This window comes from Oncorhynchus mykiss, chromosome 10 (assembly GCF_057628025.1).
Source record: "Oncorhynchus mykiss isolate SJ-2025 chromosome 10, ASM5762802v1, whole genome shotgun sequence".
NCBI lineage: Eukaryota > Metazoa > Chordata > Actinopteri > Salmoniformes > Salmonidae > Oncorhynchus > Oncorhynchus mykiss.
The window spans coordinates 80,602,757-80,746,935 of record NC_143031.1 but is presented as its reverse complement, the minus strand read 5'-3'; the positions used below and the strand labels follow the sequence as shown (position 1 = coordinate 80,746,935).

Sequence of the window (144,179 nt, the reverse complement as noted above, 5' to 3'; positions counted from 1 at the left end):
CCTGTTTAGGCTTTTTGGGAATTTAACTTCAATGTTCATAGTGCACCTACCCGCCTGTCCAACATCACTACTCTGGACGGCTCTGACTTAGAATACGTGGACAACTACAAATACTTAGGTGTCTGGTTAGACTGTAAACTCTCCTTCCAGACCCATATCAAACATCTCCAATCCAAAGTTAAATCTAGAATTGGCTTCCTATTTCGCAACAAAGCATCCTTCACTCATGCTGCCAAACATACCCTTGTAAAACTGACCATCCTACCAATCCTCGACTTTGGCGATGTAATTTACAAAATAGCCTCCAATACCCTACTCAACAAACTGGATGCAGTCTATCACAGTGCAATCCGTTTTGTCACCAAAGCCCCATATACTACCCACCATTGCGACCTGTACGCTCTCGTTGGCTGGCCCTCGCTTCATACTCGTCGCCAAACCCACTGGCTCCATGTCATCTACAAGACCCTGCTAGGTAAAGTCCCCCCTTATCTCAGCTCGCTGGTCACCATAGCATCTCCCACCTGTAGCACACGCTCCAGCAGGTATATCTCTCTAGTCACCCCCAAAACCAATTCTTTCTTTGGCCGTCTCTCTTTCCAGTTCTCTGCTGCCAATGACTGGAACGAACTACAAAAATCTCTGAAACTGGAAACACTTATCTCCCTCACTAGCTTTAAGCACCAACTGTCAGAGCAGCTCACAGATTACTGCACCTGTACATAGCCCACATATAATTTAGCCCTATCAACTACCTCTTTCCCAACTGTATTTAATTTATTTATTTATTCTGCTCCTTTGCACCCCATTATTTTTATTTCTACTTTGCACATTCTTCCATTGCAAAACTACCATTCCAGTGTTTTACTTGCTATATTGTATTTACCTTGCCACCAAGGCCTTTTTTTGCCTTTACCTCCCTTCTCACCTCATTTGCTCACATTGTATATAGACTTGTTTATACTTTATTATTGACTGTATGTTTGTTTTACTCCATGTGTAACTCTGTGTTGTTGTATCTGTCGAACTGCTTTGCTTTATCTTGGCCAGGTCGCAATTGTAAATGAGAACTTGTTCTCAACTTGCCTACCTGGTTAAATAAAGGTAAAATAAATAAAAATAAATAAAATAGTATAAACATCTGTAGGGTTGGTAGAATGTGGAAAGACCCACCTCATTGGTTAATATTCCCTGTAGTAGAAACATCTGTTGGGTTGGTAGAATGTGGAAAGACCCACCTCATTGGTTAATATTAACTGTAGCAGAAACATCTGTTGGGTTGGTAGAATGTGGAAAGACCCACCTCATTGGTTAATATTCACTGTAGTAGAAACATCTGTTGAGTTGGTAGAATGTGGAAGTAGGTTTTAAATTCATACTTAATACACATCTGCAGTTGTCTGACTATTATATTATTATTTAATGAAAGAAATGTAAAAATGCACTTTTTGTCTGGAAATAAAATAAACATTTATCTGCGTTAACCACTCCAGTCAACAGATGGCGATATGCGTTTTTCAGGCGATTCCGAGCGGAAACGTTCAAGCTGTTCAGACTGCTTCGGTCTATATTTACTTCTGTATTTGGAACATAATTCTGTCTTTTAACTAGTTTCCCCATTTCATGTCATATTTCCGTTTAGTCAGGTAACGGTAGCTGGCTTGATAAATGAGCCTATCACTAGGCAAGTCGCTAACTAGCTAACATCCCCGACCATGAGCTCAGCAAGCTGCTGCCCTCCTGCTAAAAAAGAGGTCTGCTGGAAGGAGAAAGAAGGTATTTGGCTGAACGTTGTCGTGAAAGAGGAGAATGAAGAGGAGGATGTAACAGTAAACGAAGAAGTCGAGGGTGAGGCTGTTACACAGAAAGAAGAGGAAGAAAACCATTATACTTTTTTTGGAGTGAATGAAGGAGAGATAACTGTCATATTGAAGGAGGAGGAGAGGGAAGAAGAGGAGGAGACAGAAGATCTGAGTAACACCAGTAAGTCCTGTCTTGAAAATAGTTGTTGAACTGATACGTGGTTTTAAAACGGCATTCTACTCTGGTTCTGAGCTTAAATGCCGTTTTTTAATGTAGGAATTGATAAAGCTACACTGTAAGATGTGAATACCATCAAGAAGCTGGCCAACAACAAAACTTTAACAATGGATTTGCACCTAAAATCACAACTTAAATGTCTCACGGAATGGACTTGCCTTCATTCAATACTGCAATTCCACTGTACTAAACTGGAGGCGATTTCAGGTGATTGAGGCATCTAGTCTAGATTAAACGTCATAGGAAGTTTTATCATGTGGAGGTTTCATTCAGGTCTCTGTTTAATTAAATCATCTGTTTGTCTTTGACAGGAGAGAGACCAGACTCTCCTTCTGACAGCAGGAAGAGTCCTTCAGGGAAACCAGACCCCGAGACGTCCAAACCAGCAGGACGACATCACTGCTCCCAGTTGTGGAAAGAGTTTTACCCAGTTAGGGAGCCTGAGAACACATAAGAGAATACACACTGGAGAGAAGCCTTACCACTGTTCCCAATGTGGAATGTCGTTTACCCAGTTAGGGAGCCTGCAAACGCATGAGAGGGGACACACAGGGGAAAAGCTTTTCCAATGTTCCCATTGTGGAAAGAGTTTTGGCCAGGTAGGAAACCTGAACAAGCATGAGAGGACACACACAGGTAAGAAGATGTACCGCTGCTCCCAGTGTGGAGAGAGATTTACCCGGTTAAGGTACCTGAAAGAGCATGAAAGAATACATACAAATACACAGGAGGAGAAGACATACCACTGCTCTCACTGTGGAAAGACATTTTCCCAGTCAGATAACCTGAAAACACATGAGAGAATCGAGAGGCTGTGTTCTGACTTGTGTTTTTGACTGAGAATGTGTGTGTTTGTTTGGGCTGTCAGACTTGAGTTCACTTCGTATAATGTTAGTGCACTATTTTTAATTGTGATTAATCCATTGTCTCAAAGGGTTAAAAACACACTGAAAACATCCAAGATACATACTATATACAGCTAAAATCTACAATGCCATGTAAACACAAGATGACATTGAGGTTAAATAAAGTGTGATTTATCAATGGAACATATTTTGACAGGTCCACTGTGTGTCTCTGTAGAGTCATAATATCCATAACAACTAGAGGTCAAACAGGGAGATGGTTCCATTCATTTTCCCCACAGGGCTGTGTTTTGTTTAGACTCACCCTGGTGTGATGTTTTGATAACCATGTAAACCTCTCTGGGACAAGGTGACTGTGGACACAGTGTGTTGTCAATTTATTGTCATGTTTTTAAAATGGTATGACTGCCTTTATTTTAGCTGGATCCCAGGAAGAGTAGCTGCTGCCTTGGCAGGAACTAATGGGGATCCACAATAAACCCCAGGAAGAGTAGCTGCTGCCTTGGCAGGAACTAATGGGGATCCATAATAAACCCCAGGAAGTGTAGCTGCTGCCTTGGCAGGAACTAATGGGGATCCATATTAAACCCCAGGAAGAGTAGCTGCTGCCTTGGCAGGAACTAATGGGGATGTCTCTCTCTACTCTCAGATTCGAAAATGCTAATTAGCATCAAAGTAGACAACATGCCTACAAATCCCTGCAAGCTCCTGCAATTCATCTCTAACCAACACATTTCACAGAACAGTTCACAGAATTGTCCATTGAAATAAATGTTGACAATTTAATCACTGCTACATTAAGGCCTGATTGGTGGAGTGCTGCAGAGATGGTTGTCCTTCTGGAAGGTTCTCCCGTCTCCACAGAGGAAATCTGGAGCTCTGTCAGAGTGAACATCGGGTTCTTGTTCACCTCCTTGACCAAGGCCCTTCTCCCCCGATGTCTCAGTTTGGCCGGGCGGCCAGCTCTAGAAAGAGTATTGGTGTTTCCAAACTTCTTCCATTTTAGAATGAAGCTGTAACGTAACTAAATGTGGAATAAGTGAAGGGGTCTGAATACTTAATGAATACACTGTATAAGACTGGAAGAGGTTTCTATCATTGGCAGTTTTGTACACAGTCAGGTGATACGTGGTATAGAAAGTCCAATCTTAGGAGAGAACATGGGAGGCACTATACTGTGTGTCTGCAGGTGTCTATCTGGTCAAAACCACTGATACAGGTGCCCCTCCACCCTCTGGTGGGATGGATCATGTCTACAGAGACACCTACATTCAAATACTTAGATTTGTGTGTATTGGGTATATGTTGTGAAATATTAGATATTACTTGTTAGATATTACTGCAGTGTCGGAGCTAGAAACACAAGCATTTTGCTACACCTGCAATAACATTTGCTAAACACGTGTATGTGACCAATAAAATGTGATTTTGATTTGAAATAAACGTCCTATTTATCAAAGCTGATTTTGGATGGAGTCAAAATGACTCCAAAGGATTTTAATTTGTTAAAAGTCCTTATTGATACAGAAACACTAAACCAGGATTTAGATGTATTAAGAACAAGTTGATTGACAAAGTCATGAAAAATTGGATGAATTGACTAAACCACATTATGGCTGTGATAAAAGATATGCATCTGGGGTCAAAATGATCCATGTCAGAACTATGGTTCAATGTAAATATGTAGTGTGTCTAAATGATCCATGTCAGAACTATGGTTCAATGTAAATATGTAGTGGGTCTAAATGATCCATGTCAGAACTATGGTTCAATGTAAATATGTAGTGTGTCTAAATGATCCATGTCAGAACTATGGTTCAATGTAAATATGTAGTGTGTCTAAATGATCCATGTCAGAACTATGGTTCAATGTAAATATGTAGTGTGTCAAAATGATCCATGTCAGAACTATGGTTCAATGTAAATATGTAGTGGGTCTAAATGATCCATGTCAGAACTATGGTTCAATGTAAATATGTAGTGGGTCTAAATGATCCATGTCAGAACTATGGTTCAATGTAAATATGTAGTGGGTCTAAATGATCCATGTCAGAACTATGGTTCAATGTAAATATGTAGTGTGTCTAAATGATCCATGTCAGAACTATGGTTCAATGTAAATATGTAGTGTGTCTAAATGATCCATGTCAGAACTATGGTTCAATGTAAATATATAGTGGGTCTAAATGATCCCTGTCAGAACTATGGTTCAATGTAAATATGTAGTGGGTCTAAATGATCCCTGTCAGAACTATGGTTCTATGTAAATATATAGTGGGTCTAAATGATCCCTGTCAGAACTATGGATCAATGTAAATATGTAGTGGGTCTAAATGATCCATGTCAGAACTATGGTTCAATGTAAATATGTAGTGGGTCTAAATGATCCATGTCAGAACTATGGTTCAATGTAAATATGTAGTGGGTCTAAATGATCCATGTCAGAACTATGGTTCAATGTAAATATGTAGTGGGTCGAAATGATCCATGTCAGAACTATGGTTCAATGTAAATATGTAGTGGGTCGAAATGATCCATGTCAGAACTATGGTTCAATGTAAATATGTAGTGGGTCTAAATGATCCATGTCAGAACTATGGTTCAATGTAAATATGTAGTGGGTCGAAATGATCCATGTCAGAACTATGGTTCAATGTAAATATGTAGTGGGTCTAAATGATCCATGTCAGAACTATGGTTCAATGTAAATATGTAGTGGGTCTAAATGATCCATGTCAGAACTATGGTTCAATGTAAATATGTAGTGGGTCTAAAGTTTGTTTTAAATTATCACTCATTAAAAACGAATCAATCAACACATGCTTCTCTTTGAACGACATAATATAATAATCAACTTTAATGAAATAAATGAAAAATTTACTTTTGGTTCCTCAACTGCGTTGCCACTCCAGTCAGCAGATGGCGATGTGCGTCTTTTAGGTTCAGGCGACGCTGCCAGTGTGACGTATAATCTAGTGGACGGGACGCTCCTTCAACAACAACAGTTAGACACCTCGGTAGCTTTATAGCAAACATAGCTACAACATTCACTCTCTTTACACTGTTTTGGTGTATATTAGTCGCTGTGTATTAAACACACTTCTGTCGTATGTACGTGTTGGCCCATTTAATTATATAATTACGTTGTTTGTCAGCTAGCTGGTTTGCTAAATTAGCTTAGAACTAGGCTAGTCACTAATGCTAGCTAGCGAACATCTCCGACCACGAGTTCACTAAGTTACTCTCCTCCTGCTAAAGAAGAGGAGGTCTTCTGGACGGAGAAAGAAGTTCTCCTGAAAGAGGAGGAGGAAGAGAAGGATGTTACAATACAAAAACAAGTAGAGGGTGAGACTGTTCCCGTGAAAGAAGAAGAGAAAGACGTTTCAGTGGAAGAAAAGGAAGACTCGTTCAGAGTGAAAGAGGAGGAGGATGCTACAGTAAAAGAAGAGGAAGCGGAGAGAGAGGATGATGCAGTTTATGGAGTGAAAGAGGGGGAGGGGGAGATGACTGTCACATCGAAAAAGGAGGAGGAGGACGAAGAAGAGGAAACTGGATATCTGGGCCCGGTTTCCCCAACGCATCTTAAGGCATCCTATGGTTCTAACGGTGAACTCAGCCGTAAGATGGTTTTGAGAAACCGGGCCGTGATTAACACTAGTAAGTACTGTCTTAAAAACAGAGGCACAAACTCTGCAGTTGTTGAACTGATGTGTGGTGTTAAAGGGGAAATATGTAATTGCTACATTTATATTATTTATAGCCATTGATTCTTGAAGAATATAACACATGCCTCATGAGCTTAGTTCAACTGTTGTACCCCATCAGAACCCCAAATAAGATTTTTTATTCCAATGTTTAGAAACAATGTGAATCAACACTGTATAGCCTCAACATGGTTAAAACTATAATGTTGATTTCATGGATGGTCAGTCCTTGCATCCGTAGGTCTGTCTATGAATTTGAGAGTAGTTACATTTCTCCAGACCCATCCATCATCTTATTACCAAAACAGTGGTGGAATGACATCTTTGTTATTGTTTGAACTGCAGATTGGTTGATCGATTGATTTGGCTTTTTTAAAGGGACAACCTAGGATTTAAACGGCAACAAAATGGCTGCCCTGAGACTTGGTTTGGTAAACAGCTGAGGGATGGGGGCTGGAGAAATGTAACCACTCTCACATTCAATTCATTGCCCTCTTGCGCCTATTTTAGCAAACACAGAAAGGGGCTTATATTGGTGACCAAAGGTTGTCTGGCACACTGCTTAGGGGTTCAGCAACTGTAATAACGTATTTATAGCCTACAATCATCAATGTTACTACTAATGTGAAAACAAGACAAAATATGACTATTGTTGCTCACTTGACTGTCTTAAGACAATTGTCAAATCATTGTAACATTCATTACAGACGTCAATTGTTGTACAACATCATGGCTACGCTGTTGTCATCACCTTTTACAGTGGATTTCTGCTGTTGTGGGCCTTTAACCATCTGTCTGACTTGTTGTTCACACAGGAGAGAGATGTGACTATCGTGGATCCTCTGGGGAGCCTCAACAACATCATGAAGCTGACGAGGCAGGGAAGAGTCCCTCCCGATCAGAACACCTCAAGAAACACCAGTGGAGACCAACAGGGAAGAAATCTCACTGCTGCTCTAACTGTGGGAAGAGTTACTTAAGATCAAATTCACTAAAAGTACACATGAGAATTCACACGGGAGAGAAACCTTATAGCTGTGATCAATGTGGGAAGAGTTTTACTCAGTCAAGCAGCCTGTTATCTCACGAGAGAAAACACACAGGAGAGAAACTTTACAGCTGTGATCAATGTGGGAAGAATTTTACTCATTCAAGCAGCCTGTTGTCTCACCAGAGAACACACACAGGAGAGAAATCTTACAGCTGTTATCAATGTGTGAAGAATTTTACTCAGTCAAGCAACCTGGTATCACACCAGAGAAAACACACAGGATAGAAACCTTATAGCTGTGAACAATGTGGGAAGAATTTTACTACATCTAGTCATCTGATTGTACACCAGAGAACACACCCAGGAGAGAAACCTCATAGCTGTGGTCAATGTCACAAGAGATACTCTGATAAAAGATCTCTGATCAAACATCAGAAAATACATTAATGATGGAGTTGTTTCATGATATCAATGAATTAATGTCACAATGTATAATGTTTTAACATTGTAGAAGGAGTATTTTAATGATGTCACAATGTAGAATGTTTTAACATTGTAAAAGGGGTATTTTAATGATGTCACAATGTAGAATGTTTTAACATTGTAGAAGGAGTATTTTAATGATGTCACAATGTATAATGTTTTAACATTGTAGTAGGAATATTTTAATAATGTCACAATGTAGAATGTTTTAACATTGTAGTAGGAGTATTTTAATGATGTCACAATGTAGAATGTTTAAACATTGTATTAGGAGTATTTTAATGATGTCACAATGTAGAATGTTTTAACATTGTAGTAGGAGTATTTTAATGATGTCACAATGTAGAATGTTATAACATTGTAGAAGGAGTATTTTAATGATGTCACAATGTATAATGTTTTAACATTGTAGTAGGAATATTTTAATAATGTCACAATGTAGAATGTTTTCACATTGTAGTAGGAATATTTTAATAATGTCACAATGTATAATGTTTAAACATTGTAGAAGGAGTATTTTAATGATGTCACAATGTATAATGTTTTAACATTGTAGTAGGAATATTTTAATAATGTCACAATGTAGAATGTTTTCACATTGTAGTAGGAATATTTTAATAATGTCACAATGTAGAATGTTTTAACATTGTAGTGGGAGTATTTTAATGATGTCACAATGTAGAATGTTATAACATTGTAGAAGGAGTATTTTAATAATGTCACAATGTAGAACACTAAACGTTTGCCCCCTCAATTGATTTCTGCATGATATGGATATTAGCCTCAGGGGGAAAATCCAGGCTCTGAATTGAAAGAGTGCTATTTATATGATATAACAGAAAGTGACTAACACAAAAAGAGCTGTGTTACACTTACAGCATTGGTGACCCACTTGAATCAAAATGTAGCTAGATGTTTTCTACAAGTTGTCCTCTAACCAGTGATGTACACATTATTCCCAGATTCCATGTGGTTTTTGAGCTGTTAGTTTTAACAGGACAACCTCATCTCCCCAAATGATTTCAACATGATATCGATGAGGGATGAAAAATAAGTGTTGCGTTCCTTTGTTTAACGACCTCTAAATGTAAATGCATCTCTCCAAAATGTAGCTGACTGTCTTCTGCAGGTTGTCCTCTAACCAGGGAGGTAAAATATATCTCCCATTTCCATGTGTTTTTAGTTGTGTTAGTTTCAACAGCACCAACAACCTGATTTGTCCTCTAACCAGGGAGGTAAAATATATCTCCCATTTCCATGTGTTTTTAGTTGTGTTAGTTTCAACAGCACCTACAACCTGATTTGTCCTCTAACCAGGGAGGTAAAATATATCTCCCATTTCCATGTGTTTTTAGTTGTGTTAGTTTCAACAGCACCAACAACCTGATTTGTCCTCTAACCAGGGAGGTAAAATATATCTCCCATTTCCATGTGTTTTTAGTTGTGTTAGTTTCAACAGCACCAACAACCTGATTTGTCCTCTAACCAGGGAGGTAAAATATATCTCCCATTTCCATGTGTTTTTAGTTGTGTTAGTTTCAACAGCACCAACAACCTGATTTGTCCTCTAACCAGGGAGGTAAAATATATCTCCCATTTCCATGTGTTTTTAGTTGTGTTAGTTTCAACAGCACCTACAACCTGATTTCCCCCCTAATTGATATCAGTGATTTATTGCTACTTGTCAGAACAACAGTGTTTCTGGTGCTGGTGCATTTTAAAAGGTGCTTGTTTCAGTAAGATGATTATTGTTGCAGATGTTTGTGCAGATGGTACATTTTATGTTGAGGTTTTCAGTATCACAAATGGTTTCTGCATGTTGGTTATTCATTTGGACACATTAAAGCTGTGTTTTGACATTGGGCTGTACCACCAAGCTAAATGTAATTGAAAAGACGTTGAAAAGAAGACGATACCCAACGTCCAATATACGTTTGGTTTTAGTTGAAGGTTGTAAATATTTATTTTCAGGTTGTTGTTAATAACGACTTGAAAACAACTTAATTTCAACGTTCTTACAGTTTAGACACATTGACTGTTGTGTAAAATATTGAATCAACTATTTCACCAAACCAGAACCTGTGAATTCAACTAGACTTTATTACAAACAGTAACAAAGCTGAACAATTCCATGGAAGAACTGACTCTTCATTCTTAGTACTTGGCTTTTATACAGTCTGACCCTTATATAACATTCTAACCACTAGGCTACCCTGCTGCCCCAATAATACACTAAATACATGTAATATAGCCTATACAGTCTGATCCTTACATAACATTCTAACCACTACCCTGCTGCCCCAATAATACACTAAATACATGTAATATAGCCTATACAGTCTGATCCTTACATAACATTCTAACCACTACCCTGCTGCCCCAATAATACACTAAATACATGTAATATAGCCTATACAGTCTGATCCTTACATAACATTCTAACCACTACCCTGCTGCCCCAATAATACACTAAATACATGTAATATAGCCTATACAGTCTGATCCTTACATAACATTCTAACCACTACCCTGCTGCCCCAATAATACACTAAATACATGTAATATAGCCTATACAGTCTGATCCTTGCATAACATCATCACTCCACTTTATGAATCTACCCTGCCGTCCCAATATTGTGAGAGGTGATATTCTCCTGGACCAGACAGCATCACAGGTTATATTCTCCTGGACCAGACAGCATCACAGGTGATATTCTCCTGGACCAGACAGCATCACAGGTGATATTCTCCTGGACCAGACAGCATCACAGGTGGTATTCTCCTGGACCAGACAGCATCACAGGTGGTATTCTCCTGGACCAGACAGCATCACAGGTGATATTCTCCTGGACCAGACAGCATCACAGGTGATATTATCCTGGACCAAACAGCATCACAGGTGGTATTCTCCTGGACCAGACAGCATCACAGGTGATATTCTCCTGGACCAGACAGCATCACAGGTAATATTCTCCTGGACCAGACAGCATCACAGGTGATATTCTCCTGGACCAGACAGCTGGGTGAATACACTATATATACAATAGTATGTGGACACCCCTTCAAATTAGTAGATTGGGCCATTTCAGCCACACCAGTTGCTGACAGGTGTTTAAATTTAAGCACACAGCCATGCAATCTCCATAGACAAACATTGGCAGTAGAATGGCCTTACTGAAGAGCTTTCAGTAACATTCAATGTGGCACCGTCATAGGATGGCACCTTTCCAACAAGTCAGTTTGTCAAATTCCTGCCCTGCTGGAGCTGCCTGGTCGACTGTAAGTACTGTTATTGTGAAGTGGAAACATCTGGGACCAACAACGGCTCAGCCAAGAAGTAGTGGGCCACACAAGCTCACAGAACAGGACCGCCGAGTGCTGAAGAGTGTAACGTGTAAAAATCGCCTGTACTTGGTTGCAACACTCACTAACGAGATCCAAACTGCCTCTGGAAGCAACATCAGCACAATAAACTGTTTGTCAGGAGCTTCCTGAAATGGGTTTCCACGGCCGAGCAGCTGCATACAAACCTAAGATCAATATGGGCAATGTCAAGCGTCGGCTTGAGTGGTGTAAAACTCACAGCCACTGGACTCTGGAGCAGTGGAAACGTATTCTCTGGAGTAATGAATCATCTTCACCTTCTAGCAATCCAACACACTAATCTGGGTTTGGAGGATGCCAGGAGAACGCTACCTGCCCTAATGCATGGTGACAACTGTAAAGTTTGGTGGAGGAGGAATAATGGTCTGGGGTTGTTTTTCATGGTTCGGGCCTTTTAGTTCCAGTTCAGGGAAATCTTAATGCTACAGCATAGAATGACATTCTAGAGGAATCTGTGCTTCCAACTTTGTGGCAACAGATTGGGGAAGGCCCTTTCCTGTTTCAGCATGACAACGCCCCTGTACACAAAGTGAGTTCAATACATGAATGGTTAGTTGAGATTGGTGTGGAAGAACTTCACAAAGCCCTGACATTAAAAACGTCAAACACCTTTGGGATGAATTGGAACGGTGAATGTGAGCCCACATACTTTTGTTGATTTCGTGTATATACTGCAGGCAGGCAGACAGGCCCTCCTCTCCTCTTCTCCCACTCTTCTCTTCCCCCCCTCATCTCCTCTTCTCCCTTCTCTCCTCTCCTCTTCTCCCCCTCTCATCTCCTCTTCTACCCCCTCTCTTCTCCTCTTCTCCCCCCTCCTCTCCTCTTCTCCCTTCTCTCCTCTCCTCTTCTCCCCCCTCTCCTCTCCTCTTCTCCCTTCTCTCCTCTCCTCTTCTCCCTTCTCTCCTCCCTCCTCTCCTCTCCCTTCTCTCCTCTCCTATTCTCTCCCCTCTCCTCTTCTCCCTTCTCTCCTCTCCTCTTCTCCCCCTCTCTTCTCCTCTTCTCCCCCTCTCCTCTCCTCTCCTCTTCTCCCTACTCTCCTCTCCTCTTCTCCCTTCTCTCCTCTCCTCTTCTCCCCCCTCTTCTCCCTTCTCTCCTCTCCTATTCTCCCCCCTCTCCTCTCCTCATCTCCCCCCTCTCCTCTCCTCATTTCCCCCCTCTCCTCTTCTCCCCCCTCTCCTCTCCTCTTCTCCTCCCTCTCCTCTCCTCATCTCCCCCTCTCCTCTTCTCCCCCTCTCCTCTTCTCCTCCCTCTCCTCTTCTCCCCCTCTCCTCTTCTCCTCCCTCTCCTCTCCTCTTCTCCCCCTTTCCCCTTCTTCTACCTCCCCTTACTTTATTTAATATAAATTAAAGGATGGGAGGGAGACAGAGAAGGGGAGGGGAAGGGAAGTAGGGTAGAGAGGGAGGAGGGGGAGAGAGAGAGAATATATTTTTATCACTGTCTTCTCACCAGTGATGTCATCATAACCAGTAACCTGTTCCTCTCTTGGCCCAGCCTGACCCTGACATATAGCATCAGGCCTGTTGAGTTGACTTGGGTAACAGACCTCTAGCTTCTACACCACATTCCCCCTTCTCCTGCTCTAACATGAGACCTCATCAGTACTCATTTTGGGTGCTGGTACTGTTTCTATTTAGGTGCTGAAACATTAAGCCAATATTCTATAAGAGTTGAACTCAATCAGTAGAAAGTTAGAGGTGATATTATAGGACACACTATGTGAAATGTTGCTGCTCTGTCAGCAGTTTCCTGTGGAGTTTTTCAGTTTGCTGTAGTGAGTTCAACCACTGATCCAAGATAAGTTGCTAAGAAGTTTATCTCACATCAAAGACCCAACGAACGAATGACATAGAAGTCATATAGCCGAGCAGTACGTTCCAGTCTTCAGTCCTCTCTACATGACAGTGACTTGTGTATGTCAGTGGAGCCCCAGTTAGAGACAGACATGATACCTGCACTGATACTGATGACCCTGTTGTGGAGCACAGGTAGGATGCTCTTATACTGCTATACACTTGTGACAGTTACTGAGATATGATTTGATATTGTAAGATATATTATAATTTGCAGGGTTAGTAAAATAACATGCAACTGGAAGCAGACAGTAAAAATGTGTCTCAAAGCAGGACAATGATGTGATCACCTGTAAATGTACTTTACTGTAGGCTAACTGTCCATCTGGGGACAGGCACTAATGTCAGTTAAGTTGTGATGGTGTCATGCATCTGACTGTTGTATATTCAGTGTGTCAATGATTGATTGTATCTGTCTCTACGTAAATGAATGAGAGTATATATTATGTCTTATATATTATATTGGCGTTATGTTAGAGTAGGAGAAGGGAGGGATGTAGATGATAGAGGTCTGTGAGCTGAGTCAAGATCAACAGGTCCAACACTATATGTCAGGAAGTGAGAGTGAACATGAGAGAGATGGAATAGAGAGGGGTGGGGAGAGAGATTTGAGGAGGAGGAGAGAGAGAGAGGAGGGTAGGGGAGAGAGAATGGGAGGGGAGGGGGAGATGGGAGGGGAGGGCATAGAGCAAGATAGGACAGAGAGAAAATGTTTGAGGAGAGAGGAGGGGAGGGGAGAAAGGAGGGTAGGGGAGTGAGAAGGGGGGAGGGGAGAGAGGAGGCGAGGGGAGAGAGGAGGGTAGGGGAGAGTAGAGGGTAGGGGAGAGAGAAAGGGGGAGGGGAGAGAGGAGGCGAGGGGAAAGAGGAGGGTATAGGAGAGAGGAGGTTAGCGGAGAGAGGAGGGGAGGAGAGAGAGGATGGTAGGGGAGAGTGGAGGGTAGAGGGTAGAGGAGAGAGAAGGGTGTAGGAGAGAGGAGGGTGGGGGTGGAGGGTAGAGGAGAGAGAAGGCTGGAGGAGAGAGAAGAGTGGAGGAGAGAGAATAGTAGAGGAGAGAGAAGGATGGAGTAGAGAGGACGGGAGGGGAGGTTGGAGGGTAGAGGAGAGAGAAGGGTGGAGGAGAGAGAAGAGTAGAGGAGATGAGCCGCCTGCTCATCTAACATCTCATTCCAAAATCATGGGTATTAATATGGAGTTGGTCCCCCTTTGCTGCTATAACAGCCTCCACTCTTCTGGGAAGGCTTTCCACTAGAAGATGGAACATTGCTGCTATAACAGCCTCCACTGTTCTGGGAAGGCTTTCCACTAGATGTTGGAACATTGCTGCTATAACAGCCTCCAGTCTTCTGGGAAGGTTTTCCACTAGATGTTGGAACATTGCTGCTATAACAGCCTCCACTCTTCTGGGAAGGCTTTCCACTAGATGTTGGAACATTGCTGCTATAACAGCCTCCACTCTTCTGGGAAGGTTTTCCACTAGATGTTGGAACATTGCTGCTATAACAGCCTCCACTCTTCTGGGAAGGCTTTCCACTAGATGTTGGAACATTGCTGCTATAACAGCCTCCACTCTTCTGGGAAGGCTTTCCACCAGATGATGGAACATTGCTGCAGGGACTTGCTTCCATTCAGCCTCAACAGCATTAGTGAGGTTGGGCGATTAGGCCTGGCTCTCAGTCGGCGTTTCAATTCATCCCTAAAGGTATTCAATGGGGTTTAGGTCAGGGCTCTGTGAAGGCCAGTAAAGTTCTTCCACATCGATCTCAACAAACTATTTCTGTATGGACCTCGCTTTCTGTACAGGGGCATTGTCATGCTGAAACAGGAAAGGGCTTTCCCCAAACTGTTGCCACAAAGTTGGAAACACAGAATTGTCTAGAATGTCATTGTATGCTGTAGCGATTAGATTTCCCTTCATTGAAACTAAGGGGCCTAACACGATCCATTAAAAACAACCCCATACCATTATTTCTCCTCCACCAAACTTTACAGTTGGCACTATGCTTTGGGGTAGGTAGCGTTCTCCTGGCATCTGCCAAACCCAGGTTTGTGGTATGGACTGCCAGATGGGGAAACGTGGGAGGGGGGGGGGTCTTTAATCAACCACAAGGCTGGGAGAGAGAGATAGTTCTTACTCACTGACAGACTGAGGAGGAGACAGGGGAGGAGGGAGAGAGAGATAGGAAATTAAGGAAAGCTTTGACTATGTACAGACTCAGTGAACATAGCCTTGCAATTGAGAAAGGCCGCCGTAGGCAGACATGGCTCTCAAGAGAAGACAGGCTATGTGCTCACTGCCCACAAAATGAGGTGGAAACTGAGCTGCACTTCCTAACCTCCTGCCCAATGTATGACCATATTAGAGAGACATATTTCCCCCAGATTACACAGATCCACAAAGAATTCAAAAACAAATCCAATTTTGAAAAACTCCCATATCTACTGGGTGAAATTCCACAGTGTGCCATCACAGCAGCAAGATTTGTGACCTGTTGCCACGAGAAAAGGGCAACCAGTGAAGAACAAACACCATTGTAAATACAACCCATATTTATGCTTATTTATTTTATCTTGTGTCCTTTAACCATTTGTACATTGCTAAAACACTGTATTTATATATAATATGACATTTGTAATGTCTTTATTGTTTTGAAACTTCTGTATGTGTAATGTTTACTGTTCATTTTGGTTGTTTTTCACTTTATATGTTAACTTTGTATGTTGTCTACCTCACTTGCTTTGGCAATGTTAACACATGTTTCCCATGCCAATAAAGCCCTTGATTTGAATTGAATTGAATTGAATTGATAGGAGAGATAGATAGTTCTTACTCACTGACAGACTGAGGAGGAGACAGGGGATGAGGGAGAGAGAGAGAGATAGGAGAGAGAGATAGTTCTTACTCAATGACAGACTGAGGAGGAGACAGGGGAGGAGGGAGAGAGAGAGATAGGAGAGAGAGATAGTTCTTACTCAATGACCTGCTGAGGATTAGACAGGGGAGGAGGGAGAGAGAGAGAGATAGGACAGAGATAGTTCTTACTCAATGGCAGCCTGAGGAGGAGACAGGGGAGGAGGAAGAGAGAGAGAGATAGGAGAGAGAGATAGTTCTTACTCACTGACAGACTGAGGAGGAGACAGGGGAGGAGGGAGAGAGAGAGAGAGAGAGATAGAAGAGAGAGATAGTTCTTACTCACTGACAGACTGAGGAGGAGAGGGGAGGAGGGAGGGAGAGAGAGAGAGATAGGAGAGAGAGATAGTTCTTACTAACAGACTGGGTTGGTAGAAGGAGACAGGGGAGGAGAGAGAGAGAATCACATTTAAATCAACTGAATATATTTGTATCGCTGACTTCTCACCAGTGATGTCATCATAACCAGTAACATGTTCCTCTCTTGGCCCAGCCTGACCCTGACATACATCATCAGGCCTGTTGAGTTGACTTGGGTAACAGAACTCTAGCTTCTACACCACATCCCCCCTTCTCCTGCTCTAACATGAGACCTCATCAGTACTCATTTTGGGTGCTGGTACTGTTTATATTTAGGTGCTGGAACATTAAGCCAATATTCTATAAGAGGTGAACTCAAGCAGTAGAAAGTTAGAGGTGATATTATAGGACACGCTATGTGTAACGTTGCTGCTCTGTCAGCAGTTTCCTGTGGAGTTTTTTAACATATCAGTTTGCTGTAGTGTGTTCAACCACTGATCCAAGATAAGTTGCTAAGAAGTTAATCTCACATCATTGAAGTTAGGACGTAATGAGAGAGAAGTCATATAGCCTAGCAGTATTTTCCACTCTTCAGTCCACTCTTTATGATAGCAGACTGTGGAGCCCCAGGTAGAGAAAGATATGATACCTGCAGTGGTACTGATGACCCTGTTGTGGAGCACAGGTAGGATTTTGTTACACTGATATACACTTGTGACAGTTACTGAGATATGTTTTGATATTATAAGATATATTATAATTTGCAGGGTTAGTAAAATAACATACAACTGGAAGCAGACAGTAAAAATGTGTCTCAAAGCAGGACAATGATTTGATCACCTGTAAATGTACTTTACTGTAGTCTAACTGTCCATCTGGGGACAGGCACTAATGTCAGTTAAGTTGTGATGATGTCATGCATCTGACTGTTGTATATTCAGTGATTGTATCTGTCTCTATGTAAATGAATGAGAGTATATATTATGTATTATATATTATATTGGTGTTATGTTAGAGTAGGAGAAGGGAGGGGTGTAGATGATAGAGGTCTATGAGCTGAGTCAAGATCAACAGGTCCAACACTATATGTCAAGAAAAGAGAGAGAACGAGAGAATGAGAGAGAGATGAGCAGAATGAGAGGGAGAGAGAGAATTGTGGAGGAGAGAGAAAAAGAGAGAAGGGGAGGGGAGAGGGAGAGAGAATTGTTGACGAGAGAGAGAATGGGAGGGAAGAGAGAGGGGAGGGAAGAGAGAGGGGGGGTGATTTGTAGAGAAGAGAGAAAGAGTTAGGGAAGGGCTCCACTAGGGCCATCTCAGCCAGCAGGCTCCACTAGGGCCATGTCAGCCAGCCGGCTCCACTAGGGCCCTCTCAGCCAGCCGGCTCCACTAGGGCCCTCTCAGCCAGCAGGCTCCACTAGGGCACTCTCAGCCATCCTGTTCCACTAGGGCCCTCTCAGCCAGCCTGTTCCACTAGGGCCCTCTCAGCCATCCTGTTCCACTAGGGCCCTCTCAGCCAGCCTGTTCCACTAGGGCCCTCTCAGCCAGCCGGTTCCACTAGGGCCATCTCAGCCAGCCGGCTCCACTAGTGCCATCTCAGCCAGCCGGCTCCACTAGGGCCCTCTCAGCCAGCCGGCTCCACTAGGGCCCTCTCAGCCAGCAGGCTCCACTAGGGCCCTCTCAGCCAGCAGGCTCCACTAGGGCCCTCTCAGCCAGCCTGCTCCACTAGGGCCCTCTCAGCCAGCCTGCTCCAGTAGGGCCCTCTCAGCCAGCCTGCTCCATTAGGGCCCTCTCAGCCAGCCTGCTCCACTAGGGCCCTCTCAGCCAGCCTGCTCCACTAGGGCCCTCTTAGCCAGCATGCTCCATTAGGGCCCTCTCAGCCAGCCGGCTCCACTAGGGCCCTCTCAGCCAGCCTGTTCCACTAGGGCCCTCTCAGCCAGCAGGCTCCACTAGGGCCCTCTCAGCCAGCCTGCTCCAGTAGGGCCCTCTCAGCCAGCCTGCTCCATTAGGGCCCTCTCAGCCAGCCTGCTCCACTAGGGCCCTCTCAGCCAGCCTGCTCCACTAGGGCCCTCTTAGCCAGCATGCTCCATTAGGGCCCTCTCAGCCAGCCGGCTCCACTAGGGCCATCTCAGCCAGCCTGTTCCACTAGGGCCATCTCAGCCAGCCTGCTCCACTAGGGCCCTCTCAGCCAGCCTGCTCCACTAGGGCCCTCTTAGCCAGCATGCTCCATTAGGGCCCTCTCAGCCAGCCGGCTCCACTAGGGCCCTCTTAGCCAGCATGCTCCATTAGGGCCCTCTCAGCCAGCAGGCTCCACTAGGGCCCTCTCAGCCAGCCTGCTCCAGTAGGGCCCTCTCAGCCAGCCTGCTCCATTAGGGCCCTCTCAGCCAGCCTGCTCCATTAGGGCCCTCTCAGCCAGCCTGCTCCACTAGGGCCCTCTCAGCCAGCCTGCTCCACTAGGGCCCTCTTAGCCAGCATGCTCCATTAGGGCCCTCTCAGCCAGCCGGCTCCACTAGGGCCCTCTCAGCCAGCCTGTTCCACTAGGGCCATCTCAGCCAGCCTGCTCCACTAGGGCCCTCTCAGATACTGTGTAGGTTTATTATATTTCTAGTCTGTAAATATTTAATAATTGTGTAGTTCTAGATACTGTGTGGGTTTATTATATTTCTAGTCAGTAAATATTTAATAATTGTGTAGTTCTAGATACTGTGTAGGTTTATTATATTTCTAGTCAGTAAATATGTAATAATTGTGTAGTTCTAGATACTGTGTGGGTTTATTACATTTCTAGTCAGTAAATATTTAATAAATGTGTAGTTCTAGATACTGTGTAGGTTTATTATATTTCTAGTCAGTAAATATTTAATAATTGTGTAGTTCTAGATACTGTGTGGTTTATTACATTTCTAGTCAGTAAATATTTAATAATTGTGTAGTTCTAGATACTGTGTGGTTTATTACATTTCTAGTCAGTAAATATTTAATAATTGTGTAGTTCTAGATACTGTGTGGGTTTATTATGTTGTCACCCATAGCATTGTGTCCTGTATGACAGAGTCATAGACATGTAAGACACATGAAAGAGGAGGATGGCGTTGATGTTTCTCTACAGGGGGAGTCAACATGTGTTTTCTACCTGTCTACCTGTCTAGTACCCCCACCTGTCTAGTACAGAACTCAACCCTCTCCCTGACCCCCACCTGTCTAGTACATAACTCAACTCTCTCCCTGACCCCCACCAGTCTAGTACACAACTCAACTCTCTCTCCGACCCCCACCAGTCTAGTACACAACTCAACTCTCTCTCCGACCCCCACCTGTCTAGTACAGAACTCAACCCTCTCCCTGAACCCCACCTGTCTAGTACATAACTCAACTCTCTCTCCGACCCCCACCAGTCTAGTACAGAACTCAACCTTCGCTCCGACCCACACTAGTCTAGTACATAACTCATCTCTCTCCCTGACCCACACTGGTCTGTTATATAACTCAACTCTCTCCCGGACCCCCATCAGTCTGGTACATAACTCAACTCTCTCCCTGACCCCCACCAGTCTAGTACAAAACCCAACTCTCTCCCTGACCCCAACCAGTCAAGTACATGACTCAACTCTCTCCCTGACCCCAATTAGTCTAGTACATAACTCAACTCTCTCCCTGACCCCAACCAGTTAGGTACATGACTCAACTCTCTCCCTGACCCCAACCAGTCAAGTACATGACTCAACTCTCTCCCTGACCCCAATTAGTCTAGTACATAACTCAACTCTCTCCCTGACCCCAACCAGTCTAGCACATAACTCAACTCTCTCCCTGACCAACACCAGTCTAGTACAAAACCCAACTCTCTCCCTGACCCCAACCAGTCAAGTACATAACTCAACTCTCTCCCTGACCCCAAGTATTTCTACACACCCCATTTAGCCATACCCTAGGTTTATCTGTATTTCTACACACCCCATTTAGCCATACCCTAGGTTTAGCTGTATTTATACACACCCCATTTAGCCATACCCTAGGTTTATCTGTATTTATACACACCCCATTTAGCCATACCCTAGGTTTATCTGTATTTCTACACACCCCATTTAGCCATACCCTAGGTTTATCTGTATTTATACACATCCCATTTAGCCATACCCTAGGTTTAGCTGTATTTATACACACCCCATTTAGCCATACCCTAGGTTTATCTGTATTTATACACACCCCATTTAGCCATACCCTAGGTTTATCTGTATTTATACACACCCCATTTAGCCATACCCTAGGTTTATCTGTATTTCTACACATCCCATTTAGCCATACCCTAGGTTTATCTGTATTTATACACACCCAGTTTAGCCTTACCCTAGGTTTATCTGTATTTCTACACACCCCATTTAGCCATACCCTAGGTGTATCTGTATTTCTACACACCCCATTTAGCCGTACCCTAGGTTTATCTGTATTTCTACACATCCCATTTAGCCGTACCCTAGGTTTATCTGTATTTCTACAAATCCCATTTAGCCATACCCTAGGTTTATCTGTATTTCTACACACCCCATTTAGCCATACCCTAGGTTTAACTGTTTATACACACCCCATTTAGCCATACCCTAGGTTTAACTGTTTATACACAACCCATTTAGCCATACCCTAGGTTTATCTGTATTTCTACACACCCCATTTAGCCATACCCTAGGTTTATCTGTATTTCTACACACCCCATTTAGCCATACCCTAGGTTTATCTGTATTTCTACACATCCCATTTAGCCATACCCTAGGTTTATCTGTATTTGTACACACCCCATTTAGCCATACCCTAGGTGTATCTGTATTTATACACACCCCATTTAGCCATACCCTAGGTTTATCTGTATTTCTACACACCCCATTTAGCCATACCCTAGGTTTATCTGTATTTCTACACATCCCATTTAGCCATACCCTAGGTTTATCTGTATTTCTACACATCCCATTTAGCCATACCCTAGGTTTATCTGTATTTCTACACACCCCATTTAGCCATACCCTAGGTTTATCTGTATTTCTACACACCCCATTTAGCCATACCCTAGGTTTATCTGTATTTCTACACATCCCATTTAGCCATACCCTAGGTTTATCTGTATTTCTACACACCCCATTTAGCCATACCCTAGGTTTATCTGTATTTCTACACATCCCATTTAGCCATACCCTAGGTTTATCTGTATTTCTACACATCCCATTTAGCCATACCCTAGGTTTATCTGTATTTCTACACACCCCATTTAGCCATACCCTAGGTTTATCTGTATTTCTACACACCCCATTTAGGCATACCCTAGGTTTATCTGTATTTCTACACACCCCATTTAGCCATACCCTAGGTTTATCTGTATTTCTACACATCCCATTTAGCCATACCCTAGGTTTATCTGTATTTCTACACATCCCATTTAGCCGTACCCTAGGTTTATCTGTATTTATACACACCCCATTTAGCCATACCCTAGGTTTATCTGTATTTCTACACACCCCATTTAGCCATACCCTAGGTTTATCTGTATTTCTACACATCCCATTTAGCCATACCCTAGGTTTATCTGTATTTCTACACATCCCATTTAGCCATACCCTAGGTTTATCTGTATTTCTACACACCCCATTTAGCCATACCCTAGGTTTATCTGTATTTCTACACATCCCATTTAGCCATACCCTAGGTTTATCTGTATTTCTACACATCCCATTTAGCCATACCCTAGGTTTATCTGTATTTCTACACACCCCATTTAGCCATACCCTAGGTTTATCTGTATTTCTACACATCCCATTTAGCCATACCCTAGGTTTATCTGTATTTCTACACATCCCATTTAGCCATACCCTAGGTTTATCTGTATTTATACACATCCCATTTAGCCATACCCTAGGTTTAGCTGTATTTATACACACCCCATTTAGCCATACCCTAGGTTTATCTGTATTTATACACACCCCATTTAGCCATACCCTAGGTTTATCTGTATTTATACACACCCCATTTAGCCATACCCTAGGTTTATCTGTATTTCTACACATCCCATTTAGCCATACCCTAGGTTTATCTGTATTTATACACACCCAGTTTAGCCTTACCCTAGGTTTATCTGTATTTCTACACACCCCATTTAGCCATACCCTAGGTGTATCTGTATTTCTACACACCCCATTTAGCCGTACCCTAGGTTTATCTGTATTTCTACACATCCCATTTAGCCGTACCCTAGGTTTATCTGTATTTCTACAAATCCCATTTAGCCATACCCTAGGTTTATCTGTATTTCTACACACCCCATTTAGCCATACCCTAGGTTTAACTGTTTATACACACCCCATTTAGCCATACCCTAGGTTTAACTGTTTATACACAACCCATTTAGCCATACCCTAGGTTTATCTGTATTTCTACACACCCCATTTAGCCATACCCTAGGTTTATCTGTATTTCTACACACCCCATTTAGCCATACCCTAGGTTTATCTGTATTTCTACACATCCCATTTAGCCATACCCTAGGTTTATCTGTATTTGTACACACCCCATTTAGCCATACCCTAGGTGTATCTGTATTTATACACACCCCATTTAGCCATACCCTAGGTTTATCTGTATTTCTACACACCCCATTTAGCCATACCCTAGGTTTATCTGTATTTCTACACATCCCATTTAGCCATACCCTAGGTTTATCTGTATTTCTACACATCCCATTTAGCCATACCCTAGGTTTATCTGTATTTCTACACACCCCATTTAGCCATACCCTAGGTTTATCTGTATTTCTACACACCCCATTTAGCCATACCCTAGGTTTATCTGTATTTCTACACACCCCATTTAGCCATACCCTAGGTTTATCTGTATTTCTACACATCCCATTTAGCCATACCCTAGGTTTATCTGTATTTCTACACACCCCATTTAGCCATACCCTAGGTTTATCTGTATTTCTACACATCCCATTTAGCCATACCCTAGGTTTATCTGTATTTCTACACATCCCATTTAGCCATACCCTAGGTTTATCTGTATTTATACACATCCCATTTAGCCATACCCTAGGTTTAGCTGTATTTATACACACCCCATTTAGCCATACCCTAGGTTTATCTGTATTTATACACACCCCATTTAGCCATACCCTAGGTTTATCTGTATTTATACACACCCCATTTAGCCATACCCTAGGTTTATCTGTATTTCTACACATCCCATTTAGCCATACCCTAGGTTTATCTGTATTTATACACACCCAGTTTAGCCTTACCCTAGGTTTATCTGTATTTCTACACACCCCATTTAGCCATACCCTAGGTGTATCTGTATTTCTACACACCCCATTTAGCCGTACCCTAGGTTTATCTGTATTTCTACACATCCCATTTAGCCGTACCCTAGGTTTATCTGTATTTCTACAAATCCCATTTAGCCATACCCTAGGTTTATCTGTATTTCTACACACCCCATTTAGCCATACCCTAGGTTTAACTGTTTATACACACCCCATTTAGCCATACCCTAGGTTTAACTGTTTATACACAACCCATTTAGCCATACCCTAGGTTTATCTGTATTTCTACACACCCCATTTAGCCATACCCTAGGTTTATCTGTATTTCTACACACCCCATTTAGCCATACCCTAGGTTTATCTGTATTTCTACACATCCCATTTAGCCATACCCTAGGTTTATCTGTATTTGTACACACCCCATTTAGCCATACCCTAGGTGTATCTGTATTTATACACACCCCATTTAGCCATACCCTAGGTTTATCTGTATTTCTACACACCCCATTTAGCCATACCCTAGGTTTATCTGTATTTCTACACATCCCATTTAGCCATACCCTAGGTTTATCTGTATTTCTACACATCCCATTTAGCCATACCCTAGGTTTATCTGTATTTCTACACACCCCATTTAGCCATACCCTAGGTTTATCTGTATTTCTACACACCCCATTTAGCCATACCCTAGGTTTATCTGTATTTCTACACACCCCATTTAGCCATACCCTAGGTTTATCTGTATTTCTACACATCCCATTTAGCCATACCCTAGGTTTATCTGTATTTCTACACACCCCATTTAGCCATACCCTAGGTTTATCTGTATTTCTACACATCCCATTTAGCCATACCCTAGGTTTATCTGTATTTCTACACATCCCATTTAGCCATACCCTAGGTTTATCTGTATTTCTACACACCCCATTTAGCCATACCCTAGGTTTATCTGTATTTCTACACACCCCATTTAGGCATACCCTAGGTTTATCTGTATTTCTACACACCCCATTTAGCCATACCCTAGGTTTATCTGTATTTCTACACATCCCATTTAGCCATACCCTAGGTTTATCTGTATTTCTACACATCCCATTTAGCCATACCCTAGGTTTATCTGTATTTATACACACCCCATTTAGCCATACCCTAGGTTTATCTGTATTTCTACACACCCCATTTAGCCATACCCTAGGTTTATCTGTATTTCTACACATCCCATTTAGCCATACCCTAGGTTTATCTGTATTTCTACACATCCCATTTAGCCATACCCTAGGTTTATCTGTATTTCTACACACCCCATTTAGCCATACCCTAGGTTTATCTGTATTTCTACACATCCCATTTAGCCATACCCTAGGTTTATCTGTATTTCTACACACCCCATTTAGCCATACCCTAGGTTTATCTGTATTTCTACACATCCCATTTAGCCATACCCTAGGTTTATCTGTATTTCTACACATCCCATTTAGCCATACCCTAGGTTTATCTGTATTTCTACACATCCCATTTAGCCATACCCGAGGTTTATCTGTATTTCTACACACCCCATTTAGCCATACCCTAGGTTTATCTGTATTTCCACACATCCCATTTAGCCATACCCTAGGTTTATCTGTATTTCTACACATCCCATTTAGCCATACCCTAGGTTTATCTGTATTTCTACACACCCCATTTTGCCATACCCTAGGTTTATCTGTATTTCTACACACCCCATTTAGCCATACCCTAGGTTTATCTGTATTTCTACACACCCCATTTTGCCATACCCTAGGTTTATCTGTATTTCTACACACCCCATTTAGCCATACCCTAGGTTCATCTGTATTTCTACACACCCCATTTAGCCATACCCTAGGTTTATCTGTATTTCTACACACCCCATTTACCCATACCCTAGGTTTATCTGTATTTCTACACACCCCATTTTGTCATACCCTAGGTTTATCTGTATTTCTACACACCCCATTTAGCCATACCCTAGGTTTATCTGTATTTCTACACACCCCATTTAGCCATACCCTAGGTTTATCTGTATTTCTACACACCCTATTTAGCCATACCCTAGGTTTATCTGTATTTCTACACACCCCATTTAGCCATACCCTAAGTTTATCTGTATTTCTACACATCCCATTTAGCCTAACCCTAGGTTTATCTGTATTTCTACACATCCCATTTAGCCATACCCTAGGTTTATCTGTATTTCTACACATCCCATTTAGCCATACCCTAGGTTTATCTGTATTTCTACACACCCCATTTAGCCATACCCTAGGTTTATCTGTATTTCTACACATCCCATTTAGCCATACCCGAGGTTTATCTGTATTTCTACACACCCCATTTAGCCATACCCTAGGTTTATCCGTATTTCTACACATCCCATTTAGCCATACCCTAGGTTTATCTGTATTTCTACACATCCCATTTAGCCATACCCTAGGTTTATCTGTATTTCTACACACCCCATTTTGCCATACCCTAGGTTTATCTGTATTTCTACACACCCCATTTAGCCATACCCTAGGTTTATCTGTATTTCTACACACCCCATTTTGCCATACCCTAGGTTTATCTGTATTTCTACACACCCCATTTAGCCATACCCTAGGTTTATCTGTATTTCTACACACCCCATTTAGCCATACCCTAGGTTTATCTGTATTTCTACACACCCCATTTAGCCATACCCTAGGTTTATCTGTATTTCTACACACCCCATTTTGCCATACCCTAGGTTTATCTGTATTTCTACACACCCCATTTAGCCATACCCTAGGTTTATCTGTATTTCTACACACCCCATTTAGCCATACCCTAGGTTTATCTGTATTTCTACACACCCCATTTAGCCATACCCTAGGTTTATCTGTATTTCTACACATCCCATTTAGCCTTACCCTAGGTTTATCTGTATTTCTACACATCCCATTTAGCCATACCCTAGGTTTATCTGTATTTCTACACATCCCATTTAGCCATACCCTAGGTTTATCTGTATTTCTACACATCCCATTTAGCCATACCCTAGGTTTATCTGTATTTCTACACATCCCATTTAGCCATACCCTAGGTTTATCTGTATTTCTACACATCCCATTTAGCCATACCCTAGGTTTATCTGAAGCCCCAAACTACTTCCTAACACTTCGAACACACCGACTGCATCACAGCTGCATAACATTTTGCGCAGCTAGGCAACTATACTGATACAGGTACCTTTTACACAGCTAGGCAACTATACTGATGCAGGTACCTTTTACACAGCTAGGCAACTATACTGATGCAGGTACCTTTTACACAGCTAGGCAACTATACTGATGCAGGTACCTTTTACACAGCTAGGCAACTATACTGATGTAGGTGCCTTTTGCAGGTGGTCGTATGCGGTTGGACACATGGAGGAGAGAATCATTTTCTCAGTTTCCTCAAAACCGTGTCTTTTTGAAACAACTGCTGACAGCTACAGGGACATAAACACAAACAATGCTGCCTGGAGACAAGTGTCCATGATAGTAGGATCGCCAGGTCAGTTTAGTCGTGAGCTTGTGCTAAATGTGGCTAGTTAGCTAGCTTGCTAACCTAGCCAATGAGGTGTGTGTGAAAGAAATAGTCAAATAAGTTATGCTAGTTACTACCCCTGATAACTTTCCCAAATCATAATGTTTGAAAGAGTGTGAGTGTGTATGCTAGATAAATAGTAATGGAAATGGTAGATACTACGTAATACATTTTTCACTGAGACATCATGGTGTGTCCATCAATTTAAATCCCAACTTGTAATGAAAGTATAAATAATAAAAAAATCCACAACGTATTGGACAGAACTATGAGGTCTAAAGGTCTGTCTTTCCAAGACATTCTGTTCATCTGCAAGCAGACCTGATGATTGTAGATGGAGGGAGAACCTGTTATTTAAAATGGAAGAATATAACTTCCTGTAGCCTATATAATGTAACAATGACAATCATCCCTTCATATATACTGTAGTTGAAGGTTATTTTCGTGTCATAAAAAGTGTTCATTAAAACAAATCAGGATGTTTGTTGGATGGATTCAGTGTTGGTGTCCTGCTGTGTATCGAGGTGTTTATATGAAAGTGGTAGATTTGTAATTCTTTACCAGAGAAAGTTCTGGATTACTTGTCTTTGGGTGACCTCAGTCTTTGACAATTCAGCTACTTTGTTAACAGTCCTACTGCAATGTTCTGGGTGTAGCTGGTGCAGAGGAGTCAGGACAGTAGAGATGAGTAACACATGTAACTTTACTCAAATATTCCAATAACGTGTCGTAAATACCGAGCCCACAGTAACAGACCGAACATACATAAAACAATCCCGCACAAAAACCATGGGGAAAACAGAGGGTTAAATAATGAACATGTCATTTGGAATTGGAACCAGGCGTGTAAAACAAAGACAAAACAAATGGAAAATGAAAAGTGGATCGGCGATGGCTAGAAGGCTGGTGGCGATGGCTAGAAGGCCGGTGGCGAAGGCTAGAAGGCCGGTGGCGAAGGCTAGAAGGCCGGTGGCGAAGGCTAGAAGGCCGGTGACGTCGCTGCCCGAACAAGGAGCGGGACCGACTTCTGTGGAAGTTGTAACAGTACCCCCCCTTGATGCGCAGGGCGATCCGGATGGAGACGGTGGAACTCCCACAGCAACGAAGGGTCCAAAACGTCCTCCACCTACACCCAGCATCTCTCCTCCCACTCCACGAGGTACTGAAGGCCTTTCGCCCGATGCCTCGAGTCCATTATGGCTCAAACAGCATACGCCGGGCACCCCTTGATGTAAAGAGGGGGCGGAGGAACCACCTGCACCTCAGACTCCTGGAGTGGACCAGCCACCACCGGCCTGAGGAGAGACACATGGAACGAGGGGTTAATACGGTAATCGGGGTGAGATGTAACCTGTAGCAAACCTCGTTCAGTCTCCTCAGGACTTTGAATGGCCCCACAATCCGCGGGCCCAGCTTCCGGCAGGGCAGGCGGAGGGGCAGGTTTTGGGTTGAGAGCCAGACCGGTGAAAACCCGATGGCGAAGGTGAAAACCAGAGGTATGGCTGACTGAGGCCCCAGACGTTCCATGAACGCCCTCCAGACCCTTGACGTGAACTGGGGACCTCGATCAGACACTATATCCTCTGGCACCCCAAAGTGCCTTTAAGACATGTGTAAACAGGGCCTCCTCAGTCTGTAGGGTCGTAGGGAGACCGGGAAAAGGAAGGAGACTGCAGGACATAGAGAACCGATCCACAACGACCAGGATCGTGAGGGAGGAAGATCCTTAAGGAAGTCCACAGAAAGGTGCGACCACGGTCGTTGTGGAACGGCTAAGGGCTGTAACGTCCCTATGGACAGGTGGAGGGGAGTGTGATCTATGGACCGCTCCTCTGTGTCATACATCCGAGACAGTGCGTCTGCCTTACTGTTCTGGGAACCTGGTCTGTAGAACAGTGCGTCTGCCTTAGTGTTCTGGGAACATGGTCTGTAGGACAGTGCGTCTGCCTTAGTGTTCTGGGAACCTGGTCTGTAGGACAGTGCGTCTGCCTTAGCCTTCTGGGAACCTGGTCTGTAGGACAGTGCGTCTGCCTTAGCAATCTGGGAACCTGGTCTGTAGGACAGTGCGTCTGCCTTAGCCTTCTGGGAACCTGGTCTGTAGGACAGTGCATCTGCCTTAGCAATCTGGGAACCTGGTCTGTAGGACAGTGCGTCTGCCTTAGCGTTCTGGGAACCTGGTCTGTAGGACAGTGCGTCTGCCTTAGCGTTCTGGGAACCTGGTCTGTAGGACAGTGTGTCTGCCTTAGTGTTCTGGGAACCTGGTCTGTAGGACAGTGCGTCTGCCTTAGCGTTCTGGGAACCTGGTCTGTAGGACAGTGCGTCTGCCTTAGCGTTCTGGGAACCTGGTCTGTAGGACAGTGCGTCTGCCTTAGCGTTCTGGGAACCTGGTCTGTAGGACAGTGCGTCTGCCTTAGCGTTCTGGGAACCTGGTCTGTAGGACAGTGCGTCTGCCTTAGCGTTCTGGGAACCTGGTCTGTAGGACAGTGTGTCTGCCTTAGTGTTCTGGGAACCTGGTCTGTAGGACAGTGCGTCTGCCTTAGCGTTCTGGGAACCTGGTCTGTAGGACAGTGCGTCTGCCTTAGCATTCTGGGAAACTGGTCTGTAGGACAGTGCGTCTGCCTTAGCGTTCTGGGAACCTGGTCTGTAGGACAGTGTGTCACTGACAGTTGCCTGGCGAGGGTTCAGTCTCCACCTTGCCTGGCGAGGGTTCAGTCTCCACCTTGCCTGGCGAGGGTTCAGTCTCCACCTTGCCTGGCGAGGGTTCAGTCTCCACCTTGCCTGGCGAGGGTTCAGTCTCCTCGCTGCCTGGATGTACTCCAGATTGCGGTGGTCATTCCAGATGAGAAAAGGGTGTTTAGCCCTCTCAAGCCAATGTCTCCACGCCTTCAGAGCCTTGACAACAGCCAACAGCTCCCGGTCCCCCACGTCATAGTTTCGCTCCGCCGGGCTGAGCTTCTTCAAAAAGAAAGTACAGGGGCGGAGCTTTAGTGGCGTACCCGAGCGCTGAGGGAGCACGGCTCCTATCCCAGATCCGGATGAGCCAGCAGGGGAGCCGAGGTAAACAGAGCCCTCAGGTGACCAAAATCCCTGTCCGCCTCAGCCGTCCACTGCAGTCGCACCGGTCCCCCCTTCAGCAGTGAGGTAATGGGAGTCGCTACCTGACCAAAGCCCTGGATAAACCTCCGGTAGTAGTTGGCTACCTGACCAAAGCCCCGGATAAACCTACGGTAGTAGTTGGCTACCTGACCAAAGCCCTGGATAAACCTCCGGTAGTAGTTGGCTACCTGACCAAAGCCCCGGATAAACCTCCGGTAGTAGTTGGTTACCTGACCAAAGCCCTGGATAAACCTCCGGTAGTAGTTGGCTACCTGACCAAAGCCCTGGATAAACCTCCGGTAGTACTTGGTTACCTGACCAAAGCCCTGGATAAACCTCCGGTAGTAGTTGGCTACCTGACCAAAGCCCTGGATAAACCTCCGGTAGTAGTTGGTTACCTGACCAAAGCCCTGGATAAACCTCCGGTAGTAGTTGGCTACCTGACCAAAGCCCCGGATAAACCTCCGGTAGTAGTTGGCTACCTGACCAAAGCCCCGGATAAACCTACGGTAGTAGTTGGCTACCTGACCAAAGCCCTGGATAAACCTCCGGTAGTAGTTGGCTACCTGACCAAAGCCCCGGATAAACCTCCGGTAGTAGTTGGTTACCTGACCAAAGCCCTGGATAAACCTCCGGTAGTAGTTGGCTACCTGACCAAAGCCCTGGATAAACCTCCGGTAGTAGTTGGTTACCTGACCAAAGCCCTGGATAAACCTCCGGTAGTAGTTGGCTACCTGACCAAAGCCCCGGATAAACCTCCGGTAGTAGTTGGTTACCTGACCAAAGCCCTGGATAAACCTCCGGTAGTAGTTGGCTACCTGACCAAAGCCCCGGATAAACCTCCGGTAGTAGTTGGTTACCTGACCAAAGCCCTGGATAAACCTCCGGTAGTACTTGGTTACCTGACCAAAGCCCTGGATAAACCTCCGGTAGTAGTTGGCTACCTGACCAAAGCCCCGGATAAACCTCCGGTAGTAGTTGGCTACCTGACCAAAGCCCTGGATAAACCTGCGGTAGTAGTTGGCTAGCTGACCAAAGCTCTGGATAAACCTCAGGTAGTAGTTGGCTACCTGACCAAAGCCCTGGATAAACCTCCGGTTGGAAAACCATAGAAACCACTGCACTTCCTTTACCGTGGAGTCGGCCAATTACACACAGCTGAAATGCAGTCACTCTCCATCTCCCACCCCTGAAGTGGAAATGCAGTCACTCTCCATCTCCACCCCTGAAGTGGAAATGCGGTCACTCTCCATCTCCACCCCTGAAGTAGAAATGCGGTACCCTAGGAAGGAGACGGACTGTTGGAAGAACAGACATTTCTCAGCCTTGACGTACAGGTCAGGCTCCAACAGTCGACCAAGTACCTTGCACACCAGGGACACACACTTGGCGCGTGTAGTGGAGTATATCAGAATGTGGTCGATATATACACCACTACACCCTGCCCCTGCAGGTCCCGGAAAATCTAATCTACAAAGGCCTGGAAGACATCAACCCGTACGGCATGACAAGGTACTCATAGTGCCCTGAGGTGGTACTAAATGACGTCTTCCACTCGTCCCCCTCCCGGATACGCACCAGGTTGTAAACGCTCCTGAGATCCAATTTTGTGAAGAAACCCTGTGCATTGACTCTATCGCACTGGATATGAGAGGCAGCAGGTAGCAGCAGGCAATATCAGTGTGAACACATCTGATTGGACCAGATCCATGTTGAGGTGAGACACGTCTGATTGGACTAGATCCATGTTGAGTTGAGATACGTCTGATTGGACTAGATCCATGTTGAGGTGAGACACGTCTGATTGGACTAGATCCATGTTGAGGTGAGACACGTCTGATTGGACTAGATCCATGTTGAGGTGAGACACATCTGATTGGACCAGATCCATGTTGCGGTGAGACACGTCTGATTGGACTAGATCCATGTTGAGGTGAGATACGTCTGATTGGACTAGATCCATGTTGAGGTGAGACACGTCTGATTGGACTAGATCCATGTTGAGGTGAGACACGTCTGAGTGGACTAGATCCATGTTGAGGTGAGACACGTCTGATTGGACTAGATCCCTGTTGAGGTGAGACACGTCTGATTGGACTAGATCCATGTTGAGGTGAGACACGTCTGATTGGACTAGATCCATGTTGAGGTGAGACACGTCTGATTGGACTAGATCCATGTTGAGGTGAGACACGTCTGATTGGACTAGATCCATGTTGAGGTGAGACACGTCTGATTGGACTAGATCCATGTTGAGGTGAGACACGTCTGATTGGACTAGATCCATGTTGAGGTGAGGCACGTCTGATTGGACTAGATCCATATTGAGGTGAGACCATTCCATGTCTTTATTGGTTTGTGTGAGAAGGCAGTTTGGGAGAAGGTGGTGGATCGTTTGAGGATTCTACAGTTCCCCTGGTGGAGGTTCTTGGAACACTGATATTTAAGTCTGAGGTTGATGAAAACAAATATGGTGCTGCAATGTTGTGTGTTATCTTGAATACCAGGCAGTTGTTGGAGTACAGAATGAAATGTGGAGGGGAGGGGAGGGGAGGAGAGAAAAGGGGGCAGGAGAGGAGAAGAGAAGAGAGGAGAAGAGAGGGGGTGACGAGGAAAGGGGGAGAAGAGAAGAATAAAGGGTCAGAAGAGGAGAAAGGGAAGAGGAGAGGGGGGAGATGATGAGAGTGCGGGAAGAGAAGGAGAGAGGGAGAAGAGGAGAAGGGCAGAGGGGGATAAGAGGGGGGAGAAGAGGAGAGGGGGAGATGAGGGGGAAGATAGGGGCAGAAGAGTAGATGATAGGCAGAATAGGAGAAGAGAGGGGGAGAAGAGGAGAAGAGGACAAGAGAGGGGGAGAAGGGGGAAAATAGGAAAGGGGAAGACGAGAGGAGGAGAAGGGGGAGAAGAGGAGAGAGGGGAGGGGAGGGGGAGAAGAGGAGAGGGGGAGAAGAGGAGAGGGGGAAGAGGAGAAGATAGGTGGAGAAGAGAAGAGGAGAGGGGGGGAAGAGGAGAAGAGAGTGGGAGCAGAGAGGAGAAATGGAGAGGGGGAGAAGAGCAGAGGGGTGAGAAGAGGAGAGGGGAGGGGTAGAATTGGGGAGAAGAGGAGAAGAGAGGAGGAGAGAGGAGAAGAGAGGAGGAGAGAAGAGGAGGGAAGAGAGGAGAAGAGAGGGAGAGAAGATGGAGAGAGAGGGGGAGAAGAGTAGAAGAGAGGGGGAGAAGAGGGGAAGAGAGGGGCAGAAGAGTAGAGGGGGGAGTTGAGGAGAACAGAGGGAGAGAAGGGGAGAAGAGAGGAGGTGAAAAGGAGGAGGGGGAGAAGGGGAGAGAGGGGAAAGATGAAGAGAGAGGGGGAGAAGGGGGAGAAGAGGAGACGAGAGGGGAGAAGAGAAGGGGGAGAAGAAGAAAGGGAGAGTAGAGGTGAAGAAGAGGAGAGTTGGAGAAGAGAGGGGGTAGAAGGGGGAGAAGAGGAGAGGGGGGAGAAGATTAAGAGAGAGGGGGAGAAAGGGGAGAAGAGGAGAGGGAGAGGGGAGGTGAAGAAGAGGAGTGTTGGAGAAGAGAGGGGGGAGAAGAGGAGAGGGGGAGAAGGGGAAGAAGAGGAGAGGGGGGAGAAGATGATGAGAGAGGGGGAGAAGAGTAGAAGAGAAAGGAGAAGAGGGGAAGAAGAGGATAGTGGGGAGATGAGGGGGTGGGGAGAAGAGGGGGTGGGTGAAGAGGAGAGGGGGAGAAGAGAAGGGAGAGGAGTAGAGGAGGGGGGAGAAGAGTAGAGGTGGGAGGAGAGGGTAGGAGAGGAGAAGAGAGGGGGAGAGAAGGGGAGAAGAGAGGGGGAGAAGAGGAGAAGAGAGGGGTTGAAGAGGAGAGGGGGAGAAGAGGAGGGGAGAAGAGAAGAGAAGAAAAGGGAGAAGAGTAGAGGTGAGAGGAGAGGGGAGGAGAGGGGAGAGGGGAGGAGAGGAGAAGAGAGGGGGAGAAGGGGAGAAGAGGAGAAGAGAGGGGTTGAAGAGGAGGAGAGAAGGGCTGAAGAGGAGAGGAGAGGGGGAGAAAAGGAGAAGAGAGGGGAGAAGAGTAGAGGAGAGGGGGAGAAGAGTAGAGGTGGGAGGAGAGGGTAGGAGAGGGGAGAGGAGAGGGGAGGAGAGGAGAAGAGAGGGGGAGAAGAGAGGGGGAGTTCATTAACTCAATTCTACTGAAAATGTTTGTCAATGGAGATTGCATGGCTGAGTGCTTGATCTTATACATCTGTCAGGAAGGGGTGTGGCTGAAATAGAATCCACTAATTTGAAGGGGTGTCCACATACTTTTGTATATATAGTGTATGTACACATGGGTGTTGTTGCACCATACCAACGATAAGCCTGTCTTCCCCATCACATCATGAAAGGTCATGTTGATGTTCATTTAACCTCTGTCTCTCTCTTCCTCTGACTCCTCCCTTTCTCCTTTGTTTCTCTCTGTCTCTTTCTCTCTCTTTCTCCTCTGTCTCTCTCTTTCTCCTCAGATCTCCAGGCTCAAAGCGTCAGTCCACCAGGTAGGTAGAGTATAAATCTACAGTGATTATAGCAGTTCAATATTAGTCAACTTTATTATCCCACATGGAGAAATTCATGTGTCCATACAAACCATTCTAAACCCCAATAACAAGTAGTGTTTTATGGAACTACTAATACTTGTCAACCACAAAGCACTACTGCTGTTAGAATAACAGAATCACTGTCATCATCTGTCCTCACCACTGTGTTTTCCTCTCTGCTGTTTACAGCTGAACTCTCAGTCAGACTGGTGAATGGAACCACTTCCTGTTCTGGGACAGTGGAAGTCTTCTACAGAGGAGAGTGGACAGGTCTATGTTTTAGTTGGTGGAGCATATTGAGAGAGATTGAGGTTGTGTGTAGAGAGCTGGACTGTGGGAATCCTGTATCTGGATCTAGAGGACCTCTGATTGAAGATGGAAGAAGAGGAGTCAGACTATATAGGTGTAGTGGACATGAGTCTTCTATTAGACAGTGTGACATCATAGAAGAACCTGGTGACTGTGATGGTGAATATTATCGTCATGTGACCTGTTCAGGTAAGAGACGGGTCATATTGAGAGATTTATTTATACATTATACAATATTACCATGTATCATGTTTTATGTGTTTTTATTTCATTTAAATAGAGGGAGAGATGTCAGATGTATTTAAACATTATATTTGTGTTTGTCATATTGGTTTATGGGAGATGTTCATGGGCAGATCATTGTAGTTCAGATGGTACTGAAGTGAAGCTGCCTGATGGATGTCCAGCTGTTTATTTTCTATAAAGTGAAGTGAACTTATTCCTGTCTCCTGCCTGCATTATTCCCAACCTGATCCTGAGTGACTAAGAACCCATTTCTACCTCTTACAGTATCAAACATAGCAAACTACTGTCTTTTATCCAACATATTTGTGTTTAGTCCTTGACAGTGTCATCAACAAAACTGATTGAATGTTCAACCAACTCTTTTTCTCCAGAGTCTGTGCGGCTTGTGGATGGAGCTGGTCTCTGCTCTGGGAGAGTGGAGGTGAAGTCCAATCAGTCCTGGGCCTCAGTGTGTGAAGCTGACTTTGACTGGCAGGATGCAGAGGTAGTCTGTAGGGATGTTGGCTGTGGGGCTCCTGCAGCTCTACAGGGGGGGCTCTATGGAGAAGGTGAGGGTCAGACCTGGGATAAAGAGTTCCAGTGTAAAGGTAATGAGTCCCTTCTCCTGGACTGTGACACCTCAGACAGAAAACACAACACCTGCCCACCTGGTAATGCTGTTGGACTCACCTGCTCAGGTAAGAAACAGTTTGTCACTCAATCAACATTGTTTCTCACCTGGAGTGAAGAATATGAGAGACAATATAGGTGTGTTTTAGTGAGAAAATAGTAAGATTACTGTCTCTCTCTTTTCTTTTCTCAGAGCCTGATGATGTGAGGCTGGTGGGAGGAGACAGTCGCTGTGCTGGTGGAGTGGAGTGGTACGACCAGGGAGAGTGGAGGACTTTGGGATCTTTCTCTGACGTGATGTCTATAGCTGTAGTAGTGTGCAGACATCTGGGTTGTGGCTCCACTGTTTCAGTACCACCTGGAAACACCACTAGAGGGTTTGGAGTTTCCTGTTCTGGGTCTGAGTCTTCACTGAGGGAGTGTAGAAGAACGTATTATCTCCGTCCTGGACTCACAGTGATCTGCTCAGGTAATAACAACATATTATAATTATATTCAACTGATTTCCTTCATTCATACAACTTCCTCTGCACCTCTCATGATGACTGTTTAACTTGTCAGTCTGCTTTACTAAATAGATCCCTCAGTCAAGTAGGAATCAAATACAACTTACATATCCCAGAATGCTTTTGTGTTTGAGTGTTATCTCAGTGAATGTCTCTACTCACTACCACTGTCACATGTCATGTTATTGTCACATCTAAATGAGGAAAGTAGTTGAGGAGCTACGTTTTATTTTTCTCTCCTCTTGTTCCAGATGTCCTGCTTAAGCCTGATATCAACATGTGTTTCTCACTGACTGTAGGCCCACTACTCATGTTGCCCTGTGAGGGAGGGGGGCTGGCACTGTTACATGCTGATGTTATTGTCATCATCTATAGGAAACTAGTTGAAGAGGTTTTTCTTGTTCTCTTTTATTGTTACAGATCTCCTGGTCCAGCCTGATATCTTCCTGACTGACCCAATGGGAGGGGTCTCCAGGTGCCACCAGGGGCCCGAGATGTTCAGGAGCTACAACTTCACCATCACCTGCTCCACTCAGCCACAGTACCCAGGAGGCTCCTTCCTCCTCACGTTCACCGGCTCCAACAGAACCCAGACCCAGCCAGCTGTCAATCACTCTGCTGCCTTCCTCTTCCCTGCTGCAGATGACTCCCACCAAGGGAACTACAGCTGTGTTTATGACAATTATGTTTTCTCTCATAACTTCTCCTCTGAGAGTGAGCTCCTCTCCCTCACCATCACAGGTAAGTGAACATGAACCAGACTTATAACTTGGTCATTGACAGATTTCCCACAGATCTATGTGATGATGATCAGTGCCCTCATCAAAGGTGTTTCTATTTGCAGCCTCTCCTCTGCCAGCCTTCATCATCAGACACGTTGTAGTGCTGCTGATCCTACTGACAGCCATCACCACCTCCTACCTGTACTACAAGGTAAAGACATTTACTCAGATGTTACAAGTCATTTAAACTAGAGGGAGAGGGTGAGGGGGAGAGAATGGAGATACTAGAGAGTAAATGTCTGACTGTTGGTGCTGTGTCTCCCTAGCCCACCAGGAGGCAGAAGAGAGTGAACAGGGTGAGCAGCATGGATCTTTATGTCAATGCCATGGAGATGGTCTCTCTGAGCTCCAGAGCTGAAGCTGGACCGGGAGAGGAGAGAGCAGCCCAGGGGACGAAGTAGGAGTAGAATGAAGCTGACCCTACATGCTGATCTTAGATCAGCTTTGTGTTTTAAATCGATGGTCAGCAGTGGACTGGTGTTTAAAATGTGGTGACAAACCTGAAGTGGTTCTAATTTTAATAACAAGTTCAGAATTAGTTTATCTTTCTAGAACCTTGGAAGAAATCTAAAAGGAGTGACTGCAACCACCATTATTCATTTAGTTTGGTTTTTACCACCAGAGAAACATGGGGTTCTGGTAACATGGGGTTTTGGGTAACATGGGGTTTGGGTAACATGGGGTTCTGGGTAACATGGGGTTCTGGGTAACATGGGGTTTTGGGTAACATGGGGTTTTGGGTAACATGGGGTTTTGGTAACATGGGGTTCTGGGTAACATGGGGTTTTGGGTAACATGGGGTTTTGGGTAACTTGGGGTTTTGGTAACATGGGGTTTTGGGTAACAAGGGGTTTTGGGTAACATGGGGTTTGGGTAACATGGGGTTTTGGGTAACATGGGGTTTTGGGTAACATGGGGTTTTGGGTAACATGTGGTTTTGGGTAACATGGGGTTTTGGGTAACATGTGGTTTTGGGTAACATGGGGTTTTGGTAACATGGGGTTTTGGATAACATGAGGTTTGGGTAACATGGGAATTCGGTAACATGGGATTTTGGTAACAATCGGTTTTTAATTATTTTAAGAGAGCAGCTCAATTACGTCTGTTTCATGTTCCAGTATTGCTTCTTATCTTTATTTTTTTGTCTTATTTAGTGTCTCTTAGATTCTTTATCTTATTTAGTGTCTCTTTTAGATTCTTTGTCTTATTTAGTGTCTCTTAGATTCTTTATCTTATTTAGTGTCTCTTAGATTCTTTATCTTATTTAGTGTCTCTTAGATTCTTTATCTTATTTAGTGTCTCTTAGATTCTTTATCTTATTTAGTGTCTCTTAGATTCTTTATCTTATTTAGTGTCTCTTAGATTCTTTATCTTATTTAGTGTCTCTTAGATTCTTTATCTTATTTAGTGTCTCTTAGATTCTTTATCTTATTTAGTGTCTCTTAGATTCTTTATCTTATTTAGTGTCTCTTAGATTCTTTATCTTATTTAGTGTCTCTTAGATTCTTTATCTTATTTAGTGTCTCTTAGATTCTTTATGTTATTTAGTGTCTCTTAGACTCTTTATCTTATTTAGTGTCTCTTAGATTCTTTATCTTATTTAGTGTCTCTTAGATTCTTTATGTTATTTAGTGTCTCTTAGACTCTTTATCTTATTTAGTGTCTCTTAGATTCTTTATCTTATTTAGTGTCTCTTAGATTCTTTATCTTGAAGTGTCTCCATTATTAGTCCAGGTATTATTATAATCATCTGTTCATTCTTTGTGTTTTGAAAAAATAAATACAAAGATAATTTTTTCCTGAAGTAATTTTGGTTTGTGGTTGTTTACCTCTCATGATGTTGATTATAAAAGTTATTATATTGATTATGATGTAGATTATTGTTATGATGTTGTTAGTAGTATAGAGATAATTATGTTATTGATTATTATGTAGATTTTTGTTATGATGCTCTTTCAACTGTAGCCATGTGATCAACTTTATGCTTTTAATAAAATCACTGTCTGATTACAGGCTGTCAGTCTTGTGTGATTTAATTATTAGACAGACTACAACATACAGTATGAATTAACTGAGATCAGTCTGTGTGATTCCCCTCTTGGACAGACTACAACATACAGTATGAATTAACTGAGATCACTCTGTGTGATTCTCCTCTTGGACAGACTACAACATACAGTATGAACTAACTGAGATCAGTCTGTGTGATTCCCCTCTTGGACAGACTACAACATACAGTATGAATTAACTGGTCATACATTTGGCAGGAGGTTAGGAAGTGCATCTCAGTTTCCACCTCATTTTGTGGGCTGTGGGCACATAGCCTGTCTTCTCTGGAGAGCCAGTACTGACCTGTATATAGTCCTGCTATTGTTATTTTACTGTTGCTCTTTAATTACTTGTTACTTTCATTTCTTATTCTTATCCATATTTCTATAAACTGTTCGTTAGGGGCTCGTAACTATTTGATTTGAGGTCTGCCTACGGTGGCCTTTCTCAATAGCAAGGCTATGCTCACTGAGTCTGTTCATAGTCAAAGCTTTCTTTAAGTTGGGGTCAGTCACAGTGGTCAGGTATTATGCCACTGTGTTCTCTCTGTTTAGGGCCAAATAGCATTCTGGTTTGCTCTGTTTTTTTGTTAATTCTTTCCAATGTGTCAAGTAATTATCTTTTTGTTTTCTCATGATTTGGTTGGGTCTAATGTGTTTGCTGTCCTGGGGCTCTGTGGGGTCTGTTTGTGTTTGTGAACAGAGCCCCAGGTCCAGCTTGCTTAGGGGCCTCATCTGTCTGTCTCTGTCTGTCTGTGTCTCTTGCTCTTTCTGTCTGTCTCTCTCTCTCTCACACACAGATGAGGGGATAATAATAACACCTGCTAATTCAAACAGTGAGAAACTACAAACAAACAGAAAGAGAGAAGATAAGACATCAATGTAGTTATTAATCCTCCATAGACTATGATGTATTGTTGTCCTGGTGTGTAGTTATTTATCCTCCACATAGACTATGATGTATTGTTGTCCTGGTGTGTAGTTATTTATCCTCCATAGACTATGATGTATTGTTGTCCTGGTGTGTAGTTATTTATCCTCCATAGACTATGATGTATTGTTGTCCTGGTGTGTAGTTATTTATCCTCCATAGACTATGATGTATTGTTGTCCTGGTGTGTAGTTATTTATCCTCCACATAGACTATGATGTATTGTTGTCCTGGTGTGTAGTTATTTATCCTCCATAGACTATGATGTATTGTTGTCCTGGTGTGTAGTTATTTATCTTCCATAGACTATGATGTATTGTTGTCCTGGTGTGTAGTTATTTATCCTCCATAGACTATGATGTATTGTTGTCCTGGTGTGTAGTTATTTATCCTCCACATAGACTATGATGTATTGTTGTCCTGGTGTGTAGTTATTTATCCTCCACATAGACTATTGTGTGTGTGTGTGTGTGTGTGTGTGTGTGTGTGTGTGTGTGTGTGTGTGTGTGTGTGTGTGTGTGTGTGTGTGTGTGTGTGTGTGTGTGTGTGTGTGTGTGTGTGTGAGTGTGTGGTGGTTGATGGTAATAGATGAGTGTAAATGCAGATCCAACTACAACATGTCTGGTCAGGGTCCAGCAGTCACCCACCAACCCTGGAGAGATACAGTCACCCTGGAGAGATACAGTCACCCACCATCCCTGGAGAGATACAGTCACCCACCAACCCTGGAGAGATACAGTCACCCACCATCCCTGGAGAGATACAGTCACCCACCAACCCTGGAGAGATACAGTCACCCATCAACCCTGGAGAGATACAGTCACCCACCATCCCTGGAGAGATACAGTCACCCACCAACCCTGGAGAGATACAGTCACCCACCATCCCTGGAGAGATACAGTCACCCACCAACCCTGGAGAGATACAGTCACCCACCAACCCTGGAGAGATACAGTCACCCACCATCCCTGGAGAGATACAGTCACCCATCAACCCTGGAGAGATACAGTCACCCACCAACCCTGGAGAGATACAGTCACCCACCAACCCTGGAGAGATACAGTCACCCACCAACCCTGGAGAGATACAGTCACCCACCAACCCTGGAGAGATACAGTCACCCACCAACCCTGGAGAGAAACAGTCACCCACCAACCCTGGAGAGATACAGTCACCCACCAACCCTGGAGAGATACAGTCACCCACCAACCCTGGAGAGATACAGTCACCCACCAACCCTGGAGAGATACAGTCACCCACCAACCCTGGAGAGATACAGTCACCCACCAACCCTGGAGAGATACAGTCACCCACCAACCCTGGAGAGATACAGTCACCCACCAACCCTGGAGAGATACAGTCACCACCAACCCTGGAGAGATACAGTCACCCTCCAACCCTGGAGAGATACAGTCACCCACCAACCCTGGAGAGATACAGTCACCGTGTACTGTTCAGTAGGATAATAGTGTACTAGTGTACAGTGTACTAGTGTAATAGTGTACAGTGTACTGTTCAGTAGGATAATAGTAGACCAACCCAAGCTGTACTGTTCAGTAGGATAATAGTAGACCAACCCAAGTGGTACTGTTCAGTAGGATAATAGTAGACCAACCCAAGCTGTACTGTTCAGTAGGATAATAGTAGACCAACCCAAGCTGTACTGTTCAGTAGGATAATAGTAGACCAACCCAAGCTGCACTGTTCAGTAGGATAATAGTAGACCAACCCAAGCTGTACTGTTCAGTAGGATAATAGTAGACCAACCCAAGCTGTACTGTTCAGTAGGATAATAGTAGACCAACCCAAGTGGTACTGTTCAGTAGGATAATAGTAGACTAACCCAAGCTGTTCTGTTCAGTAATATAATAGTAGACCAACCCAAGCTGTACTGTTCAGTAGGATAATAGTAGACCTTTTAGTCACCCCTCCACTCTCTCCCTGAGTCCAGGCCCCAGACAGACAGAGCAGCAACACCGTCAGAACTATAGCAGTCTTCATTCTGAAATGACTCTGGTCTTCTTCAGAAGTAGTGCAGTAGTCTACAGGGTTCAGAACTCACCTTTTTAAACACTTCTTATCACTCATATCATGAGGTTTCACATGTGTTTGGTTACATAGTGACCAATGTTCTTCTGAGTGATAAAACAGCAAACATTAAGACTGTCTACTTATCAGACCCACATATATAATAAATATACTATAATATACTACATTCAGGTGCTTTTAGTACTCACACATGAATTATATCCTGTTTGCAGGTCATGTGTTGTTTTGAGCCAGCAGTAAAAACACACTGACAGGACAGTTCCTCCTATGGCCACTAGCATTGCTTGCTGTTTGGGGTTGTAGGCTGGGTTTCTGTACAGCACTTTGAGACATCAGCTGATGTAAGAAGGGCTTTATGAGTAAAATTGATTTGATGATTGATTTGATAGTCCTCTGAGTGGAACGGTGGGAGACAAACAGGACCCCCCCCCCCCCCCATCTCCCATACTCTTCTTCTCTCCCCTCTCCACTTCTCTCTCTCCCCTTTTCTCCCCCTCTCATCTTCCCCCCCTCTCATCTTCCCCCTTCTCCCCTCTTCTCTCTCTCCTCTTCTCCCCATCTCCTCTTCTCCACTCTCTCCTCCCCCTGTCCTCTTCTCCCCCCTCTCCTCTTTTCTCTCTCCTCCCCTCCCCTCCCCTCCCCTCCCCTCTCCTCTCCTCTCCTCTTCATATTTTCATCACTGACTTCTCACTAGTGATGTCATCATAACCAGTAACCTGTTCCTCTCTTGGCCCAGCCTGACCCTGACATATAGCATCAGGCCTGTTGAGCTGACTTGGGTAACAGACCTCTAGCTTCTACACCACATCCCCCCTTCTCCTGCTCTAACATGAGACCTCATCAGTACCCATTTTGGGTGCTGGTACTGTTTATATTTAGGTGCTGGAACATTAAGCTAATATTCTATAAGAGGTGAACTCAAGCAGTAGAAAGTTAGAGGTGATATTATAGGACACACTATGTGTAACTTTGCTGCTCTGACAGCAGTTTCCTGTGGAGTTTTTTTAACATATCAGTTTGCTGTCGTGTGTTCAACCACTGATCCAAGATAAGTTGCTAAGAAGTTAATCTCACATCATTGACGTTAGGACGTAATGAGAGAGAAGTCATATAGCCTAGCAGTATTTTCCACTCTTCAGTCCACTCTTTATGACAGCAGACTGTGGAGCCCCAGTTAGAGACAGATATGATACCTGCAGTGATACTGATGACCCTGTTGTGGAGCACAGGTAGGTTTTGCTATACTGATATACACTTGTGACAGTTACTGAGATATGATTTTGTAAGATATATTATAATTAGCAGTAAATTATTATTTTTAGTAAAATAACATACAACTGGAAGCAGACAGTAAAAATGTGTCTCAAAGCAGGACAATGATGTGATCACCTGTAAATGTACTTTACTGTAGTCTAACTGTCCATCTGGGGACAGGCACTAATGTCAGTTAAGTTGTGATGGTGTCATGCATCTGACTGTTGTATATTCAGTGTGTCAATGATTGATTGTATCTGTCTCTATGTAAATGAATGAGAGGATATATTATGTATTATATATTATATTGGTGTTATGTTAGAGTAGGAGAAGGGAGGGGTCTAGATGATAGAGGTCTATGAGCTGAGTCAAGATCAACAGGTCCAACACTATACGTCACGAAGAGAGAGAGAGAGAGAGAGAGAGAGAGAGATGAGAAGAGAGGAGGGGTGGGGAGAGAGATTTGAGGAGGAGGAGAGAGAGAGAGGGTAGGGAGAGAGGAGGGGTGGGGAGAGAGATTTGAGGAGGAGGAGAGAGAGAGGGTAGGGAGAGAGGAGGGTTGGGGAGAGAGAAAGGGAGGGGCGATGGGAAAGGAGGGCATAGAGCAAGATAGGTGAGAGAGGAGGGTAGGGAGAGAGATTTGAGAAGGAGAAAAGAGGGAAGGGTAGAGGAGAGAGGAGGGTAGATACGAGAGAAGGGTAGAGGAGAGAGGAGGGTAGGGGAGAGAAGGTAGGGTAGAGAGAAGGGGAGGGGAGAAAGGAGGGAAGGGGAGTGTGGAGGGTAGGAGAGAGAAGGGTAGAGTAGAGACGATGGGAGGGGAGGGGATAAAGAGATTTGCAGAGGAGAGAAGAGGGTAGGGGAGAGATGAGGGTGGAGGAGAGATGGGGAATGTGTTTACACATGGGTGTTGTTGCACCATACCAACGATAAGCCTGTCTTCCCCATCACATTATGAAAGGTCATGTTGATGTTCATTTAACCTCTGTCTCTCTCTTCCTCTGACTCCTCCCTTTCTCTCTATCTCTCTGTCTCTTTCTCTCTCTTTCTCCTCTGTCTCTCTCTTTCTCCTCAGATCTCCAGGCTCAAAGCGTCAGTCCACCAGGTAGGTAGAGTATAAATCTACAGTGATTATAGCAGTTCAATATTAGTCAACTTTATTATCCCACATGGAGAAAGTCATGTGTCCATACAAACCATTCTAAAACCCAATAACAAGTAGTGTTTTATGGAACTACTTATACTTGACATATTATATATTATATTGGTCTGATGTTAGAGTAGGAGAAGGGGGTGTAGATGATAGAGGTCTGTTACCAAGGCAACAGGTCTGATGCTATCTGTCAGGAAGAGAGAGAGAGGAACAGAGAGAGAGAGAGAGAAGGCGTGGAGAGAAAGTGAGATGTCAACAGAGATAGGGCTGACAGACTAACATGCAGCCAACTGAATATCTTGTCTTTACTGACTTCTCACCAGTGATGTCATCATAACCAGCAACCTTTTCCACTCTTGGTCCGGCTCAGCTTGACCCCTGACCTCTGAAATTAATGATTTAAAAAATGATATATATATATTTTTTAAATTAGATTTAATCTCATCTGCAAAGAGAATTACACATTTGCATAGAAGGGGAATGTACACTACATGACCAAAAGTATGTGGACACCTGCTCATCTAGCATCTCATTCCAAAATCATGGGCATTAATATGGAGTTGGTCCCCCCTTTGCTGCTATAACAGCCTCCACTGTTCTGGGAAGGATTTCCACTAGATGTTGGAACATTGCTGCGGGGACATGCTTCCATTCAGCCACAACAGCATTAGTGAGGTTGGGCGATTAGGCCTGGCTCGCAGTCGACGTTTCAATTCATCCCTAAAGGTATTCAATGGGGTTTAGGTCAGGGCTCTGTAAAGGCCAGTAAAGTTCTTCCACATCGATCTCAACAAATTCTCTCTGTATGGACCTCGCTTTGTGTACAGGGGCATTGTCATGCTGAAACAGGAAAGGGCCTTCCCCAAACTGTTGCCACAAAGTTGGAAGCACAGAATAGTCTAGAATGTCATTGTATGCTGTAGCGATTCGATTTCCCTTCAATGAAACTAAGGGGCCTAACACGATCCATTAAAAACAACCCCAGACCATTATTCCTCCTCCACCAAACTTTATAGAAGGGGTGTCCACATACTTTTGTATATATAGTGTATGTACACATGGGTGTTGTTGCACCATACCAACGATAAGCCTGTCTTCCCCATCACATCATGAAAGGTCATGTTGATGTTCATTTAACCTCTGTCTCTCTCTTCCTCTGACTCCTCCCTTTATCCTTTGTTTCTCTCTATCTCTCTCTCCCTCTCCCTGTCTCTTTCTCCCTCTTTCTCCTCTGTCTCTCTCTTTCTCCTCAGATCTCCAGGCTCAAAGCGTCAGTCCACCAGGTAGGTAGAGTATAAATCTACAGTGATTATAGCAGTTCAATATTAGTCAACGTTATTATCCCACATGGAGAAATTAATGTGTCCATACAAACCATTCTAAACCCCAATAACAAGTAGTGTTTTATGGAACTACTAATACTTGTCAACCACAAAGCATTACTGCTGTTAGAATTACAGAATCACTGTCATCATCTGTCCTCACCACTGTGTTTTCCTCTCTGCTGTTTACAGCTGAATACTCAGTCAGACTGGTGGATGGGACCACTTCCTGTTCTGGGACAGTGGAAGTCTTCTACAGAGGAGAGTGGTTGAGTCTATGTTCTAGTTGGTGGAGAATGATCGGAGAGGTTAAGGTTGTGTGTAGACAGCTGGACTGTGGGAATGCTGTAGCTGAATCTAGAGGAGGTCTGGTTGAAAAGGGAAGAGGAGGAGTCATGCAAATTAGTACTTGCAGGGGAAATGAGTCTTCTGTCAGACAGTGTGGCATCAGAAGAGGAGGACCTGGTGTCTGTGATGGTAAATATTATCGTCATGTGACCTGTTCAGGTAAGAGACTGGTCATATTGAGAGATTTATTTATACATTATACAATATTACCATGTATCATGTTTTATGTGTTTTTATTTCATTTAAATAGAGAGAGATGTCAGATGTATTTAAACATTATATTTGTGTTTGTCATATTGGTTTATGGGAGATGTTCATGGGCAGATCATTGTAGTTCAGATGGTACTGAAGTGAAGCTGCCTGATGGATGTCCAGCTGTTTATTTTCTATAAAGTGAAGTGAACTTATTCCTGTCTCCTGCCTGCATTATTCCCAACCCGATCCTGAGTGACTAAGAACCCATTTCTACCTCTTACAGTATCAAACATAGCAAACTACTATCTTTTATCCAACATATTTGTGTTTAGTCCTTGACAGTGTCATCAACAAAACTGATTGAATGTTCAACCAACTCTTTTTCTCCAGAGTCTGTGCGGCTTGTGGATGGAGCTGGTCTCTGCTCTGGGAGAGTGGAGGTGAAGTCCAATCAGTCCTGGGCCTCAGTGTGTGAAGCTGACTTTGACCGGCAGGATGCAGAGGTAGTCTGTAGGGATGTTGGCTGTGGAGCTCCTGCATCTCTACAGGGGGGGCTCTATGGAGGAGGTGAGGGTCAGACCTGGGATAAAGAGTTCCAGTGTAAAGGCAAAGAGTCCCTTCTCCTGGACTGTGACACCTCAGACAGAGAGAACAACACCTGCCTACCTGGTAATGCTGTTGGACTCACCTGCTCAGGTAAGAAACAGTTTGTCACTCAATCAACATTGTTTCTCACCTGGAGTGAAGAATATGAGAGACAATATAGGTGTGTTTTAGTGAGAAAATAGTAAGATTACTGTCTCTCTCTTTTCTTTTCTCAGAGCCTGATGATGTGAGGCTGGTGGGAGGAGACAGTCGCTGTGCTGGTGGAGTGGAGTGGTACGACCAGGGAGAGTGGAGGATTGTGGGTTCAGTCTTGAACGTGAAGGATACAGCTGCAGTAGTGTGTAGACAGCTGGGTTGTGGTTCCACTGTTTCAGTACAACCTATAAAAACCACGAGAGGGTTTTTAGTTTCCTGTTATGGGTCTGAGTCTTCACTGAGGGAGTGTGAGAGAAGTTATGATCTCCATCCTGGACTCACAGTGATCTGCTCAGGTATTAACAAGATACACTATATGGACAAAAGTAAGTGGACATCAGTGGATTCTGCTATTTCAGACACACCTGTTGCTGACAGGTGTATAAAATTGAGCACACAGCCAAGCAATCTCCATAGACAAACATTGGCAGTAAAATTTCCTTACTGAAGGTCTCGGTGAATTTCAATGTGGCACGTCTAGGAGCAACAACGGCTCAGCCGTGAAGTGGTAGACAACACAAGCTCACAGAACGGACCGCCGAGGTTCTGAACCACGTAGAGCATAAAAATGATCTTCTGTTTTAAAACTCACTGCTGAGTTCCACATACTTTTGTCCATGTATTATATCTCCTTCCTGGACTCACAGTGATCTGCTCAGGAAATATCAACATATTATAATTATATTCAACTGATTTCCTTCATTCATACAACTTCCTCTGCACCTCTCATGATGACTGTTTAGCTTGTCAGTCTGCTTTACTAAATAGATCCCTCAGTCAAGTAGGAATCAAATACAACTTAAATATCCCAGAATGCTTTGTATTTGAGTGTTACCTCAGTGAACGTCTCTACTCACTACGACTGTAACAAGGAGAGGAGGAGAGGAAGACGGAGAGGAAGAGGGAGATATGGGAGAGATCAAATATATTTTTATCACTGAGTTCTCACCAGTGATGTCATGATATCCAGTAACCTTTTCTACTCTTGGCCCATCCTGACCCTGACATACAGCATCAGACCTTGTAGATCAGATGGTACTGAAGTGAAGCTGCCAGATGGATGTCCAACTGTTTATTTTCTATAAAGTGAAGTGAACTTATTCCTGTCTCCTGCCTGCATTATTCCCAACCCGATCCTGAGTGACTAAGAACCCATTTCTACCTCTTACAGTATCAAACATAGCAAACTACTATCTTTTATCCAACATATTTGTGTTTAGTCCTTGACAGTGTCATCAACAAAACTGATTGAATGTTCAACCAACTCTTTTTCTCCAGAGTCTGTGCGGCTTGTGGATGGAGCTGGTCTCTGCTCTGGGAGAGTGGAGGTGAAGTCCAATCAGTCCTGGGCCTCAGTGTGTGAAGCTGACTTTGACCGGCAGGATGCAGAGGTAGCCTGTGGGGAGCTTGGCTGTGGGGCTCCTGCAGCTCTACAGGGGGGGCTCTATGGAGAAGGTGAGGGTCAGACCTGGGATAAAGAGTTCCAGTGTAAAGGCAATGAGTCCCTTCTCCTGGACTGTGACACCTCAGACAGAAAACACAACACCTGCCTACCTGGTAATGCTGTTGGACTCACCTGCTCAGGTAAGAAACAGTTTGTCACTCAATCAACATTGTTTCTCACCTGGAGTGAAGAATATGAGAGACAATAAAGGTGTGTTTTAGTGAGAAAATAGTAAGATTACTGTCTCTCTCTTTTCTTTTCTCAGAGCCTGATGATGTGAGGCTGGTGGGAGGAGGCAGTCGCTGTGCTGGTGGAGTGGAGTGGTACGACCAGGGAGAGTGGAGGACTGTGGGAACTGAAGACTGGGACCAGGAGGATGTAGCTGCAGTAGTGTGTCGACAGCTGGGTTGTGGCTCCACTGTTTCAGCACTTCCTGGAATCACCACTAGAGGGTTTGGAGTTTCCTGTTCTGGGCCTGAGTCTTCACTGAGGGAGTGTTGGAGAATGTATAATCGTCTTCCTGGACTCACAGTGATCTGCTCAGGTAATAACAACATATTATAATTATATTCAACTGATTTCCTTCATTCATACAACTTCCTCTGCACCTCTCATGATGACTGTTTAGCTTGTCAGTCTGCTTTACTAAATAGATCTCTCAGTTAAGTAGGAATCAAATACAACTTAAATATCCCAGAATGCTTTGTATTTGAGTGTTATCTCAGTGAACGTCTCTACTCACTACCACTGTCACATGTCATGTTATTGTCACATCTAAATGAGGAAAGTAGTTGAGGAGCTACGTTTTATTTTTCTCTCCTCTTGTTCCAGATGTCCTGCTTCAGCCTGATATCAACATATGTTGTCTCAGTGACTGTAGGCCCACTACTCATGTTGCCCTGTGAGGGAGGGTGGCTGGCACTGTTACATGATGATGTTATTGTCATATCTATAGGAAACTAGTTGAAGAGGTTTTTCTTGTTCTCTTTTATTGTTACAGATCTCCTGGTCCAGCCTGATATCTTCCTGACTGACTCAATGGGAGGGGTCTTCAGGGGCCACCAGGGGCCCGAGATGTTCAGGGGCTACAACTTCACCATCACCTGCTCCACTCAGCCACAGTACCCAGGAGGCTCCTTCCTCCTCACGTTCACCGGCTCCAACAGAACCCAGACCCAGCCAGCTGTCAATCACTCTGCTGCCTTCCTCTTCCCTGCTGCAGATGACTCCCACCAAGGGAACTACAGCTGTGTTTATGACAATTATGTTTTCTCTCATAACTTCTCCTCTGAGAGTGAGCTCCTCTCCCTCACCATCACAGGTAACTGAACATGAACCAGACTTATAACTTTGTCATTGACAGATTTCCCACAGATCTATGTGATGATGATCAGTCCCCTCATCAAAGGTGTTTCTGTTTGCAGCCTCTCCTCTGCCAGCCTTCATCATCAGACACGTTGTAGTGCTGCTGATCCTACTGACAGCCATCACCACCTCCTACCTGTACTACAAGGTAAAGACATTTACTCAGACGTTACAAGTAATTTAAACTAGAGGGGGAGAGAATGGAGATATGTCTGACTGTTGGTGCTGTGTCTCCCTAGCCCTCCAGGAGGCAGAAGAGAGTGAACAGGGTGAGCAGCATGGATCTTTATGTCAATGCCATGGAGATGTTCTCTCTGAGCTCCAGAGCTGAAGCTGGACCGGGAGAGGAGAGAGCAGCCCAGGGGACGGAGTAGGAGTAGAATGAATCTGACCCTACATGCTTATCTTAGGTCAGTTTTGTGTTTTAAATCGATGGTCCGCAGTGGACTGGTGTTTAAAATGTGGTGACAAACCTGAAGTGGTTCTAATTTTAATAACAAGTTCAGAATTAGTTTCTCTTTCTAGAACCTTGGAAGAAATCTAAAAGGAGTGACTGCAACCACCATTATTCATTTAGTTTGGTTTTTACCACCAGAGAAACATGGAGTTCTGGGTAACATGGGGTTCTGGGTAACATGGGGTTTTGGGTAACATGGGGTTCTGGGTATCATGGGGTTCTGGGTATCATGGGGTTCTGGGTAACATGGGGTTCTGGGTAACATGGGGTTCTGGGTAACATGGGGTTCTGGGTAACATGGGGTTTGGGGTAACATGGGATTTTGGTAACATGGGGTTCTGGGTAACATGGGGTTTGGGGTAACATGGGATTTTGGTAACATGGGGTTCTGGGTAACATGGGGTTCTGGGTAACATGGGGTTTGGGGTAACATGGGATTTTGGTAACATGGGGTTCTGGGTAACATGGGGTTTTGGGTAACATGGGGTTCTGGGTATCATGGGGTTCTGGGTATCATGGGGTTCTGGGTAACATGGGGTTCTGGGTAACATGGGGTTCTGGGTAACATGGGGTTCTGGGTAACATGGGGTTTGGGGTAACATGGGATTTTGGTAACATGGGGTTCTGGGTAACATGGGGTTCTGGGTAACATGGGGTTTGGGGTAACATGGGATTTTGGTAACATGGGGTTTGAGTAACATGGGGTTTGATTATGTTAAGAGAGTTGCTCAGTAATGTGTGTTTTGTGTCCAGAATGCTTTTTGCTTTTGTCTTCATCTTATTATTATTATTTATTATCTGTTAGATTCTTTATCTTATTTAGTGTCTCTTAGATTCTTTGTCTTATTTAGTGTCTCTTAGATTCTTTATCTTATTTAGTGTCTCTTAGATTCTTTATCTTATTTAGTGTCTCTTAGATTCATTATCTTATTTAGTGTCTCTTAGATTCTTTATCTTATTTAGTGTCTCTTAGATTCTTTATCTTATTTAGTGTCTCTTAGATTCTTTATCTTATTTAGTGTCTCTTAGATTCTTTATCTTATTTAGTGTCTCTTGGATTCTTTGTCTTATTTAGTGTCTCTTAGATTCTTTATCTTATTTAGTGTCTCTCAGATTCTTTATCTTATTTAGTGTCTCTTAGATTCTTTGTCTTATTTAGTGTCTCTTAGATTCTTTATCTTATTTAGTGTCTCTTAGATTCTTTATCTTATTTAGTGTCTCTTAGATTCTTTATCTTATTTAGTGTCTCTTAGATTCTTTATCTTATTTAGTGTCTCTTAGATTCTTTATCTTGAAGTGTTTCCATTATTAGTCCAGGTATTATTACAATCATCTGTTCATTCTTTGTATTTTGAATTTTTTTTTAATAAAGGGGTTTGTTGTTGTTTACCTTATCATGATGTTATTGATTATAAATGTTATGATATTGATTATGATGTAGATTAGTGTTATGATGTTGCTCTCTAAACTGCCATGTAATCAACTGGATGCTTTTAATAAAATTACAGGCTGTCAGTCTTGTGTGATTTAATTATTAGACAGACTACAACATACAGTATGAATTAACTGAGATCAGTCTGTGTGATTTCCCTCTTGGACAGACTACAACCTACAGTAAGAATTAACTGAGATCAGTCTGTGTGATTCCCCTCTTGGACAGACTACAACATACAGTATGAATTAACTGAGATCAGTCTTGTGTGATTTAATTATTAGACAGACTACAACATACAGTATGAATTAACTGAGACCAGTCTGTGTGATTCCCCTCTTGGACAGACTACAACATACAGTATGAATTAACTGGTCATACATTTGGCAGGAGGTTAGGAAGTGCATCTCAGTTTCCACCTCATTTTGAGGTCTGTGTGCATATAGCCTGTCTTCTCTGGAGAGCCAGGTACTGACCTGTATATAGTCCTGCTATTGTTATTTTACTGTTGCTCTTTAATTACTTGTTACTTTAATTTCTTATTCTTATTCATTTCAGCATTTCTTTTGAAAGTTTCCCAACTAAATACTGGTATGTTGAAAGCTGTTGTGTAGGTCAGTGGTGTCGTGGTGCCTGGAGAAGTGGGTATACAGTACTCTAATTTAGTAAAACATTTTCCAAACTAAATACTGGTATGTTGAAAGCTGTTGTGTAGGTCAGTGGTGTCGTGGTGACAGGAGAAGTGGGTATACAGTACTCTAATTTAGTAAAACATTTTCCAAACTGAATACTGGTATGTTGAAAGCTGTTGTGTAGGTCAGTGGGGTAGTGGTGACAGGAGAAGTGGGTATATAGTACTCTAATTTAGTAAAACGATGTGAAATATTATATGGGAAACAGTGACATACACTCTGAATGACCTAAAACTGTAAATACCCATATTGGTCTTTCACAGTCAGACCAACCCAAGCTGTACTGTTCAGTAGGATAATAGTAGACCAACCCAAGCTGTACTGTTCAGTAGGATAATAGTAGACCAACCCAAGTGGTACTGTTCAGTAGGATAATAGTAGTCCAACCCAAGCTGTACTGTTCAGTAGGATAATAGTAGACCAACCCAAGCTGTTCTGTTCAGTAGGATAATAGTAGACCAACCCAAGCTGTACTGTTCAGTAGGATAATAGTAGACCAACCCAAGCTGTACTGTTCAGTAGGATAATAGTAGACCAACCCAAACTGTTCTGTTCAGTAGGATAATATTAGACCAACCCAAGCTGTACTGCTCAGTAGGATAATATTAGACCAACCCAAGCTGTACTGTTCAGTAGGATAATAGCAGACCAACCCAAACTGTACTGTTCAGTAGGATAATAGTTTTACTATTATTGAAACAGAGAGACTGACGAAGAAACAGGTTTCAGAATTGATCTCATTTTTATTTCAGGTTTTCGTTCTCAAATTCAGACTTTTTTAAACAGAAAAACAATACGAGTATATAACAGTATATAACAATGCTTAAACCACATCAGGAGACCACATTTGAGTTTTGGAAAGAATCTAAGAAATGTAGATTTTAATTCAAGTGTGAACCTATAGTACAGGCACCTAGCACTATTGTTGGATTAACAGTGTTTATATAGTACAGACACCTAGCACTATTATTGTATTAGCAGTGTTTATATAGTACAGGCATCTAGCACTATTGTCTGATTAGCAGTGTTTCTATAGTACAGACACCTAGCACTATTGTTGTATTAGCAGTGTTTATATAGTACAGACACCTTGCACTATTGTTGGATTAGCAGTGTTTATATAGTACAGGCACCTAGCACTATTGTTGTATTAGTAGTGTTTATATAGTACAGACACCTAGCACTATTGTTGTATTAGCAGTGTTTATATAGTACAGACACCTAGCACTATTGTTGGATTAGCAGTGTTTATATAGTACAGACACCTAGCACTATTGTTGTATTAGCAGTGTTAATATAGTACAGACACCTAGCACTATTGTTGTATTGGCAGTGTTTATATAGTACAGACACCTAGCACTATTGTTGTATTAGCAGTGTTTATATAGTACAGACACCTAGCACTATTGTTGGATTAACAGTGTTTATATAGTACAGACATCTAGCACTATTGTTGGATTAGCAGTGTTTATATAGTACAGACACCTAGCACTATTGTTGGATTAGCAGTGTTTATATAGTACAGACACCTAGCACTATTGTTGTATTAGCAGTTTTAATATAGTACAGACACCTAGCACTATTGTTGGATTAGCATTTTTAATATAGTACAGACACCTAGCACTATTGTTGGATTAGCAGTGTTTATATAGTACAGACACCCAGCACTATTGTTGGATTAGCAGTGTTTATATAGTACAGACACCCAGCACTATTGTTGGATTAGCAGTGTTTATTTAGTACAGACATCTAGCACTATTGTTGGATTAGCAGTGTTAATATAGTACAGACACCCAGCACTATTGTTGGATTAGCAGTGTTAATATAGTACAGACATCTAGCACTATTGTTGGATTAGCATTTTTAATATAGTACAGACACCTAGCACTATTGTTGTATTAGCAGTGTTTCTATAGTAGACACCTAGCACTATTGTTGGATTAGCAGTGTTTATATAGTACAGACACCCAGCACTATTGTTGGATTAACAGTGTTTATACAGTACAGACACCTAGCACTATTGTTGGATTAGCAGTGTTTATATAGTACAGACACCTAGCACTATTGTTGGATTAGCAGTGTTTATATAGTACAGACACCTAGCACTATTGTTGGATTAGCAGTGTTTATATAGTACAGACACCTAGCACTATTGTTGGATTAACAGTGTTTATACAGTACAGACACCTAGCACTATTGTTGGATTAGCAGTGTTTATATAGTACAGACACCTAGCACTATTGTTGGATTAGCAGTGTTTATATAGTACAGACACCTAGCACTATTGTTGGATTAGCAGTGTTTATATAGTACAGACACCTAGCACTATTGTTGGATTAACAGTGTTTATACAGTACAGACACCTAGCACTATTGTTGGATTAGCAGTGTTTATATAGTACAGACACCTAGCACTATTGTTGGATTAGCAGTGTTTATATAGTACAGAAATCTTATGTTTATTTGACTCTGATGATAAAGAAATATAAAATATTCCTGTAAAGGACTGTGTTAAATATTTAGGAATACATCTGTCAAAAAACACTTAGTCAGACAACACATGAATTTCTCTCCTAAAATTAAGAAAACCCAAAATATATGTAATTATTGTCTACAAAGAGATCTTTCTATACTTGGGAGAGTACTTTTGTCCAAGGCAGAGGGACTGTCTGGTTTTGTGTACCCCTCATTATCTTTATGTGTAAATCCTGCTACTTGTAAAGAGATCAACAAGACCTTTCTTGACTTCATCTGGAAAAATACATCTCACCAACTAAAAGAGTCAGTCCTCTAATAAAAGACCTGAAGGAGGTCTGGAAGTGTTGGACTTTGTGACATAAATAACACTTTCAAGATCAACTGGTTGAAAAGATGTTTGATCAATACTGATTCAATATGGTATTTCATTCACCCAGAGACTGGACCTACTTATCCACATCTACTGTGTCCCCATCCAGAGACTGGACCTACTTATCCACATCTACTGTGTCCCCATCCAGAGACTGGACCTACTTATCCACATCTACTGTGTCCCCATCCAGAGACTGGACCTACTTATCCACATCTACTGTGTCCCCATCTCACAAACTAAAAGAGTCAGTCCTCTAATAAAAGAGCTGAAGGAGGTCTGGAAGTGTTGGACTTTGTGACATAAATAACACTTTCAAGATCAACTGGTTGAAAAGATGTTTGATCAATACTGATTCAATATGGTATTTCATTCCAAATAGTGTGTTTCATAAGTTAGGAGGTCTTCAATTTTTACTGAAATGTATTTATATTCCTGAAAGATTACCCGCTAAATTGTCTAGGTTTCACCAACAAGCTTTAATGGCCTGGAAAATATGTTTCCTGCACATTTTATCCCCACATAAAGCTCTTTTGGGGAATAATTCAGACATGACTGTACGGAATAAGTCATTGTTCTACCCCAGCTGGCATGAGAGGAATAACGACTTTGTTCTTGATGTTTTTGACAACAGAGGTTATATTCTCACATATGAACAATTTATAACATTGAAAGGGTTTCCAATACCTTTCAGAGAGTTTATTTCTGTGATCAGAGCCGTTCCCAGGGGTCTAACTACACTAATGAAAACTCATCTTATCTTTGGTAATGATCACAAAGTTTATCCAGAACTCAGAGCCGTTCCCAGGGGTCTAACTACACTAATGAAAACTCATCTTATCTTTGGTAATGATTACAAAGTTGATCCAGAACTCAGAGCCGTTCCCAGGGGCCTAACTACACTAATGAAAACCCATCTTATCTTTGGTAATGATCACAAAGTTTATCCAGAACTCAAAGCCGTTCCCAGGGGTCTAACTACACTAATGAAAACTCATCTTATCTTTGGTAATGATCACAAAGTTTATCCAGAACTCAGAGCCGTTCCCAGGGGTCTAACTACACTAATGAAAACTCATCTTATCTTTGGTAATGATCACAAAGTTTATCCAGAACTCAGAGCCGTTCCCAGGGGCCTAACTACACTAATGAAAACCCATCTTATCTTTGGTAATGATCACAAAGTTTATCCAGAACTCAGAGCCGTTCCCAGGGGTCTAACTACACTAATGAAAACCCATCTTATCTTTGGTAATGATCACAAAGTTCATCCAGAACTCAGAGCCGTTCCCAGGGGTCTAACTACACTAATGAAAACTCATCTTATCTTTGGTAATGATCACAAAGTTGATCCAGAACTCAGATTGGAAGGCGTGGGTTTACTTGAGAGATCTTGTTGTAATAAATATATAAGACAAATTCTCCGTTCACAAAACCAACTTCCACCGAGAGGAAAGTGTTTGTGGAACCTGTTTATTATTTCTGACCTTGTCTGGAAACATGCCTGGTTAAGGCCTTACAAATACTGTAGAACAAACAACGTTAAGGAAGGGCACTTTAACATGTTACATCAGATATATCCATGTCATTCTATGATGTCCACATGTGTGCCTGGTTAAGGCCTTACAAATACTGTAGAACAAACAACGTTAAGGAAGGGCACTTTAACATGTTACATCGGATATATCCATGTCATTCTATGATGTCCACATGTGTGGCTGGTTAAGGCCTTACAAATACTGTAGAACAAACAATGTTAAGGAAGGGCACGTTAACATGTTACATCAGATATATCCATGTAATTCTATGATGTCCACATGTGTGGCTGGTTAAGGCCTTACAAATACTGTAGAACAAACAACGTTAAGGAAGGGCACTTTAACATGTTACATCAGATATATCCATGTCATTCTATGATGTCCACATGTGTGGCTGGTTAAGGCCTTACAAATACTGTAGAATAACAACGTTAAGGAAGGGCACTTTAACATGTTACATCAGATATATCCATGTAATTCTATGATGTCCACATGTGTGGCTGGTTAAGGCCTTACAAATACTGTAGAACAAACAACGTTAAGGACACTGCCTATGTTCTACATGGAGGATATAATATGTTACCATTATGAACACTGCCCATGTTTTACATGGAGGATATAATATGTTACCATTATGAACATTGCCCATGTTCTACATGGAGGATATAATATGTTACCATTATGAACACTGCCCATGTTTTACATGGAGGATATAATATGTTACTATTATGAACACTGCCCATGTTCTACATGGAGGATATAATATGTTACTATTATGAACACTGCCCATGTTCTACATGGAGGATATAATATGTTACCATTATGAACACTGCCCATGTTCTACATGGAGGATATAATATGTTACCATTATGAACACTGCCCATGTTCTACATGGAGGATATAATATGTTACCATTATGAACACTGCCCATGTTTAACATGAAGGATATAATATGTTACCATTATGAACACTGCCCATGTTTTACATGGAGGATATAATATGTTACCATTATGAACACTGCCCATGTTCTACATGGAGGATATAATATGTTACCATTATGAACACTGCCCATGTTCTACATGGAGGATATAATATGTTACCATTATGAACACTGCCCATGTTTTACATGGAGGATATAATATGTTACCATTATGAACACTGCCCATGTTTTACATGGAGGATATAATATGTTACCATTATGAACACTGCCCATGTTCTACATGGAGGATATAATATGTTACCATTATGAACACTGCCCATGTTTAACATGGAGGATATAATATGTTACCATTATGAACACTGCCCATGTTCTACATGGAGGATATAATATGTTACCATTATGAACACTGCCCATGTTCTACATGGAGGATATAATATGTTACCATTATGAACACTGCCCATGTTTTACATGGAGGATATAATATGTTACCATTATGAACACTGCCCATGTTCTACATGGAGGATATAATATGTTACCATTATGAACACTGCCCATGTTCTACATGGAGGATATAATATGTTACCATTATGAACACTGCCCATGTTTAACATGGAGGATATAATATGTTACCATTATGAACACTGCCCATGTTTTACATGGAGGATATAATATGTTACCATTATGAACACTGCCCATGTTCTACATGGAGGATATAATATGTTACCATTATGAACATTTCTCTCCTGTGTGTGTTCTCTGGTGTATAGTCAGATGGCTAGATGGAACAAAACTCTACATCAGAAAATACATACATGAAGGAGTTGTTTCATGATATCAATGAAATGATGTCACAATGTAGAATGTTTTAACATTGTAGAAGGAGTATTTTAATGATGTCACAATGTAGAATGTTTTAACATTGTAGTAGGAGTATTTTAATGATGTCACAATGTAGAATGTTTTAACATTGTAGTAGGAGTATTTTAATGTAGTCACAATGTAGAATGTTTTAACATTGTAGTAGGAATATTTTAATGATGTCACAATGTAGAATGTTTTAACATTGTAGTAGGAGTATTTTAATGATGTCACAATGTAGAATGTTTTAACATTGTAGTAGGAGTATTTTAATGATGTCACAATGTAGAATGTTTTAACATTGTCGTATGAGTATTTTAATGATGTCACAATGTAGAATGTTTTAACATTGTAGTAGGAGTATTTTAATGATGTCACAATGTAGAATGTTTTAACATTGTAGTAGGAGTATTTTAATGATGTCACAATGTAGAATGTTTTAACATTGTAGAAGGGGTATTTTAATGATGTCACAATGTAGAATGTTTTAACATTGTAGAAGGGGTATTTTAATGATGTCACAATGTAGAATGTTTTAACATTGTAGAAGGGGTATTTTAATGATGTCACAATGTAGAATGTTTTAACATTGTAGAAGGGTTATTTTAATGATGTCACAATGTAGAATGTTTTAACATTGTAGAAGGGGTATTTTAATGATGTCACAATGTAGAATGTTTTAACATTGTAGTAGGGGTATTTTAATGATGTCACAATGTAGAATGTTTTAACATTGTAGAAGGAGTATTTTAATGATGTCACAATGTAGAATGTTTAAACATTATAGTAGGAGTATTTTAATGATGTCACAATGTAGAATGTTTTAACATTGTAGTAGGAGTATTTTAATGATGTCACAATGTAGAATGTTTTAACATTGTAGTAGGAGTATTTTAATGATGTCACAATGTAGAACACTAAACGTTTGCCCCCTGTTCAATTGATTTCTGCATGATATGGATATTAGCCTCGGGGGGAAAATCCAGGCTCTGAATTGAAAGAGTGCTATTTATATGATATAACAGAAAGTGACTAACACAAAAAGTGTTACTTTTTTTTAATATCTATTTTTAGAAAAATTAGGAAGATGAGAGTTCTAGAAGCAAGTGAGTTTTAGGAAGACGAGAGTTCTAGAAGCAAGTGAGTTTTAGGAAGACGAGAGTTCTAGAAGCAAGTGAGTTTTAGGAAGACAAGAGTTCTAGAAGCAAGTGAGTTTTAGGAAGACAAGAGTTCTAGAAGCAAGTGAGTTTTAGGAAGACGAGAGTTCTAGAAGCAAGTGAGTTTTAGGAAGACGAGAGTTCTAGAAGCAAGTGAGTTTTAGGAAGATGAGAGTTCTAGAAGCAAGTGAGTTTTAGGAAGACGAGAGTTCTAGAAACAAGTGAGTTTTAGGAAGACGAGAGTTCTAGAAACAAGTGAGTTTTAGGAAGACGAGAGTTCTAGAAGCAAGTGAGTTTTAGGAAGACGAGAGTTCTAGAAGCAAGTGAGTTTTAGGAAGACGAGAGTTCTAGAAGCTAGTGAGATTTTTTTTTAAAAACATTGTAGAAAAATATATATATTTAGAAATACGCGTGTTTTCTTGTTTTTAATTGTTGACAGCCAGTAGACACCATGTTTTTATATTGGTGAAGCATTGTAGTTGATTATAATGTGAAATGGAAGTTGTTTTTTGTTGGAGGTGAGCAAACTTGTTCGAACAAAAATATAGGACGTATTTGTTGTCTTAAGGGGGAAGGTGTTACAGGCTTTGGTTTTTCCATTTATGTTTTGAGGTTGGACTTTAGCACGTCTAGCTCGTTAGCACGTCTGGCTCGTTAGCACGTCTGGCTCATTAGCACGTCTAGCTCGTTAGCTTCGTCTAGCTCATTAGCACGTCTAGCTCGTTAGCACGTAGGACGCACTGATTGGTGTCACCTCATTAGTCAGTTTGTGTTACACCTGTGCTGCTTGTCCATCTCGTTAGTGGGAAGGTGTTTCACCTGAGCTGGTCCAGGTGCTATTTAAGAGTGTCTGGCCCAGTGCTCCAGTTGTCTTGATAGATGTGACAAATCAAAACCTTTAGTTGCACTACCGTTTTGGTTTAAGATGTTTTTATTTCAGGTTGAAGCTTCTTTCTGAAGAGAGCTTTTTTTTTTTTTAAGAAAAAAAAAAATGAATACAAACAAGCAAACCTGGTCGGTTCCGGGGATTGGTATAGCAAATACGTAAGATTTTCATGGACTGAAAAGGAGATGGAACCTTGGGGCAGGGAAACTTTTGGAAGGACCATATTGATGGGATGCCTCAGGATAGAGGTGAAGGAAGTACTCTGCCTTCAAGGCAACCCAAATGAAAAGGGTTTTGATGTGACGTTTCACAAGCAAGAGAAACATGATGATGTATTGAAGATGGCAAAGGAAGCGGAAAGAAAAGGACCCCTGTGCCATTATGCGGTGACCAGCCTGGCAAAGAACAACTTCAGGGTGGTCACCGTAAACATGTACAATCCGCACGTGAAGAATGAAGAAGTGAGGGCCTTTCTGGGGAGGTACATGGACAATGTCTCCTCAGCGAGGTACCTCAGGGACTCCCTGGGTTTCTGGAACGGGAGGAGAGGGTTCCAGGCGTTACTCAGGGAGTCCCCGAAGAGTGTGGATGGCTACCTCCATCCTCCGGCGATGTTCTCCCTGGGGGCTGACAGGGGAACACTCTACTATGCACGTCAGCCCCCGGTCTGCAGGCGTTGTATGGCCTACGGCCATATCCTGGCCTCGTGCAGCGCCAAGAAATGTCGTTTTTGTGGGTCGGAAGAGCACAAGGCCAAGGAGTGTGACGAGCCCAAGGCTTGCCACGGGTGTGGCTCAAGAGCACACCTGTGGCGTGATTGCCCGGCTCGTCACAGGTCATACGCGTCTGCAGCTGGGGGGGGAGCGGGGGATGGGGGGAGGAAAGAAAGGACGCGTGCGGATTGCATGGATGGCACAGGGGAAAAGACGGCGCAGGAAGAAGAGGGGAAGAAGGATGAGGTGGGAAGAAAGAGGCGAAGAGAAGAAAAGAATGGAACAGAAGGAGATAAGAAAAAGGGGACGGAAGAAGAAGAAGGTGGAGGAGCTGAGAAGAGGGAGAATGGGACAGTGGTACGAGAAGGAGTGGAAGAGGGAACGGGGACAGTGGTACGAGAAGGAGTGGAAGAGGGAACGGGGACAGTGACGGAGAAGGTGGGAGGAGTGGATGTGGGAGGGGAGGGGGTGGGAGGGGGGGGAGATGGGGGGAAGGAGTGGGGGGACAGCCTGCCAGGCTTCCTCGAGGTCGAAATGAGGGATTTGGTGGAGGGGTTAGTGGGGATGGGACGTTGTGTCTCCCCGCTACCTCCTTCACCAAAGAAGAAAGGGATAAAGAGGGGGAGCTTGGCAGGAAGTGAGAGGGAGGGGGGTGTGGAGGGGGAGGGGGGGGTTAAGAGAGTGGCGGGGGGGGGGAGGGGAGGGTAATTTGTCCTCCCGGTTTGCCTCAGCCCCTTGCATTTTAGTGGATGACTCCAGTGAGGGGTCGGTGGGTTGTTTGCTAGAGGGATCCCAACTCCTGTTTGGGGAGATGGGGTCCCCTATATGCAGCCCCGAGGCAAACAGGGAGGGGGGGATGGTGGGTGGGGAGGGAGGACCCAACACACTGCCTGGATCATGGGTTGGGATGGAGGACGGGGGGGCGTCAGGAGAGGAGAGGACGTCCCCGCCGGTGGAGATGGACCAGGGGAGCATCGGGTGAGTCTCCTGGTTTTTCTTTGGGTTTGGGGTTTTTATTTGTTGTAAATAATTAAATGAATAGTTCTGTTTCTTTTATTAGTCTAAATGTTAGGGGGTTAAGGGATAATGTTAAAAGGAGGGCAGTTTTTTGTTATTTAGAGGGTGTGGGGTTTGATTTCTGTTTTTTACAGGAGGCTCACCTGAGGGATGGTGGGGATGTGTGTAGATTTAAGAGGGAGTGGGATAAGGGGGAATCTTTTTGGGGCATAGGAGGGGTGCACTCAACAGGAGTAGGGATTTTGTGTGGGCATAGAGAGGTTAAAATAGAGAACACTTTTGTAATAATGCAGGGTAGAGTTTTGGGGATAGATGTTAAGTTTAGAGAAGCTAGATATAGCTTAATTGGGGTGTATGGGCCACAGGTGGCGGCAGACAGGAGGGAGATGGTGGACTGTCTGGCGCCCCTGTGTGTTACAAACAGGCACTTGGTGATAGGAGGAGACTTTAATATAGATTTAGGGGTAGGCGGTGATAGCAGTGCAGGTGCCATCTCTGGGCTAATGGCTTGCCATGGTCTGGTTGATGGTGGCCTGCACACTACTCCGGCAATGGTCGGTCCTACATGGCGCAACTCCAGGGGGGTTGCGCGGAGGCTCGACTACATTTTTGTATCCAGGTCTTTGGGTCAGTTGTCTGGGCGGCTGTTGCCTGTTTTCTTCACGGATCACGACGGGGTGTTCCTGCAGGTGGGGTCGCCAGTCTGCCTCTTCGGTAGGGGGTACTGGAAGTTAGATCGGGATATACTGGAGGAGCAGGCTTTCGTTGACGCATTTTTTTTGTTTCTTTCGGAGGCTTGACGGCCTCCGGTCCATGTTCGAGGGGGTGTTAGAGTGGTGGGATTTAGTCAAGGGGAGGATAAGGGCTTTTATAATAGGATATTGTAGAAGGAAAAAAGGGAGGAAAGGAGGGAGGTGGATCGTATCCAAAGGTTAATTGAACTCGAGTACGAGGCAGGCAACCTCGGCGGGTCGATTGACTGGGAGAGATTCGCAGCCCTAAAGGCGCAGCTCAGGGAGCTGCAGGAGCAGAAGGCTCGAGCTTTCCTGGAGCGTGCGCATAGTGGCTTTCTAGAACATAATGAGACTTGTTCCGCTATGTTCTTTAAGTCGGTTAGGGCCAGACAGAGTAGGAAGGTAATGAAGGGAGTTAGGGAAGAAAATGGTAGTATAGTAAGTAAACCAGAGGAAATGGTCAGGGTGACAACTGATCATTTCCAAGGTTTATTTAAGGAAAGGGAAATAGATGTAGAGCAGGGAAACGTGTTTTTAGAACACTTGTCCCGGCGGTTGCCAGAGGACATTAGAGACGTGATGGAGGCCCAGATCTCACTAGAAGAGGTTGAGAGCGCTCTTAGGAGGATGGGAAAAGGGAAGGTGCCTGGGATGGATGGGCTGCCGGCTGAGTTTTACCTCAAGTTTTGGGGTATACTTGGACCAGTGGTTCTCGAAGTCTTGAAGGCCATCCTTGAGACGGGGGTCCCGGGGGGATCAATGGCTGTTGGTGTGCTGTCACTTCTTTATAAGAAGGGGGAAGCAACTGACCTTGGCAACTGGCGGCCATTGACCATGCTGTGCGTAGATTGCAAGATTCTTGCAAAGGTTTTAGCAGACCGGTTGCGCACAGCCCTTCCCTACGTCGTCCACGAGGATCAGACGTGCGGGGTAGAGGGCCGCTCTATAAGATGGAACCTACAGTTGATCAGGGATTCCATCGCTTGGGTTGAAGATAGAGGGCTGCCTTTAATGGTAGCAGCGCTAGATCAGGCGAAAGCTTTTGATCGCGTGAATAGATCTTTTCTATTCAGGGTGTTAGGTAGATTAGGATTTGGGGAGAAGTTTATAGGATGGATCCGTACTTTATATGTCGGAGCGGGGTGTCGAGTTAGTGTAAATAGTCACTTAGGTGACGTTTTTGACCTCTCGTCTGGGGTCAGGCAGGGATGCCCACTCTCGGCTCTCCTCTTCGTTCTGTACATGGAGCCTCTGGGGGCTGCCATTAGGGCAGACACAGGGGTGGAAGGCTTGTTGATCCCTGGAAGCGGTGGGCTGCGTGTTAAGATGACGCAGTACGCCGACGACACTTCCTTGCTGTTGTGCAAGGACTCGTGCCTGACAAGGTCCCTTGCCATCTTTGGGGATTTCACCCGAGCGTCGGGAGCAGTTCTGAACCATGCAAAGTCTTCCGTCAAGTTTTTCGGAAGATGGCGCGGTAGAACGGATGTGCCTGGGGGGTTATCTCTCTGTGAAGGGGCCCTGAGGATTCTCTGGGTTCATTTTGAGAGCTCCGGCTCAGCGACGCTAAACTGGAACATGCGTATCGCAGTGGTACAGAGGAAGCTAGCAATGTGGAAGGCTAGGTATTTGTCTTTTATGGGCAAAGTCCTGGTCCTAAAGGTGGATGTGTTGCCGTCTCTTTTGTATGTGGCATACATCTACCCATTGCCGGCTTGTCTGAGGAGGCCTCTAGTGAGGCTTGTGTTTCAGTTTATGTGGAGTGGCAGGTGCGAGTGGGTTGCCAGGGCACGCATGATCTGGGGGGTACCACATTTCCCCCTCAAGCTGGACGCCATTTTTGTTTCTTTCTTGTTGATGGAGCTTGCTCGTCCGGTTATACACCCGTCCGGTTACCTCCTGCGGGTGTTCTTCTCGTATAAGGCGAGAAGCGTAATGGTGTGGTCTAACGCGGGTCCTCGGGCGGAACAGCTGCCGTGGCATTTTGGCCATGTGGCCAAGTGGCTGCGTGCGCACCCCGAGGTTGAAGTTGCCCGAGTAGGTTTAGACCACAGGCACCTGTACGAGGAGGTCAGGCAGGTAGGGAGTCCTGCGCCTGTAGCGGGCATCTCGTCGGTGGTCTGGGAGGGAGTGCAGGCGCGGGGCCTGGACAACAGGCTCAAGGACCTGAATTGGTTGGGCCTCCATAAGTGCTTGCCGGTACGTGCCATCTTGTACCGGTATAGTTTGATGCAATCCCCCACCTGTCCAAGATCCTCTTGTGGCAGGGAGGAGACTGTGCGCCATGCCTTCTGGGACTGTGCCTTTGCCGGACTAGTCTGGGCTAGGGCACGGGTAATGCTAGGTGTGGTTAGGAGTGATTTTGTTTTGACATGGGCTAGGCTAGAGAGAGGCGTAGGGAGAGCAAAGGGAACGGATAGGGACAGGTTTCTGCTCTGGCTTCTCATGAGTCTCTTTAAAAAGGGACTGTGGGAAGCCAGGCAGAATTTAGTCAAGACAGGGAGAGATTGGGGGGTGGAAGGGATAGTGAGAAGGGTGGAAGGTGATTTGAGGGGGAAGATGAAGAGGGAGGAGAGGAAGTGGGGGAAGCATGCGGCACGGGAGAGGTGGAAAGGGGTTTAGGGCTGGGAGTGTTAGAGTGAGTTTGGTAAGGGGATAGATTAGGGAAGGGGAGATAGGGAAAGGGTTAGGTATTGGTTAGGTATGACGGGGAGGGACGATGCTCCCCTGAGGTTTGTTTTTGTTTGATGTTTTTGTAAATATAATTAATTAAGAATGAATGAGAATTATGATTTTGTAATAGTATGAATGGTATTGATTGTAATAAATTATTTTAACCACCTTTTTGATTTGCTTCCTGTTTTTAAGTTTGGTGTTGGTTTTTCTTTTGTTTGCCTATTCTTGGGCAGATTTAGTGGCTGTCTTTTAGGTCCCAGTTGTTGTTACTAGTCAACTTTCAGTGGACACCCCCTCAGTGTCTTTTCAGAACCCCTCCTAAAACCCCTCCTGTTTAGTTGTGGTTGTTGTCAGTGACTCTGTTAGTTCCCTCTTCTATTTAAGGGACATTTCTGGGTTTTGTTGCTGGGGAACGTAACAAGAAAACAATGGAGAAAAACAAGCTTATATTTTGGGTTGGATATTGCATCCAATTAATATTTTAATCAATGCCATTTCTTTACAATGCTCATTAATCTTTCAGTTATTCTTCTGTTATTTTTATTCTGTTGTGGTAAATATTTCAGTTATTTTCTTTGGGAAGCCATTGTGTTGCATCCATGTCTGAAATGTGCTGTATAAATACAGCTTGATTTGAACATATTGTAACCCAATGACCAATGAAGAAATATGTGCAAAGCAACACATCTTAGTCCAACTTAGTATGAAAAACCGTATCAATCTGACTTTCCCAGCCTGCTGAAGGCGCGGTGGAGGGGTAAACACCACCCCCGGCTCTACCAGGGGCTTGAGGTGGTCTCCCACAGCTCCTCTTAAATCGTGTTCTGTGGTCTTGCTGTTCCATTTCTTGACTGCCCCTGCAACACAGAAACACATTAAGTCGTATTATATAAAACACTCCAAGTAATGGATATGGAGCATCTATAGCCTCAGTTACACCTGGCACCTAAATGTGACTTCTGACATCTGAAATTCACCCTCACCTTTGATGCGCATGAATCAAGTTATCTGGACATGTTGATTAAGAGGGAGATTGGTGGCTTTAGCACAGACCTATACAGGAAGCTGACGGACAGGAATTCCCTGATAGCTTCCAACCTACAACCCTAGAAAATAGCCTCCATCAGCCAATACTGTCGCATACACAGGTTTTGTGGTACACAGAGTGACTATCACAAACAAGCCGACTGTCTGGCTGAGCGTTTCAGACAGTGGGGTTACTCAGAGGACTGTCTGGATCAATGAGGTAAGATCCCAATACCCATGTAAACATAGCTTACTGACAGATCAATGAGGTCAGATCCCAATTTCCCATGTAAACATAGCTTACTGACAGATCAATGAGGTCAGATCCCAATACCCATGTAAACATAGCTTACTGACAGATCAATGAGGTTAGATCCGATACCCATGTAAACATAGCTTACTGATAGATCAATGAGGTTAGATCCAATACCCATGTAAACATAGCTTACTGACAGATCAATGAGGTTAGATCCAATACCCATGTAAACATAGCTTACTGACAGATCAATGAGGTCAGATCCCAATACCCATGTAAACATAGCTTACTGACAGATCAATGAGGTTAGATCCAATACCCATGTAAACATAGCTTACTGATAGATCAATGAGGTTAGATCCAATACCCATGTAAACATAGCTTACTGACAGATCAATGAGGTTAGATCCAATACCCATGTAAACATAGCTTACTGACAGATCAATGAGGTCAGATCCCAATACCCATGTAAACATAGCTTACTGATAGATCAATGAAGTTAGATCCAATACACATGTAAACATAGCTTACTGACAGATCAATGAGGTTAGATCCAATACCCATGTAAACATAGCTTACTGACAGATCAGTGAGGTTAGATCCAATACCCATGTGTTGCGAACAGGTCGATTGTAGCAGTAGTCGTTTCGGTGGAGAATAACTTTACAGTTATTTTGACCGCGGTGGTTATTGAAATCGTGGTTTCGTGGAAGAAACCGTTGTTGTGCATCATCGTTCAACGCTCCAATACCTGATAATGACCAAACCTGTTTAGGCTTTTTGGGAATTTAACTTCAATGTTCATAGTGCACCTACCCGCCTGTCCAACATCACTACTCTGGACGGCTCTGACTTAGAATACGTGGACAACTACAAATACTTAGGTGTCTGGTTAGACTGTAAACTCTCCTTCCAGACCCATATCAAACATCTCCAATCCAAAGTTAAATCTAGAATTGGCTTCCTATTTCGCAACAAAGCATCCTTCACTCATGCTGCCAAACATACCCTTGTAAAACTGACCATCCTACCAATCCTCGACTTTGGCGATGTAATTTACAAAATAGCCTCCAATACCCTACTCAACAAACTGGATGCAGTCTATCACAGTGCAATCCGTTTTGTCACCAAAGCCCCATATACTACCCACCATTGCGACCTGTACGCTCTCGTTGGCTGGCCCTCGCTTCATACTCGTCGCCAAACCCACTGGCTCCATGTCATCTACAAGACCCTGCTAGGTAAAGTCCCCCCTTATCTCAGCTCGCTGGTCACCATAGCATCTCCCACCTGTAGCACACGCTCCAGCAGGTATATCTCTCTAGTCACCCCCAAAACCAATTCTTTCTTTGGCCGTCTCTCTTTCCAGTTCTCTGCTGCCAATGACTGGAACGAACTACAAAAATCTCTGAAACTGGAAACACTTATCTCCCTCACTAGCTTTAAGCACCAACTGTCAGAGCAGCTCACAGATTACTGCACCTGTACATAGCCCACATATAATTTAGCCCTATCAACTACCTCTTTCCCAACTGTATTTAATTTATTTATTTATTCTGCTCCTTTGCACCCCATTATTTTTATTTCTACTTTGCACATTCTTCCATTGCAAAACTACCATTCCAGTGTTTTACTTGCTATATTGTATTTACCTTGCCACCAAGGCCTTTTTTTGCCTTTACCTCCCTTCTCACCTCATTTGCTCACATTGTATATAGACTTGTTTATACTTTATTATTGACTGTATGTTTGTTTTACTCCATGTGTAACTCTGTGTTGTTGTATCTGTCGAACTGCTTTGCTTTATCTTGGCCAGGTCGCAATTGTAAATGAGAACTTGTTCTCAACTTGCCTACCTGGTTAAATAAAGGTAAAATAAATAAAAATAAATAAAATAGTATAAACATCTGTAGGGTTGGTAGAATGTGGAAAGACCCACCTCATTGGTTAATATTCCCTGTAGTAGAAACATCTGTTGGGTTGGTAGAATGTGGAAAGACCCACCTCATTGGTTAATATTCACTGTAGTAGAAACATCTGTTGGGTTGGTAGAATGTGGAAAGACCCACCTCATTGGTTAATATTCCCTGTAGTAGAAACATCTGTTGGGTTGGTAGAATGTGGAAAGACCCACCTCATTGGTTAATATTAACTGTAGCAGAAACATCTGTTGGGTTGGTAGAATGTGGAAAGACCCACCTCATTGGTTAATATTCACTGTAGTAGAAACATCTGTTGAGTTGGTAGAATGTGGAAGTAGGTTTTAAATTCATACTTAATACACATCTGCAGTTGTCTGACTATTATATTATTATTTAATGAAAGAAATGTAAAAATGCACTTTTTGTCTGGAAATAAAATAAACATTTATCTGCGTTAACCACTCCAGTCAACAGATGGCGATATGCGTTTTTCAGGCGATGCTATCAGAGTGACGTATAATGTAGTGGACGGGACGCTTCTTCAACAACATCTCGTCAGCCACCTCGGTAGCTTCCGAGCGGAAACGTTCAAGCTGTTCAGACTGCTTCGGTCTATATTTACTTCTGTATTTGGAACATAATTCTGTCTTTTAACTAGTTTCCCCATTTCATGTCATATTTCCGTTTAGTCAGGTAACGGTAGCTGGCTTGATAAATGAGCCTATCACTAGGCTAGTCGCTAACTAGCTAGGTTAGCTGGCTAACATCCCCGACCATGAGCTCAGCAAGCTGCTGCCCTCCTGCTAAAAAAGAGGTCTGCTGGAAGGAGAAAGAAGGTATTTGGCTGAACGTTGTCGTGAAAGAGGAGAATGAAGAGGAGGATGTAACAGTAAACGAAGAAGTCGAGGGTGAGGCTGTTACACAGAAAGAAGAGGAAGAAAACCATTATACTTTTTTTGGAGTGAATGAAGGAGAGATAACTGTCATATTGAAGGAGGAGGAGAGGGAAGAAGAGGAGGAGACAGAAGATCTGAGTAACACCAGTAAGTCCTGTCTTGAAAATAGTTGTTGAACTGATACGTGGTTTTAAAACGGCATTCTACTCTGGTTCTGAGCTTAAATGCCGTTTTTTAATGTAGGAATTGATAAAGCTACACTGTAAGATGTGAATACCATCAAGAAGCTGGCCAACAACAAAACTTTAACAATGGATTTGCACCTAAAATCACAACTTAAATGTCTCACGGAATGGACTTGCCTTCATTCAATACTGCAATTCCACTGTACTAAACTGGAGGCGATTTCAGGTGATTGAGGCATCTAGTCTAGATTAAACGTCATAGGAAGTTTTATCATGTGGAGGTTTCATTCAGGTCTCTGTTTAATTAAATCATCTGTTTGTCTTTGACAGGAGAGAGACCAGACTCTCCTTCTGACAGCAGGAAGAGTCCTTCAGGGAAACCAGACCCCGAGACGTCCAAACCAGCAGGACGACATCACTGCTCCCAGTTGTGGAAAGAGTTTTACCCAGTTAGGGAGCCTGAGAACACATAAGAGAATACACACTGGAGAGAAGCCTTACCACTGTTCCCAATGTGGAATGTCGTTTACCCAGTTAGGGAGCCTGCAAACGCATGAGAGGGGACACACAGGGGAAAAGCTTTTCCAATGTTCCCATTGTGGAAAGAGTTTTGGCCAGGTAGGAAACCTGAACAAGCATGAGAGGACACACACAGGTAAGAAGATGTACCGCTGCTCCCAGTGTGGAGAGAGATTTACCCGGTTAAGGTACCTGAAAGAGCATGAAAGAATACATACAAATACACAGGAGGAGAAGACATACCACTGCTCTCACTGTGGAAAGACATTTTCCCAGTCAGATAACCTGAAAACACATGAGAGAATCGAGAGGCTGTGTTCTGACTTGTGTTTTTGACTGAGAATGTGTGTGTTTGTTTGGGCTGTCAGACTTGAGTTCACTTCGTATAATGTTAGTGCACTATTTTTAATTGTGATTAATCCATTGTCTCAAAGGGTTAAAAACACACTGAAAACATCCAAGATACATACTATATACAGCTAAAATCTACAATGCCATGTAAACACAAGATGACATTGAGGTTAAATAAAGTGTGATTTATCAATGGAACATATTTTGACAGGTCCACTGTGTGTCTCTGTAGAGTCATAATATCCATAACAACTAGAGGTCAAACAGGGAGATGGTTCCATTCATTTTCCCCACAGGGCTGTGTTTTGTTTAGACTCACCCTGGTGTGATGTTTTGATAACCATGTAAACCTCTCTGGGACAAGGTGACTGTGGACACAGTGTGTTGTCAATTTATTGTCATGTTTTTAAAATGGTATGACTGCCTTTATTTTAGCTGGATCCCAGGAAGAGTAGCTGCTGCCTTGGCAGGAACTAATGGGGATCCACAATAAACCCCAGGAAGAGTAGCTGCTGCCTTGGCAGGAACTAATGGGGATCCATAATAAACCCCAGGAAGTGTAGCTGCTGCCTTGGCAGGAACTAATGGGGATCCATATTAAACCCCAGGAAGAGTAGCTGCTGCCTTGGCAGGAACTAATGGGGATGTCTCTCTCTACTCTCAGATTCGAAAATGCTAATTAGCATCAAAGTAGACAACATGCCTACAAATCCCTGCAAGCTCCTGCAATTCATCTCTAACCAACACATTTCACAGAACAGTTCACAGAATTGTCCATTGAAATAAATGTTGACAATTTAATCACTGCTACATTAAGGCCTGATTGGTGGAGTGCTGCAGAGATGGTTGTCCTTCTGGAAGGTTCTCCCGTCTCCACAGAGGAAATCTGGAGCTCTGTCAGAGTGAACATCGGGTTCTTGTTCACCTCCTTGACCAAGGCCCTTCTCCCCCGATGTCTCAGTTTGGCCGGGCGGCCAGCTCTAGAAAGAGTATTGGTGTTTCCAAACTTCTTCCATTTTAGAATGAAGCTGTAACGTAACTAAATGTGGAATAAGTGAAGGGGTCTGAATACTTAATGAATACACTGTATAAGACTGGAAGAGGTTTCTATCATTGGCAGTTTTGTACACAGTCAGGTGATACGTGGTATAGAAAGTCCAATCTTAGGAGAGAACATGGGAGGCACTATACTGTGTGTCTGCAGGTGTCTATCTGGTCAAAACCACTGATACAGGTGCCCCTCCACCCTCTGGTGGGATGGATCATGTCTACAGAGACACCTACATTCAAATACTTAGATTTGTGTGTATTGGGTATATGTTGTGAAATATTAGATATTACTTGTTAGATATTACTGCAGTGTCGGAGCTAGAAACACAAGCATTTTGCTACACCTGCAATAACATTTGCTAAACACGTGTATGTGACCAATAAAATGTGATTTTGATTTGAAATAAACGTCCTATTTATCAAAGCTGATTTTGGATGGAGTCAAAATGACTCCAAAGGATTTTAATTTGTTAAAAGTCCTTATTGATACAGAAACACTAAACCAGGATTTAGATGTATTAAGAACAAGTTGATTGACAAAGTCATGAAAAATTGGATGAATTGACTAAACCACATTATGGCTGTGATAAAAGATATGCATCTGGGGTCAAAATGATCCATGTCAGAACTATGGTTCAATGTAAATATGTAGTGTGTCTAAATGATCCATGTCAGAACTATGGTTCAATGTAAATATGTAGTGGGTCTAAATGATCCATGTCAGAACTATGGTTCAATGTAAATATGTAGTGTGTCTAAATGATCCATGTCAGAACTATGGTTCAATGTAAATATGTAGTGTGTCTAAATGATCCATGTCAGAACTATGGTTCAATGTAAATATGTAGTGTGTCAAAATGATCCATGTCAGAACTATGGTTCAATGTAAATATGTAGTGGGTCTAAATGATCCATGTCAGAACTATGGTTCAATGTAAATATGTAGTGGGTCTAAATGATCCATGTCAGAACTATGGTTCAATGTAAATATGTAGTGGGTCTAAATGATCCATGTCAGAACTATGGTTCAATGTAAATATGTAGTGTGTCTAAATGATCCATGTCAGAACTATGGTTCAATGTAAATATGTAGTGTGTCTAAATGATCCATGTCAGAACTATGGTTCAATGTAAATATATAGTGGGTCTAAATGATCCCTGTCAGAACTATGGTTCAATGTAAATATGTAGTGGGTCTAAATGATCCCTGTCAGAACTATGGTTCTATGTAAATATATAGTGGGTCTAAATGATCCCTGTCAGAACTATGGATCAATGTAAATATGTAGTGGGTCTAAATGATCCATGTCAGAACTATGGTTCAATGTAAATATGTAGTGGGTCTAAATGATCCATGTCAGAACTATGGTTCAATGTAAATATGTAGTGGGTCTAAATGATCCATGTCAGAACTTTGGTTCAATGTAAATATGTAGTGGGTCGAAATGATCCATGTCAGAACTATGGTTCAATGTAAATATGTAGTGGGTCTAAATGATCCATGTCAGAACTATGGTTCAATGTAAATATGTAGTGGGTCTAAATGATCCCTGTCAGAACTATGGTTCAATGTAAATATGTAGTGGGTCTAAATGATCCCTGTCAGAACTATGGTTCAATGTAAATATGTAGTGGGTCTAAATGATCCATGTCAGAACTATGGTTCAATGTAAATATGTAGTGGGTCTAAATGATCCCTGTCAGAACTATGGTTCAATGTAAATATGTAGTGGGTCTAAATGATCCATGTCAGAACTATGGTTCAATGTAAATATGTAGTGGGTCTAGAGTTTGTTTTAAATTCTCACTCATTAAAAACGAATCAATCAACACATGCTTCTCTTTGAACGACTTAATATAATATTCAACTTTAATGAAATAAATGAAAAATAAACTTTTGGTTCCTCAACTGCGTTGCCCCTCCAGTCAGCAGATGGCGATGTGCGTCTTTTAGGTTCAGGCGACGCTGCCAGTGTGACGTATAATCTAGTGGACGGGACGCTCCTTCAACAACAACAGTTAGACACCTCGGTAGCTTTATAGCAAACATAGCTACAACATTCACTCTCTTTACACTCTTTTGGTGTACATTAGTCGCTGTGTATTAAACACACTTCTGTCGTATGTACGTGTTGGCCCATTTAATTATATATTTACGTTGTTTGTCAGCTAGCTGGTTTGCTAAATTAGCTTAGAACTAGGCTAGTTGCTAATGCTAGCTAGCGAACATCTCCGACCATGAGTTCACTAAGTTACTCTCCTCCTGCTAAAGAAGAGGAGGTCTTCTGGACGGAGAAATAAGTTCTCCTGAAAGAGGAGGAGGAAGAGAAGGATGTTACAATACAAAAACAAGTAGAGGGTGAGGCTGTTACCGTGAAAGAAGAAGAGAAAGACGTTTCAGTGGAAGAAAAGGAAGACTCGTTCAGAGTGAAAGAGGAGGAGGATGTTACAGTAAAAGAAGAGGAAGCGGAGAGAGAGGAGGATGCAGTTTTTGGAGTAAAAGAGGGGGAGGGGGAGATGACTGTCACATCGAAAAAGGTGGAGGAAGACGAAGAGGAGGAAACTGGATATCTGGGCCCGGTTTTCCAAACGCATCTTAAGGCATCCTATGGTTCTAACGGTGAACTTAGCCGTAAGATGGTTTTGAGAAACCGGGCCGTGATTAACACTAGTAAGTACTGTCTTAAAAACAGAGGCACAAACTCTGCAGTTGTTGAACTGATGTGTGGTGTTAAAGGGGAAATATGTAATTGCTACGTTTATATTATTTATAGCCATTGATTCTTGAAGAATATAACACATACCTCATGAGCTTAGTTCAACTGTTGTACCCCATCAGAACCCCAAATAAGATTTTTTACACCAATGTTTAGAAACAATGTAAATCAACACTGTTTAGCCTCAACATGGTTAAAACTATCATGCTGATTTCATGGATGGTCAGTCCTTGCATCCGTAGGTCTGTCTATGAATTTGAGAGTAGTTACATTTCTCCAGACCCATCCATCATCTCATTACCAAAACAGTGGTGGAATGACATCTTTGTTATTGTTTGAACTGCAGATTGGTTGATCGATTTGATTTGGCTTTTTTAAAGGGACAACCTAGGATTTAAACGGCAACAAAATGGCTGCCCTGAGACTTGGTTTGGTAAACAGCTGAGGGATGGGGGCTGGAGAAATGTAACCACTCTCACATTCAATTCATTGCCCTCTTGCGCCTATTTTAGCAAACACAGAAAGGGGCTTATATTGGTGACCAAAGGTTATCTGGCACACTGCTTAGGGGTTCAGCAACTGTAATAACTTATTTCTAGCCTACAATCATCAATGTTACTACTAATGTGAAAACAAGACAAAATATGACTATTGTTGCTCACTTGACTGTCTCAAGACAATTGTCAAATAATTGTAACATTCATTACAGACGTCAATTGTTGTACAATATCATGGCTACGCTGTTGGCATCACCTTTTACAGTGGATTTCTGCTGTTGTGGGCCTTTAACCATCTGTCTGACTTGTTGTTCACACAGGAGAGAGATGTGACTATCGTGGATCCTCTGGGGAGCCTCAACAACATCATGAAGCTGACGAGGCAGGGAAGAGTCCCTCCCGATCAGAACACCTCAAGAAACACCAGTGGAGACCAACAGGGAAGAAATCGTACTGCTGCTCTGACTGTGGGAAGAGTTACTTAAGATCAAATTCACTAAAAGTACACATGAGAATTCACACTGGAGAGAAACCTTATAGCTGTGATTAATGTGGGAAGAGTTTACTACATCTAGCCATCGGATTATACACCAGAGAACACACACAGGAGAGAAACCTCATAGCTGTGGTCAATGTGGGAAGAGTTTCACTCAGTCAAGCAGCCTGTTGTCTCACCAGAGAACACACACAGGAGAGAAACCTCATAGCTGTGGTCAATGTGGGAAGAGTTTTACTCAGTCAAGCAACCTGGTATCACACCAGAGAACACACACAGGAGAGAAATCTTATAGTTGTGAACAATGTGGGAAGAGTTTAACTACATCCAGCCATCTGATTGTACACCAGAGAACACACCCAGGAGAGAAACCTCATAGCTGTGAACAATGTGGGAAGAGTTTAACTACATCCAGCCATCTGATTGTACACCAGAGAACACACACAGGAGAGAAACCTCATAGCTGTGATCAATGTTACAAGAGATACTCTGATAAAAGATCTCTGATCAAACATCAGAAAATACATTAATGAAGGAGTTGTTTCGTGATATCAATGAATTAATGTCACAATGTAGAATGTTTTAACATTGTAGTAGGAGTATTTTAATGATGTCACAATGTAGAATGTTTTAACATTGTAGTAGGAGTATTTTAATGATGTCACAATGTGGAATGTTTTAACATTGTATTAGGAGTATTTTAATGATGTCACAATGTAGAATGTTTTAACATTGTAGTAGGAATATTTTAATGATGTCACAATGTAGAATGTTTAAACATTGTATTAGGAGTATTTGAATGATGTCACAATGTAGAATGTTTTAACATTGTAGTAGGAGTATTTTAATGATGTCACAATGTAGAATGTTTTAACATTGTAGTAGGAGTATTTTAATGATGTCACAATGTAGAATGTTTAAACATTGTATTAGGAGTATTTGAATGATGTCACAATGTAGAATGTTTTAACATTGTAGTAGGAGTATTTTAATGATGTCACAATGTAGAATGTTTAAACATTGTATTAGGAGTATTTTAATGATGTCACAATGTAGAATGTTTTAACATTGTAGAAGGAGTATTTTAATGATGTCACAATGTAGAATGTTTTAACATTGTAGAAGGAGTATTTTAATGATGTCACAATGTAGAACACTAAACGTTTGCCCCCTGTTCAATTGATTTCTGCATGATATGGATATTAGCCTCGGGGGGAAAATCCAGGCTCTGAATTGAAAGAGTGCTATTTATATGATATAACAGAAAGTGACTAACACAAAAAGAGCTGTGTTACACTTACAGCATTGGTGACCCACTTGAATCAAAATGTAGCTAGATGTTTTCTACAAGTTGTCCTCTAACCAGTGATGTACACATTATTCCCAGATTCCATGTGGTTTTTGAGCTGTTAGTTTTAACAGGACAAACTCATCTCCCCACTCTCACACAATTGATTTCAACATGATATCGATGAGGGATGAAAAATAAGTGTTGTGTTACTTTGTTTAACGACCTCTAAATGTAAATGCATCTCTCCAAAATGTAGCTGACTGTCTTCTGCAGGTTGTCCTCTAACCAGGGAGGTAAAATATATCTCCCATTTCCATGTGTTTTTAGTTGTGTTAGTTTCAACAGCACCAACAACCTGATTTGTCCTCTAACCAGGGAGGTAAAATATATCTCCCATTTCCATGTGTTTTTAGTTGTGTTAGTTTCAACAGCACCAACAACCTGATTTGTCCTCTAACCAGGGAGGTAAAATATATCTCCCATTTCCATGTGTTTTTAGTTGTGTTAGTTTCAACAGCATCAACAACCTGATTTGTCCGCTAACCAGTGATACTTATTACTTATACTTAATACTTATTTTCCACAATCATTTGCAAATAAATTCATTAAAAATCCTACAATGTGATTTTCTGGATTTTTTTTTCTCATTTTGTCTGTCATAGTTGAAGTGTACCTATGATGAAAATTACAGGCCTCTCTCATATTTTTAAGTGTGAGAACTTGCACAATTGGTGGCTGACTAAATACTTTTTTGCCCCACTGTACACTAAATACATGTAATATAGCCTATACAGTCTGACCCTGATATAACATTCTAACCACTAGGCTACCCTGCTGCCCCAATAATACACTATATACATGTAATATAGCCTCTACAGTCTGATCCTTACATAACATTCTAACCACTACCCTGCTGCCCCAATAATACACTAAATACATGTAATATAGCCTATACAGTCTGATCCTTACATAACATTCTAACCACTACCCTGCTGCCCCAATAATACACTAAATACATGTAATATAGCCTATACAGTCTGATCCTTACATAACATTCTAACCACTACCCTGCTGCCCCAATAATACACTAAATACATGTAATATAGCCTATACAGTCTGATCCTTACATAACATTCTAACCACTAGGCTACCCTGCTGCCCCAATAATACACTAAATACATGTAATATAGCCTATACAGTCTGATCCTTACATAACATTCTAACCACTACCCTGCTGCCCCAATAATACACTAAATACATGTAATATAGCCTATACAGTCTGATCCTTACATAACATTCTAACCACTAGGCTACCCTGCTGCCCCACTAATACACTAAATACATGTAATATAGCCTATACAGTCTGATCCTTACATAACATTCTAACCACTACCCTGCTGCCCCAATAATACACTAAATACATGTAATATAGCCTATACAGTCTGATCCTTACATAACATCATCACTCCACTTTATGAATCTACCCTGCCGTCCCAATATTGAGAGGTGGTATTCTCCTGGACCAGACAGCATCACAGGTGATATTCTCCTGGACCAGACAGCATCACAGGTGATATTCCCCTGGACCAAACAGCATCACAGGTGATATTCTCCTGGACCAGACAGCATCACAGGTGATATTCTCCTGGACCAGACAGCATCACAGGTGATATTCTCCTGGACCAGACAGCATCACAGGTGATATTCTCCTGGACCAGACAGCATCACAGGTGATATTCTCCTGGACCAGACAGCATCACAGGTGATATTCTCCTGGACCAGACAGCATCACAGGTTATATTCCCCTGGACCAAACAGCATCACAGGTGATATTCTCCTGGACCAGACAGCATCACAGGTGATATTCTCCTGGACCAGACAGCATCACAGGTGATATTCTCCTGGACCAGACAGCATCACAGGTGATATTCTCCTGGACCAGACAGCATCACAGGTGATATTCTCCTGGACCAGACAGCATCACAGGTGATATTCTCCTGGACCAGACAGCATCACAGGTGATATTCTCCTGGACCAGACAGCATCACAGGTGATATTCTCCTGGACCAGACAGCATCACAGGTTATATTCCCCTGGACCAAACAGCATCACAGGTGATATTCTCCTGGACCAGACAGCATCACAGGTGATATTCTCCTGGACCAGACAGCATCACAGGTGATATTCTCCTGGACCAGACAGCATCACAGGTGATATTCTCCTGGACCAGACAGCTGGGTGATATTCTCCTGGACCAGACAGCATCACAGGTGATATTCTCCTGGACCAGACAGCATCACAGGTGATATTCTCCTGGACCAGACAACATCACAGGTGATATTCTCCTGGACCAGACAGCATCACAGGTGATATTCCCCTGGACCAAACAGCATCACAGGTGATATTCTCCTGGACCAGACAGCATCACAGGTGATATTCTCCTGGACCAGACAGCATCACAGGTGATATTCTCCTGGACCAGACAGCATCACAGGTGATATTCTCCTGGACCAGACAGCATCACAGGTGATATTCTCCTGGACCAGACAGCTGGGTGATATTCTCCTGGACCAGACAGCATCACAGGTGATATTCTCCTGGACCAGACAGCATCACAGGTGATATTCTCCTGGACCAGACAGCATCACAGGTGATATTCTCCTGGACCAGACAGCATCACAGGTGATATTCTCCTGGACCAAACAGCATCACAGGTGATATTCTCCTGGACCAGACAGCATCACAGGTGATATTCTCCTGGACCAGAGAGCATCACAGGTGATATTCTCCTGGACCAGACAGCATCACAGGTGATATTCTCCTGGACGAGACAGCATCACAGGTGATATTCCCCTGGACCAAACAGCATCACAGGTGATATTCTCCTGGACCAGACAGCATCACAGGTGATATTCTCCTGGACCAGACAGCATCACAGGTGATATTCTCCTGGACCAGACAGCATCACAGGTGATATTCTCCTGGACCAGACAGCATCACAGGTGATATTCTCCTGGACCAGACAGCTGGGTGATATTCTCCTGGACCAGACAGCATCACAGGTGATATTCTCCTGGACCAGACAGCATCACAGGTGATATTCTCCTGGACCAGACAGCATCACAGGTGATATTCTCCTGGACCAGACAGCATCACAGGTGATATTCTCCTGGACCAAACAGCATCACAGGTGATATTCTCCTGGACCAGACAGCATCACAGGTGATATTCTCCTGGACCAGACAGCATCACAGGTGATATTCTCCTGGACCAGACAGCATCACAGGTGATATTCTCCTGGACCAGACAGCATCACAGGTGATATTCTCCTGGACCAGACAGCATCACAGGTGATATTCTCCTTGACCAGACAGCTGGGTGATATTCTCCTGGACCAGACAGCATCACAGGTGATATTCTCCTGGACCAGACAGCATCACAGGTGATATTCTCCTGGACCAGACAGCATCACAGGTGATATTCTCCTGGACCAGACAGCTGGGTGATATTCTCCTGGACCAGACAGCATCACAGGTGATATTCTCCTGGACCAGACAGCATCACAGGTGATATTCTCCTGGACCAGACAGCATCACAGGTGATATTCTCCTGGACCAGACAGCATCACAGGTGATATTCTCCTGGACCAAACAGCATCACAGGTGATATTCTCCTGGACCAGACAGCATCACAGGTGATATTCTCCTGGACCAGACAGCATCACAGGTGATATTCTCCTGGACCAGACAGCATCACAGGTGATATTCTCCTGGACCAGACAGCATCACAGGTGATATTCTCCTGGACCAGACAGCATCACAGGTGATATTCTCCTTGACCAGACAGCTGGGTGATATTCTCCTGGACCAGACAGCATCACAGGTGATATTCTCCTGGACCAGACAGCATCACAGGTGATATTATCCTGGACCAGACAGCATCACAGGTGATATTCTCCTGGACCAGACAGCATCACAGGTGATATTCTCCTGGACCAGACAGCATCACAGGTGGTATTCTCCTGGACCAGACAGCATCACAGGTAATATTCTCCTGGACCAGACAGCATCACAGGTGATATTCTCCTGGACCAGACAGCATCACAGGTGATATTCTCCTGGACCAGACAGCATCACAGGTGATATTCTCATGAACCAGACAGCATCACAGGTGATATTCTCCTGGACCAGACAGCATCACAGGTGATATTCTCCTGGACCAGACAGCATCACAGGTGATATTCTCCTGGACCAGACAGCTGGGTGAATACACTATATATACAATAGTATGTGGACACCCCTTCAAATTAGTAGATTGGGCCATTTCAGCTACACCAGTTGCCGACAGGTGTTTAAATTTAAGCCCACAGCCATGCATTCTCCATAGACAAACATTGGCAGTAGAATGGCCTTACTGAAGAGCTTTCAGTAACTTTCAACGTGGCACCGTCATAGGATGGCACCTTTCCAACAAGTCAGTTTGTCAAATTCCTGCCTTGCTGGAGCTGCCTGGTCGACTGTAAGTGCTGTTATTGTGAAGTGGAAACATCTAGGACCAACAACGGCTCAGCCAATAAGTAGTGGGCCACACAAGCTCACAGAACACGACCGCCGAGTGCTGAAGAATGTAACGTGTAAAAATCGTCTGTACTTGGTTGCAACACTCACTAACGAGATCCAAACTGCGTCTGGAAGCAACATCAGCACAAGAAACTGTTTGTCAGGAGCTTCCTGAAATGGGTTTCCACGGCCGAGCAGCTGCATACAAACCTAAGATCAATATGGGCAATGTCAAGCGTCGGCTTGAGTGGTGTAAAACTCACAGCCACTGGACTCTGGAGCAGTGGATACGTATTCTCTGGAGTAATGGATCATCTTCACCTTCTAGCAATCCAACACACTCATCTGGGTTTGGAGGATGCCAGGAGAACGCTACCTGCCCTAATGCATAGTGACAACTGTAAAGTTTGGTGGAGGAGGAATAATGGTCTGGGGCTGTTTTTCATAGTTTGGGCCCCTTAGTTCCAGTTAAGGGAAATCTTAATGCTACAGCATAGAATGACATTCTAGAGGAATCTGTGCTTCCAACTTTGTGGCAACAGATTGGGGAAGGCCCTTTCCTGTTTCAGCATGACAACGCCCCTGTACACAAAGTGAGTTCAATACATGAATGGTTAGTTGAGATTGGTGTGGAAGAACTTCACAAAGCCCTGACATTAAAAACGTCAAACACCTTTGGGATGAATTGGAACGGTGACTGCGAGCCCACATACTTTTGTTGATTTCGTGTATATACTGCAGGCAGGCAGGCAGGCAGGCCCTCCTCTCCTCTTCTCCCACTCTTCTCTTCCCCCCCCTCATCTCCTCTTATCCCTTCTCTCCTCTCCTCTTCTCCCCCTCTCATCTCCTCTTCTCCCCCCTCTCTTCTCCTCTTCTCCCCCCTCCTCTCCTCTTCTCCCTTCTCTCCTCTCCTCTTCTCCCCCCTCTCCTCTCCTCTTCTCCCCCCCTCTCCTCTCCTCTTCTCCCTTCTCTCCTCTCCTCTTCTCTCCCCTCTCCTCTTCTCCCTTCTCTCCTCTCCTCTTCTCCCTTCTCTCCTCCCTCCTCTCCTCTCCCTTCTCTCCTCTCCTATTCTCTCCCCTCTCCTCTTCTCCCTTCTCTCCTCTCCTCTTCTCCCCCTCTCTTCTCCTCTTCTCTCCCTCTCCTCTCCTCTTCTCCCTACTCTCCTCTCCTCTTCTCCCTTCTCTCCTCTCCTCTTCTCCCCCCTCTTCTCCCTTCTCTCCTCTCCTATTCTCCCCCCTCTCCTCTCCTCATCTCCCCCCTCTCCTCTCCTCATTTCTCCCCTCTCCTCTTCTCTCCCCTCTCCTCTCCTCTCCTCTCCTCTTCTCCTCCCTCTCCTCTCCTCATCTCCCCCTCTCCTCTTCTCCCCCCTCTCCTCTTCTCCTCCCTCTCCTCTTCTCCCCCGTCTCCTCTTCTCCTCCCTCTCCTCTCCTCTTCTCCCCCTTTCCCCTTCTTCTACCTCCCCTTACTTTATTTAATATAAATTAAAGGATGGGAGGGAGACAGAGAAGGGGAGGGGAAGGGAAGTAGGGTAGAGAGGGAGGAGGGGGAGAGAGAGAGAATATATTTTTATCACTGTCTTCTCACCAGTGATGTCATCATAACCAGTAACCTGTTCCTCTCTCTCAGGCCCAGCCTGACCCTGACATATAGCATCAGGCCTGTTGAGTTGACTTGGGTAACAGACCTCTAGCTTCTACACCACATCCCCCCTTCTCCTGCTCTAACATGAGACCTCATCAGTACTCATTTTGGGTGCTGGTACTGTTTCTATTTAGGTGCTGAAACATTAAGCCAATATTCTATAAGAGTTGAACTCAATCAGTAGAAAGTTAGAGGTGATATTATAGGACACACTATGTGAAATGTTGCTGCTCTGTCAGCAGTTTCCTGTGGAGTTTTTCAGTTTGCTGTAGTGAGTTCAACCACTGATCCAAGATAAGTTGCTAAGAAGTTTATCTCACATCAAAGACCCAACGAACGAATGACATAGAAGTCATATAGCCGAGCAGTACGTTCCAGTCTTCAGTCCTCTCTACATGACAGTGACTTGTGTATGTCAGTGGAGCCCCAGTTAGAGACAGACATGATACCTGCAGTGATACTGATGACCCTGTTGTGGAGCACAGGTAGGATGCTCTTATACAGCTATACACTTGTGACAGTTACTGAGATATGATTTGATATTGTAAGATATATTATAATTTGCAGGGTTAGTAAAATAACATGCAACTGGAAGCAGACAGTAAAAATGTGTCTCAAAGCAGGACAATGATGTGATCACCTGTAAATGTACTTTACTGTAGTCTAACTGTCCATCTGGGGACAGGCACTAATGTCAGTTAGGTTGTGATGGTGTCATGCATCTGACTGTTGTATATTCAGTGTGTCAATGATTGATTGTATCTGTCTCTATGTAAATGAATGAGAGTATATATTATGTATTATATATTATATTGGTGTTATGTTAGAGTAGGAGAAGGGAGGGGTGTAGATGATAGAGGTCTGTGAGCTGAGTCAAGATCAACAGGTCCAACACTATATGTCAGGAAGTGAGAGTGAACGAGAGAGAGATGGAATAGAGAGGGGTGGGGAGAGAGATTTGAGGAGGAGGAGAGAGAGAGGAGGGTAGGGGAGAGAGAATGGGAGGGGAGGGGGAGATGGGAGGGGAGGGCATAGAGCAAGATAGGACAGAGAGAAAATGTTTGAGGAGAGAGGAGGGGAGGGGAGAAAGGAGGGTAGGGAGTAAGAAGGGGGGAGGGGAGAGAGGAGGCGAGGGGAGAGAGGAGGGTAGGGGAGAGTAGAGGGTAGGGGAGAGAGAAAGGGGGAGGGGAGAGAGGAGGCGAGGGGAAAGAGGAGGGTATAGGAGAGAGGAGGTTAGCGGAGAGAGGAGGGGAGGAGAGAGAGGATGGTAGGGGAGAGTGGAGGGTAGAGGGTAGAGGAGAGAGAAGGGTGGAGGAGAGAGGAGGGTGGGGGGTGGAGGGTAGAGGAGAGAGAAGGGTGGAGGAGAGAGAAGAGTGGAGGAGAGAGAATAGTAGAGGAGAGAGAAGGATGGAGTAGAGAGGAGGGGAGGGGAGGTTGGAGGGTAGAGGAGAGAGAAGGGTGGAGGAGAGAGAAGAGTAGAGGAGATGAGCCGCCTGCTCATCTAACATCTCATTCCAAAATCATGGGTATTAATATGGAGTTGGTCCCCCTTTGCTGCTATAACAGCCTCCACTCTTCTGGGAAGGCTTTCCACTAGATGTTGGAACATTGCTGCTATAACAGCGTCCACTCTTCTGGGAAGGCTTTCCACTAGATTGTGGAACATTGCTGCTATAACAGCCTCGAGTCTTCTGGGAAGGTTTTCCACTAGATGTTGGAACATTGCTGCTATAACAGCCTCCACTCTTCTGGGAATGCTTTCCACTATATGTTGGAACATTGCTGCAATAACAGCCTCCAGTCTTCTGGGAAGGCTTTCCACCAGATGATGGAACATTGCTGCTATAACAGCCTCCACTCTTCTGGGAAGGCTTTCCACTAGATGTTGGAACATTGCTGCTATAACAGCCTCCAGTCTTCTGGGAAGGCTTTCCACCAGATGATGGAACATTGCTGCTATAACAGCCTCCACTCTTCTGGGAAGGCTTTCCACCAGATGATGGAACATTGCTGCAGGGACTTGCTTCCATTCAGCCTCAACAGCATTAGTAAGGTTGGGCGATTAGGCCTGGCTCAGTCGACATTTCAATTCATCCCTAAAGGTATTCAATGGGGTTTAGGTCAGGGCTCTGTGAAGGCCAGTAAAGTTCTTCCACATCGATCTCAACAAACTATTTCTGTATGGACCTCGCTTTGTGTACAGGGGCATTGTCATGCTGAAACAGGAAAGGGCTTTCCCCAAACTGTTGCCACAAAGTTGGAAACACAGAATTGTCTAGAATGTCATTGTATGCTGTAGCGATTAGATTTCCCTTCATTGAAACTAAGGGGCCTAACACGATCCATTAAAAACAACCCCAGACCATTATTTCTCCTCCGCCAAACTTTACAGTTGCCACTATGCTTTGGGGTAGGTAGCGTTCTCCTGGCATCTGCCAAACCCAGGTTTGTGGTATGGACTGCCAGATGGGGAAACGTGGGGGGGGGGGGGGGGGGGGGGGGGGGGGGTCTTTAATCAACCACAAGGCTGGGAGAGAGAGATAGTTCTTACTCACTGACAGACTGAGGAGGAGACAGGGGAGGAGGGAGAGAGAGAAATAGAAAAGAGAGATAGTTCTTACTCACTGACAGACTGAGGAGGAGACAGGGGAGGAGGGAGAGAGAGATAGGAAATTAAGGAAAGCTTTGACTATGTACAGACTCAGTGAACATAGCCTTGCAATTGAGAAAGGCCGCCGTAGGCAGACATGGCTCTCAAGAGAAGACAGGCTATGTGCTCACTGCCCACAAAATGAGGTGGAAACTGAGCTGCACTTCCTAACCTCCTGCCCAATGTATGACCATATTAGAGAGACATATTTCCCCCAGATTACACAGATCCACAAAGAATTCGAAAAAACAAATCCAATTTTGAAAAACTCCCATATCTACTTGGTGAAATTCCACAGTGTGCCATCACAGCAGCAAGATTTGTGACCTGTTGCCACGAGAAAAGGGCAACCAGTGAAGAACAAACACCATTGTAAATACAACCCATATTTATGCTTATTTATTTTATCTTGTGTCCTTTAACCATTTGTACATTGCTAAAACACTGTATTTATATATAATATGACATTTGTAATGTCTTTATTGTTTTGAAACTTCTGTATGTGTAATGTTTACTGTTCATTTTGGTTGTTTTTCACTTTATATATTCACTTTGTATGTTGTCTACCTCACTTGCTTTGGCAATGTTAACACATGTTTCCCATGCCAATAAAGCCCTTGAATTGAATTGAATTTAATTGAATTGATAGGAGAGATAGATAGTTCTTACTCACTGACAGACTGAGGAGGAGACAGGGGAGGAGGGAGAGAGAGAGAGATAGGAGAGAGAGATAGTTCTTACTCACTGACAGACTGAGGAGGAGACAGGGGAGGAGGGAGAGAGAGAGAGATAGGAGAGAGAGATAGTTCTTACTCAATGACAGACTGAGGAGGAGACAGGGGAGGAGGGAGAGAGAGAAAGATAGGAGAGAGATAGTTCTTACTCAATGGCAGCCTGAGGAGCAGACAGGGGAGGAGGGAGAGAGAGAGAGATAGGAGAGAGAGATAGTTCTTACTCACTGACAGACTGAGGAGGAGACAGGGGAGGAGGGAGAGAGAGAGAGATAGGAGAGAGAGATCTTACTCACTGACAGCCTGAGGCAGAGACAGGGGAGGAGGGAGAGAGAGAGAGATAGGAGAGAGAGATAGTTCTTACTCAATGACAGACTGAGGAGGAGAGGGGAGGAGGGAGGGAGAGAGAGAGAGATAGGAGAGAGAGATAGTTCTTACTAACAGACTGGGTTGGTAGAAGGAGACAGGGGAGGAGAGAGAGAGACTCACATTTAAATCAACTGAATATATTTGTATCACTGACTTCTCACCAGTGATGTCATCATAACCAGTAACATGTTCCTCTCTTGGCCCAGCCCAGCCTGACCCTGACATATATCATCAGGCCTGTTGAGTTGACTTGGGTAACAGACCTCTAGCTTCTACACCACATCCCCCCTTCTCCTGCTCTAACATGAGACCTCATCAGTACTCATTTTGGGTGCTGGTACTGTTTCAATTTAGGTGCTAGAACATTAAGCCAATATTCTATAAGAGGTGAACTCAAGCAGTAGAAAGTTAGAGGTGATATTATAGGACACACTATGTGAAACGTTGCTGCTCTGTCAGCAGTTTCCTGTGGAGTTTTTTTAACATATCAGTTTGCTGTAGTGTGTTCAACCACTGATCCAAGATAAGTTGCTAAGAAGTTAATCTCACATCATTGACGTTAGGACGTAATGAGAGAGAAGTCATATAGCCTAGCAGTATTTTCCACTCTTCAGTCCACTCTTTATGACAGCAGACTGTGGAGCCCCAGTTAGAGGCAGACATGATACCTGCAGTGATACTAATGACCCTGTTGTGGAGCACAGGTAGGATTTTGTTACACTGATATACACTTGTGACAGTTACTGAGATATGTTTTGATATTGTAAGATATATTATAATTTGCAGGGTTAGTAAAATAACATACAACTGGAAGCAGACAGTAAAAATGTGTCTCAAAGCAGGACAATGATGTGATCACCTGTAAATGTACTTTACTGTAGTCTAACTGTCCATCTGGGGACAGGCACTAATGTCAGTTAAGTTGTGATGGTGTCATGCATCTGACTGTTGAATATTCAGTGTGTCGATGATTGATTGTATCTGTCTCTATGTAAATGAATGAGAGTATATATTATGTATTATATATTATATTGGTGTTATGTTAGAGTAGGAGAAGGGAGGGGTGTAGATGATAGAGGTCTATGAGCTGAGTCAAGATCAACAGGTTCAACACTATATGTCAAGAAAAGAGAGAGAACGAGAGAATGAGAGGGAGAGAGAGAATTGTGGAGGAGAGAGAAAAAGAGAGAAGGGGAGGGGAGAGGGAGAGAGAATTGTTGACGAGAGAGAGAATGGGAGGGAAGAGAGAAGGGAGGGAAGAGAGGGGGGGGGGATTTGTAGAGAAGAGAGAAAGAGTTAGGGAAGGGCTCCACTAGGGCCCTCTCAGCCTGCCTGCTCCCCTAGGGCCCTCTCAGCCAGCCTGCTCCACCAGGACCCTCTCAGCCAGCCTGCTCCACTAGGGCCCTCTCAGCCAGCCTGCTCCACTAGGGCCCTCTCAGCCAGCCTGTTCCACTAGGGCCCTCTAAGCCAGCCTGTTCCACTAGGGCCATCTCAGCCAGCCTGTTCCACTAGGGCCCTCTCAGCCAGCCTGCTCCAATAGGGCCCTCTCAGCCAGCCTGCTCCACTAGGGCCATCTCAGCCAGCCGGCTCCACTAGGGCACTCTCAGCCAGCCTGTTCCACTAGGGCCATCTCAGCCAGCCTGTTCCACTAGGGCCATCTCAGCACAGCCGGCTCCACTAGGGCCATCTCAGCCAGCCTGTTCCACTAGGGCCCTCTCAGCCAGCCTGCTCCACTAGGGCCCTCTCAGCCAGCCTGCTCCATTAGGGCCCTCTCAGCCAGCCTGCTCCACTAGGGCCCTCTCAGCCAGCCTGTTCCACTAGGGCCATCTCAACCAGCCGGCTCCACTAGGGCACTCTCAGCCAGCCTGTTCCACTAGGGCCCTCTCAGCCATCCTGTTCCACTAGGGCCCTCTCAGCCAGCCGGCTCCACTAGGGCCCTCTCAGCCAGCCTGTTCCACTAGGGCCCTCTCAGCCAGCCGGCTCCACTAGGGCCATCTCAGCCAGCAGGCTCCACTAGGGCCATCTCAGCCAGCCGGCTCCACTAGGGCCCTCTCAGCCAGTCGGCTCCACTAGGGCCCTCTCAGCCAGCAGGCTCCACTAGGGCCCTCTCAGCCAGCCGGCTCCACTAGGGCCCTCTCAGCCAGCCTGCTCCACTAGGGCCCTCTCAGCCAGCCTGCTCCATTAGGGCCCTCTCAGCCAGCCGGCTCCACTAGGGCCCTCTCAGCCAGCCTGTTCCACTAGGGCCATCTCAACCAGCCGGCTCCACTAGGGCACTCTCAGCCAGCCTGTTCCACTAGGGCCCTCTCAGCCATCCTGTTCCACTAGGGCCCTCTCAGCCAGCCGGCTCCACTAGGGCCCTCTCAGCCAGCCTGTTCCACTAGGGCCCTCTCAGCCAGCCGGCTCCACTAGGGCCATCTCAGCCAGCAGGCTCCACTAGGGCCATCTCAGCCAGCCGGCTCCACTAGGGCCCTCTCAGCCAGTCGGCTCCACTAGGGCCCTCTCAGCCAGCAGGCTCCACTAGGGCCCTCTCAGCCAGCCGGCTCCACTAGGGCCCTCTCAGCCAGCCTGCTCCACTAGGGCCCTCTCAGCCAGCCTGCTCCATTAGGGCCCTCTCAGCCAGCCGGCTCCACTAGGGCCCTCTCAGCCAGCCTGTTCCACTAGGGCCATCTCAGCCAGCCGGATCCACTAGGGCCATCTCAGCCAGCCGGCTCCACTAGGGCCCTCTCAGCCAGCCGGCTCCACTAGGGCCCTCTCAGCCAGCAGGCTCCAGTAGGGCCCTCTCAGCCAGCCTGCTCCATTAGGGCCCTCTCAGCCAGCCTGCTCCACTAGGGCCCTCTCAGCCAGCCTGCTCCACTAGGGCCCTCTTAGCCAGCATGCTCCATTAGGGCCCTCTCCGCCAGCCGGCTCCACTAGGGCCCTCTCAGCCAGCCTGTTCCACTAGGGCCATCTTAGCCAGCCGGCTCCACTAGGGCACTCTCAGCCAGCCTGTTCCACTAGGGCACTCTCAGCCATCCTGTTCCACTAGGGCCCTCTCAGCCAGCCGACTCCACTAGGGCCATCTCAGCCAGCCGGCTCCACTAGTGCCATCTCAGCCAGCCGGCTCCACTAGGGCCCTCTCAGCCAGCCGGCTCCACTAGGGCCCTCTCAGCCAGCAGGCTCCACTAGGGCCCTCTCAGCCAGCCGGCTCCACTAGGGCCCTCTCAGCCAGCCTGCTCCATTAGGGCCCTCTCAGCCAGCCTGCTCCACTAGGGCCCTCTCAGCCAGCCTGTTCCACTAGGGCCCTCTCAGCCAGCCTGTTCTACTAGGGCCATCTCAGCCAGCCTGTTCCACTAGGGCCCTCTCAGCCAGCCTGCTCCACTAGGGCCCTCTCAGCCAGCCTGCTCCATTAGGGCCCTCTCAGCCAGCCTGCTCCACTAGGGCCCTCTCAGCCAGCCTGTTCCACTAGGGCCCTCTCAGCCATCCTGTTCCACTAGGGCCCTCTCAGCCATCCTGTTCCACTAGGGCCCTCTCATCCAGCCGGCTCCACTAGGGCCATCTCAGCCAGCCGGCTCCACTAGGGCCATCTCAGCCAGCCGGCTCCACTAGGGCCCTCTCAGCCAGCCGGCTCCACTAGGGCCCTCTCAGCCAGCAGGCTCCACTAGGGCCCTCTCAGCCAGCCGGCTCCACTAGGGCCCTCTCAGCCAGCCTGCTCCACTAGGGCCCTCTCAGCCAGCCTGCTCCACTAGGGCCCTCTTAGCCAGCATGCTCCATTAGGGCCCTCTCAGCCAGCCGGCTCCACAAGGGCCCTCTCATCCAGCCTGCTCCACTAGGGCCCTCTTAGCCAGAATGCTCCATTAGGGCCCTCTCAGCCAGCCTGTTCCACCAGGGCCCTCTCAGCCAGCCTGTTCCACTAGTAAATATTTAATAATTGTGTAGTTCTGGATACTGTGTGGGTTATTATATTTCTAGTCAGTAAATATTTAATAATTGTGTAGTTCTAGATACTGTGTGGGTTTATTATATTTCTAGTCAGTAAATATATAATAATTGTGTAGTTCTAGATACTGTGTGGGTTTATTATATTTCTCGTCAGTAAGTATGTAATAATTGTGTAGTTCTAGATACTGTGTAGGTTTATTATATTTCTCGTCAGTAAATATATAATAATTGTGTAGTTCTAGATACTGTGTGGGTTTATTATATTTCTCGTCAGTAAGTATGTAATAATTGTGTAGTTCTAGATACTGTGTGGGTTTATTATATTGTCACCCATAGCATTGTGTCCTGTATGACAGAGTCATAGACATGTAAGATGCATGAAAGAGGAGGATGGCTTTGATGTTTCTGTGTTTGGCGTTGATGTTTCTCTAGTACCCCCACCTGTCTAGTATAGAACTCTCTACCTGACCCCATCAGTCTAGTACATAACTAAACTCTCTCCCTGACCTGAACAAGTATTTCTACACACCCCATTTAGCCATACCCTAGGTTTATCTGTATTTCTACACATCCCATTTAGCCATACCCTAGGTTTATCTGTATTTCTACACATCCCATTTAGCCATACCCTAGGTTTATCTGTATTTCTAAACATCCCATTTAGCCATACCCTAGGTTTATCTGTATTTATACACACCCCATTTAGCCATACCCTAGGTTTATCTGTATTTCTAAAGCCCCAAACTACTTCCTAACACTTCTATACTGATGCAGGTACCTTTTACACAGCTAGGGAACTATACTGATGCAGGTACCTTTTACACAGCTAGGCAACTATACTGATGCAGGTACCTTTTACACAGCTAGGCAACTATACTGATGTAGGTACCTTTTACACAGCTAGGCAACTATACTGATGCAGGTCCCTTTTACACAGCTAGACAACTATACTGATGCAGGTACCTTTTACACAGCTAGACAACTATACTGATGCAGGTACCTTTTACACAGCTAGGCAACTATACTGATGCAGGTCCCTTTTACACAGCTAGGCAACTATACTGATGCAGGTACCTTTTACACAGCTAGACAACTATACTGATGCAGGTACCTTTTACACAGCTAGACAACTATACTTATGCAGGTACCTTTTACACAGCTAGGCAACTATACTGATGCAGGTACCTTTTACACAGCTAGGCAACTATACTGATGCAGGTACCTTTTAGACAGCTAGGCAACTATACTGATGCAGGTCCCTTTTACACAGCTAGGCAACTATACTGATGCAGGTACCTTTTACACAGCTAGGCAACTATACTGATGCAGGTACCTTTTACACAGCTAGGCAACTATACTGATGCAGGTACCTTTTACACAGCTAGGCAACTATACTGATGCAGGTACCTTTTACACAGCTAGGCAACTATACTGATGCAGGTACCTTTCACACAGCTAGGCAACTATACTGATGCAGGTACCTTTCACACAGCTAGGCAACTATACTGATGCAGGTACCTTTTACACAGCTAGACAACTATACTGATGCAGGTACCTTTTACACAGCTAGGCAACTATACTGATGCAGGTACCTTTTACACAGCTAGGCAACTATACTGATGCAGGTACCTTTTACACAGCTAGGCAACTATACTGATGCAGGTACCTTTTACACAGCTAGGCAACTATACTGATGCAGGTACCTTTTACACAGCTAGGCAACTATACTGATGCAGGTACCTTTTACACAGCTAGACAACTATACTGATGCAGGTACCTTTTACACAGCTAGACAACTATACTGATGCAGGTACCTTTTACACAGCTAGACAACTATACTGATGCAGGTACCTTTTACACAGTTAGACAACTATACTGATGCAGGTACCTTTTACACAGCTAGGCAACTATACTGATGCAGGTACCTTTTACACAGCTAGACAACTATACTGATGCAGGTACCTTTTACACAGCTAGACAACTATACTGATGCAGGTACCTTTTACACAGCTAGACAACTATACTGATGCAGGTATCTTTTACACAGCTAGACAACTATAATGATGCAGGTACCTTTTACACAGCTAGACAACTATACTGATGCAGGTACCTTTTACACAGCTAGGCAACTATACTGATGCAGGTACCTTTTACACAGCTAGGCAACTATACTGATGCAGGTACCTTTTACACAGCTAGGTAACTATACTGATGCAGGTACCTTTTACACAGCTAGGTAACTATACTGATGCAGGTACCTTTTACACAGCTAGACAACTATACTGATGCAGGTACCTTTTACACAGCTAGGTAACTATACTGATGCAGGTACCTTTTACACAGCTAGACAACTATACTGATGTAGGTACCTTTTACACAGCTAGGCAACTATACTGATGCAGGTACCTTTTACACAGCTAGGCAACTATACTGATGCAGGTACCTTTTACACAGCTAGGCAACTATACTGATGCAGGTCCCTTTTACACAGCTAGGCAACTATACTGATGCAGGTACCTTTTACACAGCTAGGCAACTATACTGATGCAGGTACCTTTTACACAGCTAGGCAACTATACTGATGCAGGTACCTTTTACACAGCTAGGCAACTATACTGATGCAGGTACCTTTTACACAGCTAGGCAACTATACTGATGCAGGTACCTTTCACACAGCTAGGCAACTATACTGATGCAGGTACCTTTCACACAGCTAGGCAACTATACTGATGCAGGTACCTTTTACACAGCTAGACAACTATACTGATGCAGGTACCTTTTACACAGCTAGGCAACTATACTGATGCAGGTACCTTTTACACAGCTAGGCAACTATACTGATGCAGGTACCTTTTACACAGCTAGGCAACTATACTGATGCAGGTACCTTTTACACAGCTAGGCAACTATACTGATGCAGGTACCTTTTACACAGCTAGGCAACTATACTGATGCAGGTACCTTTTACACAGCTAGACAACTATACTGATGCAGGTACCTTTTACACAGCTAGACAACTATACTGATGCAGGTACCTTTTACACAGCTAGACAACTATACTGATGCAGGTACCTTTTACACAGCTAGACAACTATACTGATGCAGGTACCTTTTACACAGCTAGGCAACTATACTGATGCAGGTACCTTTTACACAGCTAGACAACTATACTGATGCAGGTACCTTTTACACAGATAGACAACTATACTGATGCAGGTACCTTTTACACAGCTAGACAACTATACTGATGCAGGTACCTTTTACACAGCTAGACAACTATACTGATGCAGGTACCTTTTACACAGCTAGACAACTATACTGATGCAGGTACCTTTTACACAGCTAGGCAACTATACTGATGCAGGTACCTTTTACACAGCTAGGCAACTATACTGATGCAGGTACCTTTTACACAGCTAGGCAACTATACTGATGTAGGTACCTTTTACACAGCTAGGTAACTATACTGATGCAGGTACCTTTTACACAGCTAGGTAACTATACTGATGCAGGTACCTTTTACACAGCTAGACAACTATACTGATGCAGGTACCTTTTTACACAGCTAGGCAACTATACTGATGCAGGTACCTTTTACACAGCTAGACAACTATACTGATGCAGGTACCTTTTACACAGCTAGACAACTATACTGATGCAGGTACCTTTTACACAGCTAGGCAACTATACTGATGCAGGTACCTTTTACACAGCTAGGCAACTATACTGATGCAGGTACCTTTTACACAGCTAGGCAACTATACTGATGCAGGTACCTTTTACACAGCTAGGCAACTATACTGATGCAGGTACCTTTTACACAGCTAGGCAACTATACTGATGCAGATACCTTTTACACAGCTAGACAACTATACTGATGCAGGTACCTTTTACACAACTAGACAACTATACTGATGCAGGTACCTTTTACACAGCTAGGCAACTATACTGATGCAGGTACCTTTTACACAGCTAGGCAACTATACTGATGCAGGTACCTTTTACACAGCTAGGCAACTATACTGATGCAGGTACCTTTTACACAGCTAGGCAACTATACTGATGCAGGTACCTTTTACACAGCTAGGCAACTATAATGATGCAGGTACCTTTTACACAACTAGGTAACTATACTGATGCAGGTACCTTTTACACAGCTAGGCAACTATACTGATGCAGGTACCTTTTACACAGCTAGGCAACTATACTGATGCAGGTACCTTTTACACAGCTAGGCAACTATACTGATGCAGGTACCTTTTACACAGCTAGGCAACTATACTGATGCAGGTACCTTTTACACTGCTAGGCAACTATACTGATGCAGGTACCTTTTGCACAGCTAGACAACTATACTGATGCAGGTACCTTTTACACAACTAGGTAACTATACTGATGCAGGTACCTTTTACACAGCTAGACAACTATACTGATGCAGGTACCTTTTACACAGCTAGGTAACTATACTGATGCAGGTACCTTTTACACAGCTAGGCAACTATACTGATGCAGGTACCTTTTACACAGCTAGACAACTATACTGATGCAGGTACCTTTTACACAGCTAGGCAACTATACTGATGCAGGTACCTTTTACACAGCTAGACAACTATACTGATGTAGGTACCTTTTACACAGCTAGACAACTATACTGATGCAGGTACCTTTTACACAGCTAGACAACTATACTGATGTAGGTACCTTTTACACAGCTAGACAACTATACTGATGTAGGTACCTTTTACACAGCTAGACAACTATACTGATGCAGGTACCTTTTACACAGCTAGACAACTATACTGATGTAGGTACCTTTTACACAGCTAGACAACTATACTGATGCAGGTACCTTTTACACAGCTAGACGACTATACTGATGCAGGTACCTTTTACACAGCTAGACAACTATACTGATGCAGGTACCTTTTACACAGCTAGACAACTATACTGATGCAGGTACCTTTTACACAGCTAGACAACTATACTGATGCAGGTACCTTTTACACAGCTAGACAACTATACTGATGCAGGTACCTTTTACACAGCTAGACAACTATACTGATGCAGGTACCTTTTACACAGCTAGGTAACTATACTGATGCAGGTACCTTTTACACAGCTAGACAACTATACTGATGTAGGTACCTTTTACACAGCTAGACAACTATACTGATGCAGGTACCTTTTACACAGCTAGACAACTATACTGATGCAGGTACCTTTTACACAGCTAGGCAACTATACTGATGCAGGTACCTTTTACACAGCTAGACAACTATACTGATGCAGGTATCTTTTACACAGCTAGACAACTATACTGATGCAGGTACCTTTTACACAGCTAGACAACTATACTGATGCAGGTATCTTTTACACAGCTAGACAACTATACTGATGCAGGTACCTTTTACACAGCTAGGCAACTATACTGATGCAGGTACCTTTTACACAGCTAGGCAACTATACTGATGCAGGTACCTTTTACACAGCTAGACAACTATACTGATGCAGGTACCTTTTACACAACTAGGTAACTATACTGATGCAGGTACCTTTTACACAGCTAGACAACTATACTGATGCAGGTACCTTTTACACAGCTAGGTAACTATACTGATGCAGGTACCTTTTACACAGCTAGGCAACTATACTGATGCAGGTACCTTTTACACAGCTAGACAACTATACTGATGCAGGTACCTTTTACACAGCTAGGCAACTATACTGATGCAGGTACCTTTTACACAGCTAGACAACTATACTGATGCAGGTACCTTTTACACAGCTAGACAACTATACTGATGCAGGTACCTTTTACACAGCTAGACAACTATACTGATGCAGGTACCTTTTACACAGCTAGGTAACTATACTGATGCAGGTACCTTTTACACAGCTAGACAACTATACTGATGTAGGTACCTTTTACACAGCTAGACAACTATACTGATGCAGGTACCTTTTACACAGCTAGACAACTATACTGATGCAGGTACCTTTTACACAGCTAGGCAACTATACTGATGCAGGTACATTTTACACAGCTAGACAACTATACTGATGCAGGTATCTTTTACACAGCTAGACAACTATACTGATGCAGGTACCTTTTACACAGCTAGACAACTATACTGATGCAGGTACCTTTTACACAGCTAGACAACTATACTGATGCAGGTATCTTTTACACAGCTAGACAACTATACTGATGCAGGTACCTTTTACACAGCTAGGCAACTATACTGATGCAGGTACCTTTTACACAGCTAGGCAACTATACTGATGCAGGTACCTTTTACACAGCTAGGCAACTATACTGATGCAGGTACCTTTTACACAACTAGGTAACTATACTGATGCAGGTACCTTTTACACAGCTAGGCAACTATACTGATGCAGGTACCTTTTTCACAGCTAGGCAACTATACTGATGCAGGTACCTTTTACACAGCTAGGCAACTATACTGATGCAGGTACCTTTTGCACAGCTAGACAACTATACTGATGCAGGTACCTTTTACACAACTAGGTAACTATACTGATGCAGGTACCTTTTACACAGCTAGACAACTATACTGATGCAGGTACCTTTTACACAGCTAGGTAACTATACTGATGCAGGTACCTTTTACACAGCTAGGCAACTATACTGATGCAGGTACCTTTTACACAGCTAGACAACTATACTGATGCAGGTACCTTTTACACAGCTAGGCAACTATACTGATGCAGGTACCTTTTACACAGCTAGACAACTATCCTGATGTAGGTACCTTTTACACAGCTAGGCAACTATACTGACGCAGGTACCTTTTACACAGCTAGACAACTATACTGATGTAGGTACCTTTTACACAGCTAGACAACTATACTGATGCAGGTACCTTTTACACAGCTAGACAACTATACTTATGTAGGTACCTTTTACACAGCTAGACAACTATACTGATGTAGGTACCTTTTACACAGCTAGACAACTATACTGATGCAGGTACCTTTTACACAGCTAGACAACTATACTGATGTAGGTACCTTTTACACAGCTAGACAACTATACTGATGCAGGTACCTTTTACACAGCTAGACAACTATACTGATGCAGGTACCTTTTACACAGCTAGACAACTATACTGATGCAGGTACCTTTTACACAGCTAGACAACTATACTGATGCAGGTACCTTTTACACAGCTAGACAACTATACTGATGCAGGTACCTTTTACACAGCTAGACAACTATACTGATGCAGGTACCTTTTACACAGCTAGGCAACTATACTGATGCAGGTACCTTTTACACAGCTAGACAACTATACTGATGCAGGTATCTTTTACACAGCTAGACAACTATACTGATGCAGGTACCTTTTACACAGCTAGACAACTATACTGATGCAGGTACCTTTTACACAGCTAGACAACTATACTGATGCAGGTACCTTTTACACAGCTAGACAACTATACTGATGCAGGTATCTTTTACACAGCTAGACAACTATACTGATGCAGGTACCTTTTACACAGCTAGACAACTATACTGATGCAGGTACCTTTTACACAGCTAGACAACTATACTGATGCAGGTACCTTTTACACAGCTAGACAACTATACTGATGCAGGTATCTTTTACACAGCTAGACAACTATACTGATGCAGGTACCTTTTACACAGCTAGGTAACTATACTATAACACCAAAAAATGCTGCCTGGAGACAAGTGTCCATGATAGTAGGATCGCCAGGTCAGTTTAGTCGTGAGCTTGTGCTAAATGTGGCTAGTTAGCTAGCTTGCTAACCTAGCCAATGAGGTGTGTGTGAAAGAAATTGTCAAATAAGTTATGTTAGTTACTACCCCTGATAACTTTCCCAAATAATAATGTTTGAAAGAGTGTGAGTGTGTATGCTAGATAAATAGTATGGAAATGGTAGATACTACGTTATACATTTTTCACTGTGACATCATGGCGTGTCCATCAATTTAAATCCCAACTTGTAAGGAAAGAATAAGTATGAAAAAAATCCACAATGTATTGGACAGAACTATGAGGTCTAAAGGTCTGGCTTTCCAAGACATTCTGTTCATCTGCAAGCAGACCTGATGATTGTAGATGGAGGGAGAACCTGTTATTTAAAATGGAAGAATATAAGTTACTGTAGCCTATATAATGTAACAATGACAATCATCCCTTCATATATACTGTAGTTGAAGGTTATTTTAGTGTCGTAAAAAGTGTTCATTAAAACAAATCAGGATGTTTGGTGGAAGGATTCAGTGTAGATGTTCTGCTGTGTATCGAGGGGTTTATATGAAAGTGGTAGATTTGTAATTCTTTACCAGAGAAAGTTCTGGATTACTTTTCTTTGGGTGACCTCAGTCTTTGACAATGCAGCTACTTTGTTAACAGTCCTACTGTAATGTTCTGGGTAGCTGGTGCAGAGGAGTCAGGACAGTAGAGATGAGTAACACATGTAACTTTACTCAAATATTCCAATAACGTGTCATAAATACCGAGCCCACAGTAACAGACCGAACATACATAAAACAATCCCGCACAAAAACCATGGGGAAAACAGAGGGTTAAATAATGAACCTGTCATTTGGAATTGGAACCAGGCGTGTAAAACAAAGACAAAACAAAGACAAAACAAATGGAAAATGAAAAGTGGATCGGCGATGGCTAGAAGGCCGGTGGCGATGGTTAGAAGGCCGGTGGCAATGGTTAGAAGGCCGGTGGCGATGGCTAGAAGGCCGGTGGCGATGGCTAGAAGGCCGGTGGCGATGGCTAGAAGGCCGGTGGCGATGGCTAGAAGGCCGGTGACGTTGCTGCCCGAACAAGGAGCGGGACCGACTTCTGTGGAAGTTGTAACAGTACCACCCCTTGACGCGCAGGGCGATCCGGATGGAGACGGTGGAACTCCCACAGCAAAGAAGGGTCCAAAACATCCTCCACCGGCACCCAGCATCTCTCCTCCGGACCGTACCCCTCCCACTCCACGAGGTACTGAAGGCCTGACGCCTCGAGTCCATTATCGCTCAAACAGCATACGCAGGGGCCCCCTCAATTTCAAAGGGGGCGGAGTAACCACCTGCACCTCAGGCACCTCAGACTCCTGGAGTGGACCAGCCACCACCAGCCTAAGGAGAGACACATGGAACGAGGGGTTAATACGGTAATCGGGGGGAAGCTGTAACCTGTAGCGAACCTCGTTCAGTCTCCTCAGGACTTTGAATGGCCCCACAAACCGCAGGCCCAGCTTCCGGCAGGGCAGGCGGAGGGGCAGGTTTCGGGTCGAGAGCCAGACCGGTGCCTCACTGCCGATGGCAGAGGTGAAACCCTGAGGTAAGGCTGACCCAGATCCATGAACGACCTCCAGACCCTTGACGTGAACTGGGGACCTCGATCAGACACCATATCCTCTGGCACCCCATAGTGCCTATAAGACATGTATAAACAGGGCCTCCTCAGTCTGTAGGGCCGTAGGGAGACCGGGAAAAGGAAGGAGAAGGCAGGACTTAGAGAACTGATCCACAACGACCAGGACCGTGAGGGAGGAAGATCCGTGAGGAAGTCCACCGACAGGTGAGACCACGGTCGTTGTGGAATGGCTAAGGACTGTGGGCTCTGTACGTAACGCCCGCTCGATGTCCGCGTCCAGCTCCCACACTACCGGTGCCACCAGGCAAGAGCCCGGAAGTTCGGGAGTGTGATCTATGGACCGCTCCTCTGATCTCGCTGCCCGGATGTACTCCAGATTGCGGTGGTCAGTCCAGATGACAAAATGGTGTTTAGCCCCCTCAAGCCAATGTCTCCAGACCTTCAGAGCCTTGACAACAGCCAACAGCTCCCGATCCCCCACATCATAGTTTCGCTCCGCCGGGCTGAGCTTCTTCAAAAATAAAGTACAGGGGCGGAGCTTTAGTGGCGTACCCGAGCGCTGAGGGAGCACGGCTCCTATCCCAGATCCGCATGAGCCAGCAGGGGAGCCGAGGTAAACAGAGCCCTCAGGTGACCAAAAGCCCTGTCCGCCTCAGCCGTCCACTACAGTCACACCGGTCCCCCATTCAGCAGTGAGGTAATGGGAGTTACCTGATCAAAGCCCCGGATAAACCTCCAGTAGTAGTTGGCTACCTGACCAAAGCCCTGGATAAACCTCCAGTAGTAGTTGCCTACCTGACCAAAGCCCTGGATAAACCTCCAGTAGTAGTTGGCTACCTGACCAAAGCCCTGGATAAACCTCCGGTAGTAGTTGGCTACCTGACCAAAGCCCTGGATAAACCTCCGGTAGTAGTTGGCTACCTGACCAAAGCCCTTGATAAACCTCCGGTAGTAGTTGGCTACCTGACCAAAGCCCTGGATAAACCTCCGGTAGTAGTTGGCTACCTGACCAAAGCCCCGGATAAACCTCCGGTAGTAGTTGGCAAACCATAGAAACCGCTGCACCTCCTTTACCGTGGTGGTAGTCGCCAATTACGCACGGCTGAAATGCAGTCACTCTCCATCTCCACCCCTGAAGTGCAAATGCGGTACCCTAGGAAGGAGACGGACTGTTGGAAGAACAGACATTTCTCAGCCTTGACGTACAGGTCAGGCTCCAACAGTCGACCAAGCACCATGTGCACCAGGGACACACACTTGGTGCGTGTAGCGGAGTATATCAGAATGTGGTCGATATATACACCACTACACCCTGCCCGTGCAGGTCCCGGGAAATCTCGTCTACAAAGGCCTGGAAGACATCAACCTGTACAAGGTACTCATAGTGCCCTGAGGTGGTACTAAATGACGTCTTCCACTCGTCCCCCTCCCGGATACGCACCAGGTTGTAAACGCTCCTGAGATCCAATTTTGTGAAGAAGCCCTGTGAATTGACTCTATCGCACTGGATATGAGAGGCAGGGTGTAGCTGTACCTCACAGTGATTTGGTTGATACCTCGATAGTCAATGCACGGGCGCAGACCGCCATCCTTCTTCACCGCCAGAACAAGGACAGGGACCGACTTCTTCACCGCCAGAACAAGGACAGGGACCGACTTCTTCACCGCCAGAACAAGGACAGGGACCGACTTCTTCACCGCCAGAACAAGGACAGGGACCGACTTCTTCACCGCCAGAACAAGGACAGGGACCGACTTCTTCACCGCCAGAACAAGGACAGGGACCGACTTCTTCACCGCCAGAACAAGGACAGGGACCGACTTCTTCACCGCCAGAACAAGGACAGGGACCGACTTCTTCACCGCCAGAACAAGGACAGGGACCGACTTCTTCACCGCCAGAACAAGGACAGGGACCGACTTCTTCACCGCCAGAACAAGGACAGGGACCGACTTCGGCGGAAGTCGTGACACCTACAACTGTCACCTTATGTAACAGCTGATTTACTTAACTAAAGGCACATCTCAATATGTGATCCAGGTGTCTTAGTGTTCCTATAGAAACCTGTGTCCAAACACAGCATTAAATAGCATCTAATCAGAATAGTGTACAGAGCTAAGTTATTACAGCTATTTAAATGTAATGTGTTTTTTAGTGTTTAGTCTGTGTCATTAAAAAGTCACTGTTGCCTATTAGATCAATATCAGTGTGAACACATCTGATTGGACTAGATCCATGTTGAGGTGAGACACGTCTGATTGGACTAGATCCATGTTGAGGTGAGACACGTCTGATTGGACTAGATCCATGTTGAGGTGAGGCACGTCTGATTGGACTAGATCCATGTTGAGGTGAGGCACGTCTGATTGGACTAGATCCATGTTGAGGTGAGACACGTCTGATTGGACTAGATCCATGTTGAGGTGAGACACGTCTGATTGGACTAGATCCATGTTGAGGTGAGACACGTCTGATTGGACTAGATCCATGTTAAGGTGAGACACGTCTGATTGGACTAGATCCATGTTGAGGTGAGACACGTCTGATTGGACTAGATCCATGTTGAGGTGAGACACGTCTGATTGGATTAGATCCATGTTGAGGTGAGACCATTCCATGTCTTTATTGGTTTGTATGAGAAGGCAGTTTGGGAGAAGGTGGTGGACCGTTTGAGGAGTCTACAGTTCCCCTGGTGGAGGTTCTTGGAACACTGATATTTAAGTCTGAGGTTGATGAAAACAAATTTGGTGCTGCAATGTTGTGTGTTATCTTGAATACCAGGCAGATGTTGGAGTACAGAATGAAATGGAGAGGAGAGGGGAGGAGAAGAGAAGCAAGGGGGAGTAGAGGAGAGGAGAAGGGGAGGAGAGGAGAAGAGTGGAGAGGAGAAGAGGGGGGGAGTAGAGGGGAAGAGAAGCAACGGGGAGAAGAGGAGAGGGGAGGGGGTGACGAGGAAAGGGGGAGAAGAGGGGAGGGGGGGAGTAGAGGGGAAGAAGAGGTGAATAAAGGGTCAGAAGAGGAGAAGGGGAAGGGGAGAGGGGGGAGATGATGAGAGTGCAGGAAGAGAAGGAGAGGGGGAGAAGAGGAGAAGAGAGGGGGAGAAGGGCAGAGGGGGGAGAAGAGGAGAGGGGGAGATGAGGGGGAAGATAGGGGCAGAAGAGTAGATGATAGGCAGACTATGAGAAGAGAGGGGGAGAAGAGGAGAAGAGAGGGGAAGAGGGGGAAAAGAGGAAAGGGGGAGAAGAGGAGAGAGGGGAGGGGAGGGCAAGAAGAGAGGGGGTGAAGGGGGAGAAGAGGAGAGAGAGAAGGGGAGGGGAGAAGAGAGGGGGAGAATAGGACAGGGGGGAGAAGAGGAGAGGAGGGAGTGGATGAAGAAGAGAGGGGGAGAAGAGGAGAAGAGAGACTGGGAGAAAAGGAGAGGAGAGGGGGAGAAAAGGAGAGGGGAGGGGAGAAGAGGAAAGGGGGAGAAGAGGAGAGGGGAGAAAAGGAGAGAAGAGAAAAGGATAAGAGGATAAGGGGGAGAGGAGGTGAAGAGAAGGGGAGAAGAGGAGAAGAGAGGGGAGAAGAGAGGGGAGGAGAGGAGAGGGTGAGAAGAGGAGAGGGGGAGGAGAGGAGAAGAGAGGGGGAGATAAGGTGAGGGGAAGAAGAGGAGAAAGGGGGGAGGAGAAGAGGGGGAGAGGAGAGGAGGAGAGAGGAGAAGAGGAGAAAATGAGAGGGGAGGGGAGAAGAGGAAAGGGGGAGAAGAGGAGAAGAGAGGGGGAGAAGAGGAGAAGAGAGGGGAGAAGAGGAGAAGAGAGGGGAGGAGAAGAGAGGGGGAGAAGAGGAGAAGAGAGGGGAGAAAAGGAGAAGAGAGGGGGAGAAGAGGAGAAGAGAGGGGAGTGGAGGAGGGGAGAGGGGGAGAAAAGGGGAGGGGAAGTTGTGGAGAAGGGGGGGAGGGGAGGAGGAGAAGAGGAGAGGGGGAGAAGAGAGTGGGAGCAAGGAGGAGAAATGGAGAGGGGGAGAAGAGCAGAGGGGTGAGAAGAGGAGAGGAGAGGGGGGAAGAGGAGAAGAGAGGTGGAGAAGAGAAGAGGAGAGGGGGAGAAGAGAAGAGGAGAGGGGGAGAAGAGAGTGGGAGCAGGGAGGAGAAATGGAGAGGGGGAGAAGAGCAGAGGGGTGAGAAGAGGAGAGGGGAGGGGTAGAATTGGGGAGAAGAGGAGAAGAGAGGAGGAGAGAAGGGGGAGAAGGGGGGAGAAGATGAAGATGAAGAGTGAGGTGGAGAAGGGGGAGAAGAGGAGAGAGAGAGGGGAGGTGGAGAAGAGGAGAGTTGGAGAAGAGAGGGGGAGAAGAGGAGAGTGGGGAGGGGAGGGGAGGGGAGAAAAGGAGAAGAGAGGGGGAGAAGAAGAGAGGGGAGAGAAGGAGAAGAAAGGGGGAGAAGATCAGAGGTGGGAGGGGAGGGGAAGAAGAGGAGAAGAGAGGAGGAGAGAAGAGGGTGGAAGAGCAGAGGGGTGAGACGAGGAGAGGGGAGGGGTAGAATTGGGAAGAAGAGTAGAGGGGGGAGAAGGGGAGAAGAGTAGAGGGGGGAGAAGGGGAGAAGAGTAGAGGGGGGAGAAGGGGAGAAGAGTAGAGGGGGAGGAGGGGAGAAGAGTAGAGGGGGGAGAAGGGGAGAAGAGTAGAGGGGGGAGAAGGGGAGAAGAGTAGAGGGGGGAGGAGGGGAGAAGAGTAGAGGGGGGAGAAGGGGAGAAGAGTAGAGGGGGGAGTTGAGGAGAAGAGAGGGAGAGATGGGGAGACGATGAAGAGAGAGGGGGAGAAGGGGGAGAAAAGGAGAGGGGGGAGAAGGGGGAGATGAGCGGGGGAGAAGAGGAAAGGAGAGAAGGGGGACGAGAGACTGGGAGAAGAGGAGAGGAGAGGAGAAGAGAGGGAGAAAAGAGTAGAGGTGGGAGGAGAGGGGAGGAGAGGGGCGAGGATTGGAGTGGAGAGGAGTTCATTAACTCAATTCTACTGACACTGTTTGTCTATGGAGATTGCATGGCTGAGTGCTTGATTTTATACATCTTTCAGGAAGGGGTGTGGCTGAAAAAGAATCCACTAATTTGAAGGGGTGTCCACATACTTTTGTATAGATAGTGTATGTACACATGGGTGTTGTTGCACCATACCAACGATAAGCCTGTCTTCCCCATCACATTATGAAAGGTCATGTTGATGTTCATTTAACCTCTGTCTCTCTCTTTCTCCTCAGATCTCCAGGCTCAAAGTGTCAGTCCACCAGGTAGGTAGAGTATAAATCTACAGTGATTATAGCAGTTCAATATTAGTAAACTTTATTATCCCACATGGAGAAATTCATGTGTCCATACAAACCATTCTAAACCCCAATAACAAGTAGTGTTTTATGGAACTACTAATACTTGTCAACCACAAAGCATTACTGCTGTTAGAATAACAGAATCACTGTCATCATCTGTCCTCACCACTGTGTTTTCCTCTCTGCTGTTTACAGCTGAACTCTCAGTCAGACTGGTGGATGGGACCACTTCCTGTTCTGGGACAGTGGAAGCCTTCTACAGAGGAGAGTGGTTGAGTCTATGTCCTAGTTGGTGGAGCATAATGAGACAGGTTAAGGTTGTGTGTAGAGAGATGAACTGTGGGAATCCTGTAGCTGAATCTAGAGGACCTCTGCTTGAAGATGGAAGAAGAGGAGTCACACTATATAGGTGTAGTGGAGATGAGTCTTCTATTAGACAGTGTAACATCATAGGAGGACCTGGTGTCTGTAATGGTGAATATTATCATCATGTGACCTGTTCAGGTAAGAGACTGGTCATATTGAGAGATTTATTTATACATTATACAATATTACCATGTATCATGTTTTATGTGTTTTTATTTCATTTAAATAGAGGGAGAGATGTCAGATGTATTTAAACATTATATTTGTGTTTGTCATATTGGTTTATGGGAGATGTTCATGGGCAGATCATTGTAGTTCAGATGGTACTGAAGTGAAGATGCCTGATGGATGTCCAGCTGTTTATTTTCTATAAAGTGAAGTGAACTTATTCCTGTCTCCTGCCTGCATTATTCCCAACCCGATCCTGAGTGACTAAGAACCCATTTCTACCTCTTACAGTATCAAACATAGCAAACTACAATCTTTTATCCAACATATTTGTGTTTAGTCCTTGACAGTGTCATCAACAAAACTGATTGAATGTTCAACCAACTCTTTTTCTCCAGAGTCTGTGCGGCTTGTGGACGGAGCTGGTCTCTGCTCTGGGAGAGTGGAGGTGAAGTCCAATCAGTCCTGGGCCTCAGTGTGTGAAGCTGACTTTGACCGGCAGGATGCAGAGGTAGTCTGTAGGGATGTTGGCTGTGGGGCTCCTGCAGCTCTACAGGGGGGGCTCTATGGAGAAGGTGAGGGTCAGACCTGGGATAAAGAGTTCCAGTGTAAAGGCAAAGAGTCCCTTCTCCTGGACTGTGACACCTCAGACAGAGAGAACAACACCTGCCTACCTGGTAATGCTGTTGGACTCACCTGCTCAGGTAAGAAACAGTTTGTCACTCAATCAACATTGTTTCTCACCTGGAGTGAAGAATTTGAGAGACAATATAGGTGTGTTTTAGTGAGAAAATAGTAAGATTACTGTCTCTCTCTTTTATTTTCTCAGAGCCTGATGATGTGAGGCTGGTGGGAGGAGGCAGTCGCTGTGCTGGTAGAGTGGAGCGGTACGACCAGGGAGAGTGGAGGATTGTGGGAGCTGCTGACAGGGCCAGGATGTTTTTGTCTGCAGTAGTGTGTAGACAGATGGGTTGTGGCTCCACTGTTTCAGTACTACCTGGAAACACCACTAGAGGGTTTGGAGTTAGATGTTCTGGGTCTGAGTCTTCACTGAGGGAGTGTTGGAGAAGTTCTTATCGCCGTCCTGGACTCACAGTGATCTGCTCAGGTAATAACAACATATTATTGTTATATTCAACTGATTTCCTTCATTCATACAACTTCCTCTGCACCTCTCATGATGACTGTTTAACTTGTAAATCTGCTTTACAAAATAGATCACTCAGTCAAGTAGGAATCAAATACAATTTAAATATCCCAGAATGCTTTTGTATGTGAGTGTTATCTCAGTGAACGTCTCTACTCACTACCACTGTCACATGTCATGTTATTGTCACATCTAAATGAGGAAAGTAGTTGAGGAGCTACGTTTTCTTTTTCTCTCCTCTTGTTCCAGATGTCCTGCTTAAGCCTGATATCAACATATGTTGTCTCAGTGACTGTAGGTCCACTTCTCATGTTGCCCTGTGAGGGAGGGTGGCTAGCACTGTTACATGCTGATGTTATTGTCATATCTATAGGAAACTTGTTGAAGAGGTTTATCTTGTTCTCTTTTATTGTTACAGATCTCCTGGTCCAGCCTGATATCTCCCTGACTGACTCAATGGGAGGGGTCTCCAGGGGCCACCAGGGGCACGATGTGTTCAGGGGCTACAGCTTCACCATCACCTGCTCCACTCAGCCACAGTACCCAGGAGGCTCCTTCCTCCTCACGTTCACCGGCTCCAACATACAGCAGATCCAGCCAGCTGTCAATCACTCTGCTGCCTTCCTCTTCCCTGCTGCAGATGACTCCCACCAAGGGAACTACAGCTGTGTTTATGAGAATGATGTTTTCTCTCATAGCTTTTTCTCTGAGAGTGAGCTCCTCTCCCTCCCCATCACAGGTAACTGAACATGAACCAGACTTATAACTTTGTCATTGACAGATTTCCCACTGATCTATGTGATGATGATCAGTGCCCTCATCAAAGGTGTTTCTGTTTGCAGCCTCTCCTCTGCCAGCCTTCATCATCAGACACGTTGTAGTGCTGCTGATCCTACTGACAGCCATCACCACCTCCTACCTGTACTACAAGGTAAAGACATTTACTCAGACGTTACAAGTCATTTAAACTAGAGGGAGAGGGTGAGGGGGAGAGGGAGAGAATGGAGATACTGGAGAGTAAATGTCTGACTGTTGGTGCTGTGTCTCCCTAGCCCACCAGGAGGCAGAAGAGAGTGAACAGGGTGAGCAACATGGATCTTGATGTCAATGCCATGGAGACGGTCTCTCTGAGCTCCAGAGCTGAAGCTGGACCGGGAGAGGAGAGAGCAGCCCAGGGGACGGAGTAGGAGTAGAATGAAGCTGATCCTAACATGGGGTTTGGGGTAACATGGCATTTTGGGTAACATGGGGTTTTGGTAACATGTGGTTTGAGGTAACATGGGGTTTGGGGTAACATGGGGTTTGGGGTAACATGGCATTTTGGGTAACATGGGGTTTGGGGTAACATGGGGTTTGGGGTAACATGGTTTTTTGGGTAACATGGGTTTTGGGGTAATATGGGTTTTGGGGTAATATGGGATTTTGGGTAGCATGTGGTTTGGGGTAACATGTGGGTTTGGTAAAATGGGGGATTGGTAACTTGTTGGTTTGGGGTAACATGGGATTTTGGGTAGAATATGGTTTGGGGTAACATGGTTTTGGGAAACACATTGGTTTTGGGTAATATGTTGTTTTTGGGTAACAAGGGGTTTTAGGTTACATGGGGGTTTGTTAATAAGTGGTTTGGGGTAACATGGGGTTTTGGGTAACATGGTGTTTGGGGTAACATGGGAATTTGGGTAACATGGGGTTTTGGGTAACATGAGGTTTGGGGTAACATGGGGTTTTGGGGTAACATTTAATTATTTTAAGAGAGTAACTTATTAATTACTGTTTCATGTTCCAGTATTGCTTCTTATCTTAATTTTTTTGTCTTATTTAGTGTCTCTTAGATTCTTTATCTTATTTAGTGTCTCTTAGATTCTTTATCTTATTTAGTATCTCTTAGATTCTTTATCTTATTTAGTGTCGCTTAGATTCTTTATCTTATTTAGTGTCTCTTAGATTCTTTATCTTATTTAGTGTCTCTTAGATTATTTATCTTATTTAGTGTCTCTTAGATTCTTTATCTTATTTAGTGTCTCTTAGATTCTTTATCTTATTTAGTGTCTCTTAGATTCTTTATCTTATTTAGTGTCGCTTAGATTCTTTATCTTATTTAGTGTCTCTTAGATTCTTTATCTTATTTAGTTTCTCTTAGATTCTTTATCTTATTTATTGTCTCTTAGATTCTTTATCTTATTTAGTGTCTCTTAGATTCTTTATCTTATTTATTGTCTCTTAGATTCTTTATCTTATTTAGTGTCTCTTAGATTCTTTATCTTATTTAGTGTCTCTTAGATTCTTTATCTTATTTAGTGTCTCTTAGATTCTTTATCTTATTTAGTGTCTCTTAGATTCTTTATCTTATTTAGTGTCTCTTAGATACTTTATCTTATTTAGTGTCTCTTAGATTCTTTATCTTGAAGTGTCTCTCATGATGTTATTGATTATAAACGTAATGATGTTGATGATGATGTAGATTGTTGTTTTGATGTTGCTCTCTAAACTGCCATGTAATCAACTGAATGCTTTTAATAAAATTACAGGCTGTCAATCTTGTGTGATTTAATTATTAGACAGACTACAACATACAGTATGAATTAACTGAGATCAGTCTGTGTGATTCCCCTCTTGGACAGACTACAACATACAGTATGAATTAACTGGTCATACATTTGGCAGGAGGATAGGAAGTGCATCTCAGTTTCCACCTCATTTTGTGGGCTGTGGGCACACAGCCTGTCTTCTCTGGAGAGCCAGGTACTGACCTGTCCTGCTATTGTTATTTTACTGTTTCTCTTTAATTACTTGTTACAGGCCAACCCAAGTGGTACTGTTCAGTAGGATAATAGTAGACCAACGCAAGCTGTACTGTTCAGTAGGATAATAGTAGACCAACCCAAGCTGTACTGTTCAGTAGGATAATAGTAGACCAACCCAAGCTGTACTGTTCAGTAGGATAATAGTAGACCAACCCAAGTGGTACTGTTCAGTAGGATAATAGTAGACTAACCCAAGTGGTACTGTTCAGTAGGATAATAGTAGACCAACCCAAGCTGTACTGTTCAGTAGGATAATAGTAGACCAACCCAAGCTGTACTGTTCAGTAGGATAATAGTAGACCAACCCAAGCTGTACTGTTCAGTAGGATAATAGTAGATCCACCCAAGCTGTACTGTTCAGTAGGATAATAGTAGACCAACCCAAGCTGTACTGTTCAGTAGGATAATAGTAGACCAACCCAAGTGGTACTGTTCAGTAGGATAATAGTAGACCAACCCAAGCTGTACTGTTCAGTAGGATAATAGTAGACCAACCCAAGCTGTACTGTTCAGTAGGATAATAGTAGACCAACCCAAGCTGTACTGTTCAGTAGGATAATAGTAGACCAACCCAAGTGGTACTGTTCAGTAGGATAATAGTAGACCAACCCAAGTGGTACTGTTCAGTAGGATAATAGTAGACCAACCCAAGCTGTACTGGTCAGTAGGATAATAGTAGACCAACCCAAGCTGTACTGTTCAGTAGGATAATAGTAGACCAACCCAAGCTGTACTGTTCAGTAGGATAATAGTACACCAACCCAAGCTGTACTGTTCAGTAGGATAATAGTAGACCAACCCAAGTGGTACTGTTCAGTAGGATAATAGTAGACCAACCCAAGTGGTACTGTTCAGTAGGATAATAGTAGACCAACCCAAGCTGTACTGTTCAGTGGGATAATAGTAGACCAACCCAAGCTGTACTGTTCAGTAGGATAATAGTAGACCAACCCAAGCTGTACTGTTCAGTAGGATAATAGTAGACTAACCCAAGCTGTACTGTTCAGTAGGATCATAGTAGACCAACCCAAGATATACTGTTCAGTAGGATAATAGTAGACTAACCCAAGTGGTACTGTTCAGTAGGATAATAGTAGACCAACCCAAGCTGTACTGTTCAGTAGGATAATAGTAGACCAACCCAAGCTGTACTGTTCAGTAGGATAATAGTAGACCAACCCAAGTGGTACTGTTCAGTAGGATAATAGTAGACCAACGCAAGCTGTACTGTTCAGTAGGATAATAGTAGACCAACCCAAGCTGTACTGTTCAGTAGGATAATAGTAGACCAACCCAAGTGGTACTGTTCAGTAGGATAATAGTAGACCAACCCAAGTGGTACTGTTCAGTAGGATAATAGTAGGCCAACCCAAGCTGTACTGTTCAGTAGGATAATAGTAGACCAACCCAAGCTGTACTGTTCAATAGGATAATAGTAGATCCACCCAAGCTGTACTGTTCAGTAGGATAATAGTAGACCAACCCAAGCTGTACTGTTCAGTAGGATAATATTAGACCAACCCAAGTGGTACTGTTCAGTAGGATAATAGTAGGCCAACATAAGTGGTACTGTTCAGTAGGATAATAGTAGACCAACCCAAGCTGTACTGTTCAGTAGGATAATAGTAGACCAACCCAAGCTGTACTGTTCAGTAGGATAATAGTAGACCAACCCAAGCTGTACTGTTCAGTAGGATAATAGTAGACTAACCCAAGCTGTACTGTTCAGTAGGATAATAGTAGACCAACCCAAGATATACTGTTCAGTAGGATAATAGTAGACTAACCCAAGTGGTACTGTTCAGTAGGATAATAGTAGACCAACCCAAGCTGTACTGTTCAGTAGGATAATAGTAGACCAACCCAAGCTGTACTGGTCAGTAGGATTATAGTAGACCAACCCAAGCTGTACTGTTCAGTAGGATAATAGTAGACCAACCCAAGTGGTCCTGTTCAGTAGGATAATAGTAGGCCAACCCAAGCTGTACTGTTCAGTAGGATAATAGTAGACCAACCCAAGCTGTACTGTTCAGTAGGATAATAGTAGATCCACCCAAGCTGTACTGTTCAGTAGGATAATAGTAGACCAACCCAAGCTGTACTGTTCAGTAGGATAATAGTAGACCAACCCAAGTGGTACTGTTCAGTAGGATAATAGTAGGCCAACCCAAGTGGTACTGTTCAGTAGGATAATAGTAGACCAACCCAAGCTGTACTGTTCAGTAGGATAATAGTAGACCAACCCAAGCTGTACTGTTCAGTAGGATAATAGTAGACCAACCCAAGCTGTACTGTTCAGTAGGATAATAGTAGACTAACCCAAGCTGTACTGTTCAGTAGGATAATAGTAGACCAACCCAAGATATACTGTTCAGTAGGATAATAGTAGACTAACCCAAGTGGTACTGTTCAGTAGGATAATAGTAGACCAACCCAAGCTGTACTGTTCAGTAGGATAATAGTAGACCAACCCAAGCTGTACTGGTCAGTAGGATTATAGTAGACCAACCCAAGCTGTACTGTTCAGTAGGATAATAGTAGACCAACCCAAGCTGTACTGTTCAGTAGGATAATAGTAGATCCACCCAAGTGGTACTGTTCAGTAGGATAATAGTAGACCAACCCAAGCTGTACTGTTCAGTAGGATAATAGTAGACCAAACCAAGTGGTACTGTTCAGTAGGATAATAGTAGACCAACCCAAGCTGTACTGTTTAGTAGGATAATAGTAGACCAACCCAAGCTGTACTGTTCAGTAGGATAATAGTAGACCAACCCAAGTGGTACTGTTCAGTAGGATAATAGTAGACCATCGCAAGCTGTACTGTTCAGTAGGATAATAGTAGACCAACCCAAGCTGTACTGTTCAGTAGGATAATAGTAGACCAACCCAAGTGGTACTGTTCAGTAGGATAATAGTAGGCCAACCCAAGCTGTACTGTTCAGTAGGATAATAGTAGACCAACCCAAGCTGTACTGTTCAGTGGGATAATAGTAGATCCACCCAAGCTGTACTCTTCGGTAGGATAATAGTAGACCAACCCAAGCTGTACTGTTCAGTAGGATAATAGTAGACCAACCCAAGTGGTACTGTTCAGTAGGATAATAGTAGGCCAACCCAAGTGGTACTGTTCAGTAGGATAATAGTAGACCAACCCAAGCTGTACTGTTCAGTAGGATAATAGTAGACCAACCCAAGCTGTACTGTTCAGTAGGATAATAGTAGACCAACCCAAGCTGTACTGTTCAGTAGGATAATAGTAGACTAACCCAAGCTGTACTGTTCAGTAGGATAATAGTAGACCAACCGAAGATATACTGTTCAGTAGGATAATAGTAGACTAACCCAAGTGGTACTGTTCAGTAGGATAATAGTAGACCAACCCAAGCTGTACTGTTCAGTAGGATAATAGTAGACCAACCCAAGCTGTACTGGTCAGTAGGATAATAGTAGACCAACCCAAGCTGTACTGTTCAGTAGGATAATAGTAGACCAACCCAAGCTGTACTGTTCAGTAGGATAATAGTAGATCCACCCAAGTGGTACTGTTCAGTAGGATAATAGTAGACCAACCCAAGCTGTACTGTTCAGTAGGATAATAGTAGACCAACCCAAGTGGTACTGTTCAGTAGGATAATAGTAGACTAACCCAAGTGGTACTGGTCAGTAGGATTATAGTAGACCAACCCAAGCTGTACTGTTCAGTAGGATAATAGTAGACCAACCCAAGCTGTACTGTTCAGTAGGATAATAGTAGATCCACCCAAGCTGTACTGTTCAGTAGGATAATAGTAGACCAACCCAAGCTGTACTGTTCAGTAGGATAATAGTAGACCAACCCAAGTGGTACTGTTCAGTAGGATAATAGTAGGCCAACCCAAGTGGTACTGTTCAGTAGGATAATAGTAGACCAACCCAAGCTGTACTGTTCAGTAGGATAATAGTAGACCAACCCAAGCTGTACTGTTCAGTAGGATAATAGTAGACCAACCCAAGCTGTACTGTTCAGTAGGATAATAGTAGACTAACCCAAGCTGTACTGTTCAGTAGGATAATAGTAGACCAACCCAAGATATACTGTTCAGTAGGATAATAGTAGACTAACCCAAGTGGTACTGTTCAGTAGGATAATAGTAGACCAACCCAAGCTGTACTGTTCAGTAGGATAATAGTAGACCAACCCAAGCTGTACTGGTCAGTAGGATTATAGTAGACCAACCCAAGCTGTACTGTTCAGTAGGATAATAGTAGACCAACCCAAGCTGTACTGTTCAGTAGGATAATAGTAGATCCACCCAAGTGGTACTGTTCAGTAGGATAATAGTAGACCAACCCAAGCTGTACTGTTCAGTAGGATAATAGTAGACCAAACCAAGTGGTACTGTTCAGTAGGATAATAGTAGACCAACCCAAGCTGTACTGTTTAGTAGGATAATAGTAGACCAACCCAAGCTGTACTGTTCAGTAGGATAATAGTAGACCAACCCAAGTGGTACTGTTCAGTAGGATAATAGTAGACCATCGCAAGCTGTACTGTTCAGTAGGATAATAGTAGACCAACCCAAGCTGTACTGTTCAGTAGGATAATAGTAGACCAACCCAAGTGGTACTGTTCAGTAGGATAATAGTAGGCCAACCCAAGCTGTACTGTTCAGTAGGATAATAGTAGACCAACCCAAGCTGTACTGTTCAGTGGGATAATAGTAGATCCACCCAAGCTGTACTCTTCGGTAGGATAATAGTAGACCAACCCAAGCTGTACTGTTCAGTAGGATAATAGTAGACCAACCCAAGTGGTACTGTTCAGTAGGATAATAGTAGGCCAACCCAAGTGGTACTGTTCAGTAGGATAATAGTAGACCAACCCAAGCTGTACTGTTCAGTAGGATAATAGTAGACCAACCCAAGCTGTACTGTTCAGTAGGATAATAGTAGACCAACCCAAGCTGTACTGTTCAGTAGGATAATAGTAGACTAACCCAAGCTGTACTGTTCAGTAGGATAATAGTAGACCAACCGAAGATATACTGTTCAGTAGGATAATAGTAGACTAACCCAAGTGGTACTGTTCAGTAGGATAATAGTAGACCAACCCAAGCTGTACTGTTCAGTAGGATAATAGTAGACCAACCCAAGCTGTACTGGTCAGTAGGATAATAGTAGACCAACCCAAGCTGTACTGTTCAGTAGGATAATAGTAGACCAACCCAAGCTGTACTGTTCAGTAGGATAATAGTAGATCCACCCAAGTGGTACTGTTCAGTAGGATAATAGTAGACCAACCCAAGCTGTACTGTTCAGTAGGATAATAGTAGACCAACCCAAGTGGTACTGTTCAGTAGGATAATAGTAGACCAACCCAAGCTGTACTGTTTAGTAGGATAATAGTAGACCAACCCAAGCTGTACTGTTCAGTAGGATAATAGTAGACCAACCCAAGCTGTACTGGTCAATAGGATAATAGTAGACCAACCCAAGCTGTACTGGTCAATAGGATAATAGTAGACCAACTTGGGAGAGTACTTCTGTCCAAGGCAGAGGGACTGTCTGGTTTTGTGTACCCCTCATTATCTTTGTGTAAATCCTGCTACTTGTAAAGAGATCAACAAGAACTTTCTTGACTTCATCTGGAAAAATACATCTCACAAACTAAAAGAGTCCTCTAATAAAAGAGCTGAAGGAGGTCTGGAAGTGTTGGACTTTGTGACATAAATAACACTTTCAAGATCAACTGGTTGAAAAGATGTTTGATCAATACTGATTCAATATGGTATTTCATTCACCCAGAGACTGGACCTACTTATCCACATCTACTGTGTCCCCATCTCACAAACTAAAAGAGTCAGTCCTCTAATAAAAGAGCTGAAGGAGGTCTGGAAGTGTTGGACTTTGTGACATAAATAACACTTTCAAGATCAACTGGTTGAAAAGATGTTTGATCAATACTGATTCAATATGGTATTTCATTCACCCAGAGACTGGACCTACTTATCCACATCTAATGTGTCCCCATCCAACAGCACACTTTCAAACATAACATCTACCGGCAGCCTAGGGGTGCGTCCGAACATCAAGAAGAAGGGTGGAAACCCAGTAGTCTCGCCCACCCAGTGTGCGATTTGAATCAAAAAAATAAATAAATTAAATTAAATTAAAATAAAAAGACACATCGCCATCTGCTGACTGGAGGGGCAACACAGTTGAGGAACCAAAAGTTTATTTTCATTTATTTCATAAAAGTGTAATATTGTATTGAGTTGTTCAAAGAGAAGCATGTGTTGATTTATTCGTGTTTAATGAGTGAGAATTTAAAACAAACTTTAGACCCACTACATATTTACATTGAACCATAGTTCTGACATGGATCATTTAGACCCACTACATATTTACATTGAACCAGAGTTCTGACATGGATCATTTAGACCCACTACATATTTACATTGAACCATAGTTCTGACATGGATCATTTAGACCCACTACATATTTACATTGAACCATAGTTCTGACATGGATCATTTAGACCCAATACATATTTACATTGAACCATAGTTCTGACATGGATCATTTAGACCCACTACATATTTACATTGAACCATAGTTCTGACATGGATCATTTAGACCCACTACATATTTACATTGAACCATAGTTCTGACATGGATCATTTAGACCCACTACATATTTACATTGAACCATAGTTCTGACATGGATCATTTAGACCCACTACATATTTACATTGAACCATAGTTCTGACATGGATCATTTAGACCCACTACATATTTACATTGAACCATAGTTCTGACATGGATCATTTAGACCCACTACATATTTACATTGAACCATAGTTCTGACATGGATCATTTAGACCCACTACATATTTACATTGAACCATAGTTCTGACATGGATCATTTTGACCCACTACATATTTACATTGAACCATAGTTCTGACATGGATCATTTAGACCCACTATATATTTACATTGAACCATAGTTCTGACATGGATCATTTTGACCCACTACATATTTACATTGAACAATAGTTCTGACATGGATCATTTAGACCCACTACATATTTACATTGAACCATAGTTCTGACATGGATCATTTTGACCCACTACATATTTACATTGAACCATAGTTCTGACATGGATCATTTTGACCCACTACATATTTACATTGAACCATAGTTCTGACATGGATCATTTAGACCCACTACATATTTACATTGAACCATAGTTCTGACATGGATCATTTTGACCCACTACATATTTACATTGAACCATAGTTCTGACATGGATCATTTAGACCCACTACATATTTACATTGAACCATAGTTCTGACATGGATCATTTTGACCCCAGAGGCATATCTTTTATCACAGCCAAAATGTGGGTAATTCCATTTTTCATGACTTTGTCAATCGATTTGTTCTTAATACATCTAAATCATGGTTTAGTGTATCTGTATCAATATGGACAGCTACAATATTTCTCTCCTGTGTGTGTTCTCTGGTGTATAGTCAGATGGCTAGATGGAACAAAACTCTACATCAGAAAATACATACATGAAGGAGTTGTTTCATGATATCAATGAAATGATGTCACAATGTAGAATGTTTTAACATTGTAGAAGGAGTATTTTAATGATGTCACAATGTAGAATGTTTTAACATTGTAGTAGGAATATTTTAATGATGTCACAATGTAGAATGTTTTAACATTGTAGAAGGAGTATTTTAATGATGTCACAATGTAGAATGTTTTAACATTGTAGTAGGAATATTTTAATGATGTCACAATGTAGAATGTTTAAACATTGTAGTAGGAGTATTTTAATGATGTCACAATGTAGAATGTTTTAACATTGTAGTAGGAATATTTTAATGATGTCACAATGTAGAATGTTTTAACATTGTAGAAGGAGTATTTTAATGATGTCACAATGTAGAATGTTTTAACATTGTAGTAGGAATATTTTAATGATGTCACAATGTAGAATGTTTAAACATTGTAGTAGGAGTATTTTAATGATGTCACAATGTAGAATGTTTTAACATTGTAGTAGGAGTATTTTAATGATGTCACAATGTAGAATGTTTTAACATTGTAGTAAGAGTATTTTAATGATGTCACAATGTAGAATGTTTTAACATTGTAGTAGGAGTATTTTAATGATGTCACAATGTAGAATGTTTAAACATTGTAGTAGGAGTATTTTAATGATGTCACAATGTAGAATGTTTAAACATTATAGTAGGAGTATTTTAATGATGTCACAATGTAGAATGTTTAAACATTGTAGAAGGAGTATTTTAATGATGTCACAATGTAGAACTCTAAATGTTTGCCCCCTGTTCAATTGATTTCTGCATGATATGGATATTAGCCTCAGGGGGAAAATCCAGGCTCTGAATTGAAAGAGTGCTATTTATATGATATAACAGAAAGTGACTAACACAAAAAGAGCTGTGTTACACTTACAGCATTGGTGACCCACTTGAATCAAAATGTAGCTAGATGTTTTCTACAAGTTGTCCTCTAACCAGTGATGTACACATTATTCCCAGATTCCATGTGGTTTTTGAGCTGTTAGTTTTAACAGGACAAACTCATCTCCCCACTCTCACACAAATGATTTCAACATGATATCGATGAGGGATGAAAAATAAGTGTTGTGTTCCTTTGTTTAACGACCTCTAAATGTAAATGCATCTCTCCAAAATGTAGCTGACTGTCTTCTGCAGGTTGTCCTCTAACCAGGGAGGTAAAATATATCTCCCATTTCCATGTGTTTTTAGTTGTGTTAGTTTCAACAGCACCAACAACCTGATTTGTCCTCTAACCAGGGAGGTCAAATATATCTCCCATTTCCATGTGTTTTTAGTTGTGTTAGTTTCAACAGCACCAACAACCTGATTTGTCCTCTAACCAGGGAGGTAAAATATATCTCCCATTTCCATGTGTTTTTAGTTGTGTTAGTTTCAACAGCACCAACAACCTGATTTCCCCCCTAATTGATATCAGTGATTTATTGCTACTTGTCAGAACAACAGTGTTTCTGGTGCTGGTGCATTTTAAAAGGTGCTTGTTTCAGTAATATGATTATTGTTGCAGGTGTTTGTGCAGATGGTACATTTTATGTTTAGGTTTTCAGTATCACAAATGGTTTCTGCATGTTGGTTATTCATTTGGACACATTAAAGCTGTGTTTTGACATTGGGCTGAACCACCAAGCTAAATGTCATTGAAAAGACGTTGAAAAGAAGACGATACCCAACGTCCAATAGACGTTTGGTTTTAGTTGAAGGTTTTAAATATTTATTTTCAGGTTGTTGTTAATAACGACTTGAAAACAACTTAATTTCAACGTTCTTGCAGTTTAGACACATTGACTGTTGTGGAAAATATTGAATCAACTATTTCACCAAACCAGAACCTGTGAATTCAACTAGACTTTATTACAAACAGTAACAAAGCTGAACAATTCCATGGAAGAACTGACTCTTCATTCTTAGTACTTGGCTTTTATACAGTCTGATCCTTATATAACATTATAACCACTAGGCTACCCTGCTGCCCCAATAATACACTAAATACATGTAATATAGCCTATACAGTCTGATCCTTACATAACATTCTAACCACTACCCTGCTGCCCCAATAATACACTAAATACATGTAATATAGCCTATACAGTCTGATCCTTACATAACATTCTAACCACTACCCTGCTGCCCCAATAATACACTAAATACATGTAATATAGCCTATACAGTCTGATCCTTACATAACATTCTAACCACTACCCTGCTACCCTGCTGCCCCAATACTACACTAAATACATGTAATATAGCCTATACAGTCTGATCCTTACAAAACATCACACTCCTACTGGGGCCTATAACTGATTATCTAATGTTCCTGTCCACAGGTCTTCACAAGATCAGACCGATGTTGTCTTGATCACCAGATCATATATGGTTCAGACACGTCTTGTTAGTCTTTCCTCATCTACACAGATTCTGTTTATGTTCTGTTTTTTACATGTCTAATAGTTGACTCGATGTTGATCCAGCTTTGTACAGTCAGATGGGCTCAGCCTTCATTCTGCTAACACATGTCTAATAGTTGACTCGATGTTGATCCAGCTTTGTACAGTCAGATGGGCTCAGCCTTCATTCTGCTAACACATGTCTAATAGTTGACTCGATGTTGATGCAGCTTTGTACAGTCAGATGGGCTCAGCCTTCATTCTGCTAACACATGTCTAATAGTTGACTCGATGTTGATCCAGCTTTGTACAGTCAGATGGGCTCAGCCTTCATTCTGCTAACACATGTCTAATAGTTGACTCGATGTTGATCCAGCTTTGTACAGTCAGATGGGCTCAGCCTTCATTCTGCTAACACATGTCTAATAGTTGACTCGATGTTGATCCAGCTTTGTACAGTCAGATGGGCTCAGCCTTCATTCTGCTAACACATGTCTAATAGTTGACTCGATGTTGATCCAGCTTTGTACAGTCAGATGGGCTCAGCCTTCATTCTGCTTACACATGTCTAATAGTTGACTCGATGTTGATCCAGCTTTGTACAGTCACATGGGCTCAGCCTTCATTCTGCTTACACATGTCTAATATTTAAACTCATATTGATTATCTACTTCAAAGAGAACAGTAGAGTTACCATGTCTGGAAAATCCTCCCACGCAGTCATTTAGGAACAAATTGTTATTTCCAATCCCAGCCAAACCCGGACAACGAGCAGGTGTCCACATACTTTTGTTGATTTCGTGTATATACTGCAGGCAGGCCTCCCCCTCTCCTCTCCTCTTCTCCCTTCTCTCCTCTTCTCCCCCCCCCCCCCCCCCCCCTCTCCTCTTCTCCCCCTCCTCTCCTCTTCTCCCTTCTCTCCTCTCCTCTTCTCCCCTCTCCTCTCCTTTTCTCCCCCCTCCTCTCCTCTTCTCCCCCTCCTCCTCTCCTCTTCTCCCCTCTCCTCTCCTCTTCTCCCCCTCTCCTCTTCTCCCCTCTCCTCTCCTCTTCTCCCCCCTCTCCTCTCCTCTTCTCCCCTCTCCTCTCCTCTTCTCCCTTCTCTCCTCTCCCCTTCTCCTCCTCTCCTCTTCTCCCTTCTCTCCTCTTCTCTCCCCTCTCCTCTTCTCCCTTCTCTCCTCTCCTCTTCTCTCTTCTCTCCTCTCCTCTTCTCCCCCCTCTCCTCTTCTCCCTTCTCTCCTCTTCTCCTCCTCTCCTCTTCTCCCCCCCTCCTCTCATCTTCTCCCTCCTCTCCTCTCCTTTTCTCCACCCTCTCCTCTCCTCATCTCCCCCCTCTCCTCTTCTCCCCCTCTCCTCTCCTCTTCTGCCTCTTCTCCCTTCTCTCCTCTCCTCTTCTCCCTTCTCTCCTCTCCCCTTCTCCCCCTCTCCTCTCCTCTTCTCCCTTCTCTCCTCTCCTCTTCTCTCCCCTCTCCTCTCCTCTTCTCCCTTCTCTCCTCTTCTCTCTTCTCTCCTCTCCTCTTCTCCCCTCTCCTCTTCTCATCTCCCCTCTCCTCTCCTCTTCTCCCCCCTCTCCTCTCCTCTTCTCTCCCTCTCCTCTCCTCTTCTGCCCCCTCTCCTCACCTCTCTCCCCTCTCCTCTTCTCCCCTTCTCTCCTCTTCTCCCCCCCTCCTCTCCTCTTCTGCCCCCTCTCCTCTTCTCCCCCCCTCCTCTCCTCTTCTCCCCCTTTCCCCTTCTTCTACCTCCCCTTAATTTATTTAATATAAATTAAAGGATGGGAGGGAGACAGAGAGGGGGAGGGGAAGGGAAGTAGGGTAGAGAGGGAGGAGGGGGAGAGAGAGAATATATTTTTATCACTGTCTTCTCACCAGTGATGTCATCATAACCAGTAACCTTTTCCTCTCTTGGCCCAGCCCAGCCTGACCCTGACATATAGCATTAGGCCTGTTGAGTTGACTTGGGTAACAGACCTCTAGCTTCTACACCACATCCCCCCTTCTCCTGCTCTAACATGAGACCTCATCAGTACTCATTTTGGGTGCTGGTACTGTTTATATTTAGGTGCTGGAACATTAAGCCAATATTCTATAAGAGGTGAACTGAATCATTAGAAAGTTAGAGGTGATATTATAGGACACACTATGTGTAACTTTGCTGCTCTGTCAGCAGTTTCCTGTGGAGTTTTTCTAATGTCAGTGTTTCCTGTAGCTAGGTGGGTTTAACCACTGATCTTGTCTGCTTAAAAGTGGGTCACATATAAGTAAGGAAGTAATGAGCTAGAAGTCATATAGCCAAGCAGTATTTCTCAGGAGGGGGAGGGAGAGGAGAGAGAGAGAGAGCGAGAGAGAGAGAGAGAGAGGACTTACTGACAGACTGGGTTGGGAGAAGGAGTCAAGGGAGAAGGAAGAGAGATGGGAGAGAGAAACTCAGCAAAAAAAGTAAAGTCAGTTTTCCAGGACCCTGTCTTTCAAAAGATAATTCGTAAAAATCCAAATTAGTTCACAGATCTTCATTGTAAAGGGTTTAAGCACTGTTTCAAATGCTTGTTCAGTGACCCATAAACAATTAATGAAAATGCACCTGTATAACGGTCGTTAAGACACTAACAGCTTACAGATGGTAGGCAATTAAGGTCACAGTTTTGAAAACTTAGGACACTAAAGAGGCCTTTCTACTGACTGAAAAACACCAAAAGAAAGATGCCCAGGGTCCCTGCTCATCTTCCTGAACGTGCCTTAGGCATGCTGCAAGGAGGCATGATAACTGCAGATGTGGCCAGGGCAATAAATTGCAATGTCCGTACTGTGAGACTCCTAAGACAGCTCTACAGGGAGACAGGATGGACAGCTGATGATCCTCGCAGTGGCAGACCACGTGTAACAACACCTGCACAGGATTGGTACACCCAAACATCACACCTGCGGGACAGGTACTGAATGGTAACAACAACTGCCCGAGTTACACCAGGAACGCGCAATCCCTCCATCAGTGCTCAGACTGTCCACAATAGGCTGAGAGAGGCTGGACTGAGGGCTTGTAGGCCTGTTGTAACGCAGGTCCTCACCAGACATCACTGGCAACAACGTCCCCTATGGGCACAAACCCACCGTCGCTGGACCAGACAGGACTGGCAAAAGTGCTCTTCACTGATGAGTCGCGGTTTTGTCTCACCAGGGGTGAGGAAGGAATGAGCATTACACAGAGGCCTGTACTCTGGAGGGGATCGATTGGAGGTGGAGGGTCTGTCATGGTCTGGGGTGGTGTCTCACAGCATCATCGGACTGAGCTTGTTGTCATTGCAGGTTGTCTCAATGCTGTGCGTTACAGGGAAGACATCCTCCTCCCTCATGTGGTACCCTTCCTGTAGGCTCATCCTGACATGACACTCCAGCATGACAATCCCACCAGCCATACTGCTCGTTCTGTGCGTGATTTCCTGCAAGACAGGAATATCAGTGTTCTGCCATGGCCAGCGACGAGCCCGGATCTCAGTCCCATTGAGCACGTCTGGGACCTGTTGGATCGGAGGGTGAGGGCTAGGGCCATTCCCCACAGAAATGCCTGGGAACTTGCAGGTGCCTTGGTGGAAGAGTGGGGTAACATCTCACAGCAAGAACTGGGAAATCTGGTGCAGTCCATGAGGAGTGGATGCACTGCAGTACTTAATGCAGCTGGTGGCCACACCAGATACTGACTATTACTTTTGATTTTGACCCCTCCCCCCTTTGTTCAGGGACACTTACTGACAGACTGGGTTGGTAGAATGAGACGGGGGAGGAGAGAGTTTTTGGTGGGGGGAGGCACAAGGGGCTGTCGGTAGAGTGAGTATAGGGGAAGGGGCTGTCGGTAGAGTGAGTATAGGAGAAGGGGTTGTTGATAGAGTGAGTATAGGAGAAGGGGCTGTCGGTAGAGTGAGTATAGGAGAAGGGGTTGTTGATAGAGTGAGTATAGGAGAAGGGGCTGTCGGTAGAGTGAGTATAGAAGGGGTTGTCGGTAGAGTGAGTATAGGAGAAGGGGTTGTCGGTAGAGTGAGTATAGGAGAAGGGGCTGTCGGTAGAGTGAGTATAGGAGAAGGGGCTGTCGGTAGAGTGAGTATAGGAGAAGGGGCTGTCGGTAGAGTGAGTATAGGAGAAGGGGTTGTCGGTAGAGTGAGTATAGGAGAAGGGGCTGTCGGTAGAGTGAGTATAGGAGAAGGGGTTGTTGGTAGAGTGAGTATAGGAGAAGGGGTTGTCGGTAGAGTGAGTATAGGAGAAGGGGTTGTCAGTAGAGTGAGTATAGGAGAAGGGGTTGTCAGTAGAGTGAGTATAGAAGGGGTTGTCGGTAGAGTCGAGGAGAAAAGCCAGAGACCGTCGGAGAGGCAATGGAGCTGTTGGAGGAGGGAGATCGGAGAGAGATGTTGGTTAGGTGTATTTTGCACCGCACTCGCCCTGAAGAGCATGTCATCAGTCCGGTGCAACCTGTGCCGGCTCCACGCACTCAGTCCAGAGCCTCCAGCGATGGTCAACATTCCAGATCCTCCAGTGATGGTCAACATTCCAGATCCTCCAGTGATGGTCAACATTCCAGATCCTCCAGTGATGGTCAACATTCCAGAGCCTCCAGTGATGGTCAACATTCCAGAGCCTCCAGCGATGGTCAACATTCCAGAGCCTCCAGTGATGGTCAACATTCCAGAGCCTCCAGCGATGATCAACATTCCAGAGCCTCCAGCGATGGTCAACATTCCAGAGCCTCCAGTGATGGTCAACATTCCAGAGCCTCCAGCGATGGTCAACATTCCAGAGCCTCCAGTGATGGTCAACATTCCAGAGCCTCCAGTGATGGTCAACATTCCAGAGCCTCCAGTGATGGTCAACATTCCAGAGCCTCCAGTGATGGTCAACATTCCAGAGCCTTCAGCGATGGTCAACATTCCAGAGCCTCCAGTGATGGTCAACATTCCAGAGCCTTCAGCGACGTTCAACATTCCAGAGCCTCCAGTGATGGTCAACATTCCAGAGCCTCCAGTGATGGTCAACATTCCAGAGCCTCCAGTGATGGTCAACATTCCAGAGCCTCCAGTGATGGTCAACATTCCAGAGCCTCCAGTGATGGTCAACATTCCAGAGCCTCCAGTGATGGTCAACATTCCAGAGCCTCCAGTGATGGTCAACATTCCAGAGCCTTCAGCGACGGTCAACATTCCAGAGCCTCCAGTGATGGTCAACATTCCAGAGCCTTCAGCGACGTTCAACATTCCAGAGCCTCCAGTGATGGTCAACATTCCAGAGCCTTCAGCGACGGTCAACATTCCAGAGCCTCCAGTGATGGTCAACATTCCAGAGCCTCCAGTGATGGTCAACATTCCAGAGCCTCCAGTGATGGTCAACATTCCAGAGCCTCTAGCGACGTTCAACATTCCAGAGCCTCCAGTGATGGTCAACGGCCCGGAGCTTCCTGCGCTGGTGCCACGGCCGGAGTCTTCCTCTGCGCCGGTGCCCAGTCCAGGCACGGCTTTCAGCCCAGCTTCATGGCCGGATCTGCGGTCTGAGCGGGTGCTTCGTCCCTCAACAGGGCCGCCACCGAAGCTAGTTGCCCACCCAAACACTCCCCATCCAGTTTCAGGTTTAACTGTCGGAGTTTGTAACTTTGGCGGAGGGGGGGGGGGGGGGGGGGGGGGGGGGATGTCACGCCCTGACCATAGGGTTCTGACCATCAGCTGTCCCCAGGGTTCTCTATGGTGCAAAAGGTCAGAGCTTGACTTGGGGGTGTTCTAGTCTTGAATGTCTATGTTGGTGTGAGTATGGTTCCCAATTGGAGGCAGCTGATGATCGTTGCCTCTAATTGGGGATGATACTTAGTGGGGTCCTTTTCCCACCTGTGTTTGTGGGATATTGTTTTGTTTTGGTTCAGTGCTCTGTGCTCTACAAACTTCACATTAATTTATTCTGTGTTGTTTTTTGAAGGTTCACTTCAATAAATATGTGGAACTCTACTCACGCTGCGCCTTGGTCCGCTCATTATGTCTACAACAAACGTGACAGACGTTGGTAGAAGGAGACCAGGGAGGAGGGAGAGAGATAGGACTTATTGACAGACTGAGTTGGTAGAAGGAGACAAGGGAGGAGGAAGAGAGAGATGAGAGAGAGATGAGAGATGAGATGAGAGAGAGATATAAGACTTATTGACAGACTGGGTTGGTAGAAGGAGACCAGGGAGGAGGGAGAGAGAGATGAGAGAGATAGGACTTATTGACAGACTGGGTTGGTAGAAGGAGACAAGGGAGGAGGGAGAGAGAGATGAGAGAGATAGGACTTATTGACAGACTGGGTTGGTAGAAGGAGACGAGGGAGGAGGGAGAGAGAGATGAGAGAGATAGGACTTATTGACAGACTGGGTTGGTAGAAGGAGACAAGGGAGGAGGGAGAGAGAGATGAGAGAGATAGGACTTATTGACAGACTGGGTTGGTAGAAGGAGACGAGGGAGGAGGGAGAGAAAGACTGACATATAAATCAACTGAATATATTTGTATCACTGACTTCTCACCAGTGATGTCATCATAACCAGCAACCTGTTCCTCTCTTGGGCCTTAGTGGAACATTAAGCCAATATTCTATAAGAGGTGAACTCAAGCAGTAGAAAGTTAGAGGTGATATTATAGGACACACTATGTGTAACTTTGCTGCTCTGCCAGCAGTTTCCTGTGGAGTTTTTCTAATGTTAGTGTTTCCTGTAGGTAGGTGGGTTTAACCACTGATCTTGTCTGCTTAAAAGTGGGTCACATAGAAGTAGGGAAGTAATGATATAGAAGTCATATAGTCTAGCAGTATTTCTCACTCTTCAGTCCTCTCTTTATGACAGTAGACTTGTTTTGTCAGTGGAGCCCCAGTTAGAGGCAGATATGATACCTGCAGTGGTACTGATGACCCTGTTGTGGAGCAGAGGTAGGATGCTCTTATACTGCTATACACTTGTGACAGTTACTGAGATATGTTTTGATATTGTAAGATATATTATAATTTGCAGGGTTAGTAAAATAACATACAACTGGAAGCAGACAGTAAAAATGTGTCTCAAAGCAGGACAATGATGTGATCACCTGTAAATGTACTTTACTGTAGTCTAACTGTCCATCTGGGGACAGGCACTAATGTCAGTTAAGTTGTGATCGTGTCATGCATCTGACTGTTGTATATTCAGTGTGTCAATGATTGATTGTATCTGTCTCTATGTAAATGAATGAGAGTATATATTATGTATTATATATTATATTGGTGTTATGTTAGAGTAGGAGAAGGGAGGGGTGTAGATGCTAGAGGTCTATGAGCTGAGTCAAGATCAACAGGTCCAACACTATGAGAGAGAGAGAACGAGAGAGAATATGCGCGCGAGAGAGAAAGAGAGATGAGCAGCGTGAGAGAGAGGAGAGGGGAGGAATGGGGTGAGCAGAGGAGAGAGAAGGGGAGGGGAGGGGACAGAGGAGGGGAGAGAGGGGGTATGTGTGAGAAAAGGGGAGTGGAGAGAGATTGGTGGAGGAGAGAGAATGAGAGAGAATGGGAGGGGAGAGAGAACTGGAGGGGATAGGGGAGAAGATGATGATGATGAGAGAGGGGGAGAAGAGTAGAAGAGAGAGGAGAAGAGGGGAAGAGAGGAGAGTGGGGAGAAGAGGGGGTGGGTGAAGAGGAGAGGGGGAGAAGAGGAGACGAGAGGGGAGAAGAGAAGGGAGAGGAGTAGTGGAGAGGGGGAGAAGAGTAGAGGTGGGAGGAGAGGGGAGGAGGGGAGAAGGGGGGAGAAGAGGAGAAGAGAGGGGTTGAAGAGGAGAGGAGAGGGGGAGAAGAGGAGGAGAGAAGAGAAGAATTGAGGAGAGGGGAGAGTAGTAGAGGTGAGAGAAGAGGGGAGGAGAGGTGCAAGGAGAGGGGAGGAGAGGAGAAGAGAGGGGGAGAAGGGGAGAAGTGAGGTGGAGAAGGGGGGAGGGGAGGAGAAGAGAGGGGTTGAAGAGGAGGAGAGAGGGGGTGAAGAGGAGAGGGTGAGAAAAGGAGAAGAGAGGGGAGAAGAGTAGAGGGGGAGAAGAGTAGAGAGGGGAGGACAGGGTAGGAGAGGAGAGGAGAAGAGAGGGGGAGTTCATTAACTCAATTCTACTGTCAATGTTTGTCTATGGAGATTGCATGGCCGAGTGCTTGATTTTATACATCTGTCAGGAAGGGGTGTGGCTGAAATAGAATCCATTAATTTGAAGGGGTGTCCACATACTTTTGTATATATAGTGTATGTACACATGGGTGTTGTTGCACCATACCAACGATAAGCATGTCTTCCTCATCACATCATGAAAGGTCATGTTGATGTTCATTTCACCTCTGCCTTTCTCTTCCTCTGACTCCTCCCTTTCTCCTTTGTTTCTCTCTATCTCTCTGTCTCTCTCTTTCTCCTCAGATCTCCAGGCTCAAAGCGTCAGTCCACTAGGTAGGTAGAGTATAAATCTACAGTGATTATAGCAGTTCAATATTAGTCAACTTTATTATCCCACATGGAGATATTCATGTGTCCATACAAACCATTCTAAACCCCAATAACAAGTAGTGTTTTATGGAACTACTAATACTTGTCAACCACAAAGCATTACTGCTGTTAGAATAACAGAATCACTGTCATCATCTGTCCTCACCACTGTGTTTTCCTCTCTGCTGTTTACAGCTGAATACTCAGTCAGACTGGTGGATGGGACCACTTCCTGTTCTGGGACAGTGGAAGTCTTCTATGAAGGAGAGTGGTCAGGTCTATGCAATAGGTGGTGGGACATGATGAGAGAGGTTAAGGTTGTGTGTAGAGAGCTGGACTGTGGGAATCCTGTAGCTGAATCTAGAGGACCTCTGGTTGAATATGGAAGAAGAGGAGTCACACCATATATTAGTTGCTATGGACATGAGTCTTCTATTAGACAGTGTGACATCACAGGAGGACCTGGTTTCTGTGATGGTGAATATTATCGTCATGTGACCTGTTCAGGTAAGAGACTGGTCATATTGAGAGATTTATTTATACATTATACAATATTACCATGTATCATGTTTTATGTGTTTTTATTTCATTTAAATAGAGGGAGAGATGTCAGATGTATTTAAACATTATATTTGTGTTTGTCATATTGGTTTATGGGAGATGTTCATGGGCAGATCATTGTAGTTCAGATGGTACTGAAGTGAAGCTGCCTGATGGATGTCCAGCTGTTTATTTTCTAGAAAGTGAAGTGAACTTATTCCTGTCTCCTACCTGCATTATTCCCAACCCTATCCTGAGTGACTAAGAACCCATTTCTACCTCTTACAGTATCAAACATAGCAAACTACTATCTTTTATCCAACATATTTGTGTTTAGTCCTTGACAGTGTCATCAACAAAACTGATTGAATGTTCAACCAACTCTTTTTCTCCAGAGTCTGTGCGGCTTGTGGATGGAGCTGGTCTCTGCTCTGGGAGAGTGGAGGTGAAGTCCAATCAGTCCTGGGCCTCAGTGTGTGAAGCTGACTTTGACTGGCAGGATGCAGAGGTAGTCTGTGGGGAGCTTGGCTGTGGGGCTCCTGCAGCTCTACAGGGGGGGCTCTATGGAGAAGGTGAGGGTCAGACCTGGGATAAAGAGTTCCAGTGTAAAGGCAATGAGTCCCTTCTCCTGGACTGTGACACCTCAGACAGAGAGAACAACACCTGCCTACCTGGTAATGCTGTTGGACTCACCTGCTCAAGTAAGAAACAGTTTGTCACTCAATCTCACCTGGAGTGAAGAATATGAGAGACAATATAGGTGTGTTTTAGTGAGAAAATAGTAAGATTACTGTCTCTCTCTTTTCTTTTCTCAGAGCATGACGATGTGAGGCTGGTGGGAGGAGGCATTCGCTGTGCTGGTGGAGTGGAGCGGTACGACCAGGGAGAGTGGAGGACTGTGGGAGCTGTCAAGAATCAGGAGGATGTAGCTGCAGTAGTGTGTAGACAGATGGGTTGTGGCTCCACTGTTTCAATAATACCTGGAAACACCACTAGAGTGTTTAGAGCTTCCTGTTATGGGTCTGAGTCTTCACTGGGGGAGTGGTTGAGAAGTTATGATCTCCTTCCTGGACTCACAGTGATCTGCTCAGGTAATAACAAGATACACTATATGGTCAAAAGTATGTGGACATCATTGGATTTAGACACACCATTTGCGGACAGGTGTATAAAATCGAGCACATACAATCTCCATAGACAAACATTGGCAATAAAATGTTCTTACTGAAGATCTCAGTCAATTTCAGCTTGGCACATCTAGGAGCAACAACGGCTCAGCCTTGAAGTGGTAGACAACACAAGCTCACAGAACGGACCACTGAGTGCTGAACCACGTAGAGCTTAAGAATAATCCTCTGTTGTAAAACTCACTGCTGAGTTCCACATACTTTTGTCCATGTATTATATCTCCTTCCTGGACTCACAGTGATCTGCTCAGCAAATATATCAACATATTATAATTATATTCAAATGATTTCCTTCATTCATACAACTTCCTCTGCACCTCTCATGATGACTGTTTAACTTGTCAGTCTGCTTTACTAAATAGATCACTCAGTCAAGTAGGAATCAAATACAACTTAAATATCCCAGAATGCTTTTGTATGTGAGTGTTATCTCAGTGAATGTCTCTACTCACTACCACTGTCACATGTCATGTTATTGTCACATCTAAATGAGGAAAGTAGTTGAGGAGCTACGTTTTATTTTTCTCTCCTCTTGTTCCAGATGTCCTGCTTCAGCCTGATATCAACATATGTTGTCTCAGTGACTGTAGGCCCACTACTCATGTTGCCCTGTGAGGGAGGGTGGCTGGCACTGTTACATGCTGATGTTATTGTCATATCTATAGGAAACTAGTTGAAGAGGTTTTTCTTGTTCTCTTTTATTGTTACAGATCTCCTGGTCCAGCCTGATATCTTCCTGACTGACTCAATGGGAGGGGTCTTCAGGGGCCACCAGGGGCCCGAGATGTTCAGGGGCTACAACTTCACCATAACCTGCTCCACTCAGCCACAGTACCCAGGAGGCTCCTTCCTCCTCACGTTCACCGGCTCCAACAGAACCCAGACCCAGCCAGCTGTCAATCACTCTGCTGCATTCCACTTCCCTGCTGCAGATGACTCCCACCAAGGGAACTACAGCTGTGTTTATGACAATTATGTTTTCTCTCATAACTTCTCCTCTGAGAGTGAGCTCCTCTCCCTCACCATCACAGGTAAGTGAACATGAACCAGACTTATAACTTTGTCATTGACAGATTTCCCACAGATCTATGTGATGATGATCAGTCCCCTCATCAAAGGTGTTTCTGTTTGCAGCCTCTCCTCTGCCAGCCTTCATCATCAGACACGTTGTAGTGCTGCTGATCCTACTGACAGCCATCACCACCTCCTACCTGTACTACAAGGTAAAGACATTTACTCAGACGTTACAAGTCATTTAAACTAGAGGGAGAGGGAGAGGGGGAGCGAGAGAGAATGGAGATACTAGTGAGTAAATGTCTGACTGTTTGTGCTGTGTCTCCCTAGCCCACCAGGAGGCAGAAGAGAGTGAACAGGGTGAGCAACATGGATCTTTATGTCAATGCCATGGAGATGGTCTCTCTGAGCTCCAGAGCTGAAGCTGGACCGGGAGAGGAGAGAGCAGCCCAGGGGACGGAGTAGGAGTAGAATGAATCTGACCCTACATGCTGATCTTAGGTCAGTTTTGTGTTTTAAATCGATGGTCAGCAGTGGACTGGTGTTTAAAATGTGGTGACAAACCTGAAGTGACTCTAATTTTAATAACAAGTTCAGAATTAGTTTCTCTTTCTGGAACCTTGAAAGAAATCTAAAAGGAGTGACTGCAACCACCATTATTCATTTAGTTTGTTTTTTACCACCAGAGAAACATGGGGTTTGGGTAACATGGGGTTTTGGTTAACAAGGGGTTTTGGGAACATGGGGTTTTGGGTAACATGGGTTTTGGGTAACATGGGTTTTGGGTAACATGGGGTTTTGGTAACATGGGGTTTTGGGTAACATGGGGTTTGGGGTAACATGGGTTTTTAGTAACATGGGGTTCTGGGTAACATGGGGTTTGGGTATCATGGTGTTTTGGGTAACATGGTGTTTTGGGTAACATGGGGATTGGGTAACATGGTGTTTTGGGTAACATGGGGATTGGGTAACATGGTGTTTTGGGTAACATGGGAATTTGGGTAACATGGTGTTTTGGGTAACATGGGGTTTTTGGTAACATGGTGTTTTGGGTAACATGGTGTTTTGGGTAACATGGTGTTTTGGTAACATGGGGTTTTGGTAACATGGGGTTTTAGTAACATGGGGTTCTGGGTAACATGGGGTTTGGGTATCATGGTGTTTTGGGTAACATGGTGGTTTGGGTAACATGGGGATTGGGTAACATGGGGTTTTGGTAACATGGGGTTTTGGTAACATGGGGTTTAGTAACATGGTGTTTTGGTAACATGGGGGTAACATGGGTTTTAGTAACATGGGGTTTTGGGAACATGGGGGTAACATGGGAATTTGGGTAACATGGGGTTTTGGATAACATGAGGTTTGGGTAACATGGGGTTTTGGTAACATGGGGTTTTGGGGTAACATGGGGTTATGGGTAACATGGGGTTTTGGGTAACATGGGGTTTTGGGTAACATGGGGTTTTGAGTAACATGGGGTTTTGGTAACATGGGGTTTTGGTAACATGGGGTTTTGAAAAAACATGAGGTTTGGGTAACATGGGGTTTTGGGGTAACATGGGGTTATGGGTAACATGGGGTTTTGGGTAACATGGGGTTTTGGGTAATATGGGGTTTCGAGTAACATGGGGTTTTGGTAACATGGGGTTTTGGTAACATGGGGTTTTGAAAAAACATGAGGTTTGGGTAACATGGGGTTTGGGGTAACATGGGGTTTGGGGTAACATGTGGTGTGGGAAAATTGGATTTTGGGTAACATGGGGTTTGGGTAACATGGGGTTTTGGGGAACATGGGGTTTGGGGGAACATGTTGTTTGGGTAACATGGGAATTCGGTAACATGGGATTTTGGTAACAATCGTTTTTTAATTATTTTAAGAGAGCAGCTCAATTACGTCTGTTTCATGTTCCAGTATTGCTTCTTATCTTTATTTTTTTGTCTTATTTAGTGTCTCTTAGATTATTTATCTTATTTAGTGTCTCTTAGATTCTTTATCTTATTTAGTGTCTCTTAGATTATTTATCTTATTTAGTGTCTCTTAGATTCTTTATCTTATTTAGTGTCTTAGATTATTTATCTTATTTAGTGTCTCTTAGATTATTTATCTTATTTAGTGTCTCTTAGATTCTTTATCTTATTTAGTGTCTCTTAGATTCTTTATCTTATTTAGTGTCTCTTAGATTCTTTATCTTATTTAGTGTCTCTTAGATTCTTTATCTTGAAGTGTTTCCATTATTAGTCCAGGTATTATTATAATCATCTGTTCATTCTTTGTATTTTTAAACATTTTTTAATAAAGGGGTTTGTTGTTGTTTACCTCTCATGATGTTATTGATTATAAACGTTATCATATTGATTATGATGTAGATTAGTGTTATGTTGTTAGTAGTATAGAGATAATGTTATTGATTATAAATGTTATGATATAGATTATTGATTATGAAGTAGATTATTGTTTTGATGTTGCTCTCTAAACTGCCATGTAATCAACTGAATGTTTTTAATAAAATTACAGGCTGTCAGTCTTGTGTGATTTAATTATTAGACAGACTAGAACATACAGTATGAATTAACTGAGATCAGTCTGTGTGATTCCCCTCTTGGACAGACTACAACATACAGTATGAATTAACTGAGATCAGTCTTGTATGATTCCCCTCTTGGACAGACTACAACATACAGTATGAATTAACTGAGATCAGTCTGTGTGATTCCCCTCTTGGACAGACTACAACATACAGTATGAATTAACTGAGATCAGTCTGTGTGATTCCCCTCTTGGACAGACTACAACATACAGTATGAATTAACTGGTCATACATTTGGCAAGAGGTTAGGAAGTGCATCTCAGTTTCCACCTCATTTTGTGGGTAGTGGGCACATAGCCTGTCTTCTCTGGAGAGCCAGGTACTGACCTGTATATAGTCCTGCTGTTGTTATTTTACTGCTGCTCTTTAATTACTTGTTACAGGCCAACCCAAGTGGTACTGTTCAGTAGGATAATAGTAGACCAACCCAAGCTGTACTGTTCAGTAGGATAATAGTAGACCAACCCAAGCGGTACTGTTCAGTAGGATAATAGTAGACCAACCCAAGCTGTACTGTTCAGTAGGATAATAGTAGACCAACCCAAGCTGTACTGTTCAGTAGGATAATAGTAGACCAACCCAAGTGGTACTGTTCAGTAGGATAATAGTAGACCAACCCAAGCTGTACTGTTCAGTAGGATAATAGTAGACCAACCCAAGCTGTACTGTTCAGTAGGATAATAGTAGACCAACCCAAGCTGTACTATTTAGTAGGATGATAGTAGACCAACCCAAGCTGTACTGTTCAGTAGGATAATAGTAGACCAACCCAAGCTGTACTGTTCAGTAGGATAATAGTAGACCAACCCAAGCTGTACTGTTCAGTAGGATAATAGTAGACCAACCCAAGCTGTACTATTTAGTAGGATGATAGTAGACCAACCCAAGCTGTACTGTTCAGTAGGATAATAGTAGACCAACCCAAGCTGTACTGTTCAGTAGGATAATAGTAGACCAACCCAAGCTGTACTGTTCAGTAGGATAATAGTAGACCAACCCAAGCTGTACTGTTCAGTAGGATAATAGTAGACCAACCCAAGTGGTACTGTTCAGTAGGATAATAGTAGACAAACCCAAGATGTACTGTTCAGTCGGAATAATAGACCAACCCAAGATGTACTGTTCAGTAGGATAATAGTAGACCAACCCAAGCTGTACTGTTCAGTAGGATAATAGTAGACCAACCCAAGCTGTACTGGTCAGTAGGATAATAGTAGACCAACCCAAGCTGCACTGTTCAGTAGGATAATAGTAGACCAACCCAAGCTGTACTGTTCAGTAGGATAATAGTAGACCAACCCAAGTGGTACTGTTCAGTAGGATAATAGTAGACAAACCCAAGCTGTACTGTTCAGTAGGATAATAGTAGACCAACCCAAGCTGTACTGTTCAGTAATATAATAGCAACAGTAGTGATACATGGTTAGGTAGGACACAAGATATCTGTTAGATAGGAACAACAGTAGTGATACATGGTTAGGTAGGACACAAGATATCTGTTAGATAGGAGCAACAGTAGTGACACATGGTTAGGTAGGACACAAGATATCGGTTAGATAGTAACAACAGTAACGTTATTGATTCAAACCCTCAATGTGAAGTGATATTAATCCATAAATACAGAGCACAAGTACAACCCTTTTATATAAACCTTTTAAGGTAATAAGAAAATAAACATTCACTTAATATTTCAACAAGTCACCTGCTAGTAAATCACCTGCTGGTAATAACTAGCGTGACATTGTAGTGCAGAGACCAACGGTGCTCGTTAGCTCGTCATTAACACGGCTAGCTAAGACAGCAACAACTTGGTTAACTGGCTGAAATAAGTCTTCAATTCATGAACGGCTAAATAAATATCTACAGAGCCACATTCGCTATTGACTTTAGGATATATGAACCAGTTTTCCAAAACCACTATTGTGTTATACAGTTTGAAACAGTGTTTATGTACAGAGGAAGAGGACTCGAACCTGCTCTCAGAATATCTGTCAGACTGAGGAGCGGGCAGACCAACTTCCCAAATAGGGGAGAAGCACTCAAAACACACTAGTTGTTCTTTCAAAGAAAATAATACAAAAATGGTAAGTCCGAAGACCTCTCATATTACCAACTTTACTACAATGGCAGCAAATATTTTAATGAATTCAGTAACACATAATGAAAGGAAACGTTATTTATATCACCCCTTTTCCTGGGGTGAATGGTTTCACCCACGACTCTCCCGGAACTGAGGCTTTGACATCAACAGTTTCACTTTGTTCCACCTTTGGTGAGCAAAACAGCTAATAACGTAGCTAAATACTGACATTATCCTCCATCGAGATATCTGTTCATATCTAAATACATGGCTCTGCTTTGGTCTATTCCATTGATATTGTCAACCTGAACATTACATTGTGTAGCTCCCTTCAGTAACAACGAGCACAACCGTTCCTTGATTTTAACTGGCGGCTTTATTCTGTAGTTTTAGTCAGAATTATCACCTTCCGTGAGAACTATAAAGTAAATGAAAAATACAGTTAAGCACACTCTTACAACCTTATCTTACGAGTGACTTATTAGCTTGGTATAACTCTGAAGTGCTTACATACATAACAGTTTAACCGGCGTTATAACGGGTTCAAATTAAACACATGAATAAAGGAGAAAATACCTCTTGAAAAAATACGGCTGCTTATTACAGAAGGGAGGAAATCAAACTTCACACTTATTATTCCTGGCATGAATTCACACTTCATCCTAACATACACTCTTCAACCTTTATGAACTACACCCGATGACATGAAAACTTAGCTAACGCAGCGCAGGATTGCCTTCCCTCCAAAAGTGTGTTGCTACAATAAGGATCCCCGTTACAACAATTACAATTAGCTACGTAGTTCCGCTTGTATTATCATTTCCCCCGCACAGCGGACACGTAAACAATTCAAACAAAAGACAACGACATAACCTGTAAGTCTAACTGTCAGTTACACATTGAACATGTGAGTCATTTAGCAGACGCTCTTATCCAGAGAGACTTACAGTAGTGACTGGATACATTTTCATACGTTGCATTGGCAGGACAATTCCATTAGTAGTTGGGAGGAGAGCAGAAACAGCCTAACACCTCCACTAATACTGTGTAACCTGTATGCAGTCAACCAGCCATCCAGACTGAAGTGAAGGCCTTGTTACAGAATGAAAACACCTTCTCTTTCGTCGGCATGGCAACCTGTAAACATGTCAGTGGCGTCACAATGTTGCACAACAGCAGCAGAACATTGGATGGAGGGTCATTGTATCATCACACAGTGTCCCTGTCTATTCTACTGTATTGGTACATGTGGTATTACAATACATTAGAAGATCTGTAGACGGCAGCATTGAAACAATTTACAACACATCGTCAACTAGCAACCTACTCTGTTTCAGTGCTGTTTAAATATCCCACTTATTTTATTCTGCTGTTAGAGGCCATCAGTAGAGACAGTCAGGAAAATAGTCTTTGTAGCAAGGTTTTTTACTGTCAAACCTGGGAAGTGTGTCTATATAGGTAAGTATATATACAATTAAGATTTTACTTTAATGTCAAATGTACTGTAACTGTCTAGTTGTTTTATTTATGTTTTAACCTTTATTTAACAAGTCAGTTAAGAACAAATTCTCATTTTCAATGACGGTCTAGGAACAGTGGGTTAACTGCCTTGTTCAGGGGCAGAACAACAGATTTTTACCTTGTCAGCTCGGGGATTAGAATATAGGCCTACACTCTTAAATAAAAGGTGCTATCTAGAACCTAGAAGGATTCTTCCACTGTCCCCATAGGAGAACCCTTTGAATAACCCTTTTAGTTCCAGGTAGAACCCTTTGGGGTTCCATTTAACAGAGGGTTCTACATGGAACCAACATGAGTCAAATGTACTGTCTAGTTGTGAAGAGAATCTAAATATGTTGTTTACTGATCTCCTCTCCATTCTAGCACCATACGTTCTGTTGATTACTGATCTCCTCTCCATTCTAGCACCATGCGTTCTGTTGTTTACTGATCTCCTCTCCATTCTAGCACCATACGTTCTGTTGATTACTGATCTCCTCTCCATTCTAGCACCATGCGTTCTGTTGTTTACTGATCTCCTCTCCATTCTAGCACCATACGTTCTGTTGTTTACTGATCTCCTCTCCATTCTAGCACCATACGTTCTGTTGTTTACTGATCTCCTCTCCATTCTAGCACCATACGTTCTGTTGTTTACTGACCTCCTCTCCATTCTAGCACCATACGTTCTGTTGTTTACTGATCTCCTCTCCATTCTAGCACCATACGTTCTGTTGTTTACTGATCTCCTCTCCATTCTAGCACCATACGTTCTTCAGAAGCTGGACAGCATATGAATAGAATCCATCTTCTCTCACCCTCTCCCCTCAAGACCAACATCACACAAGATGCTTCAGAATAACAACAACAAGAAGCTGGTGAAGTTGCTACCAAACAGGAACAACCATGACAACAACACCAAGCTGGTGAAGTTGCTACCCAACAGGAACAACCATGACAACAACAACAAGCTGGTGAAGTTGCTACCCAACAGGAACAACCATGACAACAACACCAAGCTGGTGAAGTTGCTACCCAACAGTAACAACCATGACAACAACAACAAGCTGGTGAAGTTGCTACCAAACAGGAACAACCATGACAACAACAAGAATCTGGTGAAGTTACTACCAAACAGGAACAACCATGACAACAACAACAAGCTGGTGAAGTTGCTACCCGACAGTAACAACCAATATGTTTAAGTTATATAGTCTACCAAGTGTTAATGTCACCACCATGGATGTTTAAGTTATATAGTCTACCAAGTGTTAATGTCACCACCATGAATGTTTAAGTTATATAGTCTACCAAGTGTTAATGTCACCACCATGGATGTAGAAGTTATATAGTCTACCAAGTGTTAATGTCACTACCATGAATGTAGAAGTTATATAGTCTACCAAGTGTTAATGTCACCACCATGAATGTTTAAGTTATACAGTCTACCAAGTGTTATTGTCACCCCCATGGATGTAGAAGTTATATAGTCTACCAAGTGTTAATTTCTATCCTACTGTGATACTTGTGAGTTGATGTGATGTCATTGATGATTTCTAACAGATTTCCACACAGTGGAGTCTCTGCAGATTGTGAAAAACAGGATGTGTCACACACTGTGGTCCCACCCAAACAGCTCTTTGCTGTCCGCCCAGACTTAACACTAAGTCACACAAGACAAGTTTGTATCAGTGGAAAAAACTAGCATTTAACAACAGACAATTCTCTAAGTAATAAAACAGTATAGCATGTCTCATTTAACACCACACCTGTTGAGTTGACTTGGGTTACAGACCTCTAGCTTCTACAACACAGAAAGTTAGAGACGACTTTCCCAAGTCAGTCACTGACAATTAGGTAAGATATTATAGTACACTATGTGTAACTGCTGCTCTGTCAGCAGTTTCCTGTGCAGTTTTTCTGATGTCAGTGTTTCCTTTAGGAAGGTGGGTTTAACTGATCTGATTTGCTTAACAGTTTGCCACATAATTGAAGTAAGGAAGTAATGAGTTAGAAATCATATAGCCTAGCAGTATTTCTCACTCTTCAGTCCTCTCTTCATGACAGTAGACTTGTTTCGCTCAGTGGAGCCCCAGTTAGTGAAAGATATGATACCTGCAGTAATATTGATGATCCTGTTCTGGAGCACAGGTATGTTTCGAAATTGTAAGATATATTATAATTTGCAGGGTTAGTAAAATAACATGCAACTGGAAGCAGACAGTAAAAATGTGTCTCAAAGCAGAACAATGATGTGATCACCTGTAAATGTACTTTACTGTAGTCTAACTGTCCATCTGCGGACAGGCACTAATATCAGTTAAGGTGTGATGGTCAGTCTTATAAGAACCAAGGTAAGACCCAAATGCAGACAACAGGTTTCAGGCAAAGACAGGTCAAGGCAGGGAGGGGTCGATAGTCCAGAGTAAGGGGGCAAAGGTACAGGACGGCAGGCATCCTCAGGGTAGGCAGAGATCTGTAATCCAGAGGAGGGCAGAGGTACAGATCAGCAAGCAGGCTCAGGGTCAGGCAGGTGGGCTCAGAGTCAGGACAGGCAGAGTGGTCAGGCAGGTGGGCTCAGAGTCAGGACAGGCAGAGTGGTCAGGCAGGTGGGCTCAGAGTCAGGACAGGCAGAGTGGTCAGGCAGGTGGGCTCAGAGTCAGGACAGGCAGAGTGGTCAGGCAGGTGGGCTCAGAGTCAGGACAGGCAGAGTGGTCAGGCAGGTGGGCTCAGAGTCAGGACAGGCAGAGTGGTCAGGCAGGTGGGCTCAGAGTCAGGACAGGCAGAGTGGTCAGGCAGGTGGGCTCAGAGTCAGGACAGGCAGAGTGGTCAGGCAGGTGGGCTCAGAGTCAGGACAGGCAGAGTGGTCAGGCAGGTGGGCTCAGAGTCAGGACAGGCAGAGCGGTAAGGCAGGTGGGCTCAGAGTCAGGACAGGCAGAGTGGTCAGGCAGGCGGGCTCAGAGTCAGGACAGGCTCAGGGTCAGGCAGGTGGGCTCAGGGTCAGGCAGGTGGGCTCAGGGTCAGGACAGGCAGAGTGGTCAGGCAGGTGGGCTCAGAGTCAGGACAGGCAGAGTGGTCAGGCAGGTGGGCTCAGGGTCAGGCAGGTGGGCTCAGAGTCAGGACAGGCAGAGTGGTCAGGCAGGCGGGCTCAGAGTCAGGACAGGCAGGTGGGCTCAGAGTCAGGACAGGCAGAGTGGTCAGGCAGGTGGGCTCAGAGTCAGGACAGGCAGAGTGGTCAGGCAGGTGGGCTCAGAGTCAGGACAGGCAGAGTGGTCAGTCAGGCGGGCTCAGAGTCAGGACAGGCTCAGGGTCAGGCAGGTGGGCTCAGGGTCAGGCAGGTGGGCTCAGGGTCAGGACAGGCAGAGTGGTCAGGCAGGTGGGCTCAGAGTCAGGACAGGCAGAGTGGTCAGGCAGGTGGGCTCAGGGTCAGGCAGGTGGGCTCAGAGTCAGGACAGGCAGAGTAGTCAGGCAGGCGGGCTCAGAGTCAGGACAGGCAGAGTGGTCAGGCAGGTGGGCTCAGAGTCAGGACAGGCAGAGTGGTCAGGCAGGTGGGCTCAGAGGCAGGACAGGCAGAGTGGTCAGGCAGGTGGGCTCAGAGTCAGGACAGGCAGAGTGGTCAGGCAGGTGGGCTCAGAGTCAGGACAGGCAGAGTGGTCAGGCAGGTGGGCTCAGAGTCAGGACAGGCAGAGTGGTCAGGCAGGTGGGCTCAGAGTCAGGACAGGCAGAGTGGTCAGGCAGGTGGGCTCAGAGTCAGGACAGGCAGAGTAGTCAGGCAGGTGGGCTCAGAGTCAGGACAGGCAGAGCGGTCAGGCAGGTGGGCTCAGAGTCAGGACAGGCAGAGTGGTCAGGCAGGTGGGCTCAGAGTCAGGACAGGCAGAGTGGTCAGGCAGGTGGTCTCAGGGTCAGGCAGGTGGGCTCAGAGTCAGGACAGGCAGAGTGGTCAGGCAGGCGGGCTCAGAGTCAGGACAGGCAGAGTGGTCAGGCAGGTGGGCTCAGAGTCAGGACAGGCAGAGTGGTCAGGCAGGTGGGCTCAGAGTCAGGACAGGCAGAGTGGTCAGGCAGGTGGGCTCAGAGTCAGGACAGGCAGAGCGGTCAGGCAGGTGGGCTCAGAGTCAGGACAGGCAGAGTGGTGAAACAGATCAGGGTGTGACACAATGTTCTCCCTAAGCTGCAGATAAATCAGCCAATAGCGAGAAGCACGAGATTGAACTTCGTTCAATTTTCTAGAGCAGCTGGTCACCAACCGGTTGGTATGGTGTTGATATGGTGCAGTCATAGTAACCAGGAGTGGTATGGTGTTGATATGGTCTAGTCATAGTAACCTGGAATGGTATGGTGTCGTCATAGTAACCTGGAATGGTATGGGGTTGATATCTCTGGCGTACCGTTGGACATTATGTATTATTGACCTCTATGGAGAATGTAGCTGTTTGACCTCTATGGAGAATGTAGCTGTTTGACCTCTATGGAGAATGTAGCTGTTTGACCTCTATGGAGAATGTAGCTGTTTGACCTCTATGGAGAATGTAGCTGTTTGACCTCTATGGAGAATGTAACTGTTTGACCTCTATGGAGAATGTAGCTGTTTGACCTCTATGGAGAATGTAGCTGTTTGACCTCTATGGAGAATGTAGCTGTTTGATCTCTATGGAGAATGTAGCTGGGATCATATTCCTGAATTCCCAGAATTCCCTGTTAGGGTGAAAGAGGTTGAGGAGTCAAGGATCAGGGCTGTACAGTAAGTCTCCTATGTGGAGGTGATGAAGAGAGTTGAAGGGAAAAGAGGCCACAGTTCTGAAGAAGAGATGGAGGTGGATGAACCACAACCAGTTGTAAATGTTGTACGTCAATCAAGTGATCTGGAAACACTTATTGTGGAGAAGGTGGATTTTATAGCATTTAGAGCCACAGTTATTAATTGTCAATCATCCAAAAAAAAACTTCGCTTTAGGTCTCTGTTCTAGAGTTTTCCCTGTTCACACCATCACTGTTCTAGAGTTTTCCCTGTTCACACCATCTCTGTTCTAGAGTTTCTCCTGTTAACACCATCACCATTCTAGAGTTTTCCCTGTTCACACCATCACTATTCCAGAGTTTCCCCTGTTAACACCATCACTGTTCTAGAGTTTCTCCTGTTAACACCATCTCTGTTCTAGAGTTTTCCCTGTTAACACCATCACTGTTCTAGAGTTTCTCCTGTTAACACCATCACTGTTCTAGAGTTTCCCCTGTTAACACCATCACTGTTCTAGAGTTTCCCCTGTTAACACATCACTGTTCTAGAGTTTCTCCTGTTAACACCATCACTGTTCTAGAGTTTCCCCTGTTAACACCATCTCTGTTCTAGAGTTTATCCTGTTAACACCATCACTGTTCTAGAGTTTTCCCTGTTAACACCATCTCTGTTCTAGAGTTTTCCCTGTTAACACCATCACTGTTCTAGAGTTTCTCCTGTTAACACCATCACTGTTCTAGAGTTTCCCCTGTTAACACCATCTCTGTTCTAGAGTTTATCCTGTTAACACCATCACTGTTCTAGAGTTTCTCCTGTTAACACCATCTCTGTTCTAGAGTTTATCCTGTTAACACCATCACTGTTCTAGAGTTTATCCTGTTCACACCATCACTGTTCTAGAGTTTCTCCTGTTAACACCATCACTGTTCTAGAGTTTCTCCTGTTAACACCATCACTGTTCTAGAGTTTCTCCTGTTAACACCATCACTGTTCTAGAGTTTCCCCTGTTCACACCATCACTGTTCTAGAGTTTCTCCTGTTCACACCATCACTGTTCTAGAGTTTATCCTGTTAACACCATCACTGTTCTAGAGTTTCCCCTGTTAACACCATCACTGTTCTAGAGTTTCTCCTGTTAACACCATCTCTGTTCTAGAGTTTCCCCTGTTCACACCATCTCTGTTCTAGAGTTTCTCCTGTTCACACCATCTCTGTTCTAGAGTTTCACCTGTTAACACCATCTCTGTTCTAGAGTTTCTCCTGTTAACACCATCTCTGTTCTAGAGTTTCCCCTCTTCACACCATCACTGTTCTAGAGTTTATCCTGTTAACACCATCTCTGTTCTAGAGTTTCTCCTGTTAACACCATCACTGTTCTAGAGTTTCTCCTGTTAACACCATCTATGTTCTAGAGTTTCTCCTGTTAACACCATCACTGTTCTAGAGTTTCTCCTGTTCACACCATCTCTGTTCTAGAGTTTATCCTGTTAACACCA

General features: G+C 44.0%; 3 protein-coding genes, 1 long non-coding RNA gene and 1 pseudogene across 4 annotated transcripts; all 5 read left to right on the top strand.

Annotated features, from left to right (window-relative positions):
- Nucleotides 1-1,537: 1,537 nt before the first annotated feature.
- LOC149980488 (uncharacterized) lies at nt 1,538-4,338 on the top strand (annotated as a pseudogene).
- Nucleotides 4,339-5,629: 1,291 nt separating this feature from the next.
- On the top strand, nt 5,630-8,427 carry LOC149980487 (uncharacterized). The gene is made up of 2 exons (XM_090188080.1): nt 5,630-6,563; nt 7,426-8,427. Exons 1-2 carry the CDS (start codon nt 6,410-6,412, stop codon nt 7,884-7,886), a joined length of 615 nt encoding a protein of 204 aa, XP_090044206.1. The 5' UTR covers nt 5,630-6,409; the 3' UTR covers nt 7,887-8,427.
- Nucleotides 8,428-46,452: 38,025 nt separating this feature from the next.
- Nucleotides 46,453-48,048, top strand: LOC149980486 (CD5 antigen-like). The gene is made up of 3 exons (XM_090188077.1): nt 46,453-46,763; nt 47,190-47,495; nt 47,621-48,048. The coding sequence occupies exons 1-3, from the start codon at nt 46,553-46,555 to the stop codon at nt 48,046-48,048; spliced, it is 945 nt and encodes a 314-aa protein (XP_090044203.1). The 5' UTR covers nt 46,453-46,552.
- Nucleotides 48,049-70,100: 22,052 nt separating this feature from the next.
- Nucleotides 70,101-108,960, top strand: LOC110516472 (scavenger receptor cysteine-rich domain-containing protein DMBT1-like). Its single transcript, XM_090188071.1, has 10 exons — nt 70,101-70,603; nt 70,972-71,056; nt 71,226-71,377; nt 106,024-106,056; nt 106,288-106,596; nt 107,025-107,330; nt 107,456-107,734; nt 108,192-108,512; nt 108,616-108,704; nt 108,826-108,960. Exons 1-10 carry the CDS (start codon nt 70,336-70,338, stop codon nt 108,958-108,960), a joined length of 1,977 nt encoding a protein of 658 aa, XP_090044197.1. The 5' UTR covers nt 70,101-70,335.
- On the top strand, nt 74,505-78,179 carry LOC149980485 (uncharacterized). The gene is made up of 2 exons (XR_016483963.1): nt 74,505-75,232; nt 76,096-78,179. It is a non-coding gene; the product is annotated as an uncharacterized LOC149980485 (long non-coding RNA).
- Nucleotides 108,961-144,179: the final 35,219 nt, after the last annotated feature.

Coding starts and splice junctions, on each gene's coding strand:
- LOC149980487 (XM_090188080.1), top strand. CDS start 6,410: ATGACTGTCACATCGAAAAAGGAGGAGGAGGACGAAGAAGAGGAAACT. Junction 6,564..7,425: donor CCGGGCCGTGATTAACACTA/GTAAGTACTGTC, acceptor TTGTTCACACAG/GAGAGAGATGTGACTATCGT.
- LOC149980486 (XM_090188077.1), top strand. CDS start 46,553: ATGATCGGAGAGGTTAAGGTTGTGTGTAGACAGCTGGACTGTGGGAAT. Junction 46,764..47,189: donor TCGTCATGTGACCTGTTCAG/GTAAGAGACTGG, acceptor CTTTTTCTCCAG/AGTCTGTGCGGCTTGTGGAT. Junction 47,496..47,620: donor TGTTGGACTCACCTGCTCAG/GTAAGAAACAGT, acceptor TTCTTTTCTCAG/AGCCTGATGATGTGAGGCTG.
- LOC110516472 (XM_090188071.1), top strand. CDS start 70,336: ATGAGCTCAGCAAGCTGCTGCCCTCCTGCTAAAAAAGAGGTCTGCTGG. Junction 106,597..107,024: donor TCATCATGTGACCTGTTCAG/GTAAGAGACTGG, acceptor CTTTTTCTCCAG/AGTCTGTGCGGCTTGTGGAC. Junction 108,705..108,825: donor CCTCCTACCTGTACTACAAG/GTAAAGACATTT, acceptor GTGTCTCCCTAG/CCCACCAGGAGGCAGAAGAG.